The sequence below is a fragment of the Gracilinanus agilis genome, chromosome 2 (genome assembly GCF_016433145.1).
Source record: "Gracilinanus agilis isolate LMUSP501 chromosome 2, AgileGrace, whole genome shotgun sequence".
In the NCBI taxonomy this organism is placed as follows: Eukaryota; Metazoa; Chordata; class Mammalia; order Didelphimorphia; family Didelphidae; genus Gracilinanus; species Gracilinanus agilis.
The window spans coordinates 381,483,470-381,625,648 of NC_058131.1; the positions used below are offsets into that span (position 1 = coordinate 381,483,470).

The following is a 142,179-nucleotide window of genomic DNA, read 5'->3' on the forward strand; positions in this document are numbered from 1 at the left end:
AAAAAAACCCTTCTCTCCTAACAACTTTAAGACAGAAGGCTAGGTGAATAGGGCTAAGTGACTTGCCTAGAGTCACAAAGCTAGGCAGGGTCAGAGGCCTGACATCCATTTTGCCAACAAGTTGCCCCAGGAGCTTACATTTAAATGGGGGAAGACAACACACCAAATGGGAAGAATGTGAAGGTACAGGATATAGAGTGGAGCGAATCAAAAGCACAGTTGTGCTTTTGAGGAGAATGAAGATTGGCCATCCTAGGACCTATCCCCAAATGGAGAAATCTCAGCAGGAACTTCAAAGAAGAAAAAGGGGACTAGTTTGACAAAACAATGTTCTGGCGAGAAGGTCAGAGTTTGAGGGATGTTTTGGGGTTAAGGTAGCTCTAGACTAGTGATGGGCAACCTTTTGAGCTTGGTGGGTCAAAATTCATCAAAAAACAGAGCATAACTTGGGTGGTGTGTCACTTTGAGAAAAAAAACATAATTTTGTGATATTTATAGTTTAACAAAAATGTATAATTGCAATATATAACTATTTAATAAACTAAAATAGGTAAATTAATATAGGTAGAATTGTCATTTATAGTGCACAGAGTATATACACTGCACTACAGCAAATGTTTCATCTTCAGCAGGCAGTCCCATGCTTCTCTGTATGTGGCCGTGTGTCATCAAAAATGGCTCCGCATGTCACGTATATTAGGTTTGCCATCGCTGCTCTAGACACTGAGGAACGTTTCCATGTGAAACTATAGTTCAGGCATGGTATCTGGAAAGTCAGAAGGGGAATGCTAATTATCCTTTTGACTAAACATGTTGTACTAGGCACTTAACCATCCTGGGCCTCAGTTTCTTCATTTTTCTGATGATGAAGTTGGATTAGATGGCTTCTGAGTCCCTTAAGACTTTAAATCTAGAGGGCAGCTGGGTGGCTCAGTGGATCGAGAGCCAGGCCTAGAGATGGGAGGTCCCAGGTTCAAATCTGGCCTCAGATACTTCCTAGCTGTGTGACCCTGGGCAAGTCACTTAACCCCCACTGCCTATCCTTACCACTTTCTTGGAACCGATACATAGTATGGATTCTAAGATAGCAGGTAAGGGTTTTTTAAAAAAGGACTTTAAATCTGTCTTCCTATGATTCTTTGACATATATTTGCGATATTTATAGTTTAACAAAAATGTATAATTGCAATATATAACTATTTAATAAACCAAAATAGGTAAAATAAGAATTTTTTAGACTATTAGGTACAATGCTGGCACTTTTGATAGCATATTCTAAAATCAGGTGAAGTATTTTTTTAAAAAACCAACTTGCCATTTGAAAGCTGAGCTTACACTGCCTTTCTCCCCCAAAAGAGTAAATGATGTAATTTATAATTGTATATACCTCAAAGTGTAAATCAAGTTGAACAGAATTGGGAGTCAATGTAGTTGGGACCATGGTAGAATCAGCAAGCATTTATGATATAGGTAGGAAAAGAAATTGAATAAATTATTTCTTCTTTCTCTATGTGGATAATTTTTAAATTACTTGCTCTTATAAAATGGGTATCTTGTGCTCTGTCCAAGATCATTCTTCATGTATTTATAACATTTGCATCCTAAATGTACAATATTAGTCTTATTTTCTCTTATGGACATTGGCTTTTTATTTTGTCAGTACTTTTGACAAATTTTACATGTATTGATAACTTTGAAGACTGATAGTTTGCTTTTTCCATCTGCTATAAGTTGTGATGATGATAATAATAATAGTGATAGTAATAAAAAGCTATCATCCTGAGTTGACCTTATAGAGAGGGAATATATATATATATATATATATATATATATATATATATATATATATATATAGAGAGAGAGAGAGAGAGAGAGAGAGAGAGAGAGAGAGCAGACTTCATTATTTCCTGAACATTAAATTCTTAAAACATTAAACTACAAATAAGTAGGTGATGTGGCAAAATGCTGAAAATAGAGGAAGACCATCCTGGCACAGTGGTAAGAGCACTGGCTCTGAAGTTAGAGGAACCTGGGCTTAAATCCTTCTGATTTTTAACTATCTGAATGATTTTGGGCAAGTCACTTCATCTCTTTAGACTTCAGATTCCTCTTTCAAGGGATTGAACTAGATAGACTAAAGTTTCTTCTTCCTCTAGATCTATGATTCTGTGATTCCCTTAGCAAATTGGAGATAACACTATAGTAAACATAGGCAGGCCATTGATAACTTTTAAGCAGTTTTCATTGTCATGTTTCTTTTTTTTTTTTTAAACCCTTATTTTCTGTCTTAGGTTGTTAGGTAATTTGAGTTAAATGACTTGTTCAGAGCCACACACCTAGGAAGTATCCGAGGGCAGATTGAACCCAGGACCTCCTGTCTCTAGGCCTAGCTGCCTCTTGTCATGTATTTCTAATACTCTCTTTTTTTTTAAATGTTCAATTTTAATACAAAGAAAATATCTGGAAACAAATAGCATTATGTGTTTTTATTTCAATTTAAAGTGATTTTCACTTTGAATTCATATGTTAATAAGAAAATCTGTTCATTATGAAATTAAATCTAATGTTGTGTGTATTCAGTTACTATTTCGGCTGGCCATAAGAGTCTAAGAAGTTTTTTTCCCCTCCATCTCTTTTTAAGTATATAGCATTGACATTTGCATATATGTAGAAATATTGGATAGCAGGTAAAATATACTACTAGTAGTTTAAATAAACCCAACTGAGGTCCTCATAGCTGTCTGAAAGATGAATTAAGGAGCTGCCTTAGTTTTCATTTTCTTCCAGTTTTTGGATTAGATCACAACTATTTGACTTTTGCTTCATTGCTAGTATTATTTTTACCTTATTGGGGAATGTGAAAGGAGAACAGGTAATTCATTAAAGAATTTTCATATACATTTAAAGCAGTATTCAGCTTTGCATTATCGTTAATAGGGATTTATAGTAATTTCCAATTCGATATCCTTGGGCATAGTATAATGTAACAACCAAAAAAGTTTCAAATATACCAGTTTTAGTTCTCTTTTAACTAAGTAAACTTTGAAAATTGGGGTATCTGATGGAACTACTAACAAATATTTGCCATAGCATTACAATCTCTAGCTCTATAATTATCCTCAGAAATATTTCCATTTCCTTAGGAGTTAAAAATGTGTTCAACATTCTCTGAAAGAATATCAAAGGGATGCTACTAGAGTTGACAGGTCCCAGATAGATCATTTTTAAATTGCCTATTTCTTTATATTAGTTTTAGTCATTTCTTACGGTCTTCCCCCTTTTCTCTTAATTCCTTTAGTGAAGTGGCAGTACATTGGACCTTTGAAATATTTTTGCCACTTAAACTACATTTCATTGAATAGCTTATTTAAAAAAATAGACAGTCTTGCATGTATTCAGTTATTCTTATCTACATTTTCATTATTTCTTTCCTACAAGTATCCATTCATTTTTCTGTAGCTCTTCATACCTTTTTATTTTTTTATTTTAAACCCTTTAACTTCTGTGTATTGACTTATAGGTGGAAGAGTGGTAAGGGTAGGCAATGGGGGTCAAGTGACTTGCCCAGGGTCACACAGCTGGGAAGTGTCTGAGGCTGGATTTGAACCTAGGACCTCCCCCTCTCTAGGCCTGGCTCTCAATCCACTGAGCTACCCAGCTGCCCCTCTTCATACCTTTTAAACTTTTTTCCTCCCTTCCTCCACCTACACCAAGGAAGTGGTTAGAGGTACTCTGTATCATGAGAGCTTGCAGACCTATATCTGATTTACTGTATGTCACTAGCTTGTCTGGATGGAGGGAAATTATTTGACAGGAATATTATTTTTCTATCTGATTACAAATATTTTAGAGATTTCAGTAAAAGAAAAATAAAAAAAATTGTTAATGTTTCAAGGAAACAATATTGTAAAGAGCATTACTTTTTTATTTTTTATATTAATGAATTTTGTAGGCCCCTCAAAAAAGACCTTGAAAATTAACAAGTAAAAATTAACTTATGCCTACTCTTTATTGAGTAGCTTAATTTTTGTGCATCATAATAACTTTTGAATTAGCGACTTTTTCAATATCCAAATGAATCTGAAATAATTTTTTATTTCTACTTAGATTTAGAGCTAGTGAAATTTTAAACATAATTTTGAATCACAAATTTAATCAGAATAGAAAATGCTTATAGAAAGGAAAAACATCACAAGGGGAAATAGCTAGCTTATGAATCTCTAAAAAGTTATTTTTTAAAAAATATCTTATCTTATGAATCTCTAAAAAGTTATTTTTTAAAAAAACATATAACAATCCTTATGAGAGTATATATGCATATCCACATCTTAAAGCTCTCTTGGCTGACTTATTTTTTGTGTGTATCTTTTATGAATTTTAGGGTTGTCACAACTTTACTGAAAAGGAAAAATATGGCTGCAAGAGAGAAATTGGAGGCAGTGTTAAATGTGGCCCTAAGGGTCCCAAGCATCATGCTTTTGGATGTCTTGTACAGATGGGATGTCAGCTCTTTTTTCCAGCAGATCCAAAGAAGTAGCCTCAATAACAACCCTCTTTTCCAGTATAAGTATTTGGCTCTTAATATGCATTATGTGGGTAAGTGTTTGCTTCATTTATTTTTTAATTTTAAAATGAACTCTGTAGGGTACTAAATGTTTTTAAAACTGTGGATTAATTGATGACATGATTTGGTCACATTGATGTGGCAAATATAGTCATAGAAGAATGCTTTTAATAATGTAGTCTAGCAGTTTGCTTTGTTTTCATACAGATTAATTATAGATTGTTTTGATTTTGGGGTATAAAATTGGGAGTGGGAGAATAAGTCATATATTTTTAGCAAAATAATGCCAATTGAAGACATTATTTCCCATTAACATACTTTATTTCCTCTTGGCAAGTTGATCTGGTTATCACTAAAAATGAAGATGGATTTTTTTTTTTTGCCTAAAATATGTTTTTTCCCTTGTTTGTATACTTCAGAGGTCCTCTAAGATACAGAACAAAAACACATCAATTCAAAAGAAAACATTCCTTTCAAATAAATGTGATGGTAGTGTTGTACAAAATAGTATCATAACAAAAGTCTCCTATGAGGTGGGAAAAACTCCCAACTCAGTTCTGGAATTATAATTGTTATGAAGTAGTAATGGTAGTAAAAGTAATTAGAAGAGCTTGAAGAAATCTAAGATAAGAAATATTGTATAATGTAGACTTAAAGAATCTTAGAATTGGGATGAAGTGAGAACTTTGAACAGTGAATAATCTTTAGTTCATACAGATCTCATAATAATAGTAACAAGAATGTTTTATCCTTTATATATAAAGATAATACTACATGCCACTAAAGAGTGGAACATGAATTTGAGTTACATTTTTTTCTAGCATTAATGAAGAATTTCTATAGAGCAGTGGTGTCAAATGCAAATTGAACATGTTTTTCCAGGCATCATATTGACTTAGAGAACCACAAGTTAACATTACTTTTGTTGTATTGTACTTAAACTTTTAGCTGGTCTTTTTTTCTCTTGGCTTTTCAAGTTTGATACCTACCACAGGGCATCTAATCCTATTAACAAAATCATGCATTTTAAAGGTAGAGATGTATTCTATAGCTAGACTAATATAATTTGAAGTTCTGTGGACTTGGGGTGTATTAAGTATGAAGAACAAAATTGTCTCCAACAAGAGTAATATCCTACTCATTAAATTATTTCAGATCCTCTTTTCTCTTTTCTCTTTTTTTTTTCTTTTCTTTTCTTTTTTTTTTTGCCTCAGACAGCTTGGTCTTCATTCTTAGCACAGTGATGTTATATAGTCTTTTATATAATAATATGCTATTACTGATACACTGTCAATAAGACAATATTAAAGGTTGTAATCATCTTTGAATTTGTCAGTAATTTATTAGCATACACTTTAGATCTTTTCCTTAGATTATAAGTTCCATGAGAGTAGACATAAACTAACACACCAAGAAAACACTGATATTAACAGAAATCTTTCGACAACAAACAAAATAATTATAGGAATGTTAGCCCAAATTGTGTTAGGGACCTGTTAAGAGCACCTCATCTTTACTCTGTATCACTTATGCCACTTTATTAGTGTTTCACTCTCTCATAATTAGCTTTCTTCATTGTGTGTTATTTTAGATCTATAGGATGATATGACAGTTACAGTATCTGACCCTTTAAAATGCCTCGATTATTGAGCAAAATAGTGAAGAGAGAGGATAGGATAGAATTCTTCCTTTAGAGTTTCATTTTCACCTAGAGATGGAGTTTCTATAGTTCTTGAACTTTGAGCTAAACATTCTGGTTAGTTGTAATTATTACTGTAAACCGTGTGTTTCACTTAAGTCACTAATGACAGGTATTATGATATAGTAGAAAAGGTAGGTTGGTTGATTGTCCTTCCTATTTGAAGAGGACCAAAATGACTTCACTATGTTGGGATCAATCTATAGTGTATCTGTCTGACTGTAGCTTATCAGACCAATACAAGCTTGGAAGGATTTACCACAGGTCAGTCAACAAATAGCCGGTATAAAGAGCACAGCACCTTCTTTGATGTGGGCACAATGTGCTGGGTAGTATTGTGCCAGTGTCTCTCACGTCTCACAATTGATACCAAAGTTCTATAGAGAGTCCTTGAGAGTGTCCTTTTTGCTTCTTCTGACCTTTGTGTGAGCAGCTGCTTTGTGTGAATTCTCCATAAAATAGTCTTTTAGGCAAATATGTATTTGACATTGGAACAACATGGTCAGCCTATTAGAGTTGTTCTCTTTGCAGTAGATTTTGATGCTTGGGAGTTTAGCTTGGTACTGGTAGGCCATCCAGGTTTCATAGGCATAAAACAATGAGGTCAGCACAGCGATTCTGTAGACCTTCAGTTCCACAGGCTGCCTAATACCACTTCTCTTGCACAGTACCCTTTGAATCCTCCCCAAAACTGAGCTAGCTCTGGCAATTCATGAGTCAACCTCATCATCTCTATATGAACATTCCTGAAAAGTATACTGCCAAGTTAAGTGAACTTGTCCATAGTATGCAAAAAAAAATTCTTCATTTGCTGTAACCATTGGTTCCACATATGGATGGATTCTCCACATACTGGCTTGTGGAGAACCTCTTTTTAATTGATTTTAAAAAGTATTAGAATGGCAATGGAAAGATGTTTTTATTCTAGTCCTACTATAAATTATCTGGGTGACTTCAGGCAAATCATTTTACTTTTCTTAATTTCCTCATTCATAAAATGAGGGAATTGGGCTTGGTGATTTCTAATATCCTTTACTCTGAACTGCTAATTCTAACCCATCTTATGGCGAGAACATTTTATGTTAAAACAGAAAAAAAGCAAAAAATAAAAACCTAGCTCATTATGAATGAGCAGTTGTGTTGTATAGTTCAGATTTAGGCATGGTTAGTGTTCACTTTGCATTATGGTTTTTCAGTTGGGTTTATCAGTTTTTAGTTCAGAATCAATTATTTTTGTCTGATGCTGTAGTTTCCTTTGCATCCAGAACTGTTAATTAATTTTAGAAATTTATGGTTTGTAGTGCAGCTGAAATTCACACCCTGGTTTGTTAGTACTGGGAACTGAACCAAGCTTTCTTTAGTACAGTCAGTTCTATTGCTATGTACTCTTCTTTAGTGATTGCACAAAATAGATACTTTTAGCTTGAACAGGTGTTTTTTGTTTTTTTGTTTTTTTTTTTAACTACCCTATCTAAATACTCTGCAGTTATTTTAATTTAATTTTTTTTTTAGTTATAGTGATCAAGTATGTGGAATTTGGGGGCTGCTAAGATAGCTCAGTAGATAGAACATTGAGCCTAGTGTAAGCAAGACCTGAGAGCAAGTCTGGCCTCAGATATTTATTAGCTGTGTGATATGGGCAAGCCACTTAACCTATTTGCCATAATTCACTGGAGAAATAAATGGCAAAAGACAATAACATATTTGCCAAGAAAACCTCATGGACAGCTACTGGTCCATGGGATCATGAAAAGTTGGACATATGGAATTTAACAGCTAGATAACTTTTGTAGAAGAAATAAATGTGACAATTTGTATTTGCATTTGTGTTTTAGATGCCCCCCCCTCCCCCAGTTCTGTAGTTCTATAATTATAAGTTTTATTTTTCATTTTTGTTTCCTCTATTGTCCTTTGGGGCTTACTTCTAGTTTTTACTAAGGAGCAAATTGTAGATAAGGAAAGAGTTCTAGTTTCCAAGAGGGAAGTAGTAAGATTATAACTAGAAAGAATAGGGTACTTTTTGTTTACCTCTTAAAGGGGTAGAACGATTTTGGGATGAAGGGAGAAGAGAAACTGAAACAATAAAATTATATTTAATAGAGATGAATATCTAAGCCTGGACTTAAGTGCTTGACATTTTAGACCAGTGATTCCCAAAGTGGGCTCCACTGCCCCCTGGTGGGTGCTGCAGCGATCCACGGGAGGGGGGAGGCAGTGATGGCCACAGGTGCATTTATCTTTCCTATTAATTGCTATTAAAATAAAAAAAATAATTTCCAGGGGGCTAAGTAGTATTTTTTCTGGAAAGGGGGCAGTTGGCCAAAAAAGTTTGGGAACCACTGGTTTAGACAGTAAGTATCCAATAGCTACTCAGTTTTTCCTTTTTAGATAGATCGGTTTAATTCTTTTGGATGATTATGGATCTCATTTAGGAAAGCTCTTTATATTTCTCAAACTTGATTCAATCGCTGTAATATTATCAGCAAATAAGAGCATCTGAAGGACCTCACCTTTTATAGAGAATCCTTTCTTTGATTTAGACTCTGCAACAGTGGCATATAATTTTAGTCATTTTGTCTCCCTTTTTTCTGCCTCTCTTGATATAAATAATTGGGGATCATTAAAAAAAATGTTGCTCTCTTTGGCTAGGAGCCTTTTATAATTTTAATAAGATCAATGAATAGTAATTAACATTAGAATCCTACATTATCAGTTTCAGGATAAGGAAATCTGGTTAAACATTTCATTTTATAAAGACCTAAGTATCTTCCTCCTTATATGAGGAACCAGTTCGATTAGATTCCTTCAAACTAATATAGTCTTAGGCTCAGTCAGTGGAAGTATATTGTCCAGGTAGTCTCAGCATACTCATGATACCGTATTTATGCCATTGATGGACTTGTAAGATGTAGAGTCCAGGGAATAGCAACACCCAGGGATCAGACCTCTAACCTCCCCTCTGAAGCTGTAGTCCTGGGAAGCAAACCTTATGGACACAGTAGCCTGGAAACTTTCTCTGCCTATGCTTACTCAGCAACTAAAGTATTTTCAAATAGAAAGTACTTGCCCCCAAAGTTATTGGCATCAAATGGTTCAACATCAGAAAACAATGTGGCATTATTAATGGAAATAGCTTTAAAAAGATGTATTACCATTGGCTTTGTTGCTGTACCTTAAGGACCATTGGGCTTTTTTATCTAACTTACAGCTGAAACCTTCTATATGTATTATGTCTGCCAATTAGACTGTGAATTCTTTTGAGAGCAGAAACTATCTTGCTTTTCTCTTTGTAACCACAGCATTTTGCATATAGTAATTGCTTAATGAACGCTTTTTATCTCATTCAGTTTTATGTTCAGTTCTGAGTGCTGTGTTTTAAGGCAGATGTTTATAAATCAGAATGTGGCCAAAAGACAGCAGACTGGATGAAAAAAGGAATTTGATAGCTGTATTCTATGAACAATGAAGGAAGTGGGAATAATTAGCTTGCTGATAAAAATACTTAGGACACAATAGCTATTTTAATATTTGAAGGTCTGATACCTGGTAGATGACTTAGATATATATTGGTTCTTCATAGTTCTAAGGATCAGTATTGGGACCACTGAATTGAAGTTCTAGGGAAGTACATTAAACTCATATGAATAACTTTTTTTTTTTTTTAACCCTTACCTTCTGCTTTGGAGTCAATACTGTGTATTGGCTCCAAGGCAGAAGAGTGGTAAGGATAGGCAAGTGACTTGCCCAGGGTCGCACAGCTGGGAAGTGTCTGAAGTCAGATTTGAACCTAGGACCTCTCATCTCTAGGCCTGTGTCTCAATCCCTGCCCAGCTGCCCCCAAATAATTTCTAAAAAGTAGAATTGTCCAAAAATGGAACAAACTTTTATAATGGAACTAGTTTCTATTAAGTGGAAGTTTTTAAGGATCTGACAGGGATGTTATAGAAAAGACTCCTACATTGGGTTGGAGGTTGGAATTAATGACATTTAAGGCCCCCTTTTAAGATTATAAAATTATTGGACTGTAAATATAATCTGGGAGGTATCTAGGAGTTTCTTTCCTAATTCAGCAGCTTTGATGCCATTTCTTCTTGTAACAGTTTGCTTGACCAGGGAACCAGGTAGATAGGTTGGACTGAAGCAGAGTGTTAAAAATAAGAAAGAAGTAGAAACTCATTTCACAAAGAATTATAGGAAGATGGCAGAATATGGCAAGAAATGAGCTGACTCTCAAATACTCCACCCCAATGAAGAACTTAATAACTCAAAATAAATTTTAGTGTGTCAGAAATAATTAAAAGTCAGGAGAAAGCAGTTTTCCAGTCTAAAGCAAATTAGGAAAGATCTGCTCTCCTAGGGTGGTGGTTTGACCAGAACAAAGTACAGATACAAATAATACTCCATTGATGATGTGGGAGTTGGAGGCTGACCAAGGGGAAGGTTGCAGTGGCTTAGTGCTGGGGACCCTCCACTGGTGTTAGATGCAGGATTTCCCAGACCCTGGGAGCAGAACCCTACCCCAACATGAAACAAACGCTACACAGAGACTGATACACTATGGCACAAATTGAATGTAATGGTCTTCTCTTCTAGCAGCAATGCAATGATCTGGGACATTTTTGAGGGACTTATGAGAAAGAATGCTATCCACATCCAGAGAAAGAACTGTGGAATAGAAACCCAGAAAAAAACCATATGATTGATCACATGTTCTGTTGGGGATATGATTGGGGATGCTGACTTTAAATGATCACTCTATTGCAAATATTAATAATATGGAAATAGGTTTTGAACAATGATACATGTAAAACCCAGTGGAATTGCTCATCAGATTGGGAGGGGAAAAACATGAATCATGTGACCATGGGAAAATATTCTAAGTAAATAAATAAATTTATAATAAAAAATAATCACATAAAAGGAGGTAAGTAAATAACAAAGATCTAATTGATAGGTACCATGGTGATAGAGATGATCAGAGTTCAAGCTTTAAAGAAAAATGTAAAATGGTCACAAGCTTAAAAAGCTCTTGGAAGAGCTTACAAAGGACTTTAAAAATCAAATAATAGATTGAGAAAAAATTGGGAATAGAAGTGAGTAATGCAAGAAAAACAAGAAAATTGTGAAAACTCAATCATATTGGAAAAAGATAAAAAACTTAGTGAAGAAAATAACTTCTTAAAAATTAGAATTGGGCAAAGGATAGCTAATAACTTCACAGGTCAGCAAGAAATAATAAAACAAAATCAAAAGAATGAAAAAATAGAAGGGAACATGAAGTAGCATTAGAAAAACAACTGGCTGGGAAAACAGAATGAAGAGAAATAATATAAGAATTGTTGCACTATCTGAAAAGTTCTCACTAAAAGAAGAATCTAGATATATTTCAAGAAATTTTTAAGGAAAATTGCCTTGAAGTTTTAGAACTATAGGGTAAAATAGAAATTGAAAAAATCCAATCACTACCTGAAAAAGATCCCAAAGTAAACTTAAAGGAACCTCATAGTTAAGTTTCAAAGCTCCTAGGTCAAAGGTAATATTATAAGTAAATAGACAGAAACAGTTTAAATATTGTGAAGCTACAGTCAAGATGACAAAAGATTTAGCAGTTTTTACACTAAAAGACTAGAGCATGTGGAATATGATAATATGAAGAGCAAAGAACTGGGTTTACATCCAAAAATAATCTACCCAGCAAAGCTGAGTGTTATACTACAAGGAAAAAAAAAGATATTTAATAAATAAAAGGGCTTCCCAGTATTCTTGAGGAAAAGACCAGAACTGAACAGAAAATTTGATCTGTGAGAATCAGGAGAAATACAAGAAGTTAAAAATGAAAAACTATAAGATATTTAATAAGGTTAAACTCTTTACCTATATGGGGAAAAAGATATTTGTAACTCTTTAGAATATTATCATTACTAACGTAGTTCAAAAGAGTATATATATATATATAAATAGAAGATTTGGGATTGAATTTATTATGATGGGACTAATTTATTATGATGGGATTATAAAAAAGTAAAATGAAGCAAATAATATATAAAAGAGGTGCGAATGGAAGAATTGTCATAGTGGAGGGGAAAGTGGGGTGAAGGATAGGTAGTGTGGGAACATTATTCTCATTTGAACTGGGTGAAAGTGGGAATAATAATTATATGTAGTAGAGTATGAAAGTTTTTTTAACTTACAGAGAAATAGGAGGTCAAAGTGAGAGACAAAAAACAGAGAGATTCTTAGAAGAGTGTGGATTAGGGAGGCAGTGGTCAGAAGTAAATTTAGACTTTGAAAGAGGGATAGGGCAAAAAGAGAGAGAGGAGGATAAACAGTGAGGAAAAATATGATGGAGGGAAATATATAACTAGTAATTATAATTTTAAATGTGAATGGGAGGAATTCACCCACAAAATAAAACAGAATGGATCAAAACTCAGAACCTGACAATATGTTGTGTTTGAGGAACACAGAGTTAATATAAATGGCTTGAGTAGAATTTGTGATGCTTTAGCTGATGAAGAAAAAGCAGACATAGCAATCGTGATCTCAGATAAAGTTGAAGTTAAAATAGATTTAATTAAAAGAGATAAGCTGGGAAACTACATTATATTAAAATGTACAGTAGTTAATTAGTATTAATACTAGACAATGCACCAAATGCTACAGCATCCACATTTTTAAAGGAAAAGATAAATGAATTGCAAGTAGAAATAGATTAATTCTTATATATTAGGGAGAATTACTATGTATTCCTGTATCTAAGATCTGGGTCAGAGAGAGTGTCTAATATATATATATATATACATATATATATATATGTATATATATATATATATATATTTTTTTTTTTTTTTTTGCATTTTCTTTGTCCCTGGGATTTCTAAAGAATGTCTTCCTTTTTAAAAGAATAATTGGTTAATAAATGAAAGAGACAAGAATTCTTTTCCTTTGGATCTAACTGTTTACCTGCCATTTTGGGGAAGAGAGTCTGATGGACCACCTCTTAATTAGCTATCACCAATTCCTCGGGATGGTCTGTGGAGGAGCTTAATAACGAGCTTCTAAAATTTTTTATTATGCAGCCTGACCTATCTCAGGTATTTCCTGGTAATGAGAGACATTCATAATGACCCATATCACTTTATCATTTATGATGCTGGCCTAACCAGTAGACCTGATATAATCAGAAAACTTATATTCTTGACCAAATATCAGTCTTTTGAGATAATTTTAAACATTACAGTTAACAAAGTTATAATAGTAGGAGACTTTATCTTTCCTCTCTCAGAATTAGATAAATCTAACTAAAAAAATAAGAAAGGAAGGAAGGAAATAAATAGCAGTTGCGAATAAGCTAAATATGATAGGCATCTAGAGAGACCTTAAATGTGAATAGAAAGAAATATACCTTTTTCTCAGGAGTAGATATCACCTCACAAAAACTGACCCTATATTAGTCCATTAAACTTGATAGTTAAGTATAGAAAAGCAGAAATGTTAAATACTTCCTTTTCAGACCATAATGCAATAAGAATTAATAAAGGACCATGGAAATAGATTAAGTTATTGGAAATTAGACATCATCTTGAAGAATGAGTGGGTTAAAGAATAAGTCAGAGAGGCAAATAATTTCATTAAAGAGAACAATGAGACAACATGCCAAAACTTATGGAATATAGCAAAAGTAGTAATCAACGGAAAATTTATATCTCTAAATGTTTATATCAATAAAAAAAAAGCAAATTAATGAATGGGCATATAAATTTAAAAAAACTAGAAAAATCAATTTCAGATCTCCAATTAAATACCAACTTGGAAATCTTGAAAATCAAAGATGGGATTAATAAAACTGAATGTAAGAAAATCATTGAACTAATAAATAAAACTAGGGGTTGGTTTTATGTAAAACCCAATAAAATAGATAAACCATTGGTTAATGATTAAAAAAAGAGGAAAAACAAATCAGTAGTATCAAAAATGAAAAAAGTGAATGTATTACTAATGAAGATAAAATTCAAGCAATTATTAGTTATTTTGCCCAATTATATGCCAATAAATTTAACAATTTAAGTGTAATGGAAGTATGCTTAAAAATATAAACTTGCCTAGAAGAGTAAATAAAATATTGAAATCAACTTATTTTAGAAAAAAACTCAAAAGACCACAAATGAGTTTTGTAAGAAAAAAGCATCAGGACCATGTAATTTACAAGTGAATTCTGCCAAAAATTTAAAGATCAGCTAATTTCAATATTAAATTATTTGGAATAATAGAAGAATCCTACCAAATTCCTTTTTTTAATTTTATTTTTAAAATTTATTTATTTAATTCAATTAGAATATTTTGCCATGGTTACATGATTCATGTTTTTCCCCTCCCCTCTTTGCTCCCCACTCTCGGATCTGAAGAGCAATTTCACTAGATCTTACATGTATCATTTGTTCAAAACCTATTTCATATTATATTAATATTTGCAATAGAGTGATCATTTAAAGTTAACATCCCCAATTATATCCCCATATGATCAATCATATGTTTTTCTTCTGGGTTTCTACTCCTACAGTTCTTTCTCTGGATGTAGATAGCATTCTCATAAGTCCCTCAGAATTGTCCTAGATCATTGCATTGCTGCTAGTAGAGAAGTCCATTATATTCGATTGTGCCACAGTGTATCACTCTGTGTACAGTGTTCTCCTGGTTCCGCTCCTTTTGCTCTGTATCAATTCCTGAAGGTTTTTCCAGTTCACATGGAATTTTTGCAGTTCATTATTCCTTTCAGAACAATAGTATTCCATCACCATCAGATACCACAATTTGTTCAGCCATTCCCCAATTGATGGACACCCCCCCATTTTCCAGTTTTTCTTACTACAAAGAGTGCACCCATAAATACCAAATTCCTTTTATGAAACAAATACGGTGCTAATAGCAGAAAGAGCAAAAATGGAGGAAAATACAGAATAATTTCACTAATGAATATTTATGAGAAAATTCTAAAGAAAATATATATCACAAAGATTATATATTGTGACCAAGTGGGATTTATACCATTAATGGAGGGCTAGTTCAGTATAAGGAAAATTATCAACATAATTGATTATATAAATAACATGTAACAAAAATCATACTATATGTGACAAAATGCAACATCATTCCTATTAAAAACACATGGAAAGAGATATAAATGGATTTTTCCTTCAAGTGATAAGAAAAATCTATTAAAGTCATCAGCAGGCCTTATCTATAATGGGGATGTTAGAAGCCCTCTCACTATAATTAGGAGTAAAAGGAGGATGTCTATTTACAACTATTATTCAGTATTGTACTAGAAATGCTAGCTGTATCTACAAGATAAGAAAAAGTAATTTAAGCAATCAGAATGGTGAGTAAGATAATAAAACAATCTCCTTTTGCAGATGATATAATGGTATACTTGGAAAATCTGAAGAGACTCAACTAAAAAGTTAGCTGAAACGATTTTAGCAGAATACCAAGATAAAAAATCCATATAAGTCATCAGAATTTCTATATATCACCAATAAATCCCTGTAAGGAGATAGCAAGATATATTTGATTTAAAATAACCACAGACAATATAAAATACCTAGGAATGTTCCTGTTAAGCCAAACTCAGGAACTATCTGAACAAAATCATAAAGCTTTTTATACAAGTACAATCAGATTCAAATAATTGGAGAATTATTGGTTGTTCAAGAGTGGGCTGAGCCAATTATAAAAAAAATGACAATTCTACCTAAACTACTTATTCAGTACCCTACCAAAAAAAATTTAATTAAGTTAGAAAGAATAATAAAATTCTTTTGGAAGAACATAAGTTTAAGAATATCAAAGAAATTAATTTAAAAAATGTAAAAGAAGGAAGTTTAGCAATATCAGAACTTAAACTGTATTATAGCACACTAATTATCAAAACTATTTGGCATTGGCTAAGAAATAGTGTGTTGGATCAATGGAATAGAGTAATGTAATATAAAGTAGTAAATATTATAGTAATCTTGTATTTGATAAATGTAAAGATTTAAGCTTTTGGGAAAAGAATTTACTATTTGGCAAAAATAGTTTGGAAAACTAGAAAACAGTCTGGCAGAAACTAGCTATATAGACTGATATCTTAAACCTCTTACCAAGATATGGACAGAATGGACATAGGACCTAGATGTAATCAGATGTATGGATAGGAGAATAATTTATGACTAAAAAAGAGCTAGAGAGCATTTGAGATGTAAAGGGATACTTTTGATTGCATTAAATTAAAACGGTTTTGCACAAATAAAACCAATGTAACCAAATAAGAAAGAAATCAGAAAATTGGGAAAAATTTTTATGGTTTCTCAAAAGTCTTATATCTCAAATATACAGAGAACTTTTTCTAATTTAGAAGAATATGAGTCATTCCTCTATTGATAAATGATCAAAGGATATGAATAGGCAGTTTTTGGAAGATGAAATTAAAACTATGTGCAGTCATGGGAAGAAATGCTATAAATAAGTGATGGGCAAACTTCTTAAAGAGGGGGCCAAAGGACAGGAAATGCTCATCTGTCAGTCTGTTTCTAAGGCAACTCTTTCGAAGTTTCATTGTATTGTGTCCTACTCATTGTATTTGTCAGATTAGGAATAATGTTGATTGCCAGGATAGAACATTTCAGGTCTCTTCTCCCCCAATCTGGCCTGCTGGAGGTAGTTTGTCCATCACTGCTCTAAATCATTGTTGAGTAGAAAATGCAAATTAAGATAACTCTGAGATATGATCTTATACCTCTTAGACTGGCTAAAATAACAGAAGGGGAAAATGACAAATGTTGGTCAGGATGTGGAAAATGGGGACACTAATACACTGTTGGCAGATCTGTGAACTAACCCAAAATTTTGGAGGAAAAAAATGCAATTATGCTGAAAGAGTTATAAAACTGCATGTATTTTATGACTCAGTAATACCACTATTAGATCTGTTTCCCCATATGACCAGGAAAAAGGAAAAGAACTTGTATGTTTTACAATATTTATAGCAGCTCTCTTTGTGGTGGCAAAGAACTTGAAATTGAGGGGATGTCCATCAATTGGGGAATCGCTGAATAAGTTGAAATATATAATTGTGATGAAATAATACTGTTCTGTAAGAAATGATGAACAAATTGATTTTGGTAAGACTTGCATGAAGTAGCAAAAAGTGAATCAAGCAGAATCAAGAGAACATTACAGTAAGGCCTCATTTAATGTGACTAGTACATTCCAAGACCCTTTGTATAAGTTGAAAATCATGCATAATAGTGAATTTCATTATTTAATAAGTTTTTCATACTTAGACACTTTACAACCTTTCTTAGGCTTATCAGAGCTACCAGCATTACTACTCTTATACTTTGGGGCATTATTAATACCTACACAGTGTTAATGAAATAAAGAGAAGCATTCCTCTGATGTGGACAACTTGTTTCAAGGGAGAACTCTGGACAAAGACTGATGCATGAGCATCAATGTTTGTCATAAAAGGTTGTAATGACAAATGCTAATAACCCTACTCCCAGCAAGAAGGAGCATGATTGGGTGAATTGCTGCAAGACTTTATGCCTCTTGGGAAAATGACATGGATTTAGTGTTTAATTAAAAATATTGATTTTTGTATATTTTTCTACTTTTACTTTTTCAAATGCTAATCACATATACCTGTAGTTGCATGTGTCAAGTACATTTAAAACGAGGTCCTACTGTATACAGTAAAAGCTTTATTGTTTGAAAAGTGACTATGAATGGCTAAGCTATCCTGAGTATGAGTATTTAAATCAACTACAGAGGACCTATGAAGGAAGATGCTATCTACCTTCAGAGAAAAAATATATATGGAAATATGCATTATATGGTTTTATATATATGTATATATATGTAAACACATATATCTGTGGCAAATGTTGATTTTTCTCTAGTGTGAGGTTGAGAAAGAGTGAGTCAGCTTGGAACTCATAATGTAACAAAAAAATTAAATATTAAAAGAAACTAAATCCAATTTTTGTTATAGTACTTTTAGTAACTTAAGTAATTATAAAAATTAAAGGGTTGGACTAAATATATAAAAATGTCACCAAAAACATTACTCAAGTCAGAATGACTTTTTATGGTATTTTTATTTCCAAAAGGAGAGTAAAAGTAAGGAAAATCAGAGGGAGAGTAGATAATCACTCCAGCCTGGCCTGAACAAGGCAGGGCTTCAAAGGCAGGAAAGGGAGTCAGTCTTTTTCATTCATCCATGTCGTAATTCTAAGGGAAAAATCAAAGAACAGTCCAAAGTCCCCAGCCGAAGCTCCTCCAGGCCAAGTTTGAGGTGAAAAAGCTGGTCACAGGAAGTTCTTGCCACTTTTAAAGACCCTTCCTTATAGTCATTTCCTGTGCCTTCCTTCCACTTTATATGGACCAATTGCAGTTATAGCTTTGCTTAGGACTGCCCAAGGGACAATCAGTGGATTCCGATTCATCACCCACTTTTGCACACGTGAGTCACAGACCTCCCCATACTTAATATGCTTCTGGTGATAAATCTAAAAATGGGAAGGGGAGAGTTAATCCCATCTTCACATAATAAAAAACTAGAGGAAAAATGGGATTTGATATGCAGATTTTTTTCATAAAGACTTTCCAAAAATGTACCAGTAGGTATGCCCTAACTTTGTTAAGTGGTTCTGCAAAACCTCATTTCACAGAACAATTCCATAGTTATAATTTGTCATTGGTTGAATGTGGGATCTCAGCATTATAAGATGGAATTTGATGATAATGTATTAATTATTGTAAAATCACTTCTTGGTTAAAAGTATATAATGTGATGTATGCTTGTAATCTGTTGATTGAGGGGCACTTGCTATACTAAATGCATATTGTCTTTTAAGAGAAAACTACAGTGGGCATCAGTTAAATAAAATATTCAAACCCACTTTGTTATGGGGTTGGATAGTATAACCTTGTGGTGCTAGCTTTTTATCTTGAGACTTTATTATGATAATAATAATTACAGTGCTTTGAAATTTGAAAAGCACTTACTTTGATGGGTATGTGATTTTGTCAAAGTTATAAACCTAAATTACCAGAGGATGAATCTGAATCTGGTTGAACCCAGATCATCCATACATTTATGATGATGTCTTTTATGTCACTTCTCTAGTATAAGAATGATTAAAGGTAAGAAGGAGAGAAGATGGAGCTATCAGTAAAGGCCTCAATTTCATGTGTGTGTGTGTGTGTGTGTGTGTGTGTGTGTGTGTGTGTGTATGAAATAATGGGACAGATTTCTCAGAAGGGAGGTAAAAGGGGGAACTATGGTAGATTTGAAGAGGTATGAAAAGATTTGGAAAAGCTGTTGTGATTGGTGGGATACTAAGTCAGGGAGGTGTAAAAGGGTTGCCTTGCCACTATGAGGACTCACTTGAGATCATATAACAGATTTGTAATAGCTCTAGTCAATGATTTTGTGATTTTCCCCAGCTTTAGTCACTAGCATGTAAGTAGAAATGAAAGCACCAAATGATGGTAGTAATTCAAGGCTGAGACTTGGCAGATCAAGATCTGAGTTAGGATAAGGGGACAAAAGTCTTAAAAAAAATGAAGAAAGCAATTTTGTGGCCGAGAACAGCTTAAGCCAATAGAAAATGCTATATATTTTCCCAAATTGATCCAAGTTCAGTTAATTGTTATTCATTTCTAGTTCAGTCTGTGGGGGTGGGAGGAGAAAGGAAGGGAAAAATACAAACATTAATTAAGCACCTACTATGTGTTATGCATTATTGCTAAGTGCTTTACAAATATGATCTTTTAATCTTTACAACAACCCTGTTAGATAAGGTTGTCTTTATTTTATGACTGAGGAAACTTAAGGTAGACAGGTTAAGTGACTTCTCAGAATCAAACAGAAAGTATCTGCCCATGTACCTTTATAGCTGTAGGCACTGATGTACTAACTCCATAGATTGACCATATACTTACATGTAATAATCTAGATTTTTGTCTGCCACATTTTTCCTTTGTGAGGATTGTATCTCATGCTACTCACTCTTGTCAAGCTTATATCTATATAGCCTTTTCAGGCAAAATAGCTGTCTATCCTTGCCTCCCACATTCTATACTTCTGAACTTGACTTTTTGAACCCAAATGTATATATTCCTATTGAATTTCTTTTGTTAGATTTGGCTCAGTGTTCTAGCCTATTAAGATCACTTTGGATTCTGATCTTGTCATCATCCTGTGCTAATTATGCCTTTTAGCTTTGTCATTTACATATTTAATGTGCATACCATAAAAATGTTAAGCAGCACAGAGTCAAGGACAGATCCATGGAGCACTTTACTGGAGACCAAATACCAAACTGACATTCAGTAATTAATGGTTTCTTCTTCCTGACAAGTAACTAATCAATCTTATTCCATTATTGTCTATGCTTATTTCTCAATATTTTTTGCATAATTGTGTGAAATATTTTATCAAGTCCTTTGTTAAAATTCTGTTAAAATCTAAGTAAATAATATAGCATTCTTTTGATTCTGTTAGTTTGTAGTCTTATCAAACAAGGAAATAAAAGGTTTTCTGGCATGACCTGTTCTTAATAAAGCTATGCTGACTCTTCATAATTACTGTTTCATTTCTAGATACTCATTAAGTATTTCTTTAATGTTCCATTCTAGAATTTTATGAGGAATCTTAAATCCTATTAACTTCATTTGTTTATTGCTGCATTTCATTGGGAGGGGGGGAGAACTTGGGTCTGCAGATGGAAAGATTTTATCTTCATTGTTTATGTGAATTGCCTTAACTTTTTTCATGTCTTAATAGTATGACCTTTATTTTTGAGACTATGTTAAATGTGTGATAAAAGATTAGAGAAGTTTTTTTTTTTTAACCCTTATCTTCCATTTTAGAATCAATACTGTGTATTGGTTCTAAGGCAGAAGAGTGGTATGGTCTAAGCAGTAGAGGGTCAAGTGACTTGCCCAGAGTCACACAGCTAAGAAGTGTCTGAGGTCAGATTTGAACCCAGGGCCTCCTGTCTCTGGGCCTGGTTCTCAATCCACTAAGCCACCTAGCTACCCTCCAGAGAAGTTTTTTTTTTTTTTTAAAACAACTGCTTTTTGTGGGAAGATTTCTAGAATTTAAAAAAAATATATATATATATATTTTTTTTTTTGGGGGGGGGTCCTAGAGGCTGATTCTTTAATGTCCTTCAGTTTATTCCTTGGAATAATGCTCATAAACATTACATGTCAGTATTCAAGTTCTTATGGTCCTGAAGTCCTATAAAGTACTTTTTATGACCATCAGAGAAGATAGAATTAGTTATACTTTCTATGAAATCTACTAATGTGCAAAAATTTTGCATTATTTTAGTTAGGATCATTCTGTGCTCAATTTAGAACTTTGAAGCTTCTTGAACTTTCTCTCTTAATGAATTTTAGCTTAGTTATTTTCAAAAACACCTATTTTTCCATAACATTTCTCTTAGCTCTTTTTTTAACATTTATTAATATTCATTTTTAACCTGTTTACATACTTTATGCCCCTACTTTCCCCTTCCCCCCNCACACACCCCCCCTCGCTCTCCCCTCACCCATGGCTGACGCACATTTCCACTGGTTGTAACATGTGTTCTTGTTCAGGGCCTATTTCCATATTGTTGTTAGTTGCATTGGTGTGGTATTTTCGAGACCACATCCCCAGTCATATCCGCCTCAGCCCCTGCATTCAAGCAATTGTTTATCTTCTATGTTTCCTCTCCTGCAGATCTTCCTCTGAATGTGGGTAGCATTCTTTACCATAAATCCCTCAGAGCTGTCCTGGGTCATTGCATTGCTGCTGGTACAGAAGCCCATTACATTCGATTTTACCACAGTGTATCAGTCTCTGTGTACAATGTTCTTCTGGCTCTGCTCCTTTCACTCTGCATCAGTTCCTGGAGGTCTTTCCAATTCGCCTGGAACTCCTCCAGTTTATTATTCCTTTGAGCACAATAGTATTCCATCACCAGCATATACCACAATTTGTTCAGCCATTCCCCAATTGAAGGACATACCCTCCCTTTCCAGTTCTTTGCCACTACAAAAAGTGCAGCTATAAATATTTTCGTACAAGTCTGTTTATCTATGATCTCTTTGGGGTACAAACCCAACAATGGTATGGCTGGATCAACGGGCAGGCATTCTTTTATAGCCCTTTGAGCATAGTTCCAAATTGCCAGCCAGAATGGTTGGATCAGTTCACAGCTCCACCAGCAATGCATTAATGTCCCAATTTTGCCATATCCCCTCCAGCATTCATTGCTCTCTCCTTCTTTCATTTTAGCCAATCTGCTAGGTGTGAGGTGGTACCTCAGAGTTGTTTTGATTTGCATTTCTATAATTATTAGAGATTTAGAACACTTTCTCATGTGCTTATTGATACTTTTGATTTCTTTACCTGAGAATTGCCTATTCATGTCTCTTGCCCATTTTTCAATTGGGGAATATAATATATATTTTTGAATAGATGTATCAGTAGTCTTTTATGCCTTGCTTTTTTTCTTTAAAACTTTTTGTCAAAACAATTTTTCTACATTTTTTAGTTTTTTATTTTACTTATTGTTTATGATATTGGTGTTCTTGTATTGGTTATAGATACTATTTGAAATGTGCTTCTGTATTCTATTTGCAAGAATTAGTATTTTTTTGTTGATATTCATTAATTCATTAGTGAGAAGCAGCTTGGTTTAGTGATTAGAGAGCTGATTTCAGAGTCTAGAGGACTCATACTCTCTAAAAGTTGCAGGAAAAGCTTAATCTCAGTTGGTAGAGTTTCTCTTCTTAGAAGTGCCCTATAACAGTGAAATCATAAATCCAATCCCTGTTACTGTTCCAATTTATTAATTACATTGGTTTCTGGTTTTCTCCCTTAACTTTGTGTAAACTTTTAATAAGAGGTCAAAATAGCTATATGATTTAAACATAAAGAGTGATATTATAAGTAAATTGGGGGAACATAAAATAGCTTACCTGTCACATCTATGGAGAAGGGAAGAATTTATAACCAATTCAGAGATAGAGAACATTGCAAGTTGCAAAGTGAATTATTTTGATTACAATAAATTAAAAAGGTTTTGTATAGACAAAACTAGTGCAACCAAGATTAGAAGTGAAGCAACAAACTGGAAGAAATTTTATAACATATTTCTCTGATAAAGGTCTCATTCCTCAAATATATAAAGAACTAAGTCAAATTTATAAGAATCCACGTCATTCCCCAATTGATAAATGGTCAAAGGATATTAATAGGCAGTTTTCAGATGAAGAAATAGTTATCAATAATCATATGAAAAAATGTTCAAAATCCCTCCTGATTAGAGAAATGCAAATTAAAACAACTTTGATATATACCACCTTACACCTAGCAGATTGGCCAATATGACAGTAAAGGAAAATAATAAATGTTGGAGGGAATGTGGCAAAATTGGGACACTAATAATGCATTGTTGGTGGAGTTGTGAATCGATTAGACCATTTTGGAGGGCAATTTGGAATTATTCTCAAAGGAATATAAAAGAATGCAAACCTTTTGATCCAGCAATTCCACTATTAGGTCTGTATCCCAAAGAGATAAAAAAAAAATGGGAAAGGACCTGTTTGTTCAAAAATATTTGTAGCTGTGCTTTTTGTGGTGGCAAAAAATTGGAATCTAAAGGGGATGTCCCTCAATTGGGGAATGACTGAACAAATTGTGGTATATGATAGTGATGGAATACTATTTTGCTATAAGGAATGGATGAACAGGATGATTTTTAGAACGACCAGGAAAGACTTACATGAACAGAGTAACTGAAAATATTGTGGGATGGTCAAATGTTGTAGACTACTACAAATAGCAATACAATGATCCAAGACAATTCTGAGGGATTTATGAAAAGGAACGCTAACCACCTCCAGAGAAAGAACTGTTGGAGTAGAAATGCAGATGAAAACATAAGATTTTTCATTTTTTTATTTGAGTATGTGATTTGGGGTTTTGGTTTTATAAGATTATTCACTACAAAAATGAATAATATGGAAATATGTTTTGAGTAATAATATGTGTACAACCCAGTGGAATTGTGTGTCAACTCCGAGATGGGGAGGAGGGAAGAAGGGAGGGAAACAATATGAATCATACAACTTTGGAAAACTTATGTGTAAACTTAAGATAAAGTTTAATAATAAAGATAAAAATAAAGATAAAACTAAAAGAAAAAAGAAAATTAGTAGATTAGGGTTCAAAATTTGTCTTATGTGAGGAATTGGATAGTTTACAACTTTTCTCTGTGTTTTGAGTGTATCTGGAGAGATAAAAGGAGAGGTAGGGGAAGAGAGAAGAAATGGGGAAGAGACTGTCCAGCATGCATGGACCATCAATGAAGGCGATGAGCAAAGCAAAGTTGTAGTTGCTTAAAAGAAACATGAGATAAGCAGATTTGGAGACATCTCCATCCTGATTGTTCATATGGACTATTTATTTATGTTTGACTTTTGATAGATCCTTCAAAGCTCATGTCAATCTGACCAGCCACAGTCAGACTCACTGTACATTTATCCTGACCCTAGTGATGCCATTTTGGTTCTCTTCAAGAATGAAGGACAACCACCACCACATTTTAGGAGAGTCACATGCTTTACTTTATTGAGGATTCAGCTCCTCATTCATCTTCTCCTTGCATTATATTTACCCCATCCTCACTTTCTAGGTTCCCTTTATGTGTTACCTTCTCTTGTAAGCCCTTTGAGGGTAGAGACTTTCAATCACTTTTATTAGTAGTCTTATAGCACGTAGCACAGTGCCTGACACATTTGTAAGTGTTTAATAAGTTCTCTGTTTACTTTTATTATAGTAGCACAACTCAAGCATAATCATGAGATGTCTCTCCAATTACTTATTTGATCTTTTATTTCTTAGTTGTATTTATGTGAGTTTTGAGTATGTCTAAGATACTTTCATCATTATAGCAAATGATATTTTGTATTCTTTTGATTGATCTTAATTAATGAGATTTTAAAGGCTGATGTGAGATTTGTTTCCACTGATAGACAAATTGTACTTGTCCCCAAATTTTCTGTCGCTTCACCAACAAATTTCTTCTTGTTAGGCAGAATCCTGATCAAATTCTTAGTTTATATTATGATTTCTAATACCTTTTGACTTCTTAAATTTTTTTCTTCTGATGCCCCACTTTCATTTGGTAGTAGTGATGAAAAGCTCCCTTATGTTCTTTATGTTCTTTTGTGCACAAGATATCAAAATCCTTAGAATAATGCTTTCTAAAGTCCTTTGGTGATGTAATGTAGCCCCTATGTGAATCACCATATCTTAGATATCACAGCTTCACCCCTTGTATCTTGTTGGTTGCCAAGTCCTGCAGCATCTATTCTCTTAATGTTTCTTCTGGCTTTCCTCTGTCTGTTCAGTTGTCAATCTTGTTTGTATCTGCACATCTCTGTAATATCTGTATATATCCCTTCTCATCACTCACTTTGCCAGCATCCTGATGTATGCCCTTATTACCTCACACATGAACTATTACAATAGGTTTCTGGTTAGTTTCCCTGTCTCAAGTCTCTCCCCTTCCTGTCCCTTCCATTCAACTGCCAAAGTACTCATATGACCATCTCATCCTTTATTTAGCAAACTGGTAGTTCCAGGATCAACTGTAAAATTCTTCTGTTTGGCATTTAAAGCCCTTCACAGTCTACTTCCTACCTTTCTAGTCTTTTTACTCCCTTCCACACACTTTGTTCCTCCCATTGGTTATTCCATCTCCAGATTCTGTACTTTTGCATCAGCTATTACATATGCCTGGAATACTCTCCTTTCTCACTTCTTCCTTTTAGATACTCTGACTGCCTTCAAGAGTCAGCTTAAATCTCATTTTCAGGAGGGATTTCTTAATCTTACTGCTTTGCCTTCCATCGGAAGATTGCCTTCTATGAATGATTGAATGGGTGAAAAGGCATTTATTAGTGATTAGTATGTGAAAATCATTGTGTGAAATGTTAAGAATACAAATAGTAAAGCAAGATCTCATTCTAATAGGGGAAGACTATATGTGTAGGAGATTTTCCCTGGACTGGCGGTGGGGTTGCTCCTGTTTCATGGACTTTTGGGCTTAACCTTCCTGTCAATGGCATCTGGCTAGATGATGGCATGGGTGGTAGCAAGAATGTTTGACTTTTCCTTGGTTACATAGACTGGTCTGTTACATCCACAGGGACCTTGGACTCAGGATTCTGAGCTGTTTCTACTAAGATTCAAGGACAGGAGGTGGTTGTGGTGTTTCAGCCTGCATGGCACTTGCTGTCTCTCCTCTACAGACACAGCTTCATCTCTTATATCTTGTTGGTTGCCAAATCCTACAGTTATCTGTCTCTCCATTCTAATGCTGCATATATAGCTGTCAAAATAATATGCCTAAATTATGAGTCTGATCATGTTACCCTTCTCTCATGCTTTTGGGAGACTTTCAGAGAGGTCCTAAGTTCTAAAAGTCCTTCATTAATTCACATAAGAAAAAGTTTAAACTTTACTTGAGTGTTGGAGTGTGCATTAGGGAAAGGTAGAATTCTAGGTAAAGTATGTCACGGGATCTTTATTGCTTGAGGGATAAGTTTATAATCAGACCTCAGTTGCCAGAGATATGTAATTATTTACAGGAGGAAGAAGAGATTGTAGAGATGGTCCCATGAGAATGAATAGAAAAGCATTTATTAGGGCTTTACAGTATGCCAAGGAATCGAGACTGCCCTTAGGCATATCCAGCTTATACTAGTCTTTATCATGTCTTCAAGGTGATTGGTGCAATGACTCAGTCCTTTGTTATCTCCATATTAGAGTAGCTTATTGACTTAGGGAAAGGACTGTTTTTTTTAATTTTTATTTTGAATATTTTCCCATATTTACATGTTTCATGTTCTTTCCCTTTCCCCCAACCCCCCTTAGCCGATGCACAATTCCACTGGGTTTTACATGTATCATTGATTAAGACCCAATTCCATATTATTGATAGTTGGACTAGAGTTATCGTTTAGTGTCTGCATCCCCATTAATATCAAATTCTTGATCAGATGTATCTGATTGTTTTCCTGTATTTCAAGTTGCCAGCATCATCCCAAATAATAAAGCTAGATATCAGTGCACTTTAGGAATAAACATAGTTTGACTTATTTAAATTTATCCAGTTTGTGACTCAGGTGACTAGGAGAATCATGGTGCTGCTCTTGAGAGTAAAGTTAGATGGGAGAGATAGTTGAAAGGAATTGGAAAGAGATGAGTTCTATTTTGACATACTAAATATGACATCTGAGTAGAAATATCCAGTAAACAGATGGGGATATGGACCTAGAATGTGGGTGAAGTTGGGGTTGGAGATGCATGTATACAACTTGGACATAGTAAACACTTGATAAATGTTTTATGATCAATTAATCATAAGTATTTACTGTGTCTGTTATGTACTTACACAAATACAAAGAGTAAAAGTACTTAAAAGCCGCTCACATTCTAATGGGGGGAAAACAAGTAAATGTAAAATATACATACAGCATAAATATAAAGTGAATAAAACCAAATGTATACAAAATAGTTAAATATAAGGTAGTTTGGAAGGGAAGACACTAGCAGTTAGGAGAATCACAAAAGGCTTCATGAAGAAGATGATACTTAAGCTGCATTTTAAAGGTTTAGAAGGACTCTGAGTTGGAGGTTAGAAGGGAGTACGTTCTAGACATGTAGAACGACTAGTGCAGAGACACAAAGACTTGATTTCAAATGTTATGAGGAACAGATAAGACCAGTTTGGCTGGATCTCAGAGTGAAGGAAAAGGTGTAATATCCAGTGATGTTGGAAAGATATGTTGATGCCAGGTTGTGTAGAGCTTTAAATGCTAAACAGAGGCAGGTATATCTTATCCTAGATGCAGTAGGAGTTGATTGAATAGGAGAGTAACATGATCAGATTTTACTTAAAGAAATTTAACTTGGCAGCAGTGCATAGAACGGGCTAGAAGAGACTTGAAGCAAGGAGACTAATGAGGAAACTCATAAATTAATCTACATAATTAATAATTAATGAGAGGTAATGTGGGCCTGAACTTGAGGTGGTAGTTGTGTGAGTGGAAAAAGTGGTTAGATGATAGAAATGTTGTGACTGCAAGGTTTAACAATTAGATCCGTGGGATAGGAGAAGCGGAAGATAATGCCGTAGTTTTGAATTTGGAAGAATGGCTGGCACCTTTGACAGAAGTAGGGAAAGTTGGAAGAGAAGGAGAGAGTAGTGGGAAAAAGATAATGAGTTTGTTTTGGATATGCAGAATTTAAGCTGTTTCTGGGATATCCAGTTTGAAACATCCAATAGATTGTTGGTGATCTGAGACTAAAGCTCAGGAGAGAGACTGGATCTGGATATACTGGATATATGCCAAGTGGTACCTTAACACATGAGTTTAATTCATTCGATGGCCAAGCTTGTAACTCAATTTGCTTGTGTGTCAAATCAAATTTCCCCATTTACATGAATGGAAATGCAGTTAATCTGTTCAGGCCCCAAAAAACCACATCGATTTTTTTTTTGTTTTGTTTTATGTGCTTTTAAATATGAAAATGTACTTTATAAATAACAAATAAATATATTTATAGATAATAAGAAAGAATGTAAGGAAATAAAGTTGCTTATGAAATTTTATTTACCTTCAAGGTCAGGTAAATATGCTGGCAGAGGTTTTCATTTCATGCCCTGTTGCTTAACATAACTTACTCTCTACACATGTAAGCAACATTTAATGCAAATTTGACCTTACACATTATTTATGATATATAACTTTATTGCTAAACTTAATTGCTATTTTTTTACCTAATTATCATAATTTTCTTCATTGAATTTTGGCTGTTTTGCCACACTTACTCAATTTTACTTAGAGGCCATTTCAACAAAAACCTTTTCTTCCTCCCTTTCAGAACCTTTTTTAATAATGTGTGAAACAAGTATCGTTACATAGCTCCAATGCTCGACCTGTTGCAAATTTTTTTGGGTGTGTCTTTTCAATAAACTTTAATTTTTCCCCAAATCCTCAACATTTCCTTAATCTCACTTCTACTGATTACCTTGTCCACCTCAGGCTCCTCCCCTCTAATTTCCTACAAAACCTTTATATGCTGCTGTTATGGCTATAACTCCTTCAGTTCCTATGTCATCAGGACCCTTTTATGCCCAAAAAACTGATAATAAAGACAAAAATAAAGAAGAAAGCACGAGCAATTCTATATAGATTCTCACACAGCCAGATAAATACTGAATTAAACGAGATAGCCTCCTGTAACTTGCAAAACCGAATGTTCGGCAGAATTGAAATAGTATGATAGCGGGGATTGAAAGATCAAGTGATGATTTTTTTTTCAAGTTTAAAATATAAAGTCTTTAACATTTTGCATTTATGGACCTTTTTTTCTCTTTCTTTGATATCATTGGGATATAGACCTACTAGGATATTGCTGGATCAAATGGTTTGTATAGTTTAGTAGTTTTTGGAGCATAATTTCAAATTATTTTCCAAAATGGCTAGATCAATTGATGGCTCTGCTAATAGCATTAATTTGCCTCATTTCCTTCAGCTACTTTAAATTTTTTGTTTTCCTTTGTTAGCCAGCTTTACCAACCTAATGGATGTGAGAACATTTCTCTAATTTTTAGAGATTTAGAATATTTTTTTCAAATGGTTCATAGTTGCTATTTTTGTTCTTTGATCATTACTCAAATGGGATATGATAGTTATATAAATAATAATATAGTTAAATAAATAATAATGACAGAATGACCACATAATTTTTTCCTCTCAAGAGAAACAGCAATGACTTAAGAAAATTCAGAGTTTTGGCTTTAAAGTTTTAAGATGACTTAGTTACTCTAAAATTATGTTAAATTAAATTTGGAGAACTAATATTGTATTTTGTTTGAGCTTTTATTTTTATTTCTCCTACAGGGTATATCTTAAGTGTTGTGCTTCTTACCTTACCTAGACAGCATCTGGTTCAGCTTTACCTATACTTTCTTACTGCACTGTTGCTTTATGCTGGCCATCAGATCTCCAGGTAAGCATGCATTACCATTTTTGATATATGGCTTGAATTTTTGAAGTTTATTCTTACTAATAAAAAATACTTTGTGGGAGTCCAGACTTGTGATTTCATTTGTGTTGGAATTCAACATTTTGTTTGTTGGAAAAAAATAAATTTTTTTGGAAGAATATATAAAAAAGTGTGGGAGAGAGGAAATAGGGGAGAGAGAGAGGAGAATTTTATAATAAAACATTATATACCATCTTGATAAGGAGGCAGTGGTGAGTAGAAAGCACTAACAGAGGATTCAGGGGTCCAGTATTCAAATATCAACTCAGATAATTGCAGCCTTTATGGCCTTGGGTGGATCATTTAACCTTTCTCTAGGCCTCAATTTCCATATTTGTAAAATGAGTGAATTGGACTAAATCCATCTATTCTAGCTTTAGGTTTATGACCCTATAAACCATCTTAGTAAAATTAGGTAGAATAATTTTATCTGCATAAAACAAGTCCCCTGCTAGTGCTTTTAGAAATGTTAGGGGAACTTTTTGCCTCTTTCAATAAAGGACATTACCTAGGCAAATTACTTATAAAGACTAGAGAACTGTTATTTTCCCATTTTTCTTTATCAATGAGGATAGAGTGATAGGAACATAATTGATATTGATGGTTCTACAGATAGTATTGTTGGAAATCACTTTGAAAGCTATAGCAGTCTCTATCCAAATTGACCATTTGGAATTACTGCTTAATGTGTTGCACTTGATAATGATACTGTTGTTTTATAATTCAATGGAATTTATTTGCAATATTATACTACAAAATACTGACAAATATAGGAGGAAGAAGATCTATTACTTTTAAACAGTAGATAGAGCATTGGTAGTCAAGGAAGATCTAAGTTCAAATGTGGACTCAGGCACTTACTAGCTATGTGGCCTTGGGCAATCCCTTAATCTTGTATGCCTCAGTTTCCTCATCTGTAAAATGAATTAGAGAAGGAAATGGCAAACTATTATAGTATTTTTGCCAAGAAAACCCATTTGGGATCATTAAGAGTCAGACATGATTGAACATGACTAACAAGAATAAGGAATCAATAAAGATAAATGTTCTGTTTTATAAATTGAGGATTATTTTTATACTAAATTGTTTCATGGGTTTAATGGTCAGAGAATACATCACTTAGTAGCCAGTCTATTGATCAAGTAGCCAGCTTATTGGATAAAAACTTCTCCATACTTAGAACTAGATTGATCCTCTGAAAAGTCTCTTTGGAAATGCACTTGAAACCTATTATAGAACCTTTTAGAATTTGTGCTCTGTTTAAAGAATCAACCCTTTAAGATCCTGGGTCCAATGAATTAGTGAAATGTCTTAAATTCACATTAGCAATAATAATGCTACTTTTCCTTCAGACGTTTAGCCTTCAAGTAAAGACAGAATTTGAGTGATGATTGAAACTATGACAGCCACAACAATTTATTCAGTGTAGGCATGTATTATTTATATTTTTCTAGAGAGGGCAAAACTTGGGCTTTTGGGGAATGAGGAACCAAAAGCCAAAGTAATGCCAGAGGAAAATAAATATTTTCTGACTGTCATTTTTTATTTGAAGTTTCAGTGCTTTACTCTGTAGATTTTCTTTTCTAATAAAAAAATACATCTTTTCTTTTTGGAGAGTGGCAAAGGATTATTTTTATTTTAAGGGAAAATATACCTCAAATAAGATGCAATATTTAATTATTAATATTGCAATGTATCTTTAAAATATTAAGAATAAAACACTTGGTCCCTGAAAAATACAATATTTTATACTTTGAATGCAGCATCATATAATATTTTTGTTTATGAATACAGTGTTCTTTTCATTCTGCTCGTTTCACTTTCCATCTGTTCATATAAATCTCTCCAGGTTTTTCTAAACTTATCCTGTTAATCATTTCTTATGGTGAAATAGTATTCCATTCCAACCATATACCATAACTTGTTCAGCCATTCCCTAGTGTGTGATAGACATTCTCTTAGTTTCCAATTTTCTGCCACTACAAAAAAAGTTGCTAAAATATTTTTGTGCAAGCAGGTCCTTTCCCCTTATATCTGATGTGTTTGGTTTTCAGATCTAATAGTGGTATTGCTGGATCTAAGGGTATGAATAGTTTTATGGCCCTTTGGGCATGATTCCATTTTGCTCTTCAAAATGCTTGTATCAATTCACAATCCTACCAGCAGTATATTAGTGTCCCAGTTTTCCCATATCCCCATCAACTTTTATTATTTTCCTTTTTGGTCCTATTGGCCAATCTAATAAGTATGAGGTGGTATTGCAAAGTTGTTTTAATTTGCATTTCTCTAACCACATATTTCCTTTTAGAATGTATTGTACATTATGGTGTAATTTGTTGGTCAAAGCCTAAAACTTCTTTTCTTTTTTTCTTAGATTTATCAAATAGTTTCAAGTTTATTGAACATCCAGGTTATTGAGTTCCATTGTTTCTGATTGCCTCTTATCTAATCTGTTTTTCATTGACCTATCTCTCTCTCTCTCTCTCTCTCTAAACCCTCATTGTCCATCTTAGAATCAATACTGTATATTGGTTCCAAGGCAGAAGAGTGGTAAGGGCTAGGCAATAGGGGTTAAGTGACTTGTCCAGGTTCACACAGCTAGGAAGTGTCTGAGGCCACATTTTAAACTAGGACTGCTTCTAGGCCTGCTCTTAATTCTCTGAGCCACGCAGCTACCCCCATTTCTATTTTTTAACTAATATAGATGGTTTTGTCGACTGCTCTTTTATAATAGTTTGGGATCTGTAAGTGCTATTTTACCTTTGTTCCTATGTTTTTTCATCATTTCCCTTGATAGCCTATATTTTTTATTTTTCCAAATGAATTTTTTAAAAAATCAAGTTTTATCGGTTATCTTTTTGGCAATTTGATAAGTATAGCATTAAAAGTGTAAATGAACTTCTGTGGTATTGTCATTTTTATTATATTGGTATGGCTCAGGCATAATCACTCTGTTTCTCCAAGTATTTATTTCTTTAAGGAGCACTTTGTAATTGAATCCATGCATGAGATTTCTCTTTGTATTATTGCCTCTTTAATTTAATTATTATTATATAGAAATGCAGTTGATTCTTGTGGGTTTATTTTGTACCCCATAACTTTGAAGCTTCTGATGATTAATATCGTTGCTGATTTTAGATTTTTTCCAAGTAAGCCACTCTGTTGTTAGCAAATATTTCTCATACCTTTAATTTCTTTTTTCTTGTTTTGTAGTTATTGCTGGCACTTCTGGTAGCGGTAAAAGTGGCTATCTTTACTGCTCTATTTTCTGGAAAAAATTTAGTTTCTCCTCATTTCACATGATGCTTGCTTTTAGTTTTAGATACTTTAAAAATATTTTTGAGAAGTTCCTCTTATAATTTTTAGTTTTTTTCTTTAAGCGTAAGTAAGTATCATATTTTTTCAGTCTTTCCCTGCTTTTCTAGAGAGAATTATTTGGTTTTGAATGTTTATTTTTAATTTGATTAATTTGATGTATTAATTACATAATGTTGAACGATTATCCTTGCATCCCTGATATAAATCCATCTTGACTATAATGAATGATTTCTTGGATCAATACCTGCAGTCTCTTTTACAAGATGTTGTTTTAACATTTTTGAATCACTATTCATTGGTGATTGACTTATAGTTTTCCTTCCCTGTTTTATCCTTCCCTTGTTTAGGTAATTAGAAATATATTCCATAAAAATAGATTCTAGTAGGACGGTTTCTTTTTTCGTTTCTGAGAATAATTAGCATAGCATATATGCAGAATGTTCTTTGAAAGTATGATAGAATTCTGTGAATCCATTAGGATCAGGGTCTCCTTGCCACCCCCCTCTCCCTTACACACGCACTCACTCTCTCTTTCTCTCTTTCTTTCTCTCTCTCTCTCCCTCCCCTTCTCCCCTTCTTAGAATAGATAGTAAGTATCAATCAGGCAGCAGAAAAAGCACTAAGGGCTAGGCAATTGAGGTTACTTGCCCAGATCACACAGTCAGGAAGTGGGTGAGGCTAGATTTGAACCTGGGACCTCTTATCTCTAGGCTTCACTCTATCTACTGAGCCACCTATCTTCCCTTGTGTTTTATATTTTTGAAGGTACTTTACTATTTTGTGTTGTCAGTTTTGTTAGCAGATGGCTGTCTAATAGGTCTGATTATTATTTTTTTCTTCTCATTTTGTCATGATTTCACCTTGCACACAACTTGCTATTTTGTTGATTTGATTTTCTGCCCCCTTCTTTTTAATCAGCTTCACTAAAGGTTTATTTGTCAAAGAACTAGCTTTTTTATTTTATTTATCATTTGTTTTTCTGTTTACAGTTTATTCTCTAATTATTAATATATCATACTTGTTTTAGGATGATTTGTTTATTGACATTTTAATTTTTAAAAACATAGTTAACTCATTAAACCTCCCCTTTTTTATTTCACTAATGAATAATTTGCAAAGACATGATTTTTCCCCTAAGGACTTCTTTAGATGTATGTTGGTTTTGATATGTTGTTTCATCATTATCATTTTCTTTCACATAATTGTTAGTTACTTCTATAATTTTTCCTTTGACCCATTCATTACTTAGAATTTTATTAAGTTTCTGTTTGTGTCTGCGTGTCATGTTTGTTTTCCCTGAACTCATTACTGTTTTTATTATTTCATTGTCTTTAAAGGACATATTTGCTATTTCTGCTTTTTATATTTGTTTGCAGTATATTTGTGCCACAATACATGGTCTTTTTTGTGAAAGTTCTATGTGCTACTTAGAAATAATGTGTATTCTTATTTTAGTTCCTTTTAGAAGGCGCCATATAAACCATAATGCTAGTTTTTCCAATAATTTGTTCATTTCTGTATTTTCCCTTTTGTCTATGTTTTTGTTAGAAGACTTATCCAAAACTGAGAGAGGGACATTGAAATCTCCTTTTATAATTATATTATCTATATCTTCTTGTAGTCTAGTTAACGTTTACTTTATGAATTTAGATGCTAGAATTTGAAGCACAGAAGCCTAATAATGATATTGGTTTGTTGTCTATGGTTTCTTTTAGTATAATCTAGTTTCCTTGTTCATCTCTTTTTATGTTGTGAATGGTTTTGCTTTTTCTAATAGCATGATTACAATTTCTCTAATTTTTTGATTCATTTGATACATAAGGAATTTTTTCCATTACCATGTTTTGCACACACACATGCTCGCATGTGTGTATGTGTTTAATTTATTATATGCAAAAGATGTGGGTTTTGTTTTGGTTTTATATTCTTATTCTGAATTTTTTTTACTCTTTTTCATTTTATTGCATCATTCAATCCATTCACATTTAAAGTTAGGAATCATAAGTTTCTATTTTCCAATGTTTGTCTCTAATACTGTGTTTTCTCTCCCAAATTAGGATGTTCCCCCTCTTCATCTATAAACACAGTACTACCAATTCAATTATCTTAGCTTAACCTTTTTTAAAGCAACTCTCTTTCTACCTCCTTTTCTCTTCCTTTCAAACCCTCTGCCACTTCCATTTTTAACCCATTTCCCAAGTTTTAGAGTTTTGCTTATTAACTCCTTATCTTTCTTGCTTTTATTTAGTTAATTCTTCACCTTTCCCCCCTTTTCTTAGTTAAGTAGTCAAATAGAATCCTTTTCTTCATCTTCATCTTGTTTTGTTAGTTTATAAAATGAAATTTAATCTTTTTCTAAAATGGATTATCTGCCTTATTCTTTTCAATATTTTTCTTTCCTTTTTATTGACCTTTATTTATTTATTAAAACTGTGTACTAGTTCTGAGGCAGAAGAGTAGTAAGGGCTAGGAAATAGGCGTTAAGAGATTTGCCCAGGATCACACAGCTAGGAATTGTTTGAAGCTATATTTGAACCCAGGACCTCCCTTCTCTAGGCCTGGCTCTCAATTTACTGAGCCACCTAGCTGTCCTCCTTTTTTGCCGATGTTTATTCTTGGCCCTTAGATTTATTTATTTCTCCCCCACCCCACCCCTTTCTAGTCTTCATGCATTGAAAACTTTTGAAGTACCTGTGTTAGGTTCCCTCTTATAAAAACTTCTGTTATTACGTTGTAGATCTTGCTTCCTGCCTCCCTTTTGTCTGTTGTGCCTCATTTAGAAATACCAGTTCCTGAAGGTTATAGAGAGGAGATTGTCCTTTGGTATGTTCTGTGTAATTTATTAACCTTTACCTTTCCTTTGGTCATTCCTCCCTCAGTCTCCCCTTAGTTTCTCAAAATCTTCTCCCTAGATCAATGTCCTCCCCCTCTTCTGAGTATTAGTTACTCCCAGGAACTTGATTTCTCCCTTCTTCTGAAGTACATTGAGGGTTCTCTCAGCATCAAATCTTTCAATTACCCACCCACTATAAGATCCCCATCCCCATCTCCCTTAATAGAGTACAGTTGTACCTTGTTTTACATGACCAATACATTCAAAACCCTTTGTGCCTTCATATAAGTTGAAAATGATGCATAATTGAGAACCTCATTATTTGATATGAACATTTGATATGAACTTGTTATGTGAACATAACTACGTACTTAACTACTTTTATTAGGTTTATCAGTACCAGACTGATGCAGAAACTAATGTTTCCTGCAAAACGGTGTAATGATTTGCACTAATTCTTCTCAGAGTGAAGAAAGCATGGTTGAGTGAATTGCTGTGAAACTATATGTTGCTTGGGAAAATGGTGTGAATTTAGCATGTAATTATTTTACATATTTTTCTGTCCTTTTTTTTTTGATTGTCAGTCATGAATATCTGAATTTGCATTTGTTGAGTTTGTATAAAACAAGGTTGTACTGTACCTTTCTTCTTATATAGGAGCATTTGTCTTCTTCCTCTTTTCATTCTCTCTTTGCTTCATAAAGCATTCTCCTGTAGACTTTTTCCTTCTTGAGAGACTACAGGAGTTTTCTTCTCCTTTGTTGTTAGCTTTTGACTATATATTTCCCACTGTCTTCTTATTCCCCACTACTCTTTTAAGCTCCTTTCCATTTTGTTATTTAATATCACAAAAAACACCAATTCACTTGTAAATGGTATGTCATGAGATTTAGTCCATGTTTCAGACCTGTTTCCCTACCATCACTTACATTTGACTTCTCTATAGCTATTTTGTAGTTGACCTTGATTGCTGAATTTGTTTCCCCTTTTTGTATTTCTTTTGTATAGGTTGCTTGAGAAGCAAATAACTTCTTCATATCCGGTTTTGTTTTAGGAATGTTTTAAGCACTTTTTAAAAAAATTTCATATCCAGCTCAGATTTGCAGAGTAGATCACCTTGAACTTCATCTTGAATGCCTTTGCTTTTTGGAACATATTATTCTCTTTATTGACATTATTTCCTCCTGTGGTTTCTGGTGGGTATAGAATAGTATTGTGTTATTTGAATTTCTTTTCTTTTATATTTGAAGGTCTTTCTCCTGGTCGCTTGTAGTATTTGTTATTTGTCATTGGAATTCTTAAGTTTAACTACTATGTCTTGGAGTTTGCAGCATAATATATTTTCTAATATGTGGATTATTTTGATTGGCACTTTGCCTTTTGTGATCTGAAGTCTGAGTAATTTTATTGTATTATTTCTTGTCCTGCTTCTAGGAGTGTGGTGGATGAGGGGGTTGGGATGTCAAATAAGCCCTTTAGGGATTAGGAATTAATCTTCCTTGCTATTAGTTCATCTTGTTTTTAACTTTGTTTGGGTTCTTGGTGTTCCAGATCATGAAGAGAGCTTTTCCTCTGGCATATTTTATAGAGGTTTGATGCATCATGAGGTTTGGGCAAAGTATCTATCTTGTTGGTGACATGACTTAAAACTCCTAAGAATTCTTTTTTTAAATCCTTAACCTTCTGTTTTAGAATGAATACTGAATATGTTTTTTAAGGCAGAAGATTGGTAAAGGTTAGGCAACTGGTGTTAAGTGACTTGCCCAGGGTCATGCAGCTAGGAAGTGTCTGAGACTAGATTTGGATACAGGTCCTTCAGATTGCAGAACTGGTGCTCCATTGACTGGCTACCTAACTCATCCAAGTTCCTAAAAATTCTTAAACCATTTCTCTGTGATCTGCTTTCCTAGTCACTTGTTCTTTATTTTAGACTTTAAATTTTATTCTATTTTTCAATCTTTTGATATTTTTGTAATTCTTGTTCTGATGGAGTCATTGTTGGTTTGTTTTTTTCTAAGTCCTACTTTTCAGACTCTGTTATTTGGTAAGGCTTGCCAATTTCTCAAATAAGCTAGCTACATATTCTTTAAATTTTTCCTATGTAGTTTTTGTTTCATTTTTTCATCTTGTTTTATTTCTCAGGAGTTTAGGGGTTATTTTAATCTTTTATAACACTAAAAAATGTAAATCAAAGAAGTTGTTTAGATTTCTCAAGAAAAAGGAAAAGTTCAAATACTGAAGCATTTACATCAGACTAGGGAAAGAGCTGTTGATTCATTGTGAATACTCATGTTCAAGATGACTGCCTGAACAGAAGCCAGCTCCCTCATTTCCCCACACTCATGGTAGTTAGAAATCTGAAATTTGTGCTAGAGTAAATAATAATCAAGAAGTTCAGTAAGAACCTTCAATATACTGCTTCTTCTAGCTCAGTATGTGCATGTATGTACTCACATGCATTACATGTGCTCATGCATACACATTCACTCACACTCAGCCAGAATCCTTTGGGCAATAGAATAAGACCATCAAAGTTGCTGCCAGCACCGACAAGTTTTATAAACTTCTTTACAACCAGAGAAAGAATAGATACACTTTTAGCATGTGGTGGTTCTCTCTGTTCATTAGCAGCAAGAATAAAATTGTCAGCTCCAAATGGGTTATATACCCATACTGGACCCTTGGAAGACCTGGGGAGTCTGGAAATGCATGATTTGGACTGGTACACTTAAAAGAGTCCGAAATCCTTAATACCTTGTCCTGGGATGCCAAATAGGACCCTAAAGAGCTCTGCTCTGAACCTCAGAGTTTCAGGCCAGAGAATTTAAACCTAGGTATTGAATATCTGAGTAAAAGTGTAGGACTAAGTAGGGCTGACCATCTCACCTAAAAGTGCTCTTGGCCATGGCACAAGCTTCAATTCAGGAATCAAAACTAAAACAAAACAAAACTAAACTAAACCAAAAACTCCTTAAAACAAAAAATGATCACTTATCAAAAACCATAATAAATCTAGAGATCTATCTGAAAGGAGATAGCTTTGTAACAATCACAAGCAAACATTTTAAAAATGGGTTTTCAGCAAGGATTACATGAATCACGAGAAGAAATGAAGGAATACATTTTTAAAAAATGAAACAAAGTTTCTGGAGGAAAGATTAAAAGTGTTTAGAACACACAGTGGTAAACTTTTCCCAAGTAATAGACTCCCTGAAAACTAAACTAAATCAAATCAATGACTGAGACCCAAGAAATATTAAGATAGAAAAAAATAAAAGAAAATGTAAGCTGTCCAACTAAAAATGGCTGACCTGGAAAACGCATCTATGAGATATAATTTATGAATCACTATTCTCTCTGAAATCTGTGGTATAGAAAAAGTCTAGACCTGATATTTCAAAGAATCATATGTGAAAACCGCCCAGATTATTAGAACTAGAGGGCAAAATATAGACTCCTGAATCAGGAAATTTAAGAAAGATAATTTGAAGGATTACCATTGATTCCTTAATTCCCAGACCTTATATCTTAACCTTATTGAAATCTCTATAGCAATAGCCTTTAGGATATAATCTCTTCTTTTTAGGTTTTCGTGACATTTCACTCCTACAGTTTCTTATATGTCCAATTACTCTTTCTTATTTCTTTGCTATTTCTTCAGCCAGGTCAGTCCAGGAACTGTGGGTTTTCCTCAAAGCTTTGTCTTGGACCCTTTCCTCTTTTACCTCTTTACTACCTCTATATTATCTTACTTGGAGATCTCAACAGCTCCCTTGAATTCACTTATATATGCTGAGGATTTCCAGTTCTAAGTACCTAGCCCTAATCTCTCTTCTCAGCTTTAGTCCCAGTTTACCAATTAATCCTTATAGGTCTCAAACCAGATATTCTGCAGGCATCTCAAACTAAACAAATATAACTCATCCTTCTCTCCAGAGCTTCCTTTTATACCTTACTTTATTGGTTCGTTGTCACAGAATAGGTGGCAATGTGTTTGTTATAGGACCTCTTTCATCCTGTTAAGAGGAGTGGCAACCTCTCTTTTCTGTTTAGTGAGGACTAAAACCTCTGGTGTAAGGGATTGCTGAACCTTTTTTGTGGCTGCTCATCTACCTTTGGTGTCCATCTTTTACCCACTCTCACCTGTGGCTCCAAGAAGCATCTCAACAGATAGGCCAAACCAGGTTGAGATTAATTGACAGCCCTCAAACCCATAGTGAGTTAGGGGGATGTCTATTTCTGGCATGTGAAGATTTCCTCCTGCAGAATGGGAGTAGGAGAACAATTTGTTCCTATGGCCATGAAGGTGGCTGAAGAAGTTTGGTTAGCCATCAGATATGCCATGGTCATCCACTGCATCAGAGTAGTGCCAGTCCTCTTGATTTTTGTCTTGCCATTGAACTTTGATGACTAGAAGACAGAATGAGCCTGACAACTCAGCGAAATTCTGCCTCACTTAAATTCAGTTCATACACAATTCATCAACCCATAATGCCATTGGTCCTCTGAAAGGAAAGATGAGTGAAAACTTCCTTATTATTATCAAGGTCATCACCATCACCCTCCCATTCACTCAGGCTTACAACCTTGATTTCATTTTCAGCTTTTAATTTCTACTTCCATCCATCTAAATTATTGCCAAATCTTGTCATCCCCCCACCCCATCCCAGTAATGTTTTCTTTTTTTCCCAGTTACATGAAAGAACAATTTTTGGTATTAATTTTCTATCATTTTGAGTTCTTAAATTCTATCCCTTGCTTTCTCCCTCCCTCCTTATACACCAACCCAGAGAAGTAGAAGATTTGGTATTGATTATACATGTGCTCTCATACAAAATATTTTCATATTCTTCTTATTATGGAAGAAGACACATTAAAAAACAATGAAAAATGGTATTTTTGATCTGCATTCAGGTTCCATCAGTTCTTTCTCCGGAGGGATAATATTTTTCAGCATGAGCCCTTTGGAATTGTCTTGTTCTCTAACAAGAGTTAGAGAACATCTCCTCCAAACATTAATGGTTTTCCTTTTCTGTCATATTAACTAATCTGCTAGGTGTGAGGTAATACCTTGCAGTTTTTAAAATTTGTATTTCTCTAATTAGTGATGTGGAGTATTTTTTTCATATGGCTAGATAGCTTTGATTTTTTTCTGAAAACTGCCTATTCATAATCTTTGAACATTTATCAATTAGAGAATGGCTTGTATTATAAATTTGCCTCAATTCTCTATATATTTGAGTAGTGAGGTTTTTGTCAGAGACCCTTGCTGTAAACTATACCTGTCCCTCCCCCTTTTCTGTTTTCTTGGTTGCAGTGGTTTTGTTTGTGCAAAACCTTTAAACTTGATATAATTAAAATTATTTATTTTATCTCTTGTAATGTTCTCTAACTCTTGTTTGGTCATAAATTCTTTATCCATACATCTGTAGGCAAACTGTTTTATACTTCCCTAATTTGCTTATAGTATCTCCCTTATGTCTACATCATGTACTTATTTTAACCTTTACATGATATATGAAATGAGATATTGAACTATAATCTTATTTCTGCCATTTTGTTTTCCCAGCAGTTTTTGTCAAATAGTGATTCTTACCCCCAAAGCCTGGATCTTTGGGTTTATCAAATACTAGTTTACTATGTTCATTTTCTTCTGTGTATTGTTTGTATAGTCTGCTACTATTTTTTAGCCAGTACCAGATTATTTTGATCATTATTGCTTTATAGTACAGTTAAGATCTGTTATGGCTAGGCCAACTTCCTTCACTCTTCTTGACCCCCATTAATTGCTTTGATATCTTAACTGTTTCTTCTTCCAGGAAAAATTTTTAAATTATTTTTATTAGCTATGATATATTTTTTGGTAGTTTGATTAGTGTTGCACTAAATAAGTAAACTAATTTAGGTAGAATTATCATTTTTTGTTATATTGATTTAACCTAACAAGTGAGAATCCCTGGGTCAAAGGGTATCTTCTCTATCTTATTTGCATAATTGCAAATTGCTCTCCACAACTGTGGGAGTAGTTCACTTATTTTTCATCAGCTGCTTCCAAATTGACTATCTTGTCTTTTGACATCTTTGCCAGTTTGTCTCTAGGCCTGGCTATCAATCCACTGAGCCACCCCACTGCCCCCTATGTTCAGTTTTATATCCATTGGGCTCACATTGTTTTTCTGATTCTACTTTTTTTTTTTGTATTTTGCCATTACATTTGAATTCCTCATTTTTTTAATATAGTGATATTGTCTTATGTTTGTGTACCAAAATTTGTTTACCCATCTAATCAATGGGTACGTACTTGGCTCCTGTCCTATGCTCCTACAAAAAAGTACTAGTATGAATAGCTCTTTCAGGCATTTCTGTGGTACTGAGATCTTTACGTTAAAGATTGTGGACATGTTCTTCAAATTTTTAAATATATAGTTCCCAATTACTTTCTAGAATGCTTAATTTCACTAACAATATCTTATTAATGTGCCTGTGTTAACAGCCCTTACAACATTACCAGTTTTCACCTTTCTATCATCTTCACTAATTTTCAGTGTGTATAGTTTTGTTTGAATTTCTTATTCATTATTTAATTTCTTTCATATTATTGTTGATAGTTTGTAGTTCTTTTGAGAAAGGTTAGCTTATATCCTTTGACCATATATTACCTTTGTATCTTGAATGTGAGAATTTTATCAGAAACATTTGATGCAAATCCCCAATCCATGACTTTCTTTTTTTCTAAGCCTTTTTTTTTTTTTAAGCAAAGGCCTTTCAATTTCATGAAATAGATATTTTCTATTTTTATCTTTTCTGCTCTCCCTTGTTAGGATAAAAATTTTCCTTTTCTATTAAAATCTCTGATCTTGTTCTAATATTTTTGTGATATGAGCTTTTAAATTCAAATTGCATAAGCATTTTGAGCATTTGATGGAAGATCATTGGTCTACACCCATTTTGTGCCAAATAGATAAGAAAGTCCTTGCCCTGTGGTAGGTGCTAGGATAAGAAGAAAGATAATTGTACCCTTATACCAAGAGTTTGAGGGGAAACTGTATTCAAACATTCTGCTGGTGAAGGAAACTTTGTGTAAACAGATAAAATACAAAATATGTGTGAAGCAAATGTAAAGTAAATTTTCAATATATACATACTATATGCTAAAACTAAGGTACTGTAGAGCCAAAGACAAAAAAAAAAGTCCCAGCACTCAAGAACTTTACATTCTGATAAATATTCATATGTGTAAATAAATATAGAATATATATTAAGAATATACAAAGCAATTTTGGGGTCACTGGTAACTTGGAAGAATCAAGCAAGGTCTTATGTAGGAGATGGTAATTAAGTTGAATTTTAAAGAAAGGAATGTTTATTATAAAATAACAGTATATTATAGGACATATTTAGAATTAGAAGAAAATTTAGGGGTCATCCATTCTAATCCCAACATTTTATAAATGAGGAAATTGAAGACCAGAAAGGTTCATTTGCTTGCCCTTTATCATAAGGGTTATACTTCCCAGAGGTGGAATTTGAATTTGGGTTATCTCACTCCAAATCCAACATTCTTTTCAATGTATCACATTGCCTCCTTTCTTTAGTAATTTCTTTTTGTTGCACATTATTCTGAAGAGAATAATTTCAATATGCTTTACACATTTAATAATACTATAAAGTCAGAAGAGAGAACAAGCTGTCATGGATACTGACTAGGTTTAAAAGGGTTCTTAAAAAAAATAAATGCTCAGTACTGCTTACATTCTACAGACTGCCCAAATGAGAAGGAGATTTGAGAAGAAAAAGCTATTATTCATGGTTGAGTAGAGTAGAATTACTTTCCTCTGACAAACCTAATAATAAATATCATCATGCAAGTCTTCTTAGTTAAAAAATTGTTATGTGCTCTTGATACATTTCATTCCTTCTTTGCATCTTAAAAAATTGAACTTTATGAAAAATAGAATTGAAGAATTACAATCCTAGACTCTCTTATCCATAACTTAAATTATTTCAAACAATCCATTAAGTTATGCCCTAAAACATAGCTTCAGTAAACCAAACCTCTGTTATTTTTATTGTGCTCTGTTTTTTTTTTTCAGTGGCAGGGCAGTAGGGGTTGATTAAAAAAGTTCTACTATTTTGTCTGTTTGACTGAAAATAAGACATAGAAATTGGGTTTTTTATTTCTGCCCCCTTTTATTGAATATGTAGAACTAATATTTAGGTTCTCCAGAGAGAAAAATAAGTTCATTAGTGGCTATTTTAAGTGAAATGAATATTGATTTTTATAAACTTGTTTATTCACAGGAGCATTTACCACAATTTTATAAAATGTTAATAAAACATTACTTATATTTTACACTTGTATTTGTGTATTCACATGAAAGCCTAATTACAGAAGATAAAACAACCAGATTGTGTGTAAATTATACATGTAGAATTGTTTCATCCCCTCTTCTTTAAAAGTTTTCTTTTTTTTTTTGAGTGATTGAAAGTGACCACAAACTCTGAATAGTTTTTGTTACATTTAAACATTGGTCATCATTGCATGAGATAAAATTGTAGGTATTTAACAAATATTTATTGACTGAATGTATAAATGAATTGGAGATAATTGCTTCATCATACCCACTGAGTACAAATGTTATTGAATTTGTTAGTTATATTCTTAACTTCCACTAAAATGTTAGAGATATTTTTTCCCCCCCTAAGGAAACTTGTATACAACAAATTGCTTTTTTTGTTTTGTTTTGTTTTGTTTTTTCCTTTTTTTATTTAGAGTATTCTTTCATGGTTACATGACTCATGATTTGTCTTTCCCTCCCTCCCCCCAGCTCTTTCCTCCCCCTCCCGAAACTGACAGATAGTTCCGTTGGGTTATACATATATCAAAACTTATTTCTGTGTTATTTGTGTTTGCAGTAGAGTGATCTTTTAACATCAAGACCCTGACCATATCCCTATCACATTACGTGATGGATGGAACACATATTTTTCTAATGCATTTCTGTTTCCACAGTTCTTTCGCTGGATGTGGAGAGTGTTCTTTCTCACAAATTCCTCTGAACTGTCCTGGATCATTGCATTGCTGCTAGTAGAAAAGTCTATTACATTTGATTGTACCACAATGTATCAGTCTTTCTCTCTGCATCAATTCCCGGAGGTTGTTCCAGTTTACATGGAATTCCTCCAGTCCATTATTCCTTTCAGCACAATAATATTACATCACCAACATATACCACAATTTATTGAGCCATTCCCCAATTGATGGACACTCCTCATTTTCCAGTTTTTTTGCTACCACAAAGAGCACAGCTATAAATATTTTCATGCAAGTTGTTTTCCTTATCTCAGCAAATTGCTTTTTGAAAGAAAAAGTTATTAGATCTCATTTCTCTAGTTTAATGACTAAAGAATTTACTGCTTTTTAAAAAAAGTTTGTCTAACTAAGAAGGTACAAAACTAAGTGACCTAGATTTTTTTGGATTAAGAGTAAGTTTAAGGGACCAGTAGGTAGCACAGTAGATAGAATGCTAGGCCTGGATTTGGGAAGACTTGCATTCATATCTGGTCTCAGACATTTCTTGCCTATGTGACCGAGAGCAAGTCACAACCCCATTTACCTAGCCTTTGCCACTTCACTGTTTTAGAATTGATACTAAAACTGAGGGTAAGAGTTTAAAAAAGAAAAAAAGTAAATTAAACCTGAATTTTAATATACATGCTATTTTAAATTCTAAACTGATATTATGATTTATAACTACTCATACTAAAATGGGCTGAAATCTCTTAATTTTTTTAAAGCTATGAACTTAAAAGCTAAACAAAATAAGGATTTCCTTAAGTGTGGTCAAATTATATCATTATAATTATACATGAAATTGTGAATCTATTACATAAAGTCTATTTATCTTTTTAAATGTAAGTAAATTCAACATGTAATTTTCAAAGCTATATGTTTTATCTGTAATAACTTCTGTTTTTTTTATTCTCTTTTTTTCGCTAATAGGGAATCCCTATCCCCTTCTCTCCCTATCTTTCTCTCCCATTGGAAAAAGAAGAAAAAAACCCCTTGTAACAGTTTTCCATGTCCAAAAATTTATGTCTCATTCTGCATATTGAATCAGTGGCCTCGTTGTCAGGGTAGCATCCTAAATGGTGAACATTTGGTACTCTGCAATTTTAGTCCTTTCATTGATCAAACCAATTTTTGGTCGAATGAATGATTTTCTGTTATAGGCAAACTTGATTTGTATGGCTACTTTGATAAGTAAATAAAAGGGAATGGGAGAGAGGCACAAAGGAGGATTATCTTTTGAGGAGAACATTTTTTTTTTTTTTGTGGAGAGGGAGGTAAGGGGAGGTAAGAAGAATATAGAAAGGGAGAATACAGTTCTTATTAGGAATCCAGGTAGCAGTATAGGAAGACAAGTTGCCTTAGTAACATTTTACTTTGCAAAAAGGAAATAAAATAACTACTGAAACATCATGAAACTACCTCCTCCTCTTACTTCTACTTTCTGAAATAATAAAATTAAGTTCTAATATATTATGTGGTAGGTAGGGGGGAGAGGCAAGAAGAAAAGGTCCTTTCCAAAAACGTGCCAGTATATAATCTTATTAACAGGCTATGAATAAGAATTTTACTAGTATAATATAGTTTTGTAGGAAATTTGTCTATTTTAGCTGTGAGGTAGAGTTTTATTTCTGTCAATTTGCCTTCCCTTCTTCACCCCAGATGTGTTTTTGGAATGTACATAAAAATAAAATTTCATTATTTGGAATTTTTAGGGATTATGTTCGAAGTGAACTGGAGTCAGCCTATGAAGGACCAATGTACTTAGAGCCTTTGTCTATGAATCGTTTCACCACAGCTCTAATAGGTAAGTGTAATTGGCAAAAATAGGAACTTGGGTAGTTCACCAACTTTTCTTAGGGAGGGATGAACATTAGAAGTGAATATTGAGTCTTTTCCCTTTTGAGATGATGGGCTCTAGATTTTAATAAGATATTTTATCTTTTGTATTTTGAGTTTTCTTCATACTCATAAATGAAACATATTAGATTACAGGGTCAGGAGAGAGAGGCAGCATGTTGGACCTGTAGTCAGAAAGACCTGAGTTCAGTCTTTCTGTGCTCCCTAGTTGTGTGACCATGAGCAAGTTATTTTACTTAATACTTACAAAAACTACCTTATAGGGCTTTTTGGAGGCTGACAGGAGATTCTATACTTTGCAAACTTTAAAGCTCTATACAAGCCAATTTTTATTTATAAGTTATTTGAGAGGATTCTTAGACAGGTTCCAGCTTTTGCCACTACTTTTGCTGCCATCTTGGCTCCACCCCCTATTTATAAGTTATTGGTCTGGAGATCTTGGTATGGTATAATAAAAAATGCTAGAGAAGAATTCAAGACATGTGGATTGTAATACTGCCTTAACTAGCTCTACCTATGATTGCAGAGAAGTTAATTTCTGAGAACTTCAGATTTCTCATTTATAAAATTAGGAATTATAAGACCCCTCCCTTTGTGTTTTATGTAGCTGTTACAGAGATCAAATGAAGTAGTATATAAGAAAGCCTTTGTAATGAGTGCTGTACAAATATGATATCACCATTATTGTCTGTCTTTACTATGAAAAATATTTTATTTGTATATCTGAAAATTACAAGTTAAAACAACAGTTTTACATATATAAGGTTATTTTTACATATGAAAATGTCATTTCTTTTTTTCTTTTCTTTTTTTTTTTTATTTTTTAAACCCTTAACTTCTGTGTATTGACTTATAGGTGGAAGAGTGGCAAGGGTAGGCAATGGGGGTCAAGTGACTTGCCCAGGGTCACACAGCTGGGAAGTGTCTGAGGCCGGATTTGAACCTAGGGCCTCCCGTCTCTAGGCCTGGCTCTCAATCCACTGAGCTACCCCGCTGCCCCCAATGTCATTTATTTTTATAAAATATATCAAAGCTTTTTTCTTCATACCCTCTAATTGTTGGGAATAGAAGGAAGATTTATTTTTAGGTAAGGAAATTTGCCTTAATGGACTGAATTGTAACTCCAGTTTTAAGCCTGTATGTGTTTGCAGTCAGTTTGCTTCAGACTGATATATTATGAAGTTTTAGGTAATTATGAAGTTTTAGGACACTAAATTGATTTCTTGTAAACTGTTCAAACCCACGGAAATATTTTGTAAGAAAAGATCCTAGTAGGAGTATGTTTTGTCAAGATTTTAAGTTAGTGTTATCCAAAGAAGTTAATAACATTACTCTAAGTTTTCTACATTGATTACTATGGTGGTCTGCACAGAGATTTGCTGAATAAATGCTTATTAACAAAATTGATCAATATGGCAGGGAAAGCCCGTGCCTTTTAGAATAACTACGAAAGGGGCAGCTAGATAGCTCACTGTAGAGAGTGCCATGCCTGAAGTTAGTAGGACCTGGGTTCTAATTTGGCCTGAGACATCTCCTAGCTGTGTTACTTTGGGCAAGTAACAATTCCAATTGCCTTAATCCTTAACAGTCTTGGAACCAATTCTGGTATCAGCTCTAAGACAGTATAAAAATCATGTTTCTAAATAAAAGAACTACAAAGTTTTACTATCTCTTTAAAAAAGTGACTGTCTTCCCATGTCACTGATATAAGCTTTAAAGGAAAATTAATTTGAAAACATCAGATATTATTATAGGATACAGGGTTCTTAGATATGTTTTTAATTGGTGATATTCTAAAATCAAACACTAATAATGTTGTCTATACATCAGAAGATAAAAAAAGCCATTATTTTAGACCTGGGCCCGGGGATTCCATTACCATTATGGCTCCTTCTCCTAAATAAATAGATTTTACTTCTCTCAAAGAGTGCATCATCTGTGAGTTATATTCACCAGTGAAAGAAGCTAAAACCAGTAACTTTAGGTCTCATCATCACTTGATGTTGGCATAGACTTATGAGAATTTTCTGTGCTTGCAGAGAGTTCACATCATTCTGTATAGGTAAGCTTAAGTGTATGACAGATAGCCATTGCTTTAAGTGCATAAAAGTAACAAATATTTGGGGTGAAAATAGTTAAGTCTTATAGTCCTAAAGTATAATTTTATAATACTTCATTTCCTCTAGTTTTTAGGAATGCTTCTATTTAGCATTTTCTCAGAAAGATCATGTTAATTTGAGTAGTAATCATAAAAACCTAGAACAAACATTACTCACAAAGGGCCACATACTTTTTCAGAATGCCTGGATTTTAAAAAATGTTTATCTGTCTCCTGTGTAAAAATGTTAAAGGCAGGGCAGCTGGGTAGCTCAGTGGAGTGAGAGTCAGGCCTAGAGACAGGAGGTCCTAGGTTCAAACCCGGCCTCAGCCACTTCCCAGCTGTGTGACTCTGGGCAAGTCACTTGACCCCCATTGCCCACCCTTACCAATCTTCCACCTATGAGACAATACACCGAAGTACAAGGGTTTAAAACAAAAAACAAACAAAAAAAAATGTTAAAGGCAAAAAACCAGATGAAATTTCCTTTAACATTTTCATATTTAGGAATGAAAATCATTATGTATAGAAAAATGTTTCAATATTTTGGGACATTGACTTTATTAGTATGAGCATTTCCTCCATTTATGTAGATTGCAACCCTTGATAATTTTGGGTTGATTTTCCAGGGCTGATGTGACCAAAAACTTCACCTAGTGACCACTATTTTTCTAGCAAGCTAGGATCATCTTTAGACAACAGAGTAAATTACTAAGCATAATCTCAAAGCCTTTTCTTCTTGATAAGATGTTTATGTCACCCACCGTAGTATAGTCTTCAAGAACCTAAATGATCTTTGTGGTATTATCAGACTAGAGTTTTAGAAATTAAAAAAAAAACTATTAAAATCATCCATAATATTTTTTAAAGTCATATAAATTCAACATTTATTTGATGCTTATCATGTATTATTATAAGTTATAGATTCTGGGATATAAAAAGAAAAGTCTCTGTCTTCAAGGAACTTAAAATTCTACAGGGATATCAACTTAACTTTCATAACTTAACCTTCATGACTAAATCATTTGGGGAGGCAACATAGTCTAATAATACTATATATAACTCAACCTTGAAACTTAGAAACGTGAATTTTCTCCCAGCTCACTTTTATAGGAAAATCCTCAGGCGTCTACTTTATCTCTTTGCAATTTTAACTATAAAATGTGAGTAATAGTAAGTTGGGTTCCTCTGAAATTAGTTATAAAAACAAAGTAACAGTGACATTATAATTTGAATGAGATATTGTCAGAATTTTTTTCTACTACTATCCTTGCCTTCAGCTTGGAATGATATTATAAAAGTCAGTGGAAATTAGTAGTGCTTAAAATAAAATCACAAAGGAAATATGGATATTAAAACAAAAGGAAATATGGGTACAAAATTCATAGATAATATGAATATAGAATTAATGTTAGAAAAGTTGATATTTGATATACATGAATATGATCCTATAGGTTGACTGCAAAAACCATTAATTAATTACTTTTAGTTTTATTAAGACATTGGTTGAATATTTTGAGTTCACTTTTATTAAATGATAATAATTTTAGTATTCTTTTCCCCCTTTAGGTCAGTTGGTGGTGTGTACATTGTGCTCATGTGTGATGAAAACTAAACAGATCTGGCTCTTTTCTGCTCATATGCTTCCTCTTCTGGCACGACTGTGTCTTGTTCCACTAGAGACTATTGTCGTCATTAACAAATTTGCAATGATTTTTACTGGATTAGAAGTTCTCTATTTTCTCGCATCCAACCTTTTGGTCCCATATAATCTTGCTAAATCTGCATATAGGGAATTGGTTCAGGTAAGACACACATTTACGAATATTTAGTTGAAATATTACCTAAGCACAAATTTTACTTAGCATTTAATTTATCATTTCACATATATTAGTGATGACATTACTAAAACTTTATTAGAATTCTGGTTGGGATTTGCATGACATTTTGGTTACTTGATGGCCCAAGTTTGATTGTTTTGCTGAATTTAGGTTATTCTAAAAGAAGTAAAATAAACATAGTTAAATATCACTCCTGTGGTAATTTATTTTAATTGATAACATATATGAAAACTAGGGTTATATTTTAATTGTTTTATTTAGTCTATTAATTTGAGTTGAACCTTTGCAATTATGTATCAGAATGCTCCCCATAATGTTTTGATCCTAAACAGATAAATCCAGGTCATAAACAATAGAAGTTAGAAAGGTTGAACATCTATCTGATATTAAAAAAATGATGTCTTTGAAAATGCTAATGATGTATTAGCATCTCAAAAATACAATAGATTAAATATTTAAGAGATTAACCTAGTCAACAATATCAGTTATGTCTTAATTTTATCATTTCAAAACTATCACGAATACAAAGTAAAGCGCTAAAAAGTGACCTATGTGGTTATTGTGTGCTATTTATGTATTTTGTATTCGTGTGTATATGTGTCTATCCACTATATAAAGATACAGGAAACCCTCTTGATTTACAGTGTCCAGAATTATGATATGCAAACCCTTCCCCGGCAGTCATAGAAGCATGTCGCTTATGTCCTATTCTACTCTCTGCCTGGATCCACAGCCCCTTGAGCTCATTGGTTGACATCATGTCTTTAAGAGTTTGAGGCTTCCTCTAAAGCAGTGACTTGGGAGAAGAAGAAATATTTCTCTCTATGTCCATTAGGTAGGGCCACTTTTGGGGAAGACATTATGTGTAATACAAAACCTCCTGTAGCTTGACTTACCAGAATGGAAGCAAAGAGAGAGGAGTGCTGGAGAGCAGGGTGATGTGGAGGAATTAGAATTGCTGAGCAAGTGGGAACTAGAGAATCTTTTACTAGTAGGTCAGTAAACATTTGTTAAGAACTCATATTGCCAAGTATTGTGCTAAGTACTGGAGATACAAAGAAAGGCAAGAAACAGACCCCTCTCTTAAGGAGCTCACAGTCTAATGGGAGAAGACAGCATATAAAAAGAAACTTCAAAGCTAGAGGAAGAAGGGCAGACCCAGCTTGGGGGCATGATGAAGTCCAAATGAGAAATGATAAAATATTTACTGTGGACCTTCACTCCTTAAACAGATAATTGGAGGAGCTCCCCAGGGTCTACCCTGAATCCTCTTAAGGAAGAATATAGGAGAGGCCTAAGAGGTTAGGGTACTAAGGAGATCTGAGTTTTAGAGTTGATGTGATATTGAAGAAAGGTGAGTGCCTAGAGATAATGAAGAAATGCAAGTTAGCAGCCAGGTAGGAAGTAGTGAAGTATCTGCTCCGGGCTTCCTTCTTAAATAGTGAGCTAGGAATCGAGGCCTATTCTGTTCATTTCTACATAGGTGTCATAGTAGTCATGATTCCCTGTTGGATTATATCCACCATATATATGAAAAGGAAAGATATCCTATATATTCATAAAAGTAGTTAGTTTATAGTTTAGGAGTAACACTGGCCTGTTGTAAACTTCATTTTAGCAAGAGTAATTACCATAAGCTTTGTAAGATCTTCAAACTAGTTCATCTGATCCATATCTCTGAACAAATTTCATTAATTCCATGCATACCCTTGTGAAACTCAGTTCCCTGCCATCATAATTATCAGCAAATATCTTATCCTAGAAATCAAGAAAATTAATGAGTATGAATTAATATTTTAATAAGGAAACTGAATTTGTAATTTTGCTTATTCACAAAAAATTGATTCAGTGTAACATTTCTTAATGAACAAGTACTCCATTTTAATGTCTTCTTAATCATGAATGTAATTTATTTCACCAGAAAGGATTACATTATTAATATGTTTTGCTTGCTAATTTATTGTAGTCATAGACAATACAACTTAATTAGTTCTAGACAATACATTTTTCCTTAGGTTTTGGTAAAATTATTTCACTTCACTGCATACTTGGAAACATAAAGGCTAAATCTCCATTTTCCAGTGTTGTATTAACTTTCTTTTTGCTTGCTGTTGGATACATTGCATCACAATAATGGGGTGATATTAAAGCAATGGCTAGAAATATTTTAATTATGAAATTATTATATTTATGACCTAGAAAAAAGTTAGGAGAAAAATGGAAACCATGTAGTTTTTGTGTGATCTTATTTTGATAGTGGGGAGAAGATTATTGTTAGGAATAGGCTTTTAGAGGCTTAAAAACTCTTAGAAATCAAGTAGTATAACATTTTTTATTGTGCAGAGGAGGAAACAAACTCAGAGATTAAATGGAAATTCTTATGAAAATACTTGGCTTGAATATAGCATAATAAAAGATATAGTTTTTTTTTCTGTGAACTTTTGTGAATGGAATAACTTATATTTTAGATTTTTTAGCCCACATTCAACTTTTAAAATCTGAGTTTAATATTTATGATCCGTAATATAATTATAAGTTAATAATGTCTAAAAACTGTTCACAGATTAGTAGCAATGTCTACAAAATTAATAAAAATTTTTAAAGTCATATTATTTGTATAATTGCCTGTACAATTGAATTAATTTTTTTAAAACCCTATATTCTATTTGTGAGACACAACACAAATTTATTAAGCACTGTGTTAGGTGATAGAGATCAAAGACAAGTTTAAGGTATTATTATGTATAGTTATTAAAATTGAAATATTATTCTAGTATCTTTATAATTGATTAGAAAAGTCAAATTTTAGTTTATCAAAATATCATTTTTGATTATGAGTTAGATTGTGCCAGTTGTAAAGCTAAGAAATCCAAGATTTTATAATTATTGAGTTCCTTTAATTTTTATTAAAGAAATAAATATTAATCAAAGAAGTCTTGTGAGGAAAGAAAAACGATTATTTTCCTCTGAATCAAAATAAGTTTCTTTAGAATCTTCTCTCTTGAAATATAATTACATAATCACTTTATTAATTTAAGTATAAAATGGTTTCACATATTAATTGGATTTATGTTGTTTCCATATTCAGGTAGTGGAAGTATATGGCCTTTTGGCTTTGGGAATGTCCTTATGGAATCAGCTGGTTGTCCCAGTTCTTTTCATGGTCTTCTGGCTTGTCTTATTTGCTCTTCAGATTTACTCATATTTTAGCACTCGAGATCAGCCTGCATCACGGGAGAGGCTTCTTTTCCTTTTTCTGACAAGGTAATTAGCAAAAAACATTATACCATTTCCCATAGGAGCATAAAACCTAATAGAAGAATGATGAACTTTGTTGTTATTCTTTAGTCTAGCAAATGTTTCATATTATACAGTTGGTTTAGTATTGGGTATTTGCTTTTTATGGCTAGTTTATGGTATTAACAGGTGAGTTTTTAACTTTATTTTAATATGTATTTTTTAGAATACATTATAGAAATAAGTTTAATAAGATTTTCATACTGGTTAAAGAGTACTAGATATAACAAGTTTTAAAATATTTTTATTATTTAGATTGAACTAATTTTCTTTATTGGGAAAACTATTGGAATATCTCATGGTTAGTGAAATAATGCAGAAATAAGATTCATTAAATATTAAATATTCATTCAAAGAAATGTCAAACATTCTTATGTAAATATTTGGTTTAGAAAAAATAATTTTTCCCCTTAATGTCACTTGTTTTCTTTTCTCCAAATAGTCACTTCTTCCTTGGTCTTACTCATCCTACCTTTATATCTTGTAATGATAGGCTTTCATTTCCCAACTTAAAGATATTTATAACCTAGCAGATATTTATTTGTATTTTTCTTTGGCCCATAATCAGTTTAAAAGACAGGTCAGGCCTGACATCCTATCTACTGTGCTACCTACCTGCCTATTTGAATTTTAGCTCCTTGAAATTGGGATTGCTTCATTCCTTATTTTTGTACCATTAAGGCCTGGCATTTAATAATTACTTTCTGAATATTTGTTGATTGAATATTATATATTATCAAAACTTTTCATTCATATGAAATAGCAAAAAGTAAGATGCCAAAGAATATTCATATTTAAATCAGGAGAAATTATCCTTAAAAGGGAACTTAAAAGTACATTTCCATTTTTTAAACAAAATTTTAAAATGGTATTAGAAGACTGTCATATATGAGAAGACACCCTCTCCCCCTTCATTTTTTTTTTTTTTTTTTTTTAGTTTTAAACCCTTAACTTCTGTGTACTGACTTATAGGTGGAAGAGTGGTAAGGGTAGGCAATGGGGGTCAAGTGACTTGCCCAGGGTCACACAGCTGGGAAGTGTCTGAGGCTGGATTTGAACCTAGGACCTCCTGTCTCTAGGCCTGGCTCTCAATCCACTGAGCTACCCAGCTGCCCTCCCCCTTCATTTTTGCACAGAGAGGGGAAACAGTTGGTGTGAAATCGCATATAATGTCGCATTTTTTTTTTTTCAATATGACTCCTTCCCCTTGCTTTCTTTTAAGTGATAGCATTTTGGGAAGGATGGGAGAATAATGCAGTGGGATATGCAGGTGCTATAAACACACAATAAATAAATAAATGAATGAATGAATGAATGAATGAATGAATGAATGAATGAATAAATAAATAAATAAACAAGCAAATAAATAAGTAAATAAATAAATAATTTTTTTAAGGAGCTGTGCTTTGGTTAAAGAAGTCTGTCAGTGCCAGAATTGTGGGAAAAGTTGAAATGTTTATAGTAACCTGATGTAACAAAATAATTTTCACTGAATAACATCTCCATGATCTTGTAGGTTTGACTTCTGAAAAGGAACAATGGTTTTGACTTTATGGTAACTGTATTTCATATATATATTCAGTGCATAGAATATCAAGATAAAACAAATTTTAATAGGTACTTTAACTTCCTTCTTCTTAAAATTCTATGCTGTTGCCTCATCTTTGAATTGAGGTTACCCTGGGATTATTTCAAGTGAACTGCGAAGAGTACAAATTCTGGGAAGTTTTTTCTAAAAAGACTTTGTGTAAAAATAGTGATGGACTATTTGCTTGACATTTAAAGACCAGTCTAATTATGTAAACCTTCTGTAGAAGGTTTGCCATTGGATGGTGAAAACTTTTAACCACAGCATCTCAAGGTAATAGAGCAGTATTGCAGTTTGCAGCAGTGAGTAAAATCACAAATCTTTTGAATTATTGAAAAAAATAATGTCCCTTATACTATAATAATAACACCATGATGCTTTAAAAAAATGTTAATCTTTTGCAACTTCTGTTTCACAATTCAAACTTTAATGTTTAGTCTGATTGTCAGACTAATGATCTGAGTAGGGAATGAGAATCTTTAGTGACTTTAATCACAGAATGTCTAAGTTGAACAGAACCACAGAAATCATCTATTCTAACCTATACCTGAGAAAGAATTCCCTCTATAGCAGTCTTATGAGTAGTCATCTGATCTTTGTATGAGGATGTTTCTGTCACTCATTAGAAACTAATAGGGAACTCCCTATGTCTGAAGGTAGCCCCTCCTACTTTGGGATAGCTCCAATTAGTAGGAAATTTCCCCTTTCATTAAGTAAAAATCTGTCAGTTTTTCCCATTGCTCCACATTCTGTCTACTTGGAATCGAGAAGAACAAATTTGACAGGAACTGGACTCAAAGCCTAGCACTATCTACTATTGTACTTTGCTGTTTGGAGAATATTACAATTTTAAAAATGGAATTTTATTATCTAAGGTTGTTGAAAATATGGCACAATTTCTTAGATTCATCCCAGCCATCTGCATTGTCTTTACTATGGATATATGTTCTGATGGATTAGTTCAGTGGTCATAGTTTGAATGATAGGCATACCTGACTTAATGTTATAGTGGAAATAATCTTGAATTCAGAGTCAAAGAACTGGATTTGAACACTAGCTTTCCTGTTTGTTATGTGAGACCTTCAGTAGTGAGCTTAATTAACCTCCTTGGGCCTATGGTTCTTTATTTGTAAAGTGAAAAGATTGGGCTAATTGATATCTAAGATTTCTTTAAGCTATCAGTCTATGATCTACTTGTTTTCCGTGTTAACTGTAAATTTTTGAGTAGTTGTGGTTTAGCAAGCTCTTATCTCAGCACTTCAAGAAATTGTAGTGTTATATATAAACAGGACTATGTAAAATTACTGTTTATAGGAAATTCCTCTGTAATTTGGATTCTGTGCTTGATATTTTCTCCTTTAATTGCATTCATTTTGGCAAGCATAAAACTCCCTTTTTTATGCCTTGCTTGATATGTTAATACTCAAAGCATGCTGACCAAAGTTCAAGCAGTCTTACATATTAATATATAAATAAAAGACATTCTATTGGATGGTTGCATTTTGTTCTTTGCCAAATTGTAAAGTAAAAAAAAATTTTTCTTTTCACCTTTTAGTCATTTGGGTCGCACTAAGTTGTGGTTTGTAATAGATATCATTTTGGGGGGCTTTCTAGTTTTCTTATATTTTTGTCAAGAATGCTCTCAAAATTTATGTAAATAGCTCTTATAAAGATTTTTTTAGAAGTGAAAAGGTCTATCAGGAGTGTTGGGCCTGAAGTCAGAAAGAAATGAGTTCAAATTTTATTCGTAGAATTTTTAGTCCAGTTTCATTTTACAGTGAACTCCTAGCCTTGGGGGTCACCCACATAGAAATGGAGTAGTAGAACTGATCCACCTGAAGCTTCAGCTTCCCTCACCCTTAAAAGGAGGGAATGGTTGCCTGGGACAGTTGGCTTCCTTAGCTGAGGGAATTTGGCAGATGTTCTTAGAAGACCTAACATACACCTCAGGGCAACCTGGGCTATATGCATTCAGACTCCATTAGTTCCTTCTGTGACAGTAAATAATATTTTTTATCATTAGTCCCTTGGAGTTGTCGTAGATCCTTGGATTACTGAAAATAGTTTAGTCATTCACAGTTGATCATTTATACAATATTTTGGTTATTGTGTACAGTGTTCTTCTGATTCAGCTTGCTTCACTCTGTCAGTTCATACAAGTCTTTCCAGGTTTTTCTAAAATTGTCCTGTTTGTCATTTCTTATGGCTCAATAATATTCCATTACAATGATATATTCAATATTCAGCCATTTCCTAATTGATGGACATTCCCTTAGTTTCTAATTCCTTGCTACCACAAAAAGAATCGCTACAAATATTTATATACCAACTAGATCTTTTCCCCTTTCCTTTGTTCTCATTGGGATACAGACCTAGTAGTGATTTTGTCAGGTTGAAGGTTATGCACAATTTTATGGCCTGTTGGACATGGTTCTAGATTGCTCTCCAGAATGGTTGTATCAGTTCACAGTTCTCCCAACAGTGCATTAATGTCCCAATTTTCCCATGTCTCCTCTAACATTTGACATTTTCCTTTTTTGTTATATTTGCCAGTATCTCAGATTTGTTTTAATTTGTATTTGAAAACCTCTTTCATGGCTAAATGGAGGACAAATGGAGTGGAGAGAGATAAGACAAGCAGATTCATTGTTGCATTAATCCAGGAATGAAGTGTAATAATGGCCTACACTAACGGTGGTGAGAATGTCAGAGGAGAAATGGGAGTGTATCCCAGAGATGTTGAAAATGTTACATTGACAGGCCTTGGCAAGGGCTTAGATATGCCGGAAGGAGAGAGAGTGAAGAATTGGGGATGATTCCTGAGATCCTGGGAGGATGATATTGACCTCTATAGGAATAAAGAAGGTGGGGTTAAAAAGAAAGATAATGAGGTTTTTTTTGTACATATCAAGTTTAAGATGGTTTACTGGACTTGAATGAATAGGCAAAAGGATTAACTTTTTAGTAAGCAGTCAGCCCACTTCGTCATGTGAAACAGATGAAGGAGGCAAAAGGGGGAAGAAGGCATCTGAGTGATTAGGAAGATGAGGAAGAGGAAGTTCATGACAAACATTTATTTTCTCTAAAATTCAAAGCAAGGTTCTCAGCTGAGAGAGAGAGAGAGAGAGAGAGCCATGGCAGGTTTCAGGAGTGATGAAAAGGTTTGGAAGAGCCACTCTTACTCTGAAAAGTAGAATAGTTAGTTGATTAGGGAGGTATAGATAGGGCTGCCATGGGGCAATGAGGGCTAGTTGATGTTTTGTAACATACATTTGTAATGGTTCTAGTCAGAACATTTGTATGATTTTCTCTACTTTGTTCAGTAGCATGAAGGTGACAAATGGAGGGAGTAATTCGCGGCTAGGCTTGATTGGACATGATTGACAATATGATAATGGGGATAGGGATTCAAGGAAGGTAGATGGTGTAGAGTAAATTTATTCACCAGAGTCAAGATGGGGAGGAGTGAGTGGTTAGTTCTAGGGGGATAACATGAGAGATAACTGAGGGTCAGAGGTTTGGAGGTCACAGTGAAGATAATGTAAGTGAGCCATATGAAGAAGGCAGAGAGGGAAAGGTGAAAGACCAATAGATTATGGTCAGAAGAGGAATTTCAGAATTCTCTAACATGGAGGTGGTACATTTGTGGATGATAGCAAGATTGAGCAAGAATAACCATCTTTGTGTCTAGCTGAGGTACCGGAAGAAGAATAGATCATGGGAGGAGACAACCTTGAGGAATTGAGTGTTTGAAGAATTAGATATTCATTAAAAGACAACCATTCAGAAAAGTTGGTATTTCAATTAAACAAACTGACAATATCTAACACTTATATAGCACTTAAAGTTTGCAAAGCACTTTCCATATTATGTTCATTTGATCCTGATAAGATGGTAGATAATGTTATCTCAATTTTTAAAATGTGTAATCTAAAGCATAGAAATGTTAATTGGCTTGCTCAGGGTCACACAGCCAGAAAGTAGCTGGAGACAGGATTCAAACTTGGGCTTTCTTTATGCCAAGGCCAGCACTCTCTTCATTAACAGTGTAGTCCTTGTTTATTAAGTGCCACTAGATGCTGAGTACTGTGCTAAGTATGAGGGATATGAAGATATGCAATGTCCCTACCCTCAAAAAACTTACATCTAGTAGAAGGTTTTTAAAGAAATTTTAGTAAATAAGGGGACAGCTAGATGACTCATTGGATAGAGAGCCAGGCCCAGAGATGAGAGGTCCTGGGTTCAAATGTGGCCTCATACATTTATTAACTGTGTGACCCTGAGCAAGCCATTTAACTGCCATTGCCTAGCTTATACTTCTCTACTGCCCTGGGACTAATATGCATTATTGATGCTGAAATGGAAGGTAAGGGTTTAAAAAAATTGTAAATAATATAGCTCACCTTTATAAAGTGTTTTTCTTTTAACCATATGGATTAGGTAGGAATATTAGTGTCATTCACAGTGAAAAAATGGAGACCTAAAGGGTGTAAGTAATCTATTCCAGACCTATAAGTTTCATAGTTGGTGTTCAAACTTACGTTTCTTCCCTTCTAGAGAATGTTCATTCCTTCCAGAGAGATATGCCTTCCATATTCATTGTCACTATTTTACATCTCAGACCAAGGAAAGGCATCATGTTTTCTGTTTAAGCTACAGTTCTTTGTTTCTTATGTTCTATATACCAAAACATAAATTTAAAACTCTGAGTTTTACAATGGTCTATATAATCAGAAAGAAGTGACTGCAGAGGAACAAAGAAACTTTATCAATTTCCCCAGTTTCTTTTTTGCTTCCTTAAAAGCTACAATGAACATTTTTTTATTTACATCACAATTTTTTTCTCCTATGAGAAATTCAATAGACTGGTTTTTACTTAAGCTATTCCAGTCACTAATTCATCCAGAAATAATTAGATCACACTTAGCAACATACAACATCTATAAACACAAAAGCATGTGGTATTGATCTTCTGGAAGTTAAAATATTTTTTGATTCCAAATTTTACAAAACCAAATTAAAAAAGCATTTCTGTGTTAAAATAAAAAGAAGATTGTGCATAAATAAAATTATAAATCTTTTATGTATTTAGCTTTTGAAAGTTTTAAAAGGCTTTTCTTGTAGAAACCAGAAGTATTTATATTTGCACTGCACATTGACATTTGAGCTCACTTTAAAAAGTTTATCTTGGTAGACAATGTTTATCTTTTTAATATTTTGATCAGAACTCTAATTTTTAATATTTTGATCAAAACTATTTATAAGTTTGAGTCATAACTAAAGTAATAATGAACCCCTCTTCCCCTACCCCCAATAATGTTTCTCATCAAGGAACAGAGTAAGATATGCATTATAAGATAAATTATAATCTAATCTAAGATAAGCATATTTTGAATTCCAATAGGAAACCAAATATTTTCTAGTCTAATACATATTAATCCATGTAAATATATTTTCAGTCAATGGAGATTTCTATGTATGAGTAGGTCATTTATGCAGAATTACCTTAGACCAGTGATGGGCAAACTTTTTAAAGAGAGAGCCAAAGGAAAGGAAATGCTCATCTGTCAGTCTCTTTCTAAGGTAACTCTTTCGAAGTTTCATTGTATTGTATCCTACTCATTGTATTCATCAGATTAGGAATAATGTCGAGCAACTGGATAGAACATTTCAGGGGGCCACAGTTGGCCCGCAGGCTGTAGTTTGCCCATCACTGCCTTAGAGCATTCTTTATGTCATTGAAGTTTATCCCTCTTACACAGATTTACACTAGACAAATGACAACATCTTGGATAGATAAAAATTTAAAGAATTGGAGAGGATGTTAAATAGAAAAATGATGATTTCATCTTACACAAAGTTTTGGTTTGGAAAGTTTGAACACAAAGGAGATCAAGGAGCTCATTTTAGGGGGGGAGGTCATTTTAGATCCAGTACTTTCATTATAACTTAATTATATTTGTTAAACTTTTTATTTTCTTCTTCCTTTCAGTATTGCTGAATGCTGTAGCACTCCATACTCACTTTTGGGTTTGGTATTCACAGTCTCTTTTGTTGCCTTGGGTGTTTTGACACTCTGCAAGTTTTACTTGCAGGGCTATCGGGCCTTCATGAATGATCCTGCCATGAATCGGTGAGTTTAGTACTCTGAGAAAATCAAAGAATATATTTAGTAATAGATATCTTATAGCTTAGACTTTTAAACTCCTAGAGTTGGTTTTAAATTTCAGAATTATGATTTTATTTAGTCTTTTAGAAATTTTAAAAGGAAACTTAGAAGGAAAAAATATTTAGTTTTTAAAAAGATACTTAAATTTAGCAAAAAGTACTAAGAAGTCACAAAAATTTCTCAAAGTATGTATTACCATTGGATCATAAGAGTATAATGCCTTAAATCTTAACAAATTGCTTTAATGTCAGTGGATGCCACCTAAGTGGAACTTTTACGTTGATGGTGCTACATGAGAAAACCTGCTCTTTTGTTTGTGAGGATGGATATAGCTCTATTTACATATATGCACATCTTTATTTCTATTCTCAGGAGTGATAGAGAAGGTTTTTTTCACCTAGCTTTGTCAATGTCTGTGTGTGTATTTTATATTCAGGTAGTTGTTTTTAATGTGCAAAATAAAGACAAATGTAAAAATGTAACACAAAGCAGATTCTCCAAAGACAGTATACTGAAATTATTTTTAAATTAATAAATAGTATTTTATTTTGTACATGAAGTAAAACTGGAAATTAACCAGCATAGTGTTTCTGTCCTCTGTGGAAAAAAAAAGTTGCAAACTAATCTATTATTTGTACTTTAACTATGGCCAGCTGGAATTTATTGACATCTGTATTCACTAGCATTTGTTATTTAAACATCTGTTTAGTATTTCTTCACTTAATGGAAATAAACTAAAGTTTGATTTATTTTTATTTTTTTCTCTCCCAAATGAACTGTAGGGGGATGACAGAGGGAGTTACACTCTTAATTCTGGCAGTGCAGACTGGTCTTATAGAACTACAAGTTGTTCATCGGGCATTCCTGCTCAGTATTATACTTTTTATTGTGGTGGCTTCTATCCTTCAGTCAATGTTAGAAATCGCAGATCCCATTGTTTTGGCGCTGGGAGCATCAAGAGACAAGTAAGAAATTACCTTGAAAATGTTAAAACTTTTTTCAAACATAAATTTAGTTTCATGATTTAGGAGACAGATGAAAAAGTTGATGGTTTTTTTAAAAAGTTGAAAATAAAAGGTAGAAGGACATATTTTGTATTTGTCTTCATATTTATTATGGCTTTCTTGTATTGCCCATTCTTTCTGCACCCCCTTTTTTAGCCCTATTAAAGGTAACTTAGGATCATGACCTACTTGGAAGAAAGCAATAGTAATAATTATCAAAGGTCATGTAGTAAAAAAGTAATTTAATATAAAGATGTAGTAAACATTCTATGTATCCATTAAATGAACCACAGAAAATAAAGCAATTCAGTAAATAAAATAACAAATAAAAAGTATAGTTCTCTTTTCATCAATTAAGAAACAATAGTGGGGCGGGAATGAGAAAGGGAAAGAAGGAGAAAGATCAGAAAGGGAAAGAAGGAGAAAGATCGGCAGAAAGAGATAAATACTAGGAGAGAGAGAGAGATTAGAGGCAACACTATTTTTTGTCCAGTTAAGTAGTTGTGGGATGATTCAAGCTATGTTTTGCTTTGTAACCTTAGATACTCACTGCATTCCATTTGGAGTTAAGTGAAGACATAGGCTCCTCCCGCCTACATTTGTCATAGAGATTTTATGTGCAAAAATATAAAAAAAGGCTTTACTAAATTATTATTTAGTTCAGCAAGAAGATAGTTGGGTTCATGTAGTAACATAAGATTACTACAAAGCAGTTTAGAAAAGGATAGCTTAAAATGAAACCTTCATATACCTTTTATTTGTAATTTTTGAGAGGGCCATATAGTCATTGGTTATAGAATTATAGAAAGCTATTGTATCATAAAGGAAAGAAACTATGGAGGGCATTATTCAGAAGGAAAAGTATTAAGTTTTTTTCCTAATCCCCAAATAATGATTTAGTAATAAGTTCCCAGTCTTCAAGTATATTCCAAATATTTTGATTATTATAAACATAGCTTTTTGAGTTTTGATTTTGAGAGCTGATGATTAGGCAGAAAGATGTGAAAAGAAATAGCCGGTTGGTAGCTCTAAGAGCTCTTGAGAGATGTCACTGTTTTGTATAATTAGACCCCAAATCAGAAAAATTCCTTCTCTTTCCTCTATACATAATATTACAAAGAAATATTTAAATTATAAATTTTTCCTTAAAGTATAACTTACTTTAAAAGCTATTTACCTTAAAGAAAGTCTTGAGCCTGGTTTATTGTCAATATAATACTGGAGAAATTTTTCACTAGCACATAGATTCTCTTACAGTTGGCCAAAACTTTTTAAATTCTTGGCTCATTTCTGCAATTTGTTACAAATTGGAATAACAGACATATAGATTTGGAATGAGGAGAAAAAGTTAGAACGTTTTCCATTTTGTAGTTTTAACTTTTAAGATAAGGCCAAAATAAATGAATTGTGATATGGAACTGATATTTTTTTAAAAAGGTGTTGGAATATGTTTGAATTGTATAACAGAGCTTTAATCTTAATCATTGTTTCTTTGTACTCATTGAAGTTAGAAGAAAGTACTTGTCCAGAGAAGTAAACAATTAACACAATACTCAGTTCTAATCTTTTTAATTGTAGTTATTGAAACCTCCAATTTAATTGTTATATATTCCTTACCTTTATCTCCCCAACCAGATAGAATTGGGTTTTTTTTTTTGTTGTTGTTGTTTGTTTGTCTCTTAGTTCACTAGTATTTCCTCTGGCATCTAGCAGGGTCATATGTGCTTTTAGTATCTGTTATTTGGTAAGTGATCTGAGATTAATTTAGATTCTTATTAAAGCAGTGACTTCTAAACACAACTTATATTTTTTCAAATCATTGTAAGTACTTTATAAGCATTAATTTTTTGTTTTTGTTTTGGTCTAGATCTGTAATTTCATTCTTCTTCCTAGGGAAGAAACTCTTTTTACTGTTGTAGGTTAGCATCTGCTTTGTAATTTATTTTCTAAGAGAATTGCCTGGGGCAATGAGATTTTATGTGACTAATTCCAAGTCAGATAGCCAATACATGTCCCAGCAGTACTTGAACACAAGTCTTCTTTTCTCTGAGACCAACTCTTAGTACAATGTGTTACAATTTTATATTTCTTTAATTTCGATATTATGTAGTTGAAATTCATTTTAAAGTTAATTAGCAACTTATTGTTGTTGAATGGTTAGATATTTTAAGTTGTTAAAAAATTTGTTTTTTTTTTTTAAAATTAAACCTTTTTGGATGTCAAGACTCCACATATAAGTTTATGGAATTAATAACTTTTTGAGAACCTGAAAAATTCACACTGACACTTTTCTAATGCATATCAAAAGTTTTTTTTTAATGTTCTGCTCTTAGATCTGGGGAATTTTATGTATTTATCCACAAAATTATTAAGACCCAGACAAATTGAAACATAAAGTCTTATTTTATGTTTGTGTGTCTGTTCTGAAGATCCATCTGTTAAAATATTGCAACACAGGAGACAGCTGGGTGGATTGAGAGCCAGGCCCAGAGATGGGAGGCCCTGGGTTCAAATGTTGCCTCAAACACTTCCTAGCTGTGTGACCCTGGGCAAGCCACTTAACCTCCACTACTCTTCTGCCTTGGAACCAATACACAGCATGGATTCTAAGATGGAAGATAAGGGTTTAAAAAAAAATGTTGCAAAACACCAGCATTTCATAAAAGAATAAATTACCCCTTAACTCCAAAATTTTTTTTTAATCTATAATGTCAACACTACTGAAATCTTCATCTTTTCTAATGGTTTTAATCAGGAGACCTTGTTTGACTCTAATGAGAAAAAACTAATGATCTTAATTTGGAAACCTGAATTTTCTGATCTTGACTTCATCAGTAACTTTTTTAGATCTTTATTCTCCTTAATGCCTCAGCTTCTACATCTAAATGAGAATGGTATTATGAAAACAACCTAATTAAATAGATGAAAACTGCTTTCAGAAATATCAACCACTAGTGAAATCATGATAATTGTTCTACAAATGAACAAATAACTAAGTTCAGTAGTTCAATATACTTTTCTTCCCTTGGCAGATGATGAGAGCAGAATGTTGCTTGTATTGTCAGATGTGATAACTGTATCTATTGCTTCTTTGGGCAGGGGAGGGGAGAAGGAATATGGCATTATAGATAAGAAATTTATTTATGAAGATGGGTGATTTATTCTTTATGTAATACCCTAATCTCCTAGTTCCTCGGTCAACTCAGTTCTCATGAGCTATTCTTCCATTTTATCTCAGCTACATATAGGAATGGCCTTATACTTAATCTTGTCATCACCACTAGTGTTCTATTCTAATTTCCCAAACTTTAAATTTCCTTCATCTGATCATAATCTTTTCTCCTTCCGTCTCTCCTTTTGCCTCCTAAGCCTACTCTTTATCTTTATTGTGATCTATAATCCCTCCATCCCTCATTACTTTCCTAGGCTAAGATTATATACTCTTCTCTCCATTAAGGAGCCCTTGGTGAAATTCAGTTCTACTCTTTCCTTTTCTCTTAAATCCCATTTCCTTGTCCTGCTAACTAATTGCGCTTTGCCAGGCTCTAAACATAGGTTGCTTCCACTACCTCACTACTTTGTTCTTATTTGCAACTGAACAGAACTGGAGGAAATCACAAAGTTCTGCTGATTGGTCCACTACAGATTATACCAGCTAATGTCAACTGGCCCCTCAGTAGTCAAGTCAAATCAACAAGCATTTCTTATGTGCCAGGCACTGTGCTAAGCTCTGAGTATACAAAGACCACAACAAAAGCCTCTCCTATCAAGGAATTCATAGTCTAAACAGGGAAACAACATGTCAATAGCTGCACAAACAAACAGAGGATAAACTGGTGATAATCTTAAAAGGAACACGTTAGCATTAAGAGGGATTGGGAAATGCTCCTTGCATGAGGACTGATTTTAGCTGCAACTTGAAAGAAGGAAATTTATAAAAAGAAGATGAGAGAGAGAGAGAGAGAGAGAATTCCAGTTATAGAGATAAATCTTGTGAATATGAATAGAATTAAGACATGGAGTGTCATGTATGAGAGACACCAAGGAGGCCAGTGTCACTAGATCGTAGAGTACATAGGGCAAATAAGGTATATGAAACCTGAAAAGGTGTGAAGGGGCCAGGTTATAATCTCTTTAAAAGTCAAGGAGACAACTTTATATTTTTTTCTGGAGGTAATGGGGAGCCAGAATAATTATTTGAGTAGAAGACTACATGATCTTTGCTTAGGGAAATTACTTTGATAGCTGAGTCTCAGAGATTGGACAGGAATGAGGGAAGACTCGAGACAGAGAAACCAACCAATAAACTTTCGTAGTATCTCAAGAGAAAAGTAATAGGGCTGCACTAGAGTGATTTCAGTATTAGAGAAGAAAGGGGATTGTATATCTTTTAATAATAGAAATGATAGGAGGGGCTACTGATTATTTATAAAAGGAGTGAAGGAGAATGAGAAGTTGAGGATGACACTTAAATTGTGAGCACAAATGACTGGGAGGATGGTGGAACCAGCCACAATAATTGAGAAGCTTATAGGAAGTCAGCGTTTTGTGGAAAAGATAACAAATTCATTTTTGGACATGTTGGGTTTTAAATGCCTATGAAACATACAGTTTGGGATGTCCAGTAGACCATTGGAAGTAAGAGATTTAAAGTCAATAAAGGATATGGCTGAGTAAGTACATCTGAGAATCATTAGTATAGAAATAATTAAATACTTGGGAGCTAATGAAATCACTAAGCAAAGAAGAAAAAGAGAAGAGAACCAAGGACAGTGCCTTGAGGGGGAGGGGCACTCATGGTTGTTGGGCATGACCTGGATTAAGATCTAGTTGAGGAAATTGAAAAGGAGCAATCATATAGGTAGGAGAGTCAGGAGAGAGCAATGTTTGAAAAACTTAAAAGGGAGTAAAGTATCAAGAAGAGAGGGGTCAACAGTGTGTCAAAGGCTGCAAAAACATTGAGAATCATGTAAATTGAGGGAAAAGCTATTTGCTGTGGCAATTAAGGTAACATTGGTGCAGGAAATCAGACTGCAGAGAGTTAAGGACCTGAGTTGGAAGCAAAGTACTAATTGTAGATAGCATTTTCATGAAGTTTGTCATGAAACAGAGGAGAAATGTGGAACGATAGCTAGCAGGAATTGATAGATCAAGTAAAGTTTTTTGAAGATTGGGGAGATATGGGCATGTTTGTAGGCAGAAGGGAAACAATCTAAAGGGAAAAATTGAAGATTAGTGAGAGAATAGGATGATAGAAGAGGCAATCTGCTGGAGAAGATGAGATAGAATCAGATCACTTGTGTATGTAGAAGGGTTTGCTATGGCAAGGAGAAGGGCAACTTCTTTATGTGAGATGGGCATTAAGAGAAGGCTTATTTGTGATTTGAGATGAAGAAAAGGAACTCTTGGAGAATGGCTTCAATTTTATGTTTGTATGCAGCAGGGAAATTCGGGGAGAAGAGTATGAAATAGAGGGGAGTAGGTGGGTGGTGGGGCGGGAAGAGGAAAACAATGGATGGAGGGAGAGAGAAGAGAAAAATAGTGGCATGGACAATTTGTTGGAGAATATAGGATAAGATCAAGGGTACATGTAGAGAGAGGGGTTGGCCTTGGTAAGCAGAAGGAGCACCTTGTCATTATGATTATGATCACAAGGACATTTACTTCCTAATTAATTCCTTATCCCATTCAACCAGTTGAGTTCTTTTCCTCAAACTTACTATGACGCTCCCTTCCCTCATCCTCTCTGCTAAGCAATTCACTCCATATTTCAAGGAGAAAATTATAGCCATTCTTTTGAGAGTTCCATCTTATTTCTTCCTCACCTCTTCATTTCAGACATATCTGGCATCATCTATCCTCTACCATCTCCTTTACTCCACTTTCTGACAAAGTATTCCTTCTGAGACATCAATCTCTGGCTGCAGGAAACAGATTAAAATATAATTGGGGAAGGGGACAACTAGATTACTAAGTGGATTGAGAGCCAGGCCCAGAAATGGGAGGTTCTGGGTTCAAATTTTGCTTTATTCACTTCCTTTGTGACCCTGGCAAGTAATTTAACCTCAGTAACCTAGCCCTTACTTCTTGTCTGCCTTGGAACAGACTCTTGGTATAAGGTGAAGGTTTTGAAAAAAAATGTAATTAGGAAAGGCTTAACAAAAGTAAATGAAAATACACAAATAAAAAACTATAATTTGTGGTTTTCTGAATCATTATGTATAACCTACAGGGATCTAATTCTATTTGAGTTGGGCATAACTGCTCTACATATACTTTTAAAAAATTTTTTAATCATTTATTAATATTCATTTTTAACATGGTTAAATGATTCAAACTCCTACTTTCCCCTTCACCCCCCGCTCTCCCCCCACCCATGGCCGATGCACATTTCCACTGGTTTTAACATGTGTCCTTGTTCAAGACCTATTTCCAAATTGTTGATAGTTGCATTGATGTGGTAGTTTCGAGTCCACATCCCCAATCATGTCCTCCTCAGCCCATGCGTTGAAGCATTTGTTTTTCTCATATGTTTCCTCTCCTGCAGATCTTCCTCTGAATGTGGGTAGCATTCTTTACCATAAATCCCTCAGAGCTGTTCTGTGTCATTGCTTTCTGCTGGTACAGAAGTCCATTACATTCGATTTTACCATAGTATATCAGTCTCTGTGTACAATGTTCTTCTGGCTCTGCTCCTTTTGCTCTGCTGAATCAGTTCCTGGAGGTCTTTCCAGTTCACCTGGAACTCCTCTAGTTTATTATTCCTTTTAGCACAATAGTATTCCATCACCCGCATATACCACAGTTTGTTCAGCCATTCCCCAATTGAAGGACATACCGTCCTTTTCCAGTTTTTTGCCACCACAAAAAGCGCAGCTATAAATATTTTCGTACAAGTCTGTTTATCTATGATCTCTTTGGGGTACAAACCCAACAATGGTATGGCTGGATCAAAGGGCAGGCAGTCTTTTATAGCCCTTTGAGCATAGTTCCAAATTGCCAGCCAGAATGGTTGGATCAGTTCACAGCTCCACCAGCAATGCATTAATGTCCCAATTTTGCCATATCCCCTCCAGCATTCATTGCTCTCTCCTTCTTTCATTTTAGCCAATCTGCTAGGTGTGAGGTGGTACCTCAGAGTTGTTTTGATTTGCATTTCTCTAATTATTAGAGATTTAGAACTCTTTCTCATGTGCTTATTGATACTTTTGATTTCTTTACCTGAAAATTGCCTATTCATGTCTCTTGCCCATTTATCAATTGGGGAATGGCATGATTTTTTACACAATTGACTTAACTCCTTGTATATTTGAGTAATTAGACCCCTGTCAGAGTTTTTTGTTATAAAGATTTTTTCCCAATTTTGTGTTTCCCTTCTGATTTTGACTACATTGTTTTTGTTTGTACAAAAGCTTTTTAGCTTAATATAATCAAAACCATTTAATTTACATTTTGTAATTTTCTCTAACTCTTGCTTGGTTTTAAAATCTTTCCTTTCCCAGGGATCTGACAGGTATACTATTTTGTGTTCACTTAACTTATTTATAGTTTCCCTCTTTATATTCAAGTTATTCACCTATTCTGAATTTATCTTGGTGTAGGGTGTGAGATGTTGATCTAAACCTAATCTCTCCCTTATTGTTTTCCAGATTTCCCAGCAGTTTTTGTCAAATAGTGGATTGATGTCCCAAAAGTTGGGCTCTTTGTGTTTATCATACACTGTCTTGCTGATGTCATTAACCCCAAGTTTATTCCACTGATCCTCCCTTCTATCTCTTAGCCAGTACCATATTGTTTTAATGACTGCTGCTTTATAGTATAGTTTAATATCTGGTACTGCTAGGTCCCCTTCCTTCACATTTTTTTTCATTATTTCCCTTGATAGTCTTGATCTTTTGTTATTCCAAATGAAATTTGTTATAGTTTTTCCTAATTCAGAAAAGAAGTTTTTTGGTAATTTGATAGGTATGGCACTAAATAGGTATATTAATTTGGGTAGGATGGTCATTTTTATTATGTTAGCTCATCCTACCCATGAACAATTAATGGCTTTCCAATTGTTGAGATCCAGTTTTATTTGTTTGGAAAGTATTTTGTAGTTGTTTTCGTATAATTGCTGTGTTTGTTTTGGTAGATAGATTCCCAAGTATTTTATATTGTCTAGGGTGATTTTAAATGGTGTTTCTCTTTCTACCTCTTGCTGCTCTAATGTGTTGGAAATGTATAGAAATGCTGATGATTTATGTGCATTTATTTTGTATCCTGCAACTTTGCTACAGTTGTTGATTATTTCTACCAGCTTCTTGGTTGATTCTCTAGGATTTTTTAAGTATACCATCATATCATCTGCAAAGAGTGATAGCTTAGTCTCCTCATTGCCTATTTTGATACCTTCAATTTCTTTTTCTTCTTTAATTGCTACTGCTAGTGTTTCTAGTACTATGTTGAATAATAGAGGTGATAATGGGCATCCTTGTTTCACTCCTGATCTTATTGGAAAGGCTTCTAATTTATCCCCATTGCATATAATGCTTGTTGATGGTTTTAGGTATATACTGTTTATTATTTTTAGGAAAGGTCCTTCTATTCCTATACTTTTCAGTGTTTTCAATAGGAATGGATGCTGTATTTTGTCAAAGGCTTTTTCAGCATCTATTGAGATAATCGTGATTTTTGTTTGTTAGACTGTTGATATGGTCAATTATGTGGATGGTTTTCCTAATGTTGAACCATCCTTGCATTCCTGGTATAAATCCCACCTGATCATGGTGGATGATCTTCTTAATTACTTGCTGGAGTCTCTTTGCTAATATTTTATTTAAGATTTTTGCATCTATTGTTCATTAGGGAGATTGGTCTATAGTTTTCTTTCTCTGTTTTTGGTCTACCTGGCTTTGGAATCAGTACCATATTTGTGTCATAAAAGGAATTTGGTAGGACTCCTTCTTTGTTTATCATATCAAATAATTTGTATAGTATTGGGAATAGTTGTTCTTTGAATGTCATAGAATTCACTTGTGAATCCATCAGGTCCTGGTGATTTTCCTCTTAGGGAGTTCTTTGATGGCTTGTTCAATTTCTTTTTCTGATATTAGATTATTTAATTATTTTATTTCTTCTGCTGTTAATCTAGGCAATTTATATTTTTGTAAATATTCATCCATATCTCCTAAATTGTCATATTTGTTGCCATATAATTGAGCGAAATAGTTTTTAATGATTGCCTTAATTTCCCCTTCATTAGAGGTGAGGTCTCCCTTTTCATCTTTGATACTATCAATTTGGTTTTCTTCTTTCCTTTTTTTTATTAGATTAACGAGTACTTTGTCTATTTTATCTGATTTTTCAAAATACCAGCTTCTAGTCTTATTTATTAATTCAGTAGTTCTTTTACTTTCGATTTTATTAATTCCTCCCTTAATTTTTAGTATTTCTAATTTAGTTTTCATCTGGGGATTTTTAATTTGCTCGCTTTCTAATTTTTTGAGTTGCATGCCCAATTCATTAATCTCTGCCCTCCTTAATTTGTTAATATATGCACTCAAGGATATAAATTTCCCCCTGAGTACTGCCTTGGCCGCATCCCACAGAGTTTGGTAGGATGTCTCATCATTGTCATTTTCTTCAATGAAATTGTTGATTGTTTCTATGATTCCTTCTTTGACAAATTGGTTTTGAAGAATCATATTATTTAATTTCCAATTAGTTTTTGATTTGCCTGTTCAGGTGCCCTTACTAATTATTATTGCATTATGATCTGAGAAGGTTACATATATTATTTCTGCTCTTTTGCATTTGTTTGCAATGATTCTATGCCCTATAACATGGTCAATCTTTGTGAATGTACCATGTGCAGCTGAAAAGAACGTGTATTCCTTTTTTTTTTAAATTTATTTTTCTCCACATATCAATTAAATCTAATTTTTCTAGGACTTCATTCACCTCTCTTACCTCTTTCTTATTTATTTTTTGGTTTGATTTATCTAGATCTGAAAGAGGAATATTTAGATCTCCCACTATTATGGTTTTCCTATCTATTTCCTTCTTGAGCTCTGCCAGTTTCTCCTTTATGAATTTGGATGCTATACCACTTGGTGCATATATATTGAGCAGTGTTATTTCCTCATTGTTTATACTGCCTTTAATCAGGATGTAATGACCTTCCCTGTCTTTTTTAATCATATCTATTTTTACTTTGGCTTTGTCAGAAATCATAATAGCCACTCCTGCCTTCTTTTTCTCATTTGACGCCCAAAAGATTTTGCTCAAGTCCTGAACCTTAAACTCGTGTATGTCCACCTGCCTCATGTGTGTTTCTTGTAGACAACATATGGTAGGATTTTGGTTTCTAATCCACTCTGCTATTTGCTTCCGTTTTATGAGCGAGTTCATCCCATTCACATTCAGAGTTATAATTATCAGTTGTGCATTCACTGACATTTTTGTATCCTCCCCTAGACCCACCCCTTCTTCTTATACTATTTTCTTTTAAACCAGTGGTTTGCTTTGTGCCGGTATCCCTTATCCCCTCCCTTGATTGACTTCACTTTCTGCCCCCTCCCTTGTTATTCCCCTCTTTTTGTTTTTAAAGGCCTAATGAATTCCCTCCCCCTTCTTCTCCCCTCCCTTTTTTGACCTCCCCACTCCCCTACTCCCTTTGGTTTATCCCTTCTGACTTTCTCAGTAGGGTTAGATAGAGTTTTTTTTATCTCAATGGATAATATAGCTACTCTTCCCTCTCCGAGTTGATTACACTGATAGTAAGGTTTAAATATTACCTCTTAATGCTCTCTTCCTCTCCTTCTTATAATAGTATTTATCCCCTCCCCTTCCCATGCCCCCTTTGTGTGTAATAGAATATCCTATTTTTTCTTATTTACTCAGATTTCTCTTGGTGTCCCTTACTATTCCCCCCCCCCCCTTCTTTCCCATCCCCCATGTCATCTTAGACCATTTAGTATCCTGTCCTCTCCCAATGAATTATTCTTCTGGTTGCTATAATAGTGAATATTATAATAGTGAATAGAGTTCATCAGAGAGAATTATACATAGCATTTCTCAACATGGGAATACAGATAATTAGATCTTATTGAAGCCCGTAGAGAGTCAAATTTAAAAAATTATGAGTTTTCTTTCTTTTCCCTCTGTTTCTTATTTACCTTTTCATGTTTCTCTTGATTTTTGTGGTTGGATATCAAACTTTCCATTTAGTCCTGGTCTCTTTTGTGCAAAAACTTGGAAATCTTCAATTTTGTTGAATGCCCATACTTTCCCCTGGAAGTATATAGTCAGTTTCAATGGGTAATTGATCTGTGGCTGAAGGCCCAGCCCTCTTGTCTTTCTGAATATCGTATTCCAAGCCTTGCGGTCTTTTAGCGTGGAGGCTGCCAGATCCTGTGTGATCCTGATTGGTGCTCCTTGATATTTGAATTGTCTCTTTCTGGCTTCTTGTAAGATTTTTCTTTTACTTGATAGCTCTTGAATTTGGCTATTTTATTCCTGGGTGTTGACTTTTCTGGGTCCAGTGTAGAGGGTGATCTGTGGATCCTTTCAATGTCTATATTGCCCTCTTGTTGTAGAACTTAAGGACAGTTTTGCTGAATAATTTCTTTAAGTATGGAGTCCAAGTTTCTATTAATTTCTGCTTTTTCTGGAAGACCGATAATTCTCAAATTGTCTCTTCTAGACCGGTTTTCTTGGTCTGTCACTTTTTCATTGAGGTATTTCATGTTTCCTTCTATTATACCAGTCTTTTGACTTTGTTTTATTTGTTCTTGTTGTCTTGAGAGATCATTGGCTTCTAATTGCTCAATTCTAGCCTTAAGGGACTGGTTTTCAGCTATAATCTTTTGGTTTTCGACTATGATCTTTTGGTTTTCCTTTTCAATCTGGTCATTTCTGATGTTCAATTTGCTTATCAGTTCATTTGATTTCTGAGCCTCACTTTCTGATTGCAAAATTCTGCCTTTTAAACTGTTATTTTCTTGCCAGATCTCTTCCATCTTCCTCAACATCTCATTTTTGAACTCTTCCATAGCTTGTGACCAGTTTTCATTGTTTTGGGAAGGTTTGGATACTTGTTTGTCCTCCTCTGTTGTCTGGATTTTCTCTGTGTAAAAGTTGTCGAGTGTTCCCGAGTTTTTCTTGATAATCTTTTTCTTCTGGGGTTCTCGGCTTGCCATTGTTAGCCCCACCCCTTCTCAGCTTTGTCTTCACACTAAGGGTCTGTCTTCTCTTTCTAGGCTCCCGAGAAGGGCTCAGGTCTCCTTGTCCTCGGGGTCGAGCCTCCTGGTCGTCCCCGGTCTGCCCCTCTGCCCGAGGCTCCTTCAGCAGTCTCAGGGGCTGCTTCCACAGCTGCGCTCCCGTCTGCACAGGGTCCACACTCGAGGTCCTAGCCTGCTCTCGAGATCTTTGTCCGCGCCTAGGGCTCTGCCTTCACCCGCGCAGATGCTCGGGAAAGTCCATGCACGTTCTTTAGCCACTTGGGGTCCTAAATCTTGCAGCTCTCAGGTACAAGCCCTGGAGCTGCCAGTGACTTATTGGGTGCCCCAAATCTGCTTTCACTCTTGTGCGTTGGCCTTGGTGCTGTGCATGGTGTGGGGGTGGGGGAGGGGCTTCTTCCTCTCTTGTTTTAGTGAGATCTGTTTCACCCCTTTATAGCATGGAAATGCCCTGATTCCACGTACCTTCAATGCTGTGCCCTGTTGTGGGGTCCCTTGGTTCGTCTGGATTCGTTTTTATGTCCCCTTGAGGAGTCCTGTATGCTTCAGTTAGGAGAGATCAAGCAGCTGCTCCTTACTCTGCCGCCATCTTAACCAGAAGTCTCTCTCTACATATACTTTTGATCCCATCCACTCCTCTCTTTTACAAATTGCCCCCACCATCATTCTTCTCTTCTCCCTGTCCCCAAACTATCTTTTTCTCTCCTCTCCTTACCCTGCTTTCTTGCTACAAATGCACATTAATCTCTTCCATCCTTAAAATTCTACATTAGATCCTACTATTCTCAGATATCCTACATTTCATCCTCTTTTCAACTAAATTCTTTGAAAAAGCCATCTACCATCAGTGCCTCTACTTGGTTTCCTCACTTTTTTAAACCTTCTAGTATCTAGCTTCTCATTTCATCATTCATCTGAAGATATTCTTCATTTGCCATTTTTCTTCAAATTGCTAAATCTAATGACCTTTTCTGAATCCTCATCCTTCTTGACTTCTTTGTAGCATTTGACATTGATGGCTACCTTCTTCTGGTTTTACTTACTCTGCTGTCTCCTGATTTTCCTCCAACATACATGTCTGACTGCTCTTTGGTCTGTAGCTAGATCTTTATGTCATGTCCACAAACTGTTAACATTTTCTGATGCTCTGTTCTAGGAACTACTTATCTTTTCTGTCTATGCTCTCTCACTTGGTGATCTCATTGACTCTTTTTGGTTCAATTATCTGTCTAATGCTTCCCACATCTACTTATCCAGTCTTAATCTGTCTTCTGAGTTCTAGTCTGATAGCATCAGTTGCCAGTTGGATATTTCAAATTATCCTGTAAGCATCTTATACTTTTTAAAAATGTCCAAAACTATTTTCCCCTCAAACTCTTTCTTCACATATCCAGACAGTTGCCCAACCTTGTAAGCCCTTTCTCTATAAAAATCACTTACATAACATAACCATTATCCTACTTTAGACCCTCACTTGGATTAATACAGTAACCCTCTAATTGATCTCCCTGGCTTAAACCTCTCCCCACTCCAAGTCATTCTCAACACAGCTGCCAAAGAATTTCCTAAAGCATGAGTCTGACCCATAATTTAACTTAGTAAGCACCTGTGGTTCTCTTTCTCTCCAGGGTCAGATATAAAATTTTTTGTTGAGCATTTAAAGGTGTTTAAAATTTGGCCTTTTATGTCTTTCCTGTCTTTTTATACTCTACTACCTCCATGGACTCTACAATATAGCCTGCTTGCTTTTTCTCAAATACAACATTTCATCCTCCTTGAAGTTCTTTGGAAATGGCTTAGTGGTCTATCAACTAGTTCTTCCAGAACTATGGAGGGTAATTTACCTGGGCCTTTTCTATTCTCATTTAATTTTCACTGAAGGTCTAATATCTAACTTTTCTAAAATTCTATTAAACTCAACTTCTTTCTTATTTGTTTTATGTAGTTCTAAAAGGGATGAATTGAGGCCCCCCACTAGTGTTGTTTTACTTCTCATTTCCTCCTATAATTAAATAAATAATTTAACTTTTTTACGAGTTTGGATGCTTTGTCATTTGGTGCAGTTATGTTTAACGTTGATAATTCATTATCTATGATATCTTTTAGTAAAATGTAGTTTCCCTGCTGGTCTTTTTTCCTGGCATTTTTGCCTCAGCTGAAGTGTAATAAATTCTGCTCAGTCCCTTATTTTAATTCTGTGTGTGGCTTTCTGTTTCAGGTATGTTTATTTTAAGTTGTTGGATTCTGGTTTCTTATCCATTCTTCTCTCTGCTTTCATTTTTTGGATAAGTTCATTCAGTTTACATTCTCTGTCTCTGTCTTTATTTGTCTGTCTCCCTCCCTCCCTTCCTCCCTCCCTCCCATGCCCTCTAAGTTGATGCTTTCTGACTGGCTTAATGATTATAAAGTTTTAGTGGTTATGTAACCTGAGTGGGTGGGTAAGGTCACTATCCCAAGCTTCAGGCTTTTTTTTTCCCCTGCTGTTTTCACAGCTGGTTCTGATGGTCTGTAAATTTAAAGTGCTTCTAAGGTATAGGTAATCTGGCAAGAGCTATGGTCAGTGCTTTTCTGGTCTGTGATTTGGTCCTTATCCAGTTAGTGCCCCTGTTCTCTGTTAATCACAACTCTTCTTCCTTAAACTTTGATCTATACCCAGGTAGGGCCTCTTCTCCCTGATATAGTTTTATTTAATTTCACTGTCTCACTAAGAGCAGAGTTTCTATGTAAGAGCAAAACTTACTTAATCATACTCTGTCTCTTTAAGAGACAGAGCAGATACCTCTCACTCTGCTCTCTGTCTCTTTAAGAGATGGATTATAAAAGGTAAGAAAGATCAGTTAAGAAAGTCCTTCTCTCTGGCTTTGGAGAAAGCAGGACTGGGTCAGTGTTTCTCTGTCAAGAGAATCTGACAGTTGCTTCTGACAGTTTGTTTCCAGAAATTGGGTTGGAGAAGTTAAAAACATTAATGTTCATTGATTAGTTAAATAAGACAGATAGGGAATTTAATATAAGTTAGACAGAGTAAATAAGTTTAGGCCTACTTTGCCAGGCAAGAATATTCTTAGATATAGGGTTATAAGAGATTATAGTATAAGGTTTAGATTTTTAGACATAGTCTGAGGATTAAGAGATATACTGACTGTTTCCTACCTCCTCTTTCCTATCCCTTCCTCTCCAAATAAATAAGGATGCTAGTTTACCAAACTGCTCTCTGCAACTTTCATCGCACTCCCACCAGTAAAATTTATCCACAACATCCCTTACAACTGATCACTAGCATTTCTCTCTGCCTTGAAGCTAGGACCCTATGCTCCCTTACAACTGCAAGTGCTCCTTTCTGCTCCAGAACTGTGACCCAAATGGTAATGAGCAATGGAATTGTCAAATGGCAGTCCCCTGTAATCTTTCTGACCAGATGTTCAATACCCTTACATCTCTGGGCAGTGCGTGCTCTCTTGGAATAGATGCTGCTACTACTGCCACCACTGTCTTCAAGGCTCAGAAATGGTGTCACAGCTGTGCTGTGCTGGCCAGCCACAACCTCAGTGCTACTGACTTTTCCTTCTCACCTTTTAAGTTGTTCTGGGTTTGAAAATTTCTCCCCTTACTGATTGTTGGTTATACTGCTTTGGAATTCTATTCATTAAAAAAAAATTATTTAGAGAGGAATGTTGAGAGGACTCACCTAGAATACTCCCTTTACTTCTTCATCTTGGTGTCCTCTATTTGTTATATTCTTAAAGGATCATGCTATATTTTTGCATTAATTTCTCATTATCCTCTCCTATACTCATTTTCTATGCTTATCTTTCTGTAACACGCACACACAAACTTTGACAACTTTATGCATCCTTATTTGTATCTTTAGACAATTTCTCCTTTTACTCCTTATTAAAATTTTTCCTTTTTGTATTTTTAGAAGTTTATTTGTGAAAGCTTCCTGTCCCTCCTGGACAGACTTCCTTTGTGGCATGGTATCTCACCTATTCTTTCTTGCCATGTTAGTCCAGGAGATACTAACTTCTTTCAAAATCTGTTCTCCTAAAGTCTAGAGCCTGTAACATGCAAAGCATGTTTCCTTTCCTTTTGTTCTCTTTTACAAATTTTAAGATGACACGGTCACTTTCCCCAAAGGTTCCTATCATTTCTACCATAACAACTAATTTTTACTTGCTGTTGAGAAGCAAGTCTGAAATAGAAGTTTCTATTGTCTACACCTCTTTTTAAAATATGAAATGATCATTAGGATAGGTCTAGCTGTTCTAATGCTTTGAGCAAGGAGAATTCCAGCATGTGTATGGATAATCAAAGTTTTTCCTCGTTACCATGTCATCTTTTCATGAGAGGCTTGTGTTTTTTTTTCCCCTTAAATTTCTTGGTCCTTTAGTATACTTTGATGACAATAGATCAGTTTTGTTTCTGCCTTTGTTGTTTTTATTCAGATGTTCTCTGCCATGTTTTCTCCTTCATATTCTTGGATTTCCTCACATGAGTATATTTTCTTAAAATATACGCTTACCTTTCTTCTTATTACTTACTAGTCCTTCATTCCTTTTGAGGTGCAGCCTTTGATTCTCTAGACTTGCTCTCCGCCATGACTCATCAGTCTTCTCACCCTAGATCACTCTTCCCCAGCAACCTTCTTAATCTGGAAAATCTCTCTGTCTCTTCCTCTGATGATCATTTACCTCCTGAACCTCCATTTTAAAGAAAATGCCCAAGACAGGTATGTTCGTGCCTTAATTTCTCTTCACTCAGCTTCTGACTGTCCAGTTTTCCCCTCCTTACTTCCAGTACTTTATCCCATCCCCCACTGTAAGTTTCCTTTTATCTTCCCTCTTTAGAATGTAAAATGTATTTGTCTTCCCTCTTTAGCATGTAAAATCCTTGAAGGCACAAACTATCTTTTTTCCCCCCTTATGTTACTATTCCAGCACTTACCTGGGAGTGGATCATCTTTCTTTTTCCCTTATATATAGGTATTCCCAACACTTACTATGTGCTTGGCAGCATGCAGTAGCAACAAGCATTTATTAAGGAGGTTTCCAAAAGTGCTGTGATTACTGTGCTGTGGACCTCCTGATACCTTCAGTCTACTGCCAACTTTCCACATTCAGTACCAGCCACACTGAAATCTCCTGTCTCCACCAAAAGAGCTGGAATGGTTTTAGTCATAAGACTTTTCACATCATTTCAAGGCAAGACTATGCATCCAAGACAATCAGATAGGCTGTTATTGGCATTGACTTGGATACAACTAATTCTTGTGTGGCAGTAACAGAAAGGAAATAAGCAAAGAGATGTTGGAGAATGCTAAAGGTGTCAGAACCACTCCCTCTGTTGAAGCCTTCATAACAGATAGCAAGCAGTTTGTTGGTATGCCAGCCAAACAGCAGGTGACCATCAACCCAAGCAATATATTTTATTCCATCAGTGGTCTCATTGGCCATTGATTTGATGATCATTAAAAATATTCCTTTCGAAACTGTTTCTCCAATCTTGATACCTGTGTAGAAGTCCATGGGAAGCTGTATTCCAAAAGGCAGATACTTATATTTGTGTTGGTGAAGATGAAGATAAAGGAGACTACAGAAATCTAGGACATTTAGTAAAAAATGCTGTTATCACTGTGCTTGATTATGTCAAATGATTCTCAGTGACAAACTGCCAAAGATTTTGGACATATATCTGGGCTAAATGTACTTAAAGTAATTAATAAACCTTTCTTGTCTTGGCTTAGACCAGTGATGGGCAAACTTTTTAAAGAGGGGGCCAAAGGAAAGGAAATGCTCATCTGTCAGTCTGTTTCTAAGGCAACTCTTTCGAATTTCATTGTATTGTATACTCATTGTATTGTATACTCATTGTATTCGTCAGATAGAACATTTCATTGGGCCACAGTTTGCCCATCACTGGCTTAGACAAATCTGAAAACAAAACTTGTTGCTGCGTATGAATTAAATGGGGGAACTTTTGATATTTCTATAAAATTCAGAAAGGTGTATTTGAGGTGAAACCTATCAGTGGGGATACTTTACTAGGTAGTGAAGATTCTTGCTCCAGCACATTGTGCAGGAGCTCTAGAAAAGCATGATTTGGTCCGACCAAAGACAATGTGACTCTTTAGCACAGTGGTTCCCAAACTTTTTTGGCCTACTGCCCTCTTTCCAGAAAAAAATATTACTTAGCCTCCTAGAAATTAATTTTTAAAAAATTTTAATAGCAATTAATAGGAAAGATAAATGGCTCCCTGGATCTCTGCAGCACCCACCAGAAGGGATTATTCATGATACTCAAACCAAGACAATCTTCCATTGTGTGATTGTAACAAACTAAAATAAGAAATCTCTAAAATGAGAGAGTTCTTGGCTCACAACGATAGTGAAACAGAGGAAAACATTAGCTATACAGCATCTACTCTTCAACAAGCATCATTAAAGATACTTAAAATGGTATATAAAATGATGGCATATGAGTGAGAAGACTGGCAATTCTACTTATAAGGGAAGAGAAGGAAGATTAGAAAGAAGAGAAGCAATTATGTCACCAATTGACTATGACTGGAGCAGAAATTGGGAAAATATTTGTGAAGCTTGGGAATAAAGGGACACAAGGACTTTCCTGAGTAGAAACGGACAAACAAGTCTTTACTGTGTTTTGGCAGTATTCTATATATCATCTCCTTAATATATAAAGTTAGTGAGTATAGTAGCCAATTATCATTTGACCACTAATTCAGATAATACAAAGTTCTAAATGTTCACCCCCAGCTTATCTTTTTTTTCCCAACTCCATGTAAAAGTAGGGTGGGGAGAATCACTGATAGTTATAAAGACTTGACAAGGCTGTCTTTGGCAGTGACTGAAATTCCAAGGAGTAAAAACCATGTCACAAAATTGAGGGTAGAAGACCATGATCTTTAAAAGTCTCAGTAGTTTTTCTAGTTTTCTAAGTACTGATCATCTGTGACTGGTGTACTCCCCTTATCCATGGCTCATGCAAGGCCAGCTGCATTGCTGGAGAAGGAGAAAATAGATTGAAAGAGATGGGTCTACTTTGAGAGCTAGTCCTTTTCAAAGGAGGTGATTAATGAGGCTCTTCAGCTTACCAAAGCATCCTGTTTTCTCCACCTTCTAGCCTTTGCTTTGGGTATGTACTTCCTTGGTAATTGTTCTTTTGATCCTATCTTGATTTTTTAAGACAAATATGAATGTAAAAACAACAACAGCTAGCACTAAAAAGGTATTTTTTGGCACATGTTAAGTGCTTAATAAATGCTTGACTCTGCCTCCTGCCTTTCTTTTTAAACTCTTACTGTCTTAGTATCAACTCTTAAGACAGAAGGGTAAGGGCTTAGGTAAACTGGTTAAGTGGCTTGCCCAAGGTCACTTAGTGAGGAAGTGTTTGAGGCCAGATTTGAACTGTGCTACCAAGCTGGCCCTGTTGACTTGAATTTTAAATAAGGTAGAGCCCTATTCTAGTCATATATTCTATTATATACCCATTCTTAGTTCTATCTGGTTTGACAAGTTTGCTTTAATCTTTGCATGATAATCTTTAGACTTGCTTATTACTCATTCTCACAGTAGGTGGCTAAGTATCTGATGCCATGGATTTTATTAATGTCTCTTTTCTTATTTTTCTACTTTATGAATTTCTACAATAGTTATTCTTTTATTTACCTTTGTGGGTATAGATAGATTTGGTGGTGGTGGTGGGGGAGCTGTTCTCACCATCCTCCCCACTTCCGTTACAGAATAAAGACTGATAAGATTCTAGATAAATAGATTCTTATCAGGCCTTGTTGTACTTCATCCTGGCTATGACCCTATCATTCTTATATTTTTAGCTAGTCTAGAAATCCAAATCCCCATCTCAGTACTATTCTTTTAACAGCTAAGCACTTCAAAATTTACTTTTTAATTCTGAAGCCCTTCAAATGATGAAGAATGTTACATATCCCTAAAATTTTCAGTGTTTATTTATATTTTCTGCAGATCACTAAACAATTCCTCCACCCCTTACTTGATAGAAGAAAGAACCTGTGGCTTCTGTTGATAGTTCTTGTACTTAATTGCTATTTATGCCATAACTTTTAATTATGCTGGTAGTTCCTAAACAAGGGTCATTTTCATATTTACTCCTCCCTTCCTCCTTTTTCTTTATGATTTGAATCTGACTTGTCTTTATTGGTGATTAGCACTTACTACCAAATCCTAATGGAAACAGAAACTTGGCATGGGGTCATCAGACAGGATTGAATTGTAAGCAAGGCCCTAATTGCCTAATTATATACCTCCTTTCTTTCTTTCTACCCTTCATGATGAAGGGCAGAATCTTCTCATCTTTCTCAGGAAAATTCTGTAAGATGTGAAGTGCTATATCATTGCTATATTATAGGTAATACAAAGGCAAATAACACTAATAGTACAGTGGAGAGAATGTTGGGTTTGAACTTAGGAAGATCTGAGTTCAGATCATACCTCAGACATTTACTAATGTTGGGACCATGGGCATGTTCTTTAGTCTCAGTCTTTCTTAACTCACATTTAAAGTATGAAGAATGGATTCAGTGACCTCTCAGGTCCCTTTTAACTTGAAATTTTTATTGTATGATTCAGACCTAGTAGTGGTATTGCTGAATCAAAGGGTATGCACAGTTTTAAAGTCTTGTGCATAGTTCCAAACCACTCTCCAGAATGGTTGGATAAGTTATAACTACACTAACAACGCATTAGTGTCCCAATTTTCCCAGACTCCCTCCAACATTTTTTATTTTCCTTTCCTGTCATATTAGTCAATGTGATGGATGTGAGGTAGAACCTCAGGGTTGTTTTAATTTACATTTCTCGACTTAAGAGTGATTTAGATCATTTTTTCATGTGACTATAGTTAGCCTTGATTTCTTCATCTGCAAGCTTGACTTCACCAGATTCTAAAACATTTGGATGGGTAGCAAAGAGCATATTCTAGTAAGGAGGAACATGCATATCACATTTGGAAAATAGACTACCCTGACCAAAAGAGAGATTTCATATTGAGAACAGAAAATTTGTAAATATAGTTTGAGCCAAATGATAGATGACCTATTAAGAGTTTGGAATTTGTCCTGAAGGCAGTTGAGAGCCACCAAATGATTTGGGAGGAGGCATAATAATGAAAAAAAATTTGTATTTATAAAATTTATCTAGCAGCAATTTGCTGATAGAATTGGGATAGGTGTCCCTAGAAAATAAAGTTAAAACTACAAATTAGAAAAGCATTATAATAATCTGAGTTTAAAGAGAGAAAGGCTTATTCTGAGTAATGACAATGGGAAAGGGAATAAAATATAAATGGAGATAGTATAAACAGAAAATGTATAGAATCCAATGATTTCTTAGATGTGGGAGAAAGAGAGGAATAAAAAATGACTGAAATATCAGTCATTACATTGATAGAAACAGGGAAGTCAGAAAGACAAGTATTATACAAAATGTTACATTACAAAATAGCTTCTTTTGATAACTTGTGAAATACTAGACGGCAGGTATCTTACAAATATATATATATATTTTTTCATTCCATAGGAGCTTATGGAAACACTTCCGTGCTGTCAGCCTTTGTTTATTTTTACTAGTGTTCCCTGCTTACATGGCTTACATGATTTGCCAATTTTTCCACATGGACTTTTGGCTTCTTATCATTATCTCCAGTAGCATCCTCACTTCTCTTCAGGTAAGCCCAAGAATAGATTTATGTAACATTTTACCTGTTTTTTTTTCTTCTTTGAGATGAAGAAATGAATTTCCTTTAGGTTAATTATTGTAGATAGTATAGTTACCATATTATTCTTTTGGTCATTTGGTCACAATACTTGGGAATATATGATGTTAGTGTTCTGTTTCTCATGCTGTTGTTTACTTTCTCAAGTAGTTCTCTCCACTTTCTCCCCATTTCTGTTTTTCGAAATGGCATGAAACAACTATCATTTAAAATGACTTGTTATATAGATACACTTGGAAGAAAAATCAGTGTTTTCTGGTATGTTTTATTTGTTTCTTCATATTATCAGCAACAAATATAACATTCCAAAAGACAACATAATTAGAAACATTGTCAATTTTAAGCATTCTGTAAATACTTTAATATATTTTGTTAAACATAACTTTTAAAGATATCTTTCAAATTCAGTTTGAACACTAACATACCAGGTACTTCCCTACACACTACCAGGAGCTTCCATTCTTCTACTAGCATGGTGGCATCTACTAGTAGTTTTGACCTCCATTTATTGACCTCCATTTCTCAGTGATACTCAGGGTACAGGTAGCAGTAGCCAGGCATCCAAAGCAAATATACAGAATTTCTAGATATTATTGAAAAAAGCTAAGGAAAGAGATCAGACTCATTATGTGGTAATTTGGAGTGTCATGGAGAGATTAAAATGAGGTAACATTCATGCTCAAAGATTAGTTTGGGAATGCTTGGTAGAGATGAAGTGGAATGAAAGATCTTTATCTCCCATTTCACTTCTAAAATTTTCCATTTCTTTGTCAAGAAAATAGTGTATTGCTTCAGTGACTTTCAGAAAATTCCTATGAACCCTTTTGTTTGGAATATTCTAACAATTTTGTTTTCTTCTTTTCTGTCTTCTCCTCTCAACACAAAATCTATAAGAAGAAAAGGAATTAGAATTGCATTTTAAGTAGTAAGGAATAACTTGGATTACTTTTTTAAAAAACCCTAACCCTCCGTCTTGGTACCAATTCTAAGACAGAATAGTGTCAAGGGTTAGGCAGTTGGGGTTAAATAACTTGTGGAGGGTCCCACAGCTAGGAAGTGTCTAAGGCCAGATTTAAACCCAGATCTTCACAACTCCAGACCTGGTGCTGTATCTATCTGCTGAGCTACCTAGCTGCTCCAATCTAGATTACTTAAAAAAAAAATCCAAACATTGAGACCTAAACCCACCTGTTAAAAGAGGTCTGTTTACATTGCTGAAAGCCTGCTAACCTTCTATACCTTAGATTTTCTTTCTTTGTCTACACTCTACATCAGCCAAATTGTTCTTTGAACCTTTTCACAAACTCCAGCAGGTCTATGGATTTTGTTTTTCATGAGTAATACTGACTATATATTTTTTCTGGTAGTTTGCTATATCCCAAATGGCTACATAATTTAGATCTTACTTTGATAAATATTTTCTTGCATGTAAGAATTTTCATGATTATTCATGCTTTGAAATCACTCTAAAATAAAATACATGAATCTGAAATACAGATCAACCTACCAAAAACTTAAGAAACCTTATTATTGCCTTTTATAAGATGTTAGCTTTTGAATTCGCCATAGATTTAAAAAAAAATCTGGATAACAACTAAAATTATTTGCATTTGTCTATCACTTATTTTTGTTAACAATTTTTATTTAAAAAAAAAAACACTGCCTTTTAGACTTCCTAGGATAGTTTTAGTGCAGTGTAATGTTTACGTTTCTGATATATTGTATATTACCAAATGTTGTTCATTGTTAGACACTGACAAATGGTCTTCTCCCACAGTTTTCTTTCTTTGCTTCACCACCCACTCTTTCCATAACTTTTACAATCTTTTATGTTAAGTTTTGTTTTGACATAGCCGATGATTCTAAACAAACATACAAGCTACTAATAGAATATATTTCCTGAAAACAGTTCAGAAAATAGGCATAAGACAGTGGTAAAATGGATATAATAGAATTCTTTTATAATTTACTTTTATTATTTTTTTTTTACCCTTGTACTTTGGTGTATTGTCTCATAGGTGGAAGAGTGGTAAGGGTGGGCAATGGGGGTCAAGTGACTTGCCCAGGGTCACACAGCTGGGAAGTGTCTAAGGCCGGGTTTGAACCTAGGACCTCCTGTCTCTAGGCCTGGCTCTCACTCCACTGAGCTACCCAGCTGCCCCCTATAACTTACTTTTATAAAGAATTTATCCTTTAAGTTAGTACCAACATTATACATTATATTTGACCAAAGAAAGCATTATTGTTGTTTAATGTCTTCATAATTTATGCGACTCTGGTCATAATATTGTATTCTTTTGCATATGCTTTCTTATCCCCATCATTTTATACCAGTCTTCCTTATTTTTTTTTTCACATTTTTACACATTGTTGTTCATGGTACAAAAATATTCCAGAATGATAAAATTTCATAATTTGTTTAACCATTCTCCATGTATGGGACAAGTAGTCTCTAACTTTTTATTGTGAATGTTTTTAAAAGAAAGGCCTTTCCTTTTAAAATTGATCTTATTAGCTTAGAAAGCATGAGTAATTTTATAACTTTTCCTGTAGAATTCCAAGTGACTTTTTAAAAGGATTATATTCATCATTCTAAGACAGTAAATTATTGAGAAATTATGTGCTCTGATATTATATCCTTCAGTCTACTTGAAACACCTCTCTCAAAGGTTACTATTAGTGACCACTCTCTTGTTGAATCATCTATTCTTTTATTTCATCTCATTCTCCTTTATCTTTGTGATATTTTAATTCTGTTGATTACTCTTTTCTTCTTCGGCTTCTGTGAATACCACATTTACCAGGTTCTTCTCTCAACCATCTGAACATTATCTGTCAGTCTTCTTTGCTGTATTCTTGTTATTTGGACCCTATCTGTGTGTTTTCCTTGAGGTTCCGTCCTTGGTAGCAATCTCTCTACATTTTCTTTTAGAGAACTCTCATACTTGAAGCTTTAGTTTTACCACAAGTCCATGATTCAACCCTTATTGATCTTCATTTCAGAATACCCTACTTGAAGTATTTCTGGCTAAATGTTGTGATTGAATGATTTATTATGTTGTCTAATAATGTTATTGTTTCTCTTTTGTGGATTAACTGTGGATTAATAAGCTTTTTTTTGGTGGCGTGTCCTTCAAAGACTTTTTTCTGTAACTATGTTCCTTACTCTGCTAAACACATATTAGACTAACCCAATAAATGGGTAGTTTGGTGATTGATACTATTGATTGATACTACCATATCACTCAAATTAAAATTTAGTTCGACATCCTTTAGAGATTTTGGAATTATTTTTCTTATTTTCAAGTTCTATAGAAATTTGAACTTTTGTTTAAATTTTTGCCTGCCAGTTTTTCCTATCATACTATACTTTTAACTATCTAAAAGCCTTTGTGTTTAGCAATTTGGGTTAATAATCAGAAAGTTTTGGGGAAATGATGCAGTATTGATTTTTAGACATTTGTAAGCTATACCTTTTTCCATATATAATTTAACACTTTAACCATCAACAGCCACACTCATTTTAAGTAATCTAGCTTTTCCTGTCAAGTATGTTACCATATGCAACATGGCAAATTCTAATATTGTTGCTCCCTCTTTTTTTACATTCAGTGAACAAAATTTTTCAACATTTATACTTTGTGCTTTCAGGTCCTGGGCACACTTTTTATTTATGTCTTATTTATGGTTGAAGAATTCAGAAAAGAGCCAGTGGATAACATGGATGATGTCATCTATTATGTGAACGGAACTTACCGTCTTTTGGAATTTCTTGTGGCACTCTGTGTTGTAGCATATGGTGTTTCAGAGACCATCTTTGGAGAATGGACTGTGATGGGCTCCATGATCATCTTTATTCATTCCTACTATAATGTGTGGCTTCGGGCCCAGCTGGGGTGGAAGAGCTTTCTTCTCCGCAGGGATGCTGTGAATAAGATAAAATCGTTGCCCATTGCTACAAAAGAGCAGCTAGAAAAACACAATGATATTTGTGCCATCTGTTATCAGGTACCCAGCACAACATAAAAATCTAAGTGGTTGGGGAAATGTGGCGTATTGCTCTTGGGATTTTTATTAAAATCTGTTTAATTTAAATTCCCAAGAAGAAATGAGTTATCTCCTAAACAACTAAATGACTTTAAGCACCTTGAGTAACTTTTAGGAAATACTTTGCCTTTTTAAAAATATTTAAAAGTTTAACATTTGGCCACCATGATACTAATACATTGTTGTTATTGTTTTTAATACTTGTTGTGCACCCACAAATGAAGGAAAAACAGGTCAGATGTATATTATATTCACTCATGAGTGCATATACTATAGATCAGGGATTGGAAACTTTGGAAAAATGATGTGTGCCAAGGTTCTGACCCCCTTTCCTTCTGGCGTGCTGGGGGGAATGAGGAGATAAATATTAATTTCACGGAGAGAGGTTGGTGAGGACATACCAATTGCTGATCCTACCAATGGGTAGTTGGTTGGTGGTTCTCACAAATCTTTTTCCTCCTAACTTTTCTCCCTTCAGGGAAGCGCATGATGGTAGTAGTTAGCTTGCATGCCAGTGAAAATTGGCTTGTCTGCCATTTTTGGCATATGTGCTGTAAGTTGCTGACTCCCGCTGTAGATAAGTTAATACTGAAATCTGCTTTGGAGTGGAAAATGGACTCACAACTAAGCCACACATACAAAAGAGTACCTTCCACACATCTCATCAGGGATAATGGTAGAGGTCACCAATTGAGAACAGCTTATATACCAAATTTTTTTGATATTCCTAGCCTGTTAATAGCATAAAGGCATGCATGGCATATGCTTTTTTCTCCAAAGCTGCTTTTAAATATAATTAAGGTGTATTGGTCATTCAAAATTTTTTTATAATAGAAACAACATACCTCCTAAAACTTGAATTTGTTTCTGAATTGCATTTTTCAAAATGTTCTCTGTGTTACTATTCACAGTTGGAGTAGAGGTGGTAAAGAACATACAAAAAGTTCTGTATCAGAGATTTCCATTTAAGTTCTACTTTTATCTTTCCTAGTTACTGATATAAGCTACAATATCACATTAACATACTTCTCTCTTCTGCACATGGTTAGGAAAATGCATATCAAATAGATTTGATGTTTAGCTTCAGAAGCTCAAAGCAAAATTTCTTGACATTTCATTAGTACTATTTGAATTTCCCTTTGCTTGTCATTTTATTTTATTTTTTTTGTTGAGAGACTCAGATCAACTGCTGATAACACAAAAAGAGAATAAGCTATTGCTTAAGCTTCCTATTTGCTGCTTTCATTGTATGACTTTCTGCTTGCAAATAACTCTCAAGTGTTACCAGCTTTTGGTATGGAAGAGTGCTGGGACTAGTTGTGCGCTTTTAATACTTGAAAAAAAATTTTATGTTACTCTTACATTTACAAAAAAAGAAAAAAAAATTAGCATGGCATTAATAGCATAGATTGCTACAGGTTTTTATTTCATACCTTCACCACTTCCAAAGAAATTAATAACCAGACTACATTGTTTTGTGTGTAGACAGAAGCTTAAAAATAATTCCTTTGGCTCTCATAAAGCCCCACAAATTTATTTTCTCCCCACAATATTCTGTTGTTATAGTTGTAGTTTATAAGCATATTCCTTATATATAAATATATATATGATTTTATCTTCATGGGAAAAAAAATCCACCATTAAGTCTATTCTTGATATTGCAATAGAGCAGTAGAAATGTTTTTCTGATTTTTAAAAATGTCATTACATTGATGTGATACTGTTGAAATTATTTAACCATTTGGTTGTAAGCTAAGACACAATTCATTTTTAGAAAGCTTTTAAAAACATTTTAATTCCTTTCATTTTTGTATCTGCTCATATTTAAAATTACTTAATCCAGCCAACTTTTTTATTGGTATGTGGGGCCCTCTGGTGGTGAGAAGATTACTTTACCTAAGAAGCATTCTATCCCAAGCCCTGGTACTCCACAATTCATTTGTATGATGTGAGAAGGGAAATATTGAGATCAAAGAAACTTTGAAGTATCACCAAAGATTTATAAAATATGGGAAATTATCTAACTTCTCCTCTTCTTCTCATTTAGGATATGAAATCTGCTGTGATAACACCGTGCAGCCATTTCTTCCATGCAGGTTGCCTTAAGAAATGGCTATATGTACAAGAGACTTGCCCTCTGTGCCACTGCCACCTTAAAAATTCCTCCCAACCTCCAGGATTAGGACCAGAACCAGCTCCACAACCACATCCTGGAACAGAGCAAAATATTGTGGTTCCAGAAGGAACTGACCCTTCTGGTCAAGAGCACCCTCCAGGGGCTGGTTTGAAAGAAGATCCTAAAGACAGTAATGAACAAGTGACCAGAGTGGTAGGTCACCAGGAAGGGAATCTTGAAACACAGGCACATCTTCCAAGTCCCCATGTTGAGATGTGCTCTATTATGGTCAGCGAAGAGGTGAAGACGGAAGAACAACCTGAAATTTTAGAGGAAGATTTAATTCAAGACAGAAGCTGTGTCTAGATTTTAAGAACATGTGATGGTTATACAGCAAACAGACATTCCAGGAATCCAAGATAATCCTTTCTCAGTAGAGACCGCCTACTTTTACAAACCCTAGGCACTGAGAGAGAGTTTTGGCAATCTATAATAATCAAAAAGTATCTATATGTCCCATGCTGGATATTTTGTAGAAGTTTGCCAAGGAAAATCAATGTCAACTATTTGAGAAACTGCCCCTGAATTGAGGGGATAAATCAGCTAGAAATTTGGAGTCTTTTCAGAGGTCTAACGAAAGAAAAATAAAATAAAGTCAGCATGGGAAGAAGCAAACAAAAGCAGAACTGACATTTTACTTTATATGGGAAAGATTAGTCTTGTCCCAGAGTATCAGAGATTTATTGGCCCTTCTTCCTTGTCCCCTTTTTTCCTCAGTTAAATGGACCTCAGTCAGGCGATTATTGAATTTTGTATAGCACTGAAGCAAATCAAAGATGTAAAAAGCGTTGATTGTATTGAAAGATTGAAGCACGCTAATACATCATATGTGCTTTAGGCGTTCGTGGGGGGCAGGGTGGGCACATGGGCATTGCAATTTGCATTCATGTAATCTATGACTCTTGAAATTTATGATGGAGTCATTAATATTTTGATGTATATGAAACTTTTGTTAATATACTGTATACTGTGTTGCCTGTGTGAAGTAAACTAAAGCATTAATGAACACTTTGGAGTCCTCCATAGTTTAGGAACTCAAAGTGGGATGAGCTTTAGGGAACAGATAAAGGCCCCAGGTGTACTTTTCAATCCTGTGTAATGTTTAATTCTTGCAACTAAAATCAAAACAGTGTTAAATTCTGGCAATATTTGCACTTTGGGAATGAGTACATAATTAATTGTATGATCAAATGCCGCAAATGCCACTTTTAAAGCTGTTAATAGATAGACTTTGCACCTTTTCTTTGACAAGGTTGTGTCATATTTAAATTTTTACATTCATCATGGCTTCTGGTAGAACTGGGGGGGGGAGGGGACTGGCAATTTTTTATGTGAATTTTGATATGAAAAGAAACTAGTCATTTATTTATACTATAGGCTTGGCTCAAAAAAGTGTTTTTCAGAGTTGGTATTCCTAATGTGAGATGTGACATTATTTTATTTTTAGTAGCAAATTTGGATGTAGACTGACAGACATAGCTGAATGTCTTAATAAATTTAAATTTGAAGATTTTATGTTTTGTTCATGTGGTTATTTCTGCAAAGCATTTTATTGAGTTAGGTTTTTCAAAAATTTCTGGTCCTCAGAAACAAAATTGTTAGGATATTATTTCTTTCATTTTCTTCTAAATATTTATATGTTGATTCCTTGTAATGATCATCTTCAAAATTCACCTGGCACTGATTTTTTTTTTCCCTGCTGTATATCTCGGCCCAAGTTTTATCTATTTGAGACTAGCCAGAAATAAGGAGCATTCCAGTGCCATAATTCAAGTCTTTCAAATTCTAGTGCTGCTACTTATATTTTAAGATAGAGGCACTGACTAAAACAATCTCTTTCATCTTGGGAAATTAGGCAAACAATGTTCACTGGTTAATAATGTCTGTTCTTAACAAACTGAATTCTTTGATCTGTACAGTGGTTTTCTTTAGAGACTATTCATCTCAAGTAAAGTGAGAATAAATCATCCTTGATGTCTTTGTCTTTTAAACCATGTTGTCTTTTTATACCATGCTAAATGCTTTGTGATGAGGCATCGGATTCCAGTAAGCTTTCTCTTTGTCTTATGACAAGGTGATGACTTTAATTCTTCAAGTTTATGACCAAAGACTGTAAGCTTTGTCAAGTCTTACTGAGCTGTCAAGAAATAGTTGGAATTTTTGTGAGTCAGTCAATTATAATCTTATTTTATTTATTTATTTTTTAAAAACCCTTACCTTCCATCCCAGAATCAACACTGTGTATTGGCTCCAAGGCAGAAGAGTGGTAAGGGTAGGCAGTGGGGGTCAAGTGACTTGTCCAGGGTCACACAGCTGGGAAGTACCTGAGGCCAGATTTGAATCTAGGACCTCCCATCTCTAGGCCTGGTTCTCAATCCACTGAGCTACCCAGCTGCCCCCTCAATTACAATCTTAACAAAATGCCTGAATTTGGCATTATGAGAAGGAAATATATTCCAAAGGTATAATTTTATGTTGGGTTGTACTTTTTAATGAATTTTTTTCCTATTTGTTAACTTTAGTGACCCATGTAGAGTAGTTATTTTCACTTCTCCTTTTAGAATTTGCTGTCTAGTGTCCCTGAATTTCAATTATGTTTTAGCAATAATTTTGTGATTTAGCCGTTTTCAAGTCAATTTCTCTCACTTTGGACATAGGGTAACATTTCATAGCCAGTCCGAATAATCAGAAGCAGTTAATTATTATAATCCGAATTTATATAATATTTTAAGGCTTACAAGACATTATCCTTACAACAACCCTGTTTTATAGATTGAGGAACAGATTCACAGAACTTAAATAATTTATCCTAGATTACACCATTGTAAGATCATGAGTATCTTAAGTAGGTAGTATAGATAGAGTACTGGGCCTGAAGTCAAGGAGATGGGAGTTTAAATTCGGCTTCAGATACTTCTTAGCTATGTGACTCTGGGCGAGTCACTTCAGTTGTTTGCCTTGGTTTCCTTGCCTGTAAAATGGGGATAATAATAGCCCCTACCTCCCAGAATTGTTCTGAGGTTCAAATGTCACTGCTTGGCACAGTGCCTAACAGAAAGTTGGTTGGTTGATTGGTTGTTCCTCATACTTTAAGAGGACCAAAATGACATCCCTAAGTATTGTGTGGTGAAAGTGAAGGGAGGAAGGGAAGAAGGTAGGATGGATGGGAGAAAGGAGAGAGGAAGGTAGCGGTTCCAGCCTGGGCAGGGGAAATTGACCAGAGCCCTCAAATGAATGACCAGAGAGCAACTTTAGGGTTTGAATAGATAGGTTTTATTTTAATTTAGGAAAGGGAAGGTCTAGGGAAAACTAGGAGGTAGGAAGAAAGGGAAAAGGGCATTGAGAGAGATCAGGGTCTCAGGGTAGAGAGCCCAGCCAGCCTCCAAGGTTGAGACAGAGAGAAAAGGTGCCAAACTTTCCCTTTTATACTTTCTCTGACACCTCCTACAAAGAAAATGGGAGATATCAGGGGAAGTTGTAGCAGAGAGAGTCCTAGGAGTCGTAGTCTCCCAGGGCTTAGGATAATTCCAAATGACACAGTATATTGTGTCCAACTGGCTGATCAGACCAATATGAGGTTGGAAGATTTTACCACAGGCTGGACACAAATAACCCAAATGAACATTTGGAATGGAGATGTCTCTAAATATGCTTGTGTCACCTTCTTTTGAGCTTTTGCAATTCTATATTTGTAGAGTACAATGCCTTCTTTGATGCGGGTATGCCATACTGGATAGTCCTGTGCCAGTGTCTCCCATGCCTCACAATTGAACCAAAGTTCTTCAGAGACCTTGAGTATCCTATCATTTCTCCTGACCTCTATGTGAGTGCTTGATTTGTGTCAGTCCTCCATAAAATAGCCTTTTAGGCCAATGTATGTTTGGCATTCAAACAGTATAATTAGCCCATAGCCCATCATCCACTGTCCATAGGGATTCTTATATATAGTCGAGTGGCCCTCATTTCTATTTGAGTTTGACATTATTGATCTGTTCTAACTGTTTTGTTTTACAGATGAGGAAATTCTGGACTGGAGAGATGAAGTGATTTTCCCTGATTCAGATAGTAACTGACAGAGCCAGGGCTTAAAATGTGATATACTAACTAAATCCAGAGCTCTTCCCACCATACCATGCCTCTTCTTTCTTTTCCACATCTCTCACAATTCTCCCCTTTTTTTTCGACCGATACGATAGGCATCCCAGTTCAGGCCTTTATTACCTAGACCAATGATGGGCAAACTTTTTAAAGAGGGGGCCAAAGGAAAGGAAATGCTCATCTGTCAGTCTGTTTCTAAGGCAACTCTTTCCAAGTTTCATTGTGCAGTATTTGTCAGATTAGGAATAATGTTGCGGGGCCGGATAGAACATTTCAGGGGGCCGCATCTGGCCTGCAGGCCATAGTTTGCCCATCACTGACCTAGACTGTGGCAGTAGCTTCCTAATTGGTATCCCTACATCATCTCTCTTCCCTTTCACACAGCTTCTAGATCGATACTCCTCAAATGTAGGTCTAAACATTCTTCATTCTTGATGAAGAAACTTTGGTGGCTCCACATGGTGCTTAAAATATGAGGTCCTCTTGTGTTTAATGTCATTTATTACCTGACTGTAGCTTATTTCTCCAGGCTGATTACTGTGCTTCAGGCAGACAAATCTATGTGTCTGCCATTTGTCATGTATAACACCCATCTTTGACTTACATGTTTTTGCATAGGCTGACCTCTCCTCCCCGAAAAGGGAAAACAAAACAAAATAAACCTGTGAAGATGAGACTAGAAGAGAAAAACAGCAACAGTTTCAATATAAGTTCCCAGGTAGATTTAGAGCTATTGGTCCATGGGCTCCCTTTTATACTTCCCCATTGTGTGGTTCACTCCTTTATAACACTCAACATGCAATAAAAATCAGCTTATTTTTATCTGGAGAAAAACCCATTATGAAAATACAGACAGAAAATAAACAAAACTTAAAGATAGCAGAAAACCTCACAGAATAAGAAATGCCAGTTTTTGAAACAAAGGGAAGGGGACTGAGGAAAGTACAAATTCACCAGGTTTCAGTACCAGGAAGTTGTGAAAACTGTAACATTTTATCCGAAAAGTATTCCTTAAATGAATCAATGAAGTAGACAAGGATCTAAGGGCTCATAATTTCTCAGTTTGGAGTGCAAACAGTTGGCTACTCTAACTAGCACAAATCAACATCATCAGACCCTTCTCTCCATGGAACTCCAAAATTCTTGGGCTTCCTCCCCAAATTCCTAACCCCCTACCAATGCTGAAAATTCTGCCTCTTCTCATCTTTAGTGCTTTCTTTACAAATGGGAAAGACTACATATTTTTGTACTCTTTGAGTAGAAAGGTCTGGACCTGGAACACTCTACATTTCAGAACTCCATTGTTCCTTTAAAAAAAGCATCTGGTGTGCCATCTTCTTCAGGAGGCCTTTTCTAGTTCCCCTAGTTACTAATAAGCCCTTCAAAATCAATGCATATTTATTTTGTAAATTGCCTGCATGTCTTAATTTATAAGTCAGTTTCATATTCCATGTAGAATGAAAGCTTCTTGATGATAAGGCTATCTTACTTTTGGTCTTTGTATCCTCAAAGCTTCTTAGAATAGTTGGTGCTTTAAAAATACTTGATAATTGATTATCTTGACCTTTTACAATTCTGAGGTTTCACAGAGTGTTAGGACAAATATTCTAAAGCATGTTTGAGAAATTCCAAAATAACAGGTCTGTGAAAATAAAAGCAAATGTCAGTGTTCAATAAAAAAAAAGGCATGATTACCTATGAGTGTTGCACTGTCTACAGTAGTTTGAATACATGGCAGTTCAGCTCAAGAAAGGACTTCAGCATCTAGCACTAGATCTTGCCTAATGATATTCAGAATCTCTTCAAGACAATTCAAAGGGAAGTGATTCAATTTTCTGACATGGTGTATTGATAGACTGTCTAGGTTTCAGTCATACAACAATGGGGGTCAGCACAATGGCTCTGTAGACCTTCAGTTAGGTAGGCAGCCTGATATCTCTTCTCTCCCAAGCTTTTCCTTCAGAGCAATGCCTGCATCAGCCTCATCTTCTATGTGCATATCCCTGGAAAGTATACTGCCAAGGTAAGTAAACTTGTCCACAACGTGCAAAATTTCACCATTTGCTGTAACTGATGGTTTCATGTATGGCTAGTGTGATGCTGGCTGGTGGAGAATCTCCGTTTTCTTGGGGTTGTCAGATAAAAATTAGTACAAGCCTCAGAGAATCAGTTCATTCTGCTGAACCTCAGTCTCATAGGCTGCACTGAGTGCACATCATCTATGACCAACACATAGTAAGTATTATAATGTTAGCTATAATTATGACCAATTCTCTTTTATGACATTCTTTGTTCTGTGAATCTAGTTACCTACATGGCCACTCATTTGCCAAAAAAATTGTTTTCTCTTTTTCACTCTCCATACTCCTGGAGTTGTACTTTCCTCTTCAGTTTTCTAGATGGAGGCTCACAGCAAAAGGAAAATGCTCACTGAAGAATAAATCGCCCTAATACTAAACAAGTTTCTATCTAGAGATATGTTAATTTGCCCAATTTTTAAAAAATCCTGAACTTACTCAAAAAGTCACCATATCACTATTGCATATGGAATATGGGAACTGCAAATAAATGATATATGATAAATCCCACATGTTACTTCATAAAATTGACCAGCTTTGCAGTGCTTCCATTTGAACTTTATTTTCTTTCTGAGCATTAAAAAAAGTTTCAATGGCCCTCTTTCCACTAATGCTACCTCACCCCACCCCCCATTAAAACTCAATAAAGAAAAGAAAGAGGAAAAAACCTCAAAAGTATCATCAGCCCAAAGTAATGAATCCATATAGTTAGTGACCTCATCCAAAAAGAAAAAAGGATATATCTATCTCTGAACCACGAGCCCATTAACTGTTTGGAAGTGGGTAACTGTACCATGAATCTCTTCTCTTGGAAAATGGGTAAGAATTCATCACAGGTCTTCAGGACACAACCGATTATTGTAGTAATTAAAGTTACCTTCTTCCTCCTTGTGGAATCACTCATTTCCACCTGGTTTATTCTAGTTTTCAGAGAATCTGTTGGTAAAGTTGACCACTTTCTTTTATAAGCTGTTTTAAAAAACAACCTTACCATTTCTGTCTTAGAATCAATACTTTGTATTGGTTCCAAGGCAGAAGAGTGGTAAGGGTTAGACAATAGAGGTTAGTGGCTTGCCCAGGGTCACACAGCTAGGAAGTGTCTGAGGTCAAATTTGAATCCAGGACCTCCCATCTCTGGGTCTGCCTCTCAATTCACTGGGCCATCTTGCTACTTCCTAAAAGTTACTCATAAAATTTTTACCTTCAGAGTTTAAAATTCATTTTTACTTCTATTTCTTTAAGGTATTTGTGTGGTCCTTGCAGGAAATCTCTTTTATTCCTTTTTGAGTCTTTTCAGAGAATTATCTTTGGTTTTTCTCAGCTCTTTCCAGCTTTAGTTCCTGACTTGGGACTTTGTTCCAGGCCAGAATTTGCCTTCTGTGCTTGTAGGGTAGGGTGATCAGCACCTGGGTCACTTGGGTTTCGGTAATGATCTCCACCTCTTTTGCATTGTCTTCCTGAATCTTTGAGGTTCAATCAGGATTTTCAGGGTATTTTCTGGCATCTCAGAAGAGATTGCTAGTAATCTTAGAGTATCTGGGCTGTCTGTGTATAAGTCCTGCCATTGATAGGATTTTCTCACAAAGGCTTCAAAGGAACCTTTTCCTAGAACTCAGGATTTCTGACCATTCTGGGGCTTCTAGGGGGAACCTTCAAGGCTATAGCTGCTTTCAGATATAGAACATTGCAGAATATATGTCTGGCCCATGTCTGGAATATAATGAGATTCTATCGACTTTATCCTTATGTTGGCATTAGCTTTTTTGGTGGCAGGTGCCCTTTCCTATTATCCCTGGACATCTGACGGACTTTTTTGCATAGTTTTGTAGTGAAAAGGTCACTTACTGTAGATTCTCATTGGATTTCTTGACCTTTACTTGATCTAGTATAAAATTCAAGTTTCTGCTTGAGTTTTAGGCATTTGGAAGCTAAGCAATCTGCCTCCATTCAAACAGTCATATTGGCTATAAGTGTTCACTTATAGTGAATCTTGGTATCTTTTCGTGGATTTATTGGGATGTTTGATTATTTGACCTTTTCTTTTCCTTATAGGTCTAAATCACACCTTTGATTTGTAATATTTTTTCTTAAAAAAAAAAAACCCCTCTTACCTTTTGTCTTAGAATTGATACTAACTATTGATTCTAAGACAGAAGAGCAGTAAAGGTCAGGCAATTAGGGTTAAGTGACTTTCCCAGGATCACCCAGCTAGAAATATAATTTAATATTTTCAAATGACCTCCAACAGTTAAGAGGAATAATTTTAATTTATGGAAAAGTAATGTAATATAGAAATTCTGAGCTGACTGATGTCATCATGCCAACATGGCACAATGTGTTTATTGAAGGAGACAATATGTAATAGACAGAATAAATACAAAATAAACAGAGCATTTTAAAGAATTTAGTGTAAAGAGGTTGTGGTAAAGTTGAACCTTGAAACAAGTAAGAGATTCTCAGTAACAGGTAAGGAGAGAGAGTTCTGCTAATCTGGGGAAGCTTCATTATAGAAAGTAGAACTTGGGCAGCTAGGTGGTACAGTCGATAGAGTGATGGGCCTAGAGCCAAGAAGAATATCTTCCTGAGGTCAAATATGGCCTCCAAAAAGAGCAGTGTGACCCTGGGCAAGTTATTTAACTTTGCTTGCCTAGGTTTCTTCCAGGGGAAATAAGCCAGAGTAGAAAATGGCAAATAACAGAATGACAACAATAATGACTTGGGTTTGGATGGGAACTAGGGATTCCATGAGAGGTGAAGAGGGACAGCCAGTGCAAAGGAATGGATACTTGTGTTTTAGGATTACAAAATGGGCCACTTTAGCTGGGCTCTATTCCTAGTATGTATAAAGAAGAGTCATGAGAGAAGCAGCATGGATGAGAGTGTAGAACTCAGATGCAGGAGTCTCAATGAATACTAGCCATGTTACACATAATCCAAATCATTTCTCCTCTCTGTTTCTAGAATAAAATATTTTCTTCATTGTTAACATAAGTATGTTTGCCAAATCGAGTTAGATTCAGCTGGCCTAAGATTCTGTCCGATAGGGGAGTGGCACCATAAAAGTCTTGTGTAAGGTCATGTTTGTCATTCTTGATAATCTTATTCTAAGTTAACCTTCAGGATATTAAAATGTATCCTAAAACATCCTGATTTCTAGTATGGCTCTAACGCCTGCAAATTAATCCTAACTTTTTGAAAGCATGATGTTGCGGAAATTCAAAAAACAAAATTCCTGCTTTATACAAGGGCAGTTCTAGGCACTGGAGTTGCAAAGGAAAAATGGAAAATAATACTTGCCCACAAGGAGCTGATATTCTACTGGGAAATAAATAAATAAATAAGCATAAATACAAGCTGATTTGAGGAGGAAGGCAACTCTAGCAGCTGGCAAATCAGGAAAGACTTAGGGCATGACTCCTGAACTGAATCTTGAGGGAAGTTAAGAATTCTAACATGTAGATTAGGTGAGGAGTACATTCAGTCAAAGGAGACAAGTGGTGTGCAATGAGGAAGACGGGAGAGACAATACTGGGAATGGCAAGTAACCTCAGTTGTTGGAATGTAGAGTATGTAAAGAGGAATAACATGAAATAAATCTGGAAAGGTAGATTGGAACCAGACCACAGGACTGAGTGTAGTTGAAGAGTTTGTCTTTTACTCTATTACAGAGACAGTGAAGTTGTTTGTTTGTTTTTGTAAGAATTGGCTTAAGGGGGCAGCTGGGTGGCTCAGTGGATTGAGAACCAGGCCTAGAGACTGGAGGTCCTTACTTCAAGTCTGGCCAAGACACTTCATATGACTTAGGGCAAATCACTTGCCTAGCCCTTATCCACTCTTCTGCCTTAGAACCAATACATTAGATTTATTCTAAGGCAGAAGGTAAGGGTTAAAAAAAAAAAAAGAATTGGCTTAGTCTGACTTGTGCTTTAGGTCTATTATTTTGGCAGGAACAAGAATGTTGGGTGTAGAGACTAGAAGCAAGGAGACCAGTTTAAAAAGCTCTTGCTGCCAGGCCTCAAGTAAGGAGGATCTGGGTTCAAATTTGACCTCAAACACTTCTTAGCTGTTTGACCCTGGGCAAGTCACTGAAACCTGCTTGCCTAGTCCTTGCTTTTCTGTCTTAGAGTTTTTACTAAGTCAGAAAGTAAGAGTTTAAAAAAACAACAACTATTGCTGTAGTCAAGGCAAGAAGTAATAAAACCTGAACTAGAAATAGAAACCGTATGAGTAAAGGGAAAGGGGACGGAGTGGAAAAATCAACAAGAGTTGGCATTTAATTGGCTATGAAAAGAGAGAGAAGAATTAAAGATTACTTCAGGGAGAGCTTGAAAAATGATGGTGGGGTTCTCAATAGAGAAAATGAGGTTTGGAAGAAATAGTAGTTCTGCCTATGCAATGAATTTGCTATGTGGCATTGAACAAGTTACTGAATCTTTCTGGGTTTCAGGGTCTTTGTCTATAAAATGAGGTGATTATATAAGCTCTAAGGTCCCATCTAGTTTATAATTCTATAACTGTGACTGTATTTTTAGGCTTTATCATGTCGAGGCTAATGACTTACATGTTTTCCATCTGCTGTGTGGATCAAGTATTTCCTTTGTTGTAAACTGAACTCTCAAATTGCAAGTCTCCCTTCCCCCACCTCATTATAGTATTCTGGGATTTGGTTAACAAGTCAGTGTTAGCCCTATTTATATAATTCAACATGTTTAAATTTATAAAATTTAATAATATTTCATCTTTGCCATCATCTTTCCAGAAAAAAGTTTTTGGCCCTGATTTACTTTAAAAATTCCTTTCATGGAATGTGTTGCTATTATAGTAAACTTTTATGTTCATTTTTTGAAATGTGGTTGCTAATTGTGCTGTATATAAAACATAATAGTAGGATCTTCAAGGTCCCTTCTGGTTTTCAAATTGATTGTGTGTGTGATTTGTACTCCATTTCTGAATTTGCTGTATTTCTCCCACCCTCAAAAGAACTTGAAGTAGCTTAATGAAACCTATCAAATATGACAAAACACAAGAAGGATTTCCTGAAGTAATAGATTTTTTGAGGCACTTGGACTGAATGGATGATCACATCTGACTCTAAATTTTTTGTCAGGAGAAATATTGAGGTTGTAGGATTTTTACATTCTGACAATAAAAAGCATGGAAGTTTTGTTTACAGAAGAATTTTTCTTGGAATTAATGTAGAGATTTATCCTTTGATATTCCTTTATGTATAAAAGATGTTCAAAAACTTAGTGGATACTATCTTCAGCCATAGTTTTACAAATGAGAGAGAGCTACTATCTAACCAGATATTGACTTTCTATAAAAACAGAAAACATAGCATGAAATTGTGACCGTATTAATAGTAGCATTTCTGCTAGGGGTCAATATGATATCAGTTTGTTATACAGGGACCTTGTTTTCCTAAAGTTCAAAATGAAAAATTGTTGGTAGGATCATTAAAATAGCCATTAAACTAATTTATCAATTGTCAGATCCTTAAGTGAGCTTTGAACAGGTGCTCATTTAGTTCACAAACATTCTAATTGTAAAATCCATTGTAATAACAGCTACGTGGCTCAGTGGATAGAGGACTTGGCGGGAGACAGAAGGTCCTTGTTTCAAATCTGCCCTCAGACAATTCCTAGCAGTGTGACCCTGGGCAAGTCACAACCCTAATGCCTAGTCCTTTCTACTCCTCTGCCCTGGAATTGATACTTAGTATTGATTTTAAGACAGGAGGTAAGGATTTAAAAAAATAGTGTACATACTCAATATTTTTTTTAAACCCTTGTACTTCGGTGTATTGTCTCATAGGTGGAAGATTGGTAAGGGTGGGCAATGGGGGTCAAGTGACTTGCCCAGGGTCACACAGCTGGGAAGTGGCTGAGGCCAGGTTTGAACCTAGGACCTCCTGTCTCTAGGCCTGACTCTCACTCCAGTGAGCTACCCAGCTGCCCCCATACTCAATATTTTTGTATAAGTTTTAACCAGCAGAAACGGGAAGTAAAGCACACATCCAGTTGTATAAATTAGACATGTACAAGTTGTGAAAATATCAGTATTTCAAGAAACTGTGTGATTTTGTTGGTATTGATACTGCTTCCATCTAAGAGAAAGAATGAATGATTATAAAGTTTAAAATGACAAAAAATATTCAAATATATCACATGGAGTAGCCAGATAGCATGGTGTATAGAGTCCTTAGCCCAGAGTCAGGGTGATGTGAATTAAAATCCGACTTCAGAAATTTACTAGTTGTGTGACCCTCGGTAAGTCACTTAACCTCTGCCTTGATTTTCTCTTCTGTAAAATGAGAGTTATAATAGCATATATCTCCCAGGTTTGTTGTGAAAATCAAAGGAGATAATGGTTATAAAGTGCTTAGCACAATGCCTGGCACATAGTGGGCACTATGCAAATGCTAGCTACTATTATTAAATTGCTTACCTTACGGAAGAAAACAAACCAAAACACCTTTTCACAGAATAGTAGAATCATAAAATTTGAGAGTTAGTTGGGACTTCTTTAGTCAGGAAGCAATCTTTACTGACAGACCTTATAAGTAGTTGTCAAAGCTCTGCTTGAAGATCTTCGAGGAGACGGAACCTACCTCTTCTCAGAGTAGCTCATTATACTTTTGGACAACTCTTAAGTTTTAGTGAGTTTTTCCAGATCTGTTGCTCCTGGTTCTGCACTCTGAGACCAAAAGAATAATCTAGTATCTCCTCCACATGACAGTCTTTCTAATTGATGGCTTTCATGTACACCTTAAATGTTCTCTAAGCTAAATGGGATGAGCTCCTCATATGATATTGGCTTATGGTCTTTTATCATTCTAATTCTTCTCTTTTGGACATTCTCCAACTTGTTTTTAAACTGTAGTTCCCATTGAACTTCATCCCTATTGAATTTCATTTTATTAGATTTGAGACTATTATCTAATCTGTCAAGATCTTTTGTATCTTGACAGTCATCCAGTAAAATATATTTCCTAGCTTTGGGTCTTTCATGAATTTGATGACCATATAATGTAGTTATTGAAATAATTGATAAAAATGTTGACCATCATAGGGCAAAGCACAGATCTCTAAGGCACTCAACTGGAGGCTTCCTGCCATAGTGATATAAAATGATTAAAAAAACTATTCTTTGAGTATGGCCATCTATTCGTTCTAACTTAAAGGCGTTAGAGGAAAAATTGAGGAAAGAAATGTGAATGATACAAGAAAATTATGAAAATATAATTAATGTCTTGGTAAAGGAGGCACAAAAAATACTAAAGAAAATAACATCTTGAAAAAACAAAATTGACCAAATGTTAAATGAGGCACAAAAAGCCACTGAAGAGAATACTTCTTAAAAAGTAGAACTGGCCAAATAGGAAAAAGAGGTACAAAAACTCACTGAAGAAAATAATTTCTTAAGTATTAGAATTGGGCAAGTGGAAGCTAATGACTGACTCCATTAGGCCTCAGAAAAAAAAAATAAAACAAAAGTCAAAAGAGTGAAAAAACAGAAGAAAATAACCTGGAAAACAGATTAAGAGGGGGTATATAATTCAAAAATTATTGAATTACCTGAAAGTCAGGATCAAAGAAAGAGCCTAGATATCATATTTCATGATTTTAAATTTTAAAGGAAAACTGCCTTGATAACTTAGATCCAGAGGGTAAAATAGAAAGAATCCACTGGTCGCTTCCTGAAAGAGATCCGAAAATGAAAGCTCCCAGGAATATTATAGCCAAACTCTAGAGTTCACAAGCTAAAGAGAAAATACTTCACATAGCCAGAAAGAAACAATTCAAATATTGTGGAAATTAATGGTCAGGATCACAATATGTTTTAGTGGCTTCCATATTAAAGGAGAAGAGAGTTTGGAATATGATATTCTGGAAGGCAAAGGAGTTAGGATTACTGGAAAGAATTACCTATACAGCCAAACTGAGTATAATCTGTTGAGGAGAAAACAGATATTTAATAAAATAAAGCACTTTCAAAGATTCCTGGTGAAAAGACCAAAGCTGAATAGAAAATTTTGTATTCAAACAGAAGACTCAAGAGAAGAATAAAGAGAAAAAGACTCAATAAGGTTAAACTCTTTACATTCCTATATGGGAAGATGATACTGGCAACTGCTAAGAACTCTTATCATTGGAAGATGGCAGAGTAGGGCTTGAAACTTCCTCACTCTCCCAATACCCTACACAAACAATAAAAAATAACACCATAGAAAGTCAGCAAAAAACAGATAACAGTCAGGAGTAAAACTGAGCAGCCAGATTCTAGTAGAGAGGCCCATCTCTGACTTTCCTGGCCATAGTCTTGCCAGATAGTGTAAATACCCCAGAGCAAACAATGCAGAATCAACAAGTGGCAAGCCCTGGATGCAGGAGCTGTCTCACCTTGTCTACTGAGTCTGGGATGGGAGCTTGCATCCTGGTAGTGGATGCCTATGGAATTAGCAGGCAGAAGACCCTGGAAGCAGCTGCACCAGTTGTGGCCTCAACTCTGGAGATCTCTATTCACCCACAAGTCAATAGGGGGTTGACTGCTTGCCCTGGAGCAGACACCTTAGTCAGCAAGCAACAAGCCCTGAGGACAAGATCTAGAAACTCATCTGTCCGCTGAACCTAGGAGCTTACTTTTCAGTGGCAGATATTAGTGAAATAGGCAACAAACTCTGAGAATGGCGGTTAGCTCATAGCAGGGGGTTGACTGCTGACCAGGGAAGGAGTCAACCCCCTGTTATGAGCTAACCGCCATCTCATCTGATCTATCCCAGGCTGTCTCTTTGGGAGAGGAACAGTGAGGAGGGAGCACACACTGGTGTGTGTGGTTGCTGAGGGGCTGGGGTTCTGTTGGCTGTGGTCACCCTAAGAAGAGTGGAATCCCTTGACTGCCACCCCAAGAGGGAAGTGAGATATCTGCTTGCAGTTGCAGAACTACCAGGGGTCTCTGGTTGGAGCATCTAGGTCAGTCACAGACTCGGGTTTGAGCAAGAGACCAGGGATTACACTTGACCCTCCCTGGATTATAGAAATTAGAAGAACTAAATAAGGCCTTGGAAATAAACACACAAAATAAACTTGGAAATAAACTTTCATCTTCCACAACCTAGGAATCCTGAGACTCTAACAGGAAGCTAATAATTAAGCCTATTGGCCTGGCCACTTAAATTTTTTTTAAAAATTGAGTAAGCAGGGGGCAGCTGGGTAGCTCAGTGGATTGAGAGCCAGGCCTAGAGACAGGAGGTCCTAGGTTCAAATCCGGCCTCAGGCACTTCCCAGCTGTGTGACCCTGGGCAAGTCACTTGACCCCCATTGCCTACCCTTACCACTCTTCCACCTATAAGTCAATACACAGAAGTTAAGGGTTTAAAATAAAAAAAAAAATTTAAAAAAAAATTGAGTAAGCAAAGGAGAAAGATCCCAATTATTGATAGCTATTATGGGGCCAGAGAAGACCTGGGTTCAAACTCAGAGGACAATGATGTAAAAACACCTACATTTAGAAGAGCAAAGAAAAATAATAAATGATCACAAGTTTAAAAAAAAAAAACCTTTTGGAAGAGCTTTAAAAAGACCTCAAAAACGAAATGAGAAGATTTGAGGAAAAAGTAGGGGGAAAAAAGAGCAATGCAAGAAAATGAAGAAAATTACTAAAGAAAAATCACCCAATTGGAAAGAGAAATTCATGGAAGGAAATAATTCATTAAGAACTAGAATTAGACAATGAGAGGCTAATTACTTCTCAAGGCAACAAAGAGATATCAAAATCAAAAGAAATAGTAGAAGAGAATACGAAACATTACAAAAACCACTGATCTGGAAAACATCAAGGAGAGACAATAATAAGAATTGTTGGACTCCCAGTAAGTTAAAATAAAAAAAAAATAACAAGAGGGTAAAATAGAAATGGAAAGAATCCACCAGTCACTGCTTGTAAAGAGATCCCAAGATGAAAATGCACAGGAACATCTTTGCTAAGTTCCGTAGCTCCCAATTAAAGAGAAAATACAAGTAACAAGGGGAAAAAACCATAATTGAAATAGCGTGGAGCTACAGTAAGAATAAAACAAAAATTAATTGCTTCAACATTAAAAAAATGAAGGGCATGGAACAAAATATTTTGAAGACCGAAAGAACTCATTTTACAACTGAATATTATACTTAACAAAGCCGAGTATAATTATACAAGGAAAATAATGGATATTTAATAAGCTAAATGAATTTCAACTATTCTTGGGGGGGAAGCCAAAAAACATAAGAAGATAAATATGAAAGACCAATTAAAGGTGACCCAAAAGGTCAGTTATTTACTTCTTATATAAGAAAATGTCAGCTATAGCCTTAAGAATGACATCATTACCTTACATTACATTAGTTTGAGAGAGCATATGTAGATAGAAGACTTGAGGTTGAGTTGAATATAATGGAAAAAGCTAAAAATAATACTAAAATAGAGGAGGAAAAGGAAAATGAAACAATTATCTCATAAAAGAGGAATGAGTGGAAGAACTATAAAGAAGAGGAGAAGGTAGAGGGCTAGTAGTATAGAAACTTACTCTTATTAGATCTGCTTTAAAGAGGGAACAACATATACAACTAGAAGGGTAGAAGTTGTCTTAATATACAGAGAAACAGAATGGAAAGGGTATATGATAATGGAGGGATTAAGTCCTTTTAAGGGACTAAGTGTCTAAGGGAAGAGAGGGCAGATTAAGAGAAAAGCCGGCAAGGGATAAAAAAAGGGAGGAATACCTAGAAGTGTTTACATATCAAGAAGTAGGGAATTAAGGTGAGGGGATAAGATTTTTAGGTCTAGATAAAGGAGGAATTTTTAGGATCAAACTCAAGAAATAGGTCAGGGTTTGGGGGATAAAGAAGGAACTTTTGAAAGGTGAATAGAATAAGAATTAAATAGTAAGGGGGAAGGGGCAAGGAAGGAACTTTTAGAAGGGTGGGCTAATTTAGAACTAGGAGAGCAAAAGGAAAGAATATAAGAAGGGTTCTTAGAACAGTCATGAATTGGAGAGAAGACAAAAGATTGTGGACATCTAGGGAAGGATACAGCAAAAACTGAGGAAGAGAAGGGAAAACAGTAAGAATAGAATGGAGGGAAATGTACAACTAGTAATGTTATGATTTTGAATGTGAATGGGATGAATTTACCCATAAAATGAAAATGGATAACAGAATGGATCAGAAATCAAGACCCAACAATATGTTGTTTACAAGAAACACACTTCAAAATGAGAAACACACCTAGACTAAAAATAAAGGACTGGAGCAGAAGACACTGTGCCTCAGCTGATATAAAGAAAGCAAGAGTATCAGTCATGATCTCTGACAAAGTTAAAGCTAAAATAGATGTGATCCAAAGGGATAAACAGGGAAACCATATTTGGTTAAAAGGTACCATAGATAATGCAATATTATCAATATTAAATCTATACACATCAAATGTAGCATCCAAATTTTTAAAGGAACAACTAAATGAGTTACTGGTGGAAATAGATAACAAAACAATACTATTAGGGGAATACAATTTTCCTCTCTCTGACCTAGATAAATCTAACCAAAAAGTAAATAATAAAGAAGTCAATGAGATGAATAGAACCTTAGATAATATGATAGATATCTGCAGAGAATTAAATGGGAACAGAAAGGAATATACCTTCTCAGTGGTACATGATATGTTTAAAAAAACTGACCATTTATTAGGGCACAAAAAAATTAATAAATGTATAAAAGCATAAACATTAAATGTATCATTTTCAGACTATAATGCAATAAAAATGTGTATAACAGGAAAACACAAAGTAAAAACTAATTTGAAACAAATATCTTAACTTTAAAGAATGAATGGATTAAAGAACAAATCACAGAAATGATAAATAATTTAATTAAAGAGAATGACAATAATGAAACAACATACTAAAACCTGTGGTATACGACAAAAGCAGTAATTAGAGGAAATTTTATATCTCTGAATGCTTATATTAATAAAATAGAGAAAGAAATGATCAATGAATTGGGAATACAAGTTTAAAAACTAGAAAAGAACAAATTAAATCCTCCTAACTAAACACTAAACTAGAAATCCTAAAAACTAAAGGTGGGTTTAATGAAATCAAATATAAGAAAATTGTTGAATTAATAAATAAATCTAGTTTATTTTATGAAAATATCAACAAAATTGGTAAACTATTAGTTAATATTATTTTTAAAAAGAGAAGAAAACCAAATCACTAGCATTAAATATGAAAAAGATAAATATGCCATCAATGAAAATGAAATTAAAGCAATTATTAGAAGTTATTTTGCTCAATTATATGTAAATAATTTAGCAATTTAATTGAAATGAAAGAATACTTGCAAATAAATAAATTGCGTGGACTCTCAGAAAAGGAACTAGAATATTTAAATAAAAATATAGTAGAAAAAGAAATTGAACAGGCCATAAATTAATTTCCTAAGAAAAAAACATCAGGAACAGATGGGTTTACATGTGAATTCGACTAAATAGTTAAAGATCAACTAATTCCAAATTAAATAAATTATTTGAAAAAGCAGGTAAAGAAGGAGTTTTACCAAACCACTTTTATGAAACAAATATGGTGCTGATGCCTAAACCAGGGAGAGCAAAACAGAGAAAGAAAATTATGGGTGAATTTCATTAATGTATATGTATTTTAAAAATGTAAGTAAAATACTAGTTAGGAGACTACAACAATATATCACAAAGATTATACATTGTGACCATACAGGATTTATATCAGAAATGCAGGGATGTCTTACTATAAGAAAAACTATCAACACAATTGATTATATTAGTAATAGATGTAATAAAAGCCATAAAATTATATCAATAGATTCAGAAAAAGCCTTCGACAAAATACAACACTTCTTCCTATCAAAAACATTAGAAAGTACAGGAATAAATGGATTTTTTCTTTAAAAAATATGAAGCACAAACCTAAAGCCACCATCAAGTAAAGGAGGTTAGCTAGAAGCCTTCCCAATAAGATCAGAAGTGAAACAAGGTTGCCCATTATCACCAATATTATTTAACAAAGTACTAGAAATGCTAGGAAACAAAGAGAAGAAAAAAGAAACTGAAGGAATTAGAATGGGGAAAGAAGTAATAAAATTATCTCTTTGCAAAGCACCATATATTGGTGTATGTGGAAATCCTAGAGATTCAACTAAAAAGTTAGTTGAAACTAATGATAATTTTAGCTGAGTAATAATATATAAAATAAACCCACATATATTACTAACAAAGTTCAGCAATAAGAGATATAAAGATATATACCTCTTAAAATAACCACAGATAGAATAAAATACCTCAGAGTATACCTGCAAAAGTAAATCCAGGAACAACATGAACATATAAAATGCCTTTCATACAAATAAAGTCAGATCTAAATAACTAGAAAAATATTAGTTATTCATGGATGGACAGAACCATTGATTAAGATGACAATCCTGCCTGAACAAATCTATTTATTCAGTGCCATTCCAATTAAATTACAAAAAATTATTTTATTGAACTAGGAAAAAGAATTCATTTGGAAGAACAAAAGATTAAGAATGCCAAAAGAATTAGTTTCAAAAATGTAAAGCTAGGAGGTCTAGTAGTAGCAGATTTTAAATTGTATTATAAAATTATAGTTATCAAAACTATCTGGTACTGGCTAAGAAACAGATTAGTGGAAAAGTAGATTAGTGAAACAGGATAGGTATAAATAACCTTGTATTTGACAAAAGCATAGATACAGGTTTGGAGGATAAGAAATTACTCTTTGGTAAAAATTGCCTGGACAACGGGAAAGCAGTTTGACAGAAACTGGGTATAGATCAATATCTTACACCATTCATTAAGATAAGATCAAAATAAAGGCATGATCTACACATAAAAGTAAATGTACATAAATTAGAAGAATAGGAAACACGTTACCTATCAGATTTATGGATGAGTGGAATTTATAAGTCAAGAGATAGAGAACATTATGAGAAATAAAATGGGCAATTTTGAATACATTAAATTGAAAAATTTTTGTGCAAATAAATAAAGCAATAGCATTGCTGAATCTGTTGCCCAAGGGGGAAAATGAAAAGAACCTCTATGTTCCAAAATATTTGTAACAACTCTTTGTGGTGGCAAATAATTAGAAATTAGAGTTTCCTATCAGCTTGGGAATGGCTAAACAAATTGTGGTATATGATTGTGATGGAATACTACCATGTCACAAAAATGATGAGTAAGCTAATTTTTAAAAAGTTGGAAAGAACCACATGGTATGACAAACAGCAAAATTAGTACAACCAAGAGAACATTATACACAGCTACAGATTTAATACTTAAAGAATAACATGTGAATGTTACCTCCAGAGAATGAACTGAAAAATGGAAACATGAAAAATATAATTTGTATATACACATCTATTTCCCACATTATGCCTTCTATGTTGCTGGGAGGGCCTGGGACTCTTGTAAATAAATTATATTTAAAAAAGAAAATTGTATCATTGTTAGGACAGTTAAAAGGAGTTTACATACATAGAAGGCATAGGTATGAGTTGATTATGTTAGAATGATCTAAGAAAAATGAAGACATGAGAAAGGGGAAGGGAATTGAAGATGGGAAAATTTTCTCACATAAAATAGGAATGCAAGGAAGAGATTTTATAATTGAAGAGGAAATGGGGAAGGATTGAGCAATGCTTGAACCCTCACACTTATTAGAATTTTTCAAAGAAGGAAGAATGCAAACACTGTGTAAATGGAAAATCTTGAACTCTTGGACTTCATCTCCCAGAATCCTTTTCCCTTCATCTACGTAGCATCCTTGTGTATTGTTTATAAGTTGTGCGTAACCCCACCCTCTTGCTCTCTTCTCTTGTGACTGTGGCTGGGTTAGCTCCCTCTTTACTCTAGCTTTTTATTTTCCTTTACTTCAAGTTATTATTAATAAATCTTAGAGATATTGTATATTAATTTTTAAGCTTACAACACATACACACTCAGTTGTGTACAGAAATACCACCAACCCAATAGGGAAATAGAAAGGGAAGGGTATATAAAAGAAAGAGTGGGATGATAAAAGAGAAGATGGATTAAGGGAGATAGTAGTTAGAAGCAAAATAGACTTATGGGGAACAGGGCAAAACGAGGGAAAGAAACAAAATGGGATGGAGGGAAATATATAGTAAGTAATCATAACTGTGAATGTGATGAGCTCACCCATAAAATTGAAACAGATAGCAGAAAAGATTATAAATTAGAATCCAACAATATGTTGTTTATGAGAGACACACTTGAAACAGAAAGACAATAGAGTTAAAATAAAGATCTAGAGAAGAATCTAATATGCTTCAGCTGAAGTAAAAAAGGCAGGAAGAGCAATCACGATCTCAGATAAAAGAAAAGCAAAACCAGTCCTAATTAAAAGAAATAATTAGGGAAACTACATTAAGCGAAAAGGTACCACAGACAATGAAGTAATGTTATAAGAAGTTCCTCTGACAGTCTTATTTCTCTGAATATGGAACTGAATCAAATTTATAAAGATAAGAGCCATTCCCCAATTGAGAAATTAAATGAGCAGTTTTCAGGAGAAGAAATCAGAACTACCTATAATCTTATGAAAATATATTCTAAATTAGTATTGATTAGAGAAAAGCTAATTAAAACAACTCTGATGTACCACTTCAGATACATCAGACTAGCTAATTTGATAGAAATGGAAAATCATATATGTTGTGGGGATGTGGGAAAATTGGGAACTGATGTATTTTTGTTGGAGTTGTGAACTGATCCAACCATTCTGGAAAACAATTTGGAATGAAGCCTAAAGGACTCTAAAACAGTATACCCCTTGGTCCAATAATACCACTACTAGGTCTGGATCCCAAAGAGAATTTTTAAAAAAGGGGAAAGAACCTATTTGTACAAAAATATGTACTGCTCTTTTCATGGTAGCAAAGAACTGGAAATCAAGAAGATGCTCATCAGTTGGGGATCAGCTAAACAAGTTATGGCATATGATTATGATGGAGTACTATTGTGCCATAAAAAATGATGAGAACAAGACCTATACGAACTGATGCAAAGTGAAGTAATAAGAACTAGGAGATCATTTTGAACAGTAATAGCAATATTATAATGATGATCAGTTGAAAAAGTTGACTACTCTGCTCAGTACAATGATCCAATACAATTCCAAAAGACTCATGATGAAAAAAAAGCTATTCACCTCTAGAGAGAATACCAATGAACTCCGAGTGCAAATTGAGGTATAATTTTCTCACTTTCTTAATTTTTTTTCCTTTGCTTGCCTTCTCAGTGGATAGGATAGGAATGGGAAGGAGCAAGAGAATTTGGAACTCAAAATTTAAAAAAGAAATAAATCATAAGTAAAAAAATAACTGCAAAAGGAAGACAGAGTAGAACAGCTTGCCAAATGCCATCAATAGAAAATAACATTTGATGACATTTTGATACTATATTTAGCTTAATTATAAAAAGGAAGAATGAACTGAATGAACTTCTGTTCTCTTAAAAAAAAAGAATTGGAGCATTTGCCCTTCTTTGATCTTGTGGTACCTCTTAACATTTTTCATTATCTTTTATATATTACTGACCCTGCTTCAGCAATAATATCCAAAAGTTCTTTCAGGACCTGAAGATGTAATTTATATGGGTTAATGAACTTAAATAATGAAGGTTTTCTAGATTTTCCTTACTTATCTTGGGTATCAATTCTTTTTCAATCATTTTTTGCTTTTTAAGTTCCAGTGTGACTCTCAATGGCCGAGAAAACAGAAACAAGACATGAATTGAGCAGCTCTACTTTCTCTTTATTGTAAACATTTACTAATCATTTAAACAAAGGAACTATCCCTTCTTAATGTGCTTTTTTCTCACATTATAATCAACATTTTTCTTCTTTTCTTGGATTCCCTTAATAGCTTCAACTCATTATGATCTTTAGTATACTTGACACTATTTTTATAAGATTATGCCATGCTTTTATCTTCATCCTCTGTTATGTTGCTTTGTCATCTTCTCTACATTTCTTTTAAAAATTAATTTGGTTGGCGAGTTCCCTTTGTAGCCACTTTGGTTTCCAGACATATCCCATTTTTCCTCTTACAACTTAATTGGTCGTTTTTGTGAATTGTTCTTGTTGAAAAATTCATCATGCTGCAACCAAATTGATGAACAGGTCATTGAAATTTTGCTATGCCTCTCCTCTGACATCAGACATGCCAATCAGCAGGCTTTTTTGGGGTCAGTCAGAATTTCCCTATTGCAATGATTTGAAGCTTTAAAGTAGGATATGAACAAAAGCAGCAAATATTTTTCATTGAGAGCAGTATATTCTTGAGAGGGTAGGAAAGATAATTAGTGACAGAATATTACACTTGATTATCTTTTTAATTGAGTCTAGATTTAGTGGGCCCAAACTTGTATGACATCAAGCTAGGTGGATGAACCTAGAACAACATTAATATGTTTTAGTGGGAAAAAATTATGATCCACTGTGTTGGTTGGCACCAACCATTGTACAAAGAAAGCCTGGCAGTGCTGGGATTCTCATGAAGGTTTTTGTCTCTGAGGGACACTTGTGGTTAAGTATCGTGGCACATGTGAAAACTCAGAACATTTCTAAAGTGAAGAATCTAAGAACAGCAGACATTTAAATGAGCAGGTGTGAAGATGAGAGACTTGAATTAGTCTTATGGTTCTGGTTGATTGCCCATGTAGAAATGCCCAGAACTGACTGTGTTTGAAAGTAAATGGCTGTCACCTTTCCCCTCGTATATATCAAGAATTTTGGAATGTATATAGGGAAAGTGACTTTGGAGTTCATCTGCCATCTCTGTCCTTCCTTCCCTTCTTATTTTGCAGGGAAGAAAACTGAACCTTATTAAGTTTAAATGACCTGACTGAAATTTCACAAGATAGTTAGATGTAGTTGCCACTGGAACTCAACTAATCAACCAGCAAACACTAATAAGTACTTATTATATGCCCTACCCTGTAGGAGTCACTACAGATCTAAGTCTGATGCCAGGCCAATGTTCTTCCCAGTTCATCTGGCTGCTTTCATCTATGTCCTAACTTTCTGCACTTTGTAGAAACAGATCTATTCAGTTTAGTAGAGCTATTTGTCAGCTAGGTTAAGGAGAAAAAAAAACAAAACAAAACAGTGACTGCTATCCCAGTGTTGGAAGAAAGTAAAAAATGAGGCATTCTGGTCAAATTAATATGGGGAAAAAACCAAGAGAGATGGGAAAGGAGAAACTGGTATATCAAAGCCACTGGAAAAGGAAAGTTAAAAGTTGGCTGTTGTGTAACTTTTATCTTTCGTTATTAAAATAGCTTCTATGAGGGTGATGCCACAAATTGTTACTATCATCATTGTCAGCTGCAAATATCTTTAGCTGTAGGGACCATATGATCACACTGTTTTGCAGGAACAGATGTGAAGTGTTAGAGACTGGGGAGTAGTTAAAGTCTTGGTTTAGAGGAGTTTAAAATATAAAACTGCTTCCGTAGAAGAATCGACATTAAATCACTCTAATAGGTACTCATAGGGAATACACGCACACACATACAGACACATATGCATGTGCACACACATGCATATATATTTTTTAAAGGCAGATATAAATAATTTCTTTTCCCATTCAGTTGTTTAATAACACTAGCAATGTCACTGGTCTTCTCTAACCTTAAACCCCAGCACCTCTTAAAAAAATAAACTATAATATTAGCTGTTGGGTTAAGCTGTATTTATTTTCTGTTTTGTATGGTACTGTATAACTCAGGAGTGTTCTTGGAGGAAGGGGTCCTCTATTAAATGATTTCAAATTTTATTTGCTTTTAGGATGGGGGAAAAGGGAGTTGGAATAAATTTTGCAGAGCCAGTAGTGTTAAGACGCCTGCATTGACAACTGATGGAAAATGAGTGATTGAAGCCAGTTAACTAAGAGGCTCATTTTTTCTAATAACATTTAAAAAGTCTTAAATCTGAGTTGGTTTATGTAAGATGCATATAACCTCTGCACAAATGCAGTTTATCTTACTTTGTTGCTTTACATTTTTATAGCTGCTTCCAGATTGAACAAAATGAAACTCAACCAGCACTATATGGAAACCATACCTATGAAATGTGTCTGCTCTAGTGTAGAAAGCAGCAGTGAAAAGGGCTTTGGGGAATTAGGAAAAGAACAAGGATCCCTTGTTTTTCCTTTTATATAGACCAAGAGCAAGATCCGTGATATAGCTAAGGTGCCTGAAGACTTTTTAATATATGTTATAAAGCAGAAACATTTTTTAAAGACAGATTTTATTTCACCTTTTCCCCATCAGGTATATGTTGAGACAGTTTGGTAAGCACTAGATTGCATGTCAGGAGACTTGGGTTCTGGCTCTGACAATTAATTAGCAGAGGGGAACTTGAGTAAACCAGGTAATGTCTCTAGGCTTCACTTTCATTCTTTGTAAAATGAAAGCAGTGGGGGTGGGGTGGGATAAGATGATCTTTAAGGTTTCTTCTAGCCCCTATTATTCTGTGATCCAGGCACTTTGTAACAGAGCCCAGATTTCCTGATTCTTGGTCCAGTGAACTATCAATCATTATAGCTTTTCTGCATTCTAAATTTGGAACAATCACATTTGGTCATGGCATCATAGAGTTAGGGATATCAGAGGTCATCTAATCCAAACCTTTCATTTTACAGATGTGGAAACTGAGACAGAGAAAGGCAAAATGACTCACCTAAAGTCATTGATACAGGAAATAGCAAAGCCATATGGGATTGGAACCCAGGCCCTCTGACTCCAAATCAGCTCCTTTTCCCACAGTACCACACTGTTGGGGACAGGGATGTCATTCCAAATCTTGGTTTTAATTCTACCATGTATTTTTTTTTTTTTTATTTAAAGCACACACACATAAGATGGTTAGTTTTCTGCGTGATAGGAGTGAACTTTTGAGTGTCTTTATAAAGATGTGTGCCTTTGAGGATTTTCTTAGATTACTGGGGAATTTAATCTAGTAATTTGTAGTAGATTTCCTTGATGTGAAGGGAGAGAATATAATTACCCAATAAATAAGGCAAGCCATCATTTCAAAGTATTGCAATATTGGGAAGGAATTATTAGCTGAGATCTCAAAGCTCTTAAGTCTCTAGGTGCTATCTAAGCCTTTTCCAGTTTGACCTTGCCCGTTTTTTTCCGTGGGTGTAATGACAAAAAAGCAGAACAAAGCAGAACAAAAACCACTTTAGTTCATGACAAGCTGGCCCCAATGAAAGCCTGCGCTGTTAGAAAAGGCCACTGGATGTCGCTGTGGTTTTGAAGATTAAGACGATTTGTCCAAGCCATTAATAATGCGTTTCAAACCCCTTCGTAAAAAATTGATCCGGGTGGGGATGGAGTGGGGCGGGGGTCTGCCCCACATACTGAGCTGTTAGGGATAGGTCTCATTTGCTCAAATTCAGCACTAAAACCTATTGAGAATTCTAAATAGTAAGAAGTAGAAAGATTCCCAATTTTGCTTTAATATGTGATCATGAATACTGGATGTTAGTAGTTTGGTCACTGGCTAATTTTAAGATCTTGGGGAAGTCATTTGAACTTTTTGATCACTAGTTTTCTTATCTGATTCATCTCGATGAGCTCTATTAGAACCACAGGGGGATGGAGGTACTATGCCACTCCATTTCCCTTCTGCTCTGGACCCAAGCACACATTAATGGGGTCCAGTCCTTGGGGGAGCTTAACCTTTAATGAGAAGAGTTAGACTCACTTTCCCCCCAATTTCATTTCTTTACCCCTTCTCCACCTCCCATCCCCCCCCCCCCCCATTGCCTCAGGGACAAATTTACTCGTAGCTTAGGTTATGGATCATATCTAGAGTTTCTCCCAGAAGATGGAAGTAAAAAGATATTTAGTATACAATACAAATTTGATATGGAGCAGGTAATCTATTTCTACCCTCTAAAGAAGTGCCTAGCATAAAAGACAGCAATCATTAACAGAATGACTTATCACAAGATTTAGTAACTTAACTTACACCCAGTGCTAAAATCTGCCAGGAAAACTGATCTCCAGATTTCTTCAGAACATAATGCAGCTTGCAGGACTGTTAATCAGATATTTTATATTTTACTTCACTTCCACACCGACAACCCAAACAATTCCAAGCTTTTGTCTACTAGTAACACTTTGAGACTTTGGTCAACCCATCCTTCTCCACAAACGCTGGAATAGTTGCTCTAGATTCTTCTGCCACCATCTAAGTCCAACCCAATGGGAACCAGCATTCAAACTCACTTGGAAGGTTACTTCCAAGTTTAGATGACCAAGCCCATCTTGGGATAGATATTCATTCACCTAAGATCAGGAAAGAATGAGTACAAAAAGAGGAAAAGGTAGCCGGGGATACAGGTATAAGCTCGTCTATTCAGTCCTGTATCATTTCCCTTATGGATAAAAGTCACCTTAATCCTAGAGTGGAGAGAAGCAGGAGCTACAAGATGTAATGTCAAAGCAAAAGAATTCATCTGACATGGCGTAGGAAGAACCAAAGGACCACTTAGCACTTTCCATATCATAAGGAAACACCAAGTGCTTTCAGTGCTGGGTTATCATACAGACCCAAGTAGGATCCAAAAAGTTCCCACAAGGCTGACTAGAACCAGAAAGGGCAAACCTGAGTAGACTCCACAAGGTAGCCCTCACTATGTTTGTAAAACAGAGGGAGGGTGCAGTTTGAACTGAGTGATCTCATAGGCCCCTTCCACAACTTTTAAAAATTCTTTAGTTCCGTCATTCTGAATGATATCTGTCCTTAATATCTATTAATTTGGGGAGGTCCCAGGATATAGTGGAAAGAGCACTGACTTTGAAGTCAGAAGGCCCTGAGTCCAAATTCTATTTTTTGCCATTTACTTATCTATGTGACGATGAATAAGGCACTGAACTCTGGATCTCAATTTCCTTCTCTGTAAAAATGAGAGTATTGAGTCAGATAACATCTAAAGCCCCTTTGAACTCTAAGCAAGTGTTACTATACTCCTTATTTGTTTTTTTTTTCTTTCTGGATTCTTAGAATTACAAATAGTAACAAAACAACATTATTTTGGTTTTTAATTATTGCTGATAATTCAGGAATAGTGTAAATTGAAATGTTAAATCAGTTTGAATTTGCTTTAATAACTTACAATTTTGCTTTCATACAGAAGTGATTTAAAATTCAGTCTTTTCCCTTCAGTTTCAAGCACTTTTTTTTAAACAAGGGAAATGATGATGTATACCTCTCTGCTGTCAATGTCGAAGCAATTATAAGCCACCAAATGGCCCATTATTAGGTATGCCCTCGTGATAAAGGTTTATGATAGATATGATATGGCAGAGGTCAAGAATTCTGCCGAGTATAACCTGAGGGGATTTTCTGCATTGCTTGAGTTCTATCCAAGTCCCTCAGGACACAATCAGCAAACTGTTCCTCTTCAATTTTGGTTCTGGGCTTTTTTCTTCATTCTTCAGAGAGGTTCAGAGCGAAGACATGCAAGAGAGAATCGTGCATCCCCATCTAATTGTAGCCTCCACTGCATAACACTCGCTATTTTATTCTGCATTCTCTTTGGGTAATTTGTTATAATTACTCATTTGCCCGCTGCAATTAGCATAGGGGCTTTTTTATAGGCACAAATTGAATTTCTTAGCTACCTAATTTTACTAAATGATTTCGAAGGGGGAAGACAAAGAGTTTCCATCTGCATTTCTCTGCTTTTCTTAAGACCAGGGTTACTGTTAAGAAAAACTGTCTCTCTGACGATAAGAAACAGAAAATTTATGAAAACCCTTCCAACAGTCAGTTTCCACATTATGTAATCTTTTCCCCTCCTGAAAGTGGAGTGGATTTTATTTGTAGTTAAATAGTAGCCAAAAAGTTGAAAAATTGAGAAAGGAAGTAATTCTGAAAAGATACTACTGACTATTCCATCTTATGCTGCCCCATCTTGCAAACATGCTTTTGTACAGGATGTGCAGGTAGAGTAGACACATCTTTGGGTATTGGTGTTTTTCTCTTCCTTTAAGGCCTCTTTTAAGTACCAGCACCATTCATTCCCCGATCCCCCCACTCTGTACCCCCAATCATAAGGAATCATTTCTTCTTCGAATGGCTTATACTTGGACATCTCCATCTCCATTTAATTTTTACTGCGCTCCTCCCTGCTCCAACTTCATTGAGCTCTAAGCTCTCTGAGTCCCAAGGCAGTGTGTGTGTGTGTGTGTGTGTGTGTGTGTGTGTGTGTGTGTGTGTGTTTTCTACAATTACAAATATTGTCAGTATGGAAGCAGGGAAATAAAAAAATCCTATGTTATTTAACTGATAACCGTGCTACCAGTTGATCTCGAGATACTGAAGCCTATTTAATCAGCAAATGATTTTTATTCAAATATTAACTCTGAAAACTTTAGAGAAATCTTTCATAATTAGAAGCAAATTATAGGGTGATTATGAATCCAGAAAACATTGCTATTGTCTGTTGTGCTTTTTTTAATGTACAGCAGGGCAGTAATCACTCTGGGGCATCTGAGGGCATTACCCCGTTTGGGAATGGCGGGGCCCCATTGAAAATTCCCTCCGATCCCTTCCCACTTGAGTTACTTAAATTTTTATGTGCCCCATAACCATTTCTGGGGCCCCATTAGTTCAGAATTGCTGCATACAACCTTGATTCACATCAAATTATGAAAGGTTCATTTCCTCTCTTGCCCCCATCAAGTATGTATCGCCTTCAAAGCACAAATAATAAAACAAAAAGCTATTTTTAGACACTTTTCAATCTCTGGAACTGTGTTCCCATTTAAACTAGTATGAACTGATTTTTTTTTACAAGATTTCATAAAGTATATCAAATGCTCCAATAAAATGCCAAAATAAAACGCTGATTGTATTCTGTTTAACCACTTATTCAGGACTCTTAAAGAATCCTCCAGGTTTATCTAGAATAGTATGTTCCTTATTCAGATCAATGTTTATTATTCCATTAGCCTCTCCTGTTTATAGATTTCCCCTCTCTGAACATTTGCTCCATTGTTATATTACATGCTGACATCAAACTTAATAGTGGATGATGTCTCTGGCACATATGTGCCCCTTCCCTTTTCAGAATATTTTTACAAAGCTTATTCTATGCTAAAGGATATACCACAAAGCTTCAAAGTATACTTAATCTCATACTATTAAAAGTACTATTGCCAAAAAAAAAAACAAACCAGTATAAGATACTGATCCAAGAATTATATGCTTGTGCCTAATATGTCTCCAATTTTTTATATTACTAAGGAAGAAAGCATGAACATGTGTATAAATATATAGAAGCATTATACAAAAACCTCAGTCTAAAGACTGGGGCACGGCAAGAAAAAATCAATTAAATTCATTAAATATTTCATAAACGTCTACTATGTGCCAGGCACTGAGCTAGGCACAATAAATATATGGTAAGACAAAAAAATGAGAACAGTCCCTGCCTTAATTCCATGGAGGGGGCGGGATGGCAGGAATAACATGTCCACAGAGAAACAAATGCTTGATATAGACAAATCAAATACAGAATTTCCTTAGGGAAAGGAGAACAGTATCAGCAACGTGTTGATAAATGTTTAACAACTGGCTCTTAAAAAATGTAACTACAAAACATTAAAAAATTTTAATCCACATTATTAATATTTTCTCCATCATTTTTTTCCTCTTCTCTTCTTTCTAAACCCTTACCCTTATCTCAGAATCGATACTAAGTATTAGTTCCAAGGCAGAAAAGCGGTAAAGACTCAGGAATTGAGGATAAGTGACTTCCCCAGGGTCGCCCAGCTAGGTAGTATCTGAGGCCAGATCTGAGCCCAGGACTGCCAGTCTCTAGTCCTGGCACTCTTCCCCTGAGCCACCTAGCTGCCCCTCCATCATTTTCTTAAGCCTGGACAACCAACAAAATAATAAATCAAGTCCTGATTTATCGCATTTGCTGATTTCTGAGGCATAAATCCTTACAATGGAAATTTAACATCAGTTGTCAAGCAGGATTTGCTGAACACATTTGTCACTGAGGGTATCAAAAAAAAAAAAAAAAAGGGCCTCTTGTAGGCAAGTGGAATTAAAGATGTTTGCTCCTCGGATGGAAAACTGGCAAACCTGGATAGCATACTAAAAAGCAGAGACATCACCCTGCCAAAAAAGGTCTGTATAGTCAAAATTATAGTTTTTCCAGAAGTAACATTTGTCTGTGAGAGCTGGACTATAAGAAAAGCTGAGCACTACAGAATCGATGCTTTTGATTTGTGATGCTAGAGAAGACTTTTGAGAATTCCTTGGACAGCAAGGAAATAAAATCAGTCAATACTTAAAGAAATTAATTCAGACTCTTCACTGGAAGGTCAAATACTGAAGTTGAAGCTTAAATGCTTTGGTCACATAATGAGAAAGCAGGCCATAAGGAGTAGACAGGACAGTCTTTTCAATGGAAAAGACCCTGATGTTGGGAAAGACAGATGACAAAAGGAGAAGTGGACTACAGCGGATGAGATGGATCGATAGATAGTGTCATGGACTTGGACAGACTTGGAGACCTAGTGGAGGATAGAAGAGCTATCATATCTAAAGTTTAGGGTTACTGCTAGCCTGCTCTTGTCCAAGAGGTCACGATGAGTAGGATATGAGTGAACAACAAGGAAAGTAGAATTACCTGAGCCAAGGCCTGAAGGATGCAAGACATTACAACAGGTGGTGTTGAAGGGAGAAAGTATTCCAGGCTTGAAGTGCAGCCTATGCAAAGATAGACAGAAAGGAATAATTAGAATTGATTTGTTCTTTCAGCAAATATTTAGGGCTAACTATGTGTAGGTCAGTACAAAAATGAATAAGATGGGACCCTACCTTTGAGGACCTTAAAGTCTAATAAGGAAATGTTTCAGGTTGTCTGAGTCAGCTCAATGCCAATTCTATCAAAGATCCAACTGGCCAAAGAGTGTTTTAAGAAACAAAACTGAACCCAAGAATATTCTGTTAAGGTATGAGCAGGGTCTTATACTCCTTGGACAGTAGAGTCACCCAGTCCTAGGCTCCAAGACTCCATAACTCTTTTGTATATGATAGTATAACTGTCAGTGGTATGTTTACCAATTCGAGAATGAGCAGGTAAAGTTTAGGGTTACTGCCTGTGCAGGTGGATCAAGGATGAGCTTTCTGTACATTAAGAACCATGAATGAGTGCAAAAATATCAATCAATTCACAGCACTGAGGAATGAACCAATATAGGGAGGGAAGGGAATAAGTATTTTCAGATAGCATTTTTTGTGTGCCAGGCAGACACTGTACTAAGTAGTTTTTATGAATAATATCTTATTTGATCCTTACAAGAACCCTGTGAAGTAGGTAGACAACTAGTTCTAGCTTTGTGTAAATTCACATTATCTGAATTTGACTTTACCTAAAGAATTCTGTAAGATAGCTGCATTCCCCAAAAAATCTATGTTAACTTTACTGTATAGTACCATGCTCTCTCCTATTCTGTTCCTATCTCTCTTGGTACTTCTCAGCCTCCTGCCCAATCATGAGAATAAAAAATAAAAACATAAAAAAAACCCTCCAAATGAAAGCAGACTAAAGAATATGGTGCAGAAAATGTTATTAATTCTGATTAGACTTGACTAGATTATTTCTTGCCAAGAAAGCCCTCTGGACAGTATGGTCCAGGGGGTCATGAAGAGTCAGACAGGACTAAATAATAACAATAAACTGAGGATCTATACCTCCCCCTCCAAAAAAAAGGTTAAATTATTTATCCAAACTCTTATAGCTAGTAAGTAGCAGAACTAGAATTTCAACCAATATCTTCTGGATCCAAATTCAGTGGTTTTTTTTTTCCTGTAGCACCATGCTTCAAAGTGGGAACCAGGTTATGTAGCCTTGAATGTCAAGTGAAGGCCTTTGGATTTTCATTGGAAATTAAGAGGTAATGAAAAAAATGTAATAGTAGTAGGATGTGACAAGAGCTATGCCTTAGGAATAATGATAGGTACCCATGCATAGGATATATTTGACAGAGGAAAGATAGAGGTGAAAAGGAGACTAGTTTGAAGTTTATTCCAATACACGATCTAAGTGAGCCAATCTGTCTATCTGTCATTGCTATTGCTAAACGGCCATCCCTACTTGAACCTTTCTTCCACTGATTAGCAGAGAGAAAGAGTCGGGGAAAAACCCCATCATCTTGTAACAAATAAGTATAGTCAGGTAAGATAAATCCACATAGTGGTCCTATCAAAAAATATCTGTCTCTACACCTTGTGTCCATCAGAATGTTGGGAATATGCTTGTTTAGGTCTTCTGGAGACATGGCTGGTCATTGAATTGAACGGAATTCTAACAACTTTCTGAATTGCTTTTCTTTACAATGTTGTTGCTCTTGTATAAGATGCTCTCTTTTTTCTGTTCTCTTCACTGCTTCAGTTCATATTATTCAGGATTCTAGGAAATTATCTCTTTTGTTTCTCATAGTATAATAATATTCAATTAGATCAATTTGCCACAATTTGTTCATAGCCATATGCTGGCTGGTCAAGAAGCAATCTAAAGAACCCCTTGTGTTCCAGCTCTCTCTCCCTCCTTCCCTTTAAATTCCATCTTTCTGGATCAGGAATTATGTACTATTCCTTCCTTTGGATCATCTTTTCTCTTAACCACCGCCTCCTTATTCCTGTTTCTTTCAGTGTTGAATTTGATGTATTTCTACATTCAGATGTGTGTATATGTGTATATATGTATATGTGTGTGAGAGTTCAGCCTTCCTTTGCCTTAGATAAAAGTGAAGTTCATCCGATGCTCACTTTCTTTCCTCCATATTTGTATTCTCTTCTCAAGTACCCCAGTTATGAGAAAAATTAGTTCTGTCCTCTACTTCCTCCTTTTGATACCCTCAGTGTATTTCTACTTTTGTTCTCTCTTCTCTTTCCACTTTTAAACTCCTCTACCCTAGTCTCTGTTTTTTTATTTAACTCCTGAAGACACCATTTTAAGACATTAAGATTTTGAAGAAACACTTGTTTCTTTTCCTTCATTACCATGTCAGCATTATGTCAGCAGCAGCTCAAATAAATTTACCTTTTTAAGTTTCTCTGGATTCTGGTTTGTATTTCAAAGTTCCCACTAAACCCTGGTCTTTTCATCAGAAATGCTTGAAAGTCCCTTTCCTATCTTCTGTGAGGTTCTGGCTGACTTTCTGTGTGGAAAGGGGATAGATGCCATTTACTGTAGTTTCTCATAGGATTTCTTGGTCAGTTTTTAGTCTGGTGCAAACTTCATTTTTTTTTTCTGGTGTAGGTTTAAGGAGTTGTGTGGCCATTCTGTTTAGGGAGCCATCTTTGGAAAAAATTCCAGAAGAAATAAGTTTGAAGATTTAGGAACTCTGATCCTTTCAGTGATCAACTACAATTCCAAAAGACTGATAATGAGGTCTTCTATCCACCTCCAGACAGAGCAGTATATAGTATATAATATACAGAATAATGTATTCATTTTTGGGCATGGACAATATGGGAATTTGTTTTGCTTGACTAGCTGTGCTAGTTACAAAAACTTTGCTTTCCTAATAAATGTGGAAGAGGGATAGGTGAGAGAAAGAGAAAATGAATGCTTGTTAGTTGAGAAATAAAATGAAATAATTTAAAGGTTATTTTTTAACAGATATATCTCCATACCAAAATCATAAAAGATTCATGGAAATACGTAAGAAAAATTTCAAATTGTTTAATGGCCAATTAATCACTAATAACAAGAAGGCATGAAACAGAAAGATGTGTACTTTCCAGAGATGTTCACCATTGTAACGAAGGAAATCTAGCATTGAATCTAGTGGAAATACAGAGTTCACCACTGTACTGGAGGAAAAGTCAAGATGAGGAAAGATTTCCTAAAGAGTGTGATTATGAATCTCATTTAAGAGGCTATGACATGTTGAAGAGCTTGTTCCAATTTACAAGATGTCATCTATAGACAGGAACATCTGGAAAACTTTGCCACCTAGAAGGAATCCTTCATCATCTTGTGTGTGTGAATATGTGCATGAGGGTATAGACACAAATATGTACATACATATACCTTTCAATGCCTCACATAATATTTGCAAATGGGCAATGAATTGTTAGATGACAAACTGAAGAGGAGGAAGAGAGTCAGCTTTTGGAAAAATAATAGGTATTTTTTCAATAATCCTAAACTTTTCTTTGAAATGTAAAAAGAAGATGCTGGAAGTCCTTTCTGGGTAAAGTTCTGGTCTTACTGAGACAGAGAAATCACAGAACCAGAGGCGTGCAGGTTACTCTCCAGTTCAAAACCTGAGACCCCAAATGGCATGCTTTTATAGTTTCATGTCTGTCCTCAAACATTCCCCCACTCCCCCCAAAAGATCAACAAGAGATCTCAGAAACCATTTTTGGACCTCCTGGTCTTTGAGACCATTTCTGGGCCTCTGGACCTCCTGGTTTTCATGACTCTTGGATGACCTTTTGTACTCTGTAACTTCCTACATGAACTAGTTTGCCTAGAGAACATTGTAAAATGGATTAACACACTTATGATTTACACAGTAACTTGCCTATGATTAATAACACACTTAAAATTACTATAACAATACATATATTTGAAATTATAACTTGGGCATTACCCTGGGACTACATTCTTAATCTGGTTACATACACAGACTTTTGCCTGGGTCCATATTCTTACTACAAATCAGTTACGAGGTTTCAAACTAAAGGGATTCTTAAGCTAATATAAACGAGAGGCTGATTAATTAAATTTCCTTCTTGTTGCAGTGATATTTTATGGTTGCAGGCCATGGAATACTTTATTCTCCAATGGATGGTAGCTTAGGGATCACCCAAGTAGTGGTGAAGGGGCGCAGTGTAGGTGTGAACAGAATGCAACATAATGCAAAGAAGGAACTGTGAAGAAAGATGGAGGAATAAGCATAAGAAAGACTTGGGTTCTAATTCTAGCTCTGAAACTTGCTAATGTCATGATGCTGAGTAAGTCATTTACTCTTTTTGAGTTTTAACTTCTCCACCTCAAGAATGAGGGGAATGGTTGAACAACTTATGGCATATGAATGTAATGGAATACTATTGTACTGCAAGAAATGAAAAAGAAGATAATTTAGGAGAAGATGTGAAGATGAATTGATGCAGACTGAAGTGAGCAAAACCTAGGAGAATAATTTATGTTATAATATCAATATAGGGCAGCTACTAGCAGCAATGCACGACAATTCTGAGGGACTTATGAGAAAGAACGCCATCAACATCCAGAGAAAGAACTGTGGGAGTAGAAACACAGAAGAAAAGCAACTACTTGATCAAATGGGTCGATGGGGATATGATTGGGGATGTAGACTCTAAATGATCACTCTATTGCAAATATTAATAATATGGAAATAGGTCTTGATCAATGACACATGTAAAACCCAGTGGGATTGCTCGGTGGCTACAGGAGGGGGTTGGGAGGAGGGGAGGGAAAGAACATGAATTGTGCAACCATGGAAAAATATTCTAAATTAATTAATTAATTAAATGAACTTAATTAAAAATATATATAGGGTAGCTAGATGGTGCAGTGGATAGAGTGCTGGGACAGGAGTTTGCCTCAGTTTTATTCCTCTGTAAAATGAGCTGGAGAAGGACATGGCAAATCTTTCTATTATCTTTTTCTTTTATTTTCTTTTTATTGGAAAAAGAGTCTTTAGTTTATTAAATAAGCAATATTTAATGAGATGGGATGAGGTTCTGAGCTTACTTATTGGAGAGAGATGTTGAAAGTTTCTTTTTTTTAATATTTTATTTTCCTAATTACATGCAATAACATTTTTCAACATATATTTCCTGAAATTAAAAGATCCAAATTGCCTCTCTCCCTCCCTCTCTTCCTCGCTCTGTCCCAGATTTGATCTGGGTTACACATGTATTATTCTGCAAAACTTCCTTCCCTATTGGCCATTGTTGTAAAAGAATACTCATAAAAAACTAAAACCCCCAAATAAAAACACAAGTAAACTAAAATAGAAAAAAATAGGATGCTTTGTTCTGCATTCCAACTCCAACAGCTCTTTCTCTGGAGGTGGAGAGCATTTTTTGTCATACGTACTTCAGAACTATTCTGGATCATTTTATTGCTGAGACTACTAAGTCTTTCACAATTTATCATCATACAATATTGCTGTGACTGTATACAATGTTGTTCTGCTTCTGCTTATTTCACTCTGTATCAGTTCACATGAGTCTTTCTAGCTTTTTCTGAAATCATCCTCCTCATCATTTCTTATAGCACAACAGTATTCTATTACCATCATAAGCCACAATTTGTTTTCCAATTCTTTGCCACCACAAACCAAGTAGGTCCTTTTCCCTCTTTTATGATTCCTTTGGTAAACAGACCCAGGAGTGGTATTACAGGATCAAAGGGTATACACAGTTTTATAGCTCTTTGGGCTTAGTTCCAAATTATCCTGCAGAATGGTTGGATCAGTTCACAACTCCACCAAAAATGTATTAGTGTCCAATTTTACCATATCCCCTCCAACATTTATCACTTTCCTTTACCATCACATTGGTCAATCTGATAGGTATGAGGTGGTACCTCAGAGTTGTTTTAATTTGCATTTCTCTAAGCAAGAGTGATTTAGAACCTTTTTAATATGATTATTTCTTCATCTGAAAACTGCTTGTTCATATTCTTTGACCATTTGTCTTTAGAGAATGACATATTCTTATAAATTTGAGTTAGTTTTCTCTGTATTTGAGAAATGAGATATTTATCAGAGAAATTTGCTGTATTTTTTTTCCTAGCTTGTTGTTTCCCTTCTAATCTTGATTACATTGGTTTTATTTGTACGGAAAATTTTAAATTTAATATAACCAAAATTATCCATTTTATATCTCATAGTTTTTTCTTTTATGGCCAAATTTTTCCTTTCTGCATAGATCCAACAGGTAGATTATTCTATGTTCCCCTAATTTGCTTATGGTATCACTCTCTATATCTAAATTATGTATCCATTTTGAACATATCTTGGTGTAGGATGTGATATATTGGTCTATAACTAGTTTCTGCTATACTGTTTTCCAATTTTCCCAGCAGTTTTTGCCAAATAGTGAGTTCTTATCCCCAAAGCTGTGATTTTTCTGTTTATCAAACACTAGTTTGCTAAGAACATCTAATCTGATGTATTCCATTGATCCACCACTCTATTTCTTTGCCAGTACCAGACTGTTTTGATGATTGTTTCTTTATATTAGTTTGAGATCTAGTATGCTAGACTACCTTCATTTTTTTCATGAATTCCCTTGATATTTTTGTTCTTTTGTTCTTCCAGATGGATTTTATTATTTTTTCAGTTGTATAAAATAATTTTTGATAGTTTGTTATGGCACTGAATAAGTAAATTAATTTAGGTAGAATTATCATTTTTATTATATTACCTTGGCCTACTCATGAACAATTAATATTTTTCCAATTATTTGGATCTGACTTTATTTGTGTGAAAAGTGTTTTGTAATCATGTTTATATAATTCCTGTATTTGTCATGGCAAATCCAGTATCATTTGCAAGAAAATCCCAAATAGATCATGAAGAATTGTACAGGAATAAAACAACCGAACAACACATCAAAGTAGTAAAAATGAATAAATTCTGAAAGACTTAAGAACTGATGAATGCAATGATCAATCACAATTCTAGAGGACTGATGATGAAGATTGTTGCCCACTACATGACAAAGAGGTGATAGACTAACATGCTGAATGAATAATACATTTTTGGATGTGGCCAAGGTGGGAATATATTTTGTTTTACTACACTTATGTGATATAGAGGTTTTGTATTTCCTTTTTTTCCTCTGGGGTTGGGACAAAGAAGGGAAGGAAAGAGATAATTCACAATTGTAAAAAAGAAAAATGAGGAGAAAGAAAAAGTAAAAGGAGATCCATAAATCTTATGCAAAACAAAACCCAATAAACAATGGCAACATGTTAATGATGGAAAGAGTCCTGGATATGACCAAAGATAAACATACAAGGTTTTGTTCAGGCCCTGCTAAACTTAGAGACCACCAAATTCTCTCTGCTGAATTTGAAAACTTGTTCCAAAATCCACTTCTCTCCTCTCTTAAGTGTGTTGGGGGAAGTGAGTATAAATCCTTGCAGAAAAAGGATAGGATTGCCAATACTCTTGGTTCCTCTGTCCAAGGAGATCCTACCAAAGTTTGTGGAAGGCCATATTAGCCTGGGTGATGGTCTTTTTCTCCATATTCCCCTAGACCAGTGATGGGCAAACTTTTTAAAGAGGGGGCCAAAGGAAAGGAAGTGCTCATCTGTCAGTCTGTTTCTAAGGCAACTCTTTTGAAGTTTCATTGTATTGTATCCTACTGTATTCATCAGATTAGGAATAATGTTGTGTGGCCTGGTAGAACATTTCAGGGGGCCACATCTGACCCACAGGTCGTAGTTTGCCCATCACTGCCCTAGACTCTACAGTCGGGTGATAATACACTCATTTCTGCCAACCCTAATCCTAACTCCTTCCATCTCTTGATCAGGTCAAGACCATACCACCATCGTAGGTTGATGCTACTGACTTGGTAAGTTCTGTCTTGAACTCAAAATTTTACCTTGGGAGTTTGTACCTAACCTTTACTATACTTTCTCTGGGGCTGTTCTCACCCCAAATTGAGAAAAAAGTGAGAGACAGGTATTAAGGGTTAGACTGGCATAGGGAAGGGGATGGTGAGTCATAGAGGGGGAGAGACAAGTAAATGGAGAACGATATTGAACCTTGTCTTGTCCATAGCCATCCAACTGAAAACACAGTCTGCAGAATAGGCATTCTTTACCCACTTGAATTTTTAATACCTTTTTATTAAACTCTTAATGTCTTTTAATAAGCATGTTTCAAAACATGAACAAGGACTATGTGCATATTGCACATGGGACCAAATGATATAATATATGTGCAACTCGAGAAAGAGCTGAAAAAGATCAAGATTTAATTCCTTTTGAACAGATGACCTTGAGTATTTGAATGAAACCTTCCATCAAGCCACACTGGACAAGAAATATCCTTATTGGCCTCACCAACCAATTGAGAATTTCTAAAATTTAGCTTCAGAGCAAGATGTGGCTCTCCTTTCATATGCTCCTGAAATTTGGAATATAGAAATTGCTTAGTCTTAATTTTTTTTAATTTGGGGCCAGAAACCAGCACTTTGCCCTCCTTAGAGAGGGAGTATACTAGGCTAGAATTATATCTGTCAGCTTCCTTAAATATTCAGTCAAGCATCTAGCCACTGTGGATACTTTTTTTGGCTTCTAGCTTCAAGAAGGAAGATGGAAGAGGCCAACTCCACTTCAGGTTGCTGAAGGAAAAGACTCCAAGAAGACATGGGAGGAGCTGGTAGTCTCTATCTTATCTCTTTTCTCAACTTGCTACCTTAAAGTCTTTGGGGACTCTCTCCTTGGGGGAGATACAGGACATTCTTGCTTGGTTGAGTTGAATTATCTCACATCTAAAGAAGAGCTACTTCATTCTATGTTGTCTAGTATATAGTTGCCTATATATACATTCTTTAAATGCTAGTTTGCTATAATTTGAAAAAAATGGTTTTCTTTTCTGTTCTCTATATGTGTGTTCATTGTGGGACTGATATTTGGTGGAAAATAGGTTAAGCTCTGGATTTAGAGTTTGAGGTCTCCTTCCCCAATAGAAATAGCAAAGTGATCAGAAATTAGATTGGACCTTGTTTTTCAGTCATTTCAGTTGTGTCTGACTCTTTATATCTCTATGGAGGGTTTTCCTGGCAAAGATACTGGAATGGTTTTCCATTTCCTTCTCCAGATCATTTTTACAGGTGAAGAAACTGAGGCAAAAGGGATAAGCAAGGGGCAGCTGGGTAGCTCAGTGGATTGAGAGCCAGACCTAGAGACGGGAGGTTGTAGGTTCAAATCTGGCCTCAGACACTTCCCAGCTGTGTGACCCTGGACAAGTCACTTGACCCCTATTGCCCACCCTTACCACTCTTTCGCCTATGAGCCAATACAAAGAAGTTAAGGGTTTAAAAAAAATAAAATAAAATAAAGGGATAAGCAATTTGCCAGGGTCATGCAGCTAGTAAATGTCTGAAGCCAGATTTGAATTGAAGAAAATGAGTCTTCCTAATTCCAAGGCTGGCACTTTATCCACTATGCCACCTAGCTGCTCTCATATCCCCTTAGATGAACAATATTTAAGAGAGCATAGAGAAATAATTCTAGCCTGGTATTCCCTCTGTCTGAGGAGAGCAAAGTGGTGGCCAGTCTCTACTTCCTATTTCCCCTCCTGGCAGGAATGAAAATCTTCCTTGGAGAACAGTTGGGGAGTAGAAGAGGACAGAGATGTCTATTCTGCCTCCCTTTGAGCCACACAGTGCCAACCCAAGCCACATGTGGGGTCCACTCCTGCTACCTATGTAGAACACTTTGTAAACCTCAACATGCTATATAAATACTAGCTATTACTTTTATTACATGAATCAATAAACTTTCATTATTTGCAGCTTCCATTTTAAAGTGCTTATTAACTTAAATGAGGCAGTAAAATAATTCAGTTTGTGTCTCCGAAATTGTTCTGTATTTATCTTGATTTTGTTGTTGTCTTTGTTATGTACATAGTTGTAGTCAGTGTTTGTATTGTTCTTTTGCTTCTCTGTTTATCACTTCATCACTTAAATTGTCTTCTCAAACTTCTTTGAATTCTTTATATTTGGCATTGCTCTGGCATTCTAATAATCCACTATATGAATATCATGCAGTTTGCTAGGGAGTACTCCAAGCTTTAGACTCAAAAATTATTGCCAGTGTTTTATTGTTATTAACAGTGATACTACAAATACAATATATACAGATAGATATTTTTGTTTTTCTGCTAGCAAAATCTTTAGAGTACAGTCCTACGGATAGTGATACTCTAGAGTAGTGGTTCCCAAACTTTTTTGGCCTACCGCCCCCTTTCCAGAAAAAAATATTACTTAGCACCCCCTGGAAATTATGAAACTATTTATTGAACTCAGAATAGAATGTAATACAAAAAAAAAATGGGCAGCTGGGTAGCTCAGTGGAGTGAGAGTCAGGCCTAGAGACAGGAGGTCCTGGGTTCAAACCCGGCCTCAGCCACTTCCCAGCTGTGTGACCCTGGGCAAGTCACTTGACCCCCATTGCCCACCCTTACCACTCTTCCACCTATGAGACAATATACCGAAGTACAAGGGTTTAAAAAAAAAAAAGTGTGGCCATCACCGTTCTCCTGGATCGCTGCAGCACCCACCAGGGGGCAGTAGCACCCACTTTGGGAATCACTGCTCGAGAGTGAGGTCTGGAGGGGACCACAGGATGGTGAAGGGATTTGAATTTATACCATATAAGGACTGCAAAGGAACAATGGATGTTGAATCTGATGGAGAGAATGTTGAGGGGATGAAGCTAGTAATGATAATTTGTTCTGTTTGGTCCTTCAGGGTAGAACTAGGAGTGGTGTATGGTAATCGCAAAGTGGCAAATTTAGATTTGATATCAGGAAAAAACAAACAAGTTCCTAACCACCGGGGATTAGGAAAAGGAAGAAAATGGAATAAGCTTTTATTAAGTACTTACTATGTGCTGAGCCCTGTGCTAAGTGCTGTACATATATTTCAGTTGATCTTCACAACAACCCAAGAAGGTCCTCATATTATTCCTGTTTTACAGATGAGGAAATGGTGGTAGATAGAGTTTAAGTGACTTGCCCAGGGTCATGAAGCTAATAAGTGTCTGTGGTTGGATTTGAATTTAGGGCAATCCTGATTTCAGGGGTAGTGCCTTCTCCATTGTGCCACCTAGCTCCTCCATTAGATTAAAGCTATTCATTAGTGGAATGGGCTACCTTGAGAATGTAGTGAGTTCTCCCTTATTGAAGGTCTTCAAGCAGACTAGATGAACATTTGTTAGATGTGTATAGTGGAGATTTCTTTTCAAGTCTGGGTTGGATTACATTGCTTTTGAGATCCCTTTCATTTCTAAAACTGATCCTCATCAGTGGAATCACTGGACTGAGTGATTCCTAAATAAATAATTAAATTGTTTAATAAATAAAAATTAAATATAAAATATAAAATATAAAAATTAAATTAAAATTGTTAAAAAATAGTTTGGTAGTTTTTATTGTATAGTACCATAGTTTACTCAAAAGATTTTATTGACCATCCCATAGCTTGTCTAGTGGTAACTTGCGATGCCTGTATTTCCACAGCTATTCTAGGAACTAGATTTTATTCTTTTTAACTTTGCCATTAAGGTGGTATCACAGCTTTAGAAAACAAACATTTCATATGTTTGTTCATAATTTGTATTTCTTCTTTCAAGAATTATGTTTTAATTCTTTGACAACTTCTGTATTATGGAATAGAACTTATTTTTACAGTTTTGTATTCAATATTTATAGACTTTGCTTATAAGTGGTGGCTGAATTCTTTTCCCCATTCTATTTCTTTTCTTCTTTTTCTGGATGCATGATTTTTGTTTTATTTAATTGCTTTTTATTTTTAGATAATCTAAAAATTAATGTTTTTTAATCTTTTTTAAAAGTAATTAATTAAGAATATTTTTCTATGGTTACATAATTCATATTCTTTCTCTCCTCTCTTCCCACCCCTCTCCTGTAGCCAGTAAGCAATTCCATTGAGTTTTACATGTGACATTGATTCAAGACTTATTTCCATATTATTAATATTTGCACTAGAGTGATTTTTAGAAGCAGTGATGGGCAACCTTTTGAGTATGGTGTGTCAAAATTCTCCAAAAAACTGAGGTGGCATGTCACTTCAAGAAAAACCCCATAATTTCACAATATTTATAGTTTAAATAACAAAAATGTATAATTGTACTATATGGCTGTATTTAATAAACCAAAATAGGTAAATTAATATAGGTAGAATTGTCATCTATAGTGCACAGTGTCTACACTACATTACAGCAAATGTTTCATCTTTGGCATGTGACCCTATACTTCTCTGTATGCGACTGCATGCAGTCGTGTGTCATCGAAAATGGCTACGTGTCAGTGCTGACACAAGTGTCATAGGTTTGTCATCACTGGTTTAGAATCTACATCCCCAATCATATCCCCATTGAACCATGTGATTAAGCAGTGGTTTTTCTTGTGTGTTTCTACTCCCACAGTTCTTTCTCTGGATGTGGATAGTGTTCTTTCTCATAAGTCCCTCAGAATTGTCCTGGATCATTGCATTGCTGCTACTAGAGAAGTCCATTATATTTGATTGTGCCAAAGTGTACCAGTCTCTGTGTACAATGTCCTCCTGGTTCTGCTCCTTTCCCTCTGCATCAATTCCTGGAGGTTGTTTCGGTTCACATGGAATACCTCCAGTTCGTTATTCCTTTTAGTGCAAGAGTATTCCATCGCCAAATCTGTTTTTTATTTTATACTTCCATATATGTGATGACTAAGAATTTTTCACTTCCCCACAATTATGTGAGATAACATTCCATTATCCTCCAAGTTTTGTGAATTTAAAAAGTATTTACATTGTTGGATCATTAGGAATTTATTGTGGCACATAAAGTGAAATGTTGGTGTGAATCTGTTTTTGTCCAATTAAATATCCAATTTTCACCAGTAATTTTTATTTACTGAACAATATTTTATCAGATTGGACTTATTGAATATTGGTTTTCTGCATACATTGCTTCTACTTTAGAATCATCTAATCTGTTCTTTTAATAAAGTTGTTTTTTTAAAGCCTACCCAAGATAGTTTTGATAATTACTATTTTTTGGTATAACTCAAAGGTGTTAATACAAGCCACCCTTCCTCGATTTTTTTATGGTTTCATAATTTCCTTGGATGTTTTTGAAGTTTTCTTCTTCTAGGCTAATTCTTTTATTTATGAAGAATCTCATCTGATACTTTGATATTATATTAAATCTATAGATTAACTTGAGCAGTATTAACATTTTTGCTCAACATAACCATAAATGCCCACTAGCCCTCCAATTGTAGCTCCTCCTTTATTTATTTTAAATTATTTTGTGGTTTTATTTATATAGATGTTGTATATTTTGGCTGATGGAGGTCCAACTTAAGCAAAAACAGATACAGATATCTTCCATTTCAGGGTTAGGAGTGCAGTGACCCTGAGATCAGGAATTTTTTTAGCCCTCCATAGCAAAGAAGTCTGAATTTTTTTCTTTTTCTTTTATGGGATGTTTACAGTACCTTATGTGTATTTATGCATTATTGAACTTTTAAAGATTATCTCTGAACTTCTTGCTTTTGTGTGTCATCTACTGGCTTTTAAATGTTCTCAAACTTCAACTTTTAACTGATTTTTACTTTTAAAAAGAAACTATATATCTATGGTATAAAAATGTAAATATGCTATTAAGTAATACTATACATATATTATATGCATTTCTGAGTTTTTAAACTTTTTCTGTGTTGATAATACATTACTATATATGCTAACCAGTGCTATATTGAAACTGAGATGGGGAAAGTCACAATGTGGAAGGGATACCTAAATTTTAGTCTGAAAATGTTGACAATATACTATCCCTATGATCCTTTACTTTTCTATCAAGAGAAGTGGATTTCATTCCCTTTCTCCAGCATCAAGTTATAATTATATATATATGTATATATATATATAATTAGTTATAATTATTCAGAGATCAGCTTCCTTTTCATTTATATTATTGTATTCTTTATGGGTGTATTTTCTGTGGGTTGGGTTCACTTCATAGAGATGGGCAAATATTTGATTCATTTTGCAGTATTTTTCTAAATATATTGTGTGGAATTTGCTTTTCTTCTTTTCCTTCAAGAGGTGGGCAATTTTGCAATTTATTGAAGCATTTTTATTTTAAATCCCCTAGAAGCCCACAAGAGTGGTCCCCTTGCTGTTCTTCACCAAAGACAGTCCATCTCCCAACTTGGGGCATTTTCACTGGTTATCCTCCATGCTTAGAACTCTCTCCTCCAAGCTATCTTCAAGCTTTTACTGAAACCAGTAAAAGTTCTACCATTGCAAAAAGCCTTTCTCAACCCTTTTTAATGCTAATGCCTTCCTTCTGTTGATTATCCCATATATATCTTGTTTGTACATAGTTTATAACATTTGTCTCCACCAGTGGACAGTGAACTCCTTCAGATCAAGGATTGTTTTTCTTTTTCTTTTTGTCATTCTTTGAATCCTCAGTGCTTAGCATAGCACCTGGACCTCAGTAGAAGGTTAATAAATGTTTATTGATTTAACGTGTTTGGGGTTCAACTCTATGGCCTAACTTCACTTTCCATCTGGAACCATATGGCGCCCCTATGAAAATTCTCACTGGACTCTTTTGACTCTTGGTGGCCTCTGCTTCAAAAAAAGGAGAAGTTTGGGAAAAGATGGCTTGAAAAATATTGGCAAAGATCTCTACTTAGATATTATATGTATAACTAGAAGGAGTTTAGAATGTGTACGAGATATTTTCCTTTCCTTATTTTTATTCAAGGTGGAGGCTAATTATTTAGATTGGAGGTTGGTGGTAGGTAAGACTCAGAACAGGAGAAGATAGCACAGTATTGTGATATAAACGTTTAATAATCAGCTCTCAGGAAAAATATAGGCAGGACACATTTTTTACTTTAATTTACATTATTAACACTTTCTATATTGCTTTATTAAGTCTAGTCGATCAACACAATAATACATCAACCTCTGATTTGTAATGTTTGCTGATTTCCAAGGTGTAAATGATTACACTAAAAATCTAACAACTGACTTTCACAAACTGCTGAGTTTGCTCCAGTACTACTCCACCGAGTACCCTCTTTAAGGGTGTTTAATCTGGTAAAGGAAAAACCTAATGAAGGAAAAGTCATCGAAGTAGGAAGGAGTAAAAAGGCAGTAACACAGATGAGGAATATTATTTGTTCAGCTAGGAGTCTGGTGTGAACTAGGGATAGTGGGTAGACATTGCAGAAAGTTTGGGTACTGTAAGAGGAAAAATTTGCTAACTCTTAGAGCTGCTTAAAGGTGGAATGGGTTGTCTTATAGACAGTAAGTTCCCCATCTAGGGAGGGCTTCAAATGGAAAGGTTGGTTAACAGCTTGTTGGTGACAATTGTAAAGAAGTAGTGTGAAACTGAAACAGTAATGGATCTCTGCAAGTTGATTATTGATTTAGAAATCAACAAAACAACATTATCTGTGTTCTATTGAATTTTATTTTTCTTTGTTCAGCATTTTCCAGTTACATTTTAATTTTGTTTCAACCACATTTAGGAGGGTTAGTGGATCAGTGGGCAGGAGTTTGATACCTCTTTTATAAGGGGCATTCTGCCTCACCAGGTACCTTAGAGTTATTATTCCAACTGTGGTAATGGGTTTGTACTGAACACTCTCTCAGTTTTTCCCTACGAACACATCTTTCTGAGCTAGCTTTGTCAGATTTATAATTATAGTTTGCAGTTGGGGGGTTGAAACAATTAGCTATATTATACTATATATTAGTATACTAGTACTAGGTGGCAAAGCAGTAGAGTTCACCAAAATGTGGTGAGGCCGACCTGGGATCGGGAACAGATCCCTATCCTATAAACTCCTTTTTTTTTTTTTATGAGCAGCAGACATCTACAGGAATATGTTATGATGTTTTTATTAGCATTCCAGGTGTCACGGATGATGCCTGATTAGTTCCCTCTTTACCTACTTTACTTTGAGCTGTTAAGATGATGGAGCTGGATAGAGAGTCAGTTTTGTGAATAATCAAGACAAGCAGTTTTTGACCTGAGGATTAAGAAAAGCCTCAAAAAAAAATTCTATGTCAATGTTTGAATTGACCACCATTACAGCTACTCCTTAAAGGATGGGGTATTATATTACTAGGAAGTGGCAACAGTTAGTAGTCTAACATTTTAGCAGGAAAGGGGTACTATAACAAGGGGGTTCCTTTGCACTTGGTGGATAGCATGAAGGTGTCAGGTTTCTAGAAGGATTGGAGAAGAATTTGCTAATGGTGAGAAGGGCTCAGAAGAGGGACTGAAAGCATCACAATTAGGTTAAGACAAAGCCTTCTTTTCTGTCCACATTTTGGTTAACTTTATTACTTTACCATTTAGTACCAGTATGCCCATTACAGCTAATTCTTTCAATCCCCATTTACAAACTATAATAAATCTGACCAAGCTATCCTGTGTTCATAGGGAATAATGGAGTGTGTTTGGGACAAACCCATTCCCACTACTGGAATAATAACTCAGAGGTGCATGGTGAGGCAGTGTCATCAGAGATCCTTTGGACACAACACTCATTTGGTTTTCTGTAGCACAGACTTACTAATATGTAAAAGGAGGATTGAAAGCAATTTCAATTAGAGAGGATCACAAAGCACTTTAGAAGTCATTGCCCATGGATTTAAGGTTGTTTGATTCTGAGGCTTTTTGTTCTGAGAGGGTAAAATGCTGGAGCGTGGAGTTGGGGGGAATCTGAGTTCAAATCTAGACTCAGACACTAACTGGATGACATTAGGCCAACCACTTAACCTCTGCCTACCTCAGTTTTCTCAGCTAGAAAATGGGGATAATAATAGCACCTACTTTCCACAGTTGTGAGGATCAAATGACAGAATAATTACAAAGTGCTTAGCAGAGGGCTTGGTCCATAGTAGACACTAAATAAAAATGCTTGTTATTGATGTCAAACGTTCCTGAAAATTGCCTTATCCTCAGAACAATCAGAACCACCAAACTAAGAAATATACTGTTCAAAGCAGCAAGAGTCTAGTATATGACCCAAATTCATCAGCGTAGAGCTGGCAGGGATTTTAGAGGTCATCTACTCCAACTCCTTCATTTTACAAATGAACAAGCTGGGCCCAGAAAAGTTATGTGGCAAGTTAAAGGTCACATAACCAACAACCAGCATAGTGGGGAGTTGAAATCAGGTTCCATAGTAGTCCTAAGTACAGTGCTATTTCCTGTCCACTGTGATGTTCTTTAAACCAACCTTAAAAAAAAGCCAAAGCCTCGAAACAAAATCATAAACCCCCTAGGGTCTTCGAAGAATAATAAAGTTAACATTTATATAGTGCTTACTATGAGTGAGGCACTTTACAATTATTATGTCATATACTACTCAGAACAACCTTGAGAGGTAGGTGTTATCCCCATTTTAAAGGTGGAGAAATTGAGGCAAACAGAGGTTAGGTTGATTGTACAGGATCACAGAACTAGTAAACGTCTGATCTGGGTTTGAGTTCAGGTTTTCCTGACTAGGCATGGAGCTCTATCCACTGTGCCACCTAGCTTTTCTCCGTGGTCCAGGGGCTCATTTGAGTCACTTGCCTCTTCTCCGGAGGTACCCACTCTCCCAGGATTTTCTGGAAATTTCCACACCCTAAGCTTGTGTAGCCTCTTTGTATGTCAAAGCTATACCAGACCGAATGTCACTGAGAGCAGCTGGTGGCTTCTCTGGTTTATTGATCCACTTAAGGGTCTGCCTGCACAAGATTTGCTGCTTACCTGGATATACCTGCTTGCATCTCTGTGGGACAAGGTGAAGTTATTTGCTTTCTGGTCTTATTCCCTGGCCTCATTACTACCAGGCTAACTGGCATCTCTGCCCTTGGGAGTTTGCTGCTCAATTTAAACCTTATTTATTTGCTCCTATACTCCTCCCTTCCCTACCCCCAAACCCTTATCTTCTGCCTTAGTATCGATTCTAAGGCAGTGGCAAGGCTAGGCAATTGGGATTAAGTGACTTTCCCAGGTTCACACAAGTAGGAAGTGTCTGAGGCCACATATGAACCCAGATCCTCCTGACTCTAGGCTTGGTACTCTATCCACTGAGTCACCTAAATGTCCCTGCTCCTATACTTCTAAAAAGTTTCTGCTACTTAGTGGGTATCTGCTATAAAGAAGTGGAATATGCAAGGGAAAGAAGGTCAACAGGAAATTAACTATTTACCTTAGTCCTAAGAGAGGCTTCACTTATTTTTCCTGTTCGATTTGCTACACAGTCCCTAACATCCTCCTATATCTCTGATATAAAATATGATACACTAACTAGCTTCACTTGACCAGGAATAATCCATATGTTTTCTTCCTTCCTCCTTCCCTCCCTCCCTCCCTCCCTCCCT

At 35.0% G+C, this 142,179-nt stretch overlaps 1 protein-coding gene across 1 annotated transcript; it reads left to right on the plus strand.

Annotated features, from left to right (window-relative positions):
- The first annotated feature begins 4,406 nt into the window (after nucleotides 1-4,406).
- RNF145 (ring finger protein 145) lies at nucleotides 4,407-93,231 on the plus strand. The gene is made up of 10 exons (XM_044664462.1): nucleotides 4,407-4,596; nucleotides 30,285-30,393; nucleotides 47,366-47,457; nucleotides 51,178-51,413; nucleotides 54,538-54,713; nucleotides 62,327-62,467; nucleotides 63,286-63,468; nucleotides 85,298-85,445; nucleotides 89,145-89,501; nucleotides 91,588-93,231. The coding sequence occupies exons 1-10, from the start codon at nucleotides 4,413-4,415 to the stop codon at nucleotides 92,020-92,022; spliced, it is 2,061 nt and encodes a 686-aa protein (XP_044520397.1). The 5' UTR covers nucleotides 4,407-4,412; the 3' UTR covers nucleotides 92,023-93,231.
- The last annotated feature ends 48,948 nt before the right edge of the window (nucleotides 93,232-142,179 follow it).

What these genes read in the sequence shown, in the direction of transcription:
- RNF145 (XM_044664462.1), top strand. Translation starts at nt 4,413, where the DNA reads ATGGCTGCAAGAGAGAAATTGGAGGCAGTGTTAAATGTGGCCCTAAGG. An exon ending in TTTCACCACAGCTCTAATAG is followed by an intron (nt 47,458 to 51,177) that starts GTAAGTGTAATT and finishes TTCCCCCTTTAG; the next exon opens with GTCAGTTGGTGGTGTGTACA. An exon ending in TTTGTGCCATCTGTTATCAG is followed by an intron (nt 89,502 to 91,587) that starts GTACCCAGCACA and finishes CTTCTCATTTAG; the next exon opens with GATATGAAATCTGCTGTGAT.